The sequence below is a fragment of the Pristis pectinata genome, chromosome 1 (assembly GCF_009764475.1).
Source record: "Pristis pectinata isolate sPriPec2 chromosome 1, sPriPec2.1.pri, whole genome shotgun sequence".
NCBI classification, from domain to species: Eukaryota; Metazoa; Chordata; class Chondrichthyes; order Rhinopristiformes; family Pristidae; genus Pristis; species Pristis pectinata.
The window spans coordinates 20,437,076-20,558,290 of NC_067405.1; the positions used below are offsets into that span (position 1 = coordinate 20,437,076).

General features: G+C 39.3%; 1 protein-coding gene across 2 annotated transcripts; it reads right to left on the reverse strand.

Moving 5' to 3' along the window:
- Window positions 1–21,044: 21,044 nt before the first annotated feature.
- epc2 (enhancer of polycomb homolog 2 (Drosophila)) lies at window positions 21,045–74,578 on the reverse strand. 2 transcript variants are annotated; one of them, XM_052013723.1, is made up of 14 exons: window positions 74,018–74,577; window positions 49,555–49,714; window positions 48,650–48,795; window positions 47,716–47,922; window positions 46,815–46,963; window positions 46,538–46,673; window positions 41,828–42,025; window positions 40,670–40,759; window positions 38,578–38,726; window positions 36,096–36,436; window positions 35,421–35,539; window positions 30,810–30,969; window positions 24,026–24,359; window positions 21,045–21,973 (listed from the first exon to the last, which is right to left on the reverse strand). In XM_052013723.1, the coding sequence occupies exons 1-14, from the start codon at window positions 74,168–74,170 to the stop codon at window positions 21,904–21,906; spliced, it is 2,412 nt and encodes an 803-aa protein (XP_051869683.1). In that variant the 5' UTR covers window positions 74,171–74,577; the 3' UTR covers window positions 21,045–21,903. The 2 variants fall into 2 exon arrangements, with proteins under 2 accessions (XP_051869683.1, XP_051869675.1); XM_052013715.1 differs by having other exon boundaries at window positions 21,057–21,973; window positions 41,828–42,028; window positions 74,018–74,578.
- Between the last annotated feature and the right edge of the window lie 46,637 nt (window positions 74,579–121,215).

A 121,215-nucleotide genomic window follows, 5' to 3' on the forward strand; every position in this document is an offset into this window, starting at 1 on the left:
ATAGAAGATCAGATTATTATTTAAATGGTGAAAGGCTGCAGTATGCTGTTGTGCAGAGGGACTTGGGAGTGCTTGTGCATGACTTGCAAAAGGTTGGTTTGTAGGTGCAACAGGTTATCAAGAAGGCAAATGGAATGTTGGCCTTCATTCCTGGAGGGATTGAATTTGAGAGCAGGGAGGTTATGCTGCAACTGTACAGGGTACTGGTGAGGCCGCACCTGGAGTACTGTGTGCAGTTCTGGTCTCCTTACTTGAAGAAAGATATACTGGCTTTGGAGGCGGTGCAGAGGAGGTTCACCAAGTTGAGGAGGTTAGCCTATGAGGAGAGATTGAATCGGCTGGGACTATACTCGCTGGAATTCAGAAGAATGAGAGGGGATCTTATAGAAACATATAAAATTATGAAAGGGATAGATAAGATAGAGGCAGGAAAGTTGTTTCCACTGGTAGGTGAGACTATAACTAGGGGACGTAGCCTCAAGATTTGGGGGAATAGATTTAGGATGGAAATGAGGAGAAACTGCTTTTCCCAGAGAGTAGTGAATCTGTGGAATTCTCTGCCCAGGGAAGCAGTAGAGGCTGTATCATTAAATATATTTAAGACACAGTTAGATAGATTTTTGCATAGTAGGGGAATTAAGGGTTACGGGGAAAAGGCAGGTAGGTGGATCCGAGTCCACAGCCAGATCAGCCATGATCTTATTGAATGGCAGAGCAGGCTCGAAGGGACAGATGGCCTACTCCTGCTCTTAGTTCTTATGTTCTTATGTCTGAAAATTCACAGGTACATTCCCCACTGTCATTTAAAAAGTACATTTACCTGGGCTCCGTGTTGCTGCGCTGGGAACTTAGTGCGAACCCCTGTCCTCCACTGGCTCTCCTAGAGCAATGAAAAGCTCTCCGACTGTGATGGGCTGTTGAAGATGATGGAAGCTGCTGTATCCCCGACACTTTGTTTGCCTCATCCCAGAAATTCCCAAGGTCACCATAGGAACCACGTGGTCTGTCAATCTATGGAACAGGTGGTGCCAGTCCTCAGCAATGGCCCACACTCTCCTTGCTGAACAAGGTGCAGGCCTGAGCCCCATATCTCAGCACTGAACAACTGCATTACTCACCTTAGACCATCCAACACAAAACTGTGTTAAAGCCTATTGGCAGTTCTAGGGGATATTGCATCATTGAACATGCCAACATTCATTTGAGATGTTACAATAACACTTCCAGATAGTTCCCTCACTTAGTATTTTAGGTTGCCGGAGGTCAAACCTTTAATCCTGATGAAGTAAAGTATTTTTTACCTGCATAATATCCTGGGAGTTAATTGAGAATTCCAGCAATTGAAGAGAAATGCTCCATACTATGATTTGTTATGTTGGGACTCAAAATGGTTGTCCTTGAATCTAAAAGGCGATAGAATAATTATTCCACTAGATTACAGTTCCGGTTACAAACTGGAAAATCTATTCATTAAGGAATACATGAAATAATCTATTCCAACTGATACTTCAGTCCAGAAGATGAAGATAACACCGGCATTTCACATCATTTGAACCATTCGATGCCTTTCCTGCATTCTCCACATTTCTAGCCTCCAACGATAACAATTTGTATTTATGCAGCAAATTATCAAACAGAATTTAACAGTCACTTGTGTTAATAGGTGACCAAAAGCTTGGTCAAGGAGGTTTTATGGAATGTCTCAGTGAAGGAAAGAGAGGTGGAGAGGCAGGGAGGTTTGAAAGGGAGATGTTGGGGCCCAGCGGTGGTGATTTGAGGCATAATTTGTAAGAAGAGTTGTTTCGAAAAGAGGGGCCATAATGGTAGATTTGAAGGGAGAGGGGGACATTTCGAGCACAGAAAACAATATCAGCTCACAAGGAACCTGGAAGATGTTGTCAGCAGTTTAGTGGGACTAGGGATAAGGGAGAGAGAAAAAGAAAATTGATGAATTACAGTTGCTGGAAATCTGAAATAACAGCAGAAAATTCTGACCTGAAGACTTCCGTTTCTTCTTCCACAGATGCAGCCTGACCTCCTGAGTTCACAACACTTTCTGTTTTTATATCACGGGAGAGAGCAGTGGGTCTCATGAAGAAGATGAAAGGGCATGTAAAGAGAGAGGATAGAAACCAGAGAAGAATTTGAGTTCATGGCTTAGACATAAAAATAGGAAATGCTGGAAATACTCAGCAGGTCGAGTACTATACTGTATGTGGAGGCAGGAACGGAGTTAGCTTTCCAGTTTGGTGAACTTTCACTGGAGAAAGTGTTCCCCAACCTTAAATGTTTGGCTTGGTGAATGAGGGAATAAAGAGAAACAGTAAATGCAGATGACCAGGTGGTCTAAATCTTGGTGTCAAAGAAGTTAAAAAGTTCCTCACATTTGTTATCAGGATGATGGTGAAGAAAAGAGGGAGGAAGCTGTTTAAAGAAGATGATTTGGAGCAGATAAAAAAAGCTGGAGACTATTTCTACATTCCATTGTGACCCATATGATAAATGAGAATGTTGTTTTATATGATCCAGCCAGATATGGTAGTAAAAAATTAAACCAGCTGCCAGACGAGGAGTTCAGGGTCACTCTAAGAATAATTGTTTTAATGGGGACCAGGATTTTAAAGACAGAGGGAAGGTTGCAGCTGACCAGATTGACAGCAGCAGAAATGTAGTGGCAAACAAAGAGCTATGGTTAAGATTTAGGATACTTAGGAGATCCAGAATGAAATACGGTTGGGTACTAGAGGAGGGGAGAAGTGTGGGGAGAACGATTCAAGGAGGTAATCAGTGATGGTTCTATCTGTTGTTCAGTCTCTCTCACAAAGCATTTGTTAATGTATTTCTGAATGCCTCTGCAAGTCTAAGTTCATAGTTCCCTGAAAGTGGCTACACAGGTTGACAGGGCAGTAAAGAAGGCATATGGCATGCTTGCCTTCATTAGTCGAGGCACTGAGTTCAAGAGTCAGGAAGTTATGCTGCAGCTTCATAAAACTTTAGTTAGGCCGCAGGTGCAGTGTTGCATTCAGTTCTGGTCACCCCATTATAGGAAGGTTGTTAAGGCTTTGGAGAAGGTGCAGAAGAGCTTTACCAAGATGCTGCCTGGATTAGAGGGCATGTGCTAAGAGAGTAGGTTGGACAAGCTTGGATTGTTCTCCCTGTAGTGGCGGAGGCTGAGGGGAGATCTGATAAAGGTTTATAAGATTATGAGAGACATAGATAGAGTAGACAGCCGGTATCTTTTCCCCAGGGTTGAAATGTCTAATACCAGAGGGGATGCATTTAAGGTGAGAAGAGGAAACTTCAAAGGAGATGTGCGGGGCAAGTTTTTTACACAGAGAGTGGTGGGTGCCTGAATGCGCTGCCTGGGGTGGTGGTGGAGGCAAATACGATAGGGGCATTCAAGAAGCTCACAGATAGGCACATGAATGTGAGGGAAATAGAAGGATATGGACATTGTGTAGGCAGAAGGGATTTAGTTTAGTTGGACATCTTATTACTAACATAATTGGTTTGGCACAACGTTGTGGGCTGAAGGGCCTGTTCTATGTTCAATGTTAAATTAAAAAAGAGAATATCAATTTAATAATCAACAATAACAATGAAAAAAAATGTTGGAAATAAAAGCAACATTTTCTGAAAATATTTGGAATGCTGTTCTAATGCTGTCCTGGGTTCACCATCAACATTTTCACCATCAGAAGGGGAACCTAAAATACATTTAGTGCTAAACAAATAATGTTGACTTGGAAATATAAACAGGAAAGGCTAGAACTGCTCAGCAGACCCAGCAGCATGTGTGGAGAGGGAAACAGAATTAATGTTTCAGGATGCTGACCTGTTCATCATTGACCTGAGACATTAACTCTATTTCTCTATCCACACATACTGCTTGACCTGCTGATACTTCCAGCATTTTCTGTTTCTATTTCAGATATGTGGCATCTGCTTTTCAAATGTTGAACCGGAGCCATTTTGTGGCAATTGGCCTGTGATCTCTAAGATTCCATTGAAACATCTTCAAAATGTCTTCCTGAGAGAACCTTACATCCACAAATAGCTAAGATTTCCTTTGCATCAACCTGGATTGATTAGGATTCTATCCTCCAGAAGTAAAGGGCTCAATGCCTAACCCACTGCATTAAGGAATCTCAGATTCCTGATGCTTATGTGAAAATTGAAGGAGTGAGGGATCAGAATCAGGTTTATTGTCACTGACATTTGTTGTGAAATTTGTTGTTTTGCGGCAGCAGTTGTTTTCATTGAATAATTTTGCCTTCATTTCACTGTCTTCAAAATACCAGTGTAACATTTCATAATTTATGGCCACCAAGGAGACTGAAATGAAATCATTATTCATATTGCATTAGAGAAAATATGCTTGTCTCATTTCTTCCAAATTGCCATGACTCATCCTACATCAGGGCTAACAAAGGGATAAGCTCTTTGTGTAACACTAAATAATGTTAACTCTGCTCCCTGTAAGACTAAGTTTAAATAGAGTTCCACCTGGAATATCTAAATATTTCTCTGCAGAGCTACTGTTCGCAGTTTATATAAATTCACTCCTGGAGAATATTGCCTATGTACTTATAGTTAATTAGATAGGTTATAGGGATGACGCAGACTAGCTGCTGTGCAGATACTAATTCCCAACTGCAGTCCTGCACTCACAGAACTCAAATTAATATTTCAAAAGCGACACCGGATGAAATGTCAAAGGGATTGTGCATTAATCAATCCTTTAATGACCGCAGGGTATAAACCTGGAGGTTTCATTCTGGATTAGAACACCTGGAGTTAATTATAACTCTCCTCTGTAATTCTGGGCTCCAATTCACTCTGCCTCCTTTGCCAGCATACAGACTTTGTATTTGTATCTTAAAGCCAACATACCCCATCCTGGTGTTTTAAAACTGCATAGGTCTTGTATTTTTTTTCCCGTTGTGAACCACACAATTATGATGTTGCCAGACAGGAGACCCACTTTCAATGCAGTGATTATTTGTTGCTATAGCTACCGAGGGCCTTTGTTGCTTGCTGTCACTTAGCTATCCATTTGGGATAATTACTTATTTCCATCCACACAACACGTTTGTGGAACATATTTGCATTGGGGAAACGTCTCATGAGATTTTCTGTTGACGTGACTGAGGAACAATTCAGTCCATCCAAACATTTAATGCAAATCAGGGAAATGACAGATTCTCCAAGATATTGATTCCTGACAAATGAGAGAGTCAATATGCATTTGTCCAGTGATAATTTGGTCTCAATTTCATAACTACTGATGGTAGTCACTTTTCGCACTCAAAATACACTGACCTGGAAATGCAATTGTATAGCACTATTTACTTCAGCACTATGAAATTGAAAATATATGTTTTTCAGGATGAAAATCAATAATGACTTATTTTTCATCATTCTGAAGATTTGTCTGAGCTATTCACAGCAGATGCTGTTGCTGCACATCTGATACAATGTCAGCTTCCAATGATGTAACTTCCCCTTTGGAGCAATGGCAGGGAAATTAGTCCAGGTTTTGCTGGGAATGACCATTGGTGGTCACTCCCAGGACAAGGTTTTTTTGTTGTGCAACTGAAAGCCAACTGATAATTCCCATACATATCTTCTACTCTTCACTTCCCACTCACAGTACCTCACCCACTGGTCTCATCCCCAACCCTCTGATTGGCCTGTAGCTCTCTAACCTGACCATCCCATCCCCAGACCCATGTGGTCCCAATCTCCTGGGATCCTGAACTTCCAATTTCTTGCGGTCCTGATCCCGATTGCCAACAACTTTTGATCATAACCCTCATCGATCTTGATTGCTTGGCTTTGGCAGCCTCTGTAGTTTGCAACTTTGGACCCAAGATCAAAATAGTCAATGGTGTACAGTATAACAAACATATAGTGCAATACAATTACTACAATTGTACTATAACAACGTAATTCAAAAAAAATTCTAGACCATCTTCTTTTCCTTTCATGCAGGGGTTCCCAATAGCTAAGATTCTGCGATAAATGTTATTAAATAGAATTAACATGATTCTCATATCTAAAGATTAAGGAAGTAAAATTAATAATACTGGTTCTACCTTCAACTCTTGATCCCCATTGACTGCAACAAGCAGAAGCTATTTGACTACCATCTCCAATATCCTCCTCATAGGGATTCGGGTAAAAAAATGCAATCTCTTATTTTGAATTGACTGATAGAAACAATTTTTTGTAATCAAAGCTCACTTGAAAATATTTAATATGGCCAACACATATGTTTGCACATATTTTATTGCAGGAATTGTAATTTTTTTAAATAACATTGTTTAATTTTTTTTAAGCAAATTGACCAATAATTGATTGACCTCAAAATGGTTATCAGACAGGGGGACTAAAATATGGTTAATCTATTTATCAATGACTGTTAACTTTAAACTTAAAGCTTTTAAAGTAAAAACACTTTTATCAACAAAATGCGTTGTAGCATCTTTTCAATTTTCATCATCAGCATCTCTCAAATCTCCTAGAAGATAGCATGTTCCATGCAAGTTACGTTCAAGTTGCATACCATCCTGACTTGAAAATTTACCAAAAATATTGATGTTTCTTCATCATTCTGTCAAAATCTGAGAATTCCCTACCTAACAACACAAGAACAATAGCAGTTCAAGAAAACAGTTCATCACCACTCTCCCAAAGGTAACTGGGGATGGGCATGAAATGCTGGCCTTTTGGTGATGCCCACATTTGGTACACTGCTTCAGACAAATTGTAGAGCAATAATTATAATACTTTTATATTTATGAGAAAAATAGTTATCCAATCTATCCAACTACTAAGGTTCATTAGGATTGAAATGGCATTACAGATTTCCAGTGAGGATCAGGGAGTCAAAACCAAAATCCCTTGGAATTCTCTGTATTCCTCCAATTTTAGTGGTCTGCTCACCTCAATTTGAATTTTTTGCAGAAATTAAATCTTATTTCATAATAAATATGAACAAATGTACAAAAAACACACAAGGAGAAAGGTTGCAGAAAAGAATGTTCCAGTAAATACATTCCTGGTCGTAAAGAGTACAAACCCCTATTAAATGAAATGAAATAAAAAACAGGAAACTATGATTTATTTCAAAGGAATAGACTGTAGTCTATTGTGTCACTAAGTCACAGTCAGATACAGCACACATAAGACCATAAGACCTAGGAACAGAATTAGGCTGTTCGGCCCTTCGAGTCTGCTTACCAATCTCTGAAGTCAGGCTAACTTCTTCTTTGGGATGAACTGATCCTGCATCTTCCGAATTACTCCCAGAAACACCTGCCATTGCTGCTCTACTGTCATCCGTGCTAGGGTTCCCTTCCAATCAACTTTGGCCAGCTCTTCTCTCATGCCTCTGTAGTTACCGATAGTCAACTGTAATACCGATACACCCAATTTTAGCTTATTCCTCTCAAACTGCAGGGTGAATTCTATCATGTTATGATCACTGCTTCTTTTACCTTAGGCTCCCCAATTAAATCTGGTTCATTGCACAACACCAAATCCAGAATTGTTTTTTTTCCTGGTGGGCTCAACCACAAGCTGCTCTAAAAAGCCATCTCATAGGCATTCTACAAATTTCTTCTCTTGGGATCCAGTACCAATCTAATTTTCCCAATCTACCTGCATATTGAAGTCCCCCATGACCACCGTAACATTGCCCTTTTTACATGCCTTTTCTATCTCCAGTTCTAATTTGTACCCCACATCCTGGCTACTATTCCGAGGCCTGTATATAATTCGAACAGGGTCTTTTTACCCTTGCAGTTTCTTAACTCTACCCACAAGGATTCTACATCTTTTGATCCTATGTCATGCTTGCTAAGGATTTGATTTCATTTTTTACGAACACAGCCACCCCTCCCACTCTGCCCACCTGTCTGTCTTTTCGATAGGATGTGTATCCTTGGATGTTCAGCTCCCAGCTGTGATCTTCTTTCAACCACGACTCTGTGACGCCCACAACGTCATACCTGCCAATTTCTAACTGTGCTGTAAGCTCATCTACCTTATTTCATATACTGTCCACATAAACTACCACATAAGTGGATGCAACAGTGAAGTATGCAAATTACTCGTGTTAAGAAAATTGCCAAAATATAGTGCACATAATAATGTTTTTTGGATAACATGTTAGATGTGATTTTGCTACTAATTATTGGAAGGGAATTGAGGGTCCACTTGAAGTCCATTATGATGCTAATAACATTTTGTGGAATGTTGGATTTTGGTATCCTGCCTATTCAGTGCCCCACACAGGGAATTCTCAGCAGAGACTATCGGATAGGCTGATTTCTGCATATAACTGGCTGTGTGGAAAAATTATTAATATTTAAAAACAATACATTCCTTGGTAACCTAATATGGAGTATGAAACATTTAATTCTGCATATTTTATTTTTTCTGGAAAATAGAAATTCATAGTTAAGAAGTAGTCGAATAATTTGTTATATTCAGAATTGCCTTGAAAGTCCATCATTGTCAGAAAGAAAAGCATGGTGCATTATTCCCAGAAGCAGCAGGGCCTTTTCTGATCTGTGAACAAAAAGGCAATGTGAATTGTTCATCAATTCTCAGCTCACATGTGGTAAAAGAAAACAAAATATCACGTTGAATAAAACACAAGGCATTGTTTGATGATGAAAGAGCCACAAAATTTACTTAATGATTTACTTATGCACCCCTAACATTTTCCTTATAGGACACCATCCTTGAACAGAAAAATCATATCACAATGGGAGTAACTAGATGACAGAGGTATTTTGTGCACACTTCATCTAGGTAGCAAATCCACCAAAGCATATACACCTTTCTAAAACCCATCAAAAAGTAAGCTTGTGCATAACATAAATGCAAAGAGCTCTGTTTGAAAATGTATTACTCCATGGGTTTTGAAGATATTGACTTGTGGAAATTACCAACATTTTTATTTCGGGTTAGCTATTTTTGTACCCTTAATCCATTAGAAATTTCTTATCTTTGTGGTCACAATGAACGCTTGATAGAATTTAAATTAAATACATTCACTTTAGGTTGGGGTCCATCACCCATTGATACTAACATATCCATCAATCATCAATGGCCGCTGGATCATTAGCTTACAGATTTGCCTGGAGCTTGGTGGAAAAATTGCAACTCCCAGGAACAGATCTGCCCCTTTGTGGCTTGTATTTGTGTGTCTGGCTGCTTGGCCACATACATATTAGCAGTATCCTGGAGAACTTTGGAGACACAAAACCCAGGTATAAACTTTCCCAACTCTACAACTGGGGGATTGGCTTGGCAACAACTTACACTTACAGGTCTGACATCTTAACAGCAAGGAAACTTTTCTCAATCTTTGAGATGAACTATTTGTTGGTATTGGTATTGGTTTATTATTGTCACTTGTACTGAGGTACAGTGAAAAACTTGTCCTTGCATACTGATTGTACAGATTAATTCATTACACAGTGCTGTTACATTAGGTTAGTACAGAGTGCATTGAGGTAGTACAGGTAAAAACAATAACAGTACAGAGTAAAGTGTCACCTTACTTTTAAGTTAATCACATCTACATTTGCATTACTTTGGTGGGGACTGTTCAGAAAACTGATCATACACCTGACTAAATCAGTAGCAGGCATGGAGATAAGGGATGGACGTGAGAAAATAACAATCAATGTTCTTCAGGAGGACATACCTGGCAGAAGTTCAGCACCTTGGACTACTTAGGTAAGGTTGGTCCATGGCCTCCCTTAACCAAAACCAAAGCAGGCTTCAACTCTTAGTCCTGCTTCTATGTGACTGGTCCATGCCATTCATGAACCTCAAATGTGCAAATGAGTTTTGTGCATGTGACATCAGAATATGTGGCACACACCATTTGTTGTCAATACACATACCCAAACATCTCTAAGCAAATGCACATCATATGTAGAGATCGCTTTGCAAAACTCAATCCTAGTCTGTTAGATTAACTTCTTTTGGATTGGAGAAAAGCATTGCGCTATGTTAAAGGATTTCTAGTCCAACATCATTTTCCCTGTGCGATATATAATTATCTTCTTCAATGAACAAGTCCTTAGTAAGTCCAGTCACTGAAATCATGCTGTCAGTTTCCCTTCTGCACACCCGTAAAAACAAAATAAAAGCATGCTGGTGCACGAGGTGTCTTCTGATGATATGTGCTGGTGACAAGGATGCTCGTCTTGCACCAACATGCACTGAAATATTGTTGGTTGTAGTTTGCAGTTTTATATTAATCACTGGAAGTAGACAAGCTTCCTCATGGTCAACCTATGCTCAGTGAACTTAAGCTTTGTAACATATGCTGATTGGCTTGCTGTGCGTTTCCCACATTTTGTGGGGGAGAGATCTGTGATTGTATCAGAGAGAAAATATCCGGTTTGTGCTTCAAGGATGTGCCTACATGTATCTTGCACCGGGCAATGGGAGCCTGCTGCATATCACAGAATCGTAGAATGATTTTGCCTGAGAAGGTGACTATTTGGCCATTGAGTCTTCTCCAGCACCTTGTAGACCATCCCATTCCCATTCCCACACTCTTTCTCCGTGTCCCCGCAAACTTTTCTTTGGGTTTGCTGAAAGCCCTGATTGATTCTGTTTCCACCACCGTCACAGACAGTACATTCCTGCTCCTAAATCCTCTCTGAGTGAAAAGATATTCCTTACACCTATTGCCGAAATGTCAATGTTAATGTGTCTGCTAATGGAAACAGCTCCTCTATCACTTTCAAACCTTCTCTTAACTTTCCTTGCTCTGAGGAGAAAACCTTAGCTTCTCCACTCTAGTCTCCAGCTAAAAACATCATCCCTGGACCTATTCAAATAATTTTCTTTTCACCCTCTCTAAGATCTCTACATCCTTGGAAAGTGTGGCTACCAGAACTGGACACAATATTCCACTTGTGACCTATTCAGTTGTTTGCACTGGTTCAAGACAGCTTCCCTGCTTATGTGTTCTCTACTTCTATTTCTGAATCCCAAAATCCAATATACTTCACTAAACATTTTCAGAACGTCCTTCCGTTTTCAAAGATTTACGTACATATACACCCAGGTGCCTGCATATCCTTTATAACAGTGATATTATATTGTTTCTCATTATTCTTTCTGCTAAACTGTATAATTTCACACTTCTCTGTGTTAAATTTCATCTCCCACTCCACTGCCCATTCAGACAGATTATCGATGTTTTCTTGCAGTCCATTTTGCTTACTACACTATCAAGCTTTGTATCATCTGCAAATGTGGAAATTTTACACCTACTTATAAGTCAATATTATAGGTCAATAAGGCAGTGGTCCCTGCACTGCCCCCTGGAGAACACATGTCTACCAGCACCACTGAAGTTTACAGCAGGGGGCTCATGACTGCAACTGCTTTTAGTATGTCATACAATTATCACGTAGTGCATGTTTAACAGCATGCTACAAGTTCTAAGGCAGCTCATCTTCCTCCAATTTTTGCCTCAGTTTACCTTGCACCTTCATCTCCTCTGTTGCTTAAGCAGCTCCAGACCTCCAGCTGATCACAGTTCAACCGATTTCCCTTTTCTCCTTGAGCCCTATTCCTCCTTTATATCCAATATCATCCAATTCTGATGAAAGGTCATTGGCCTGGAATGTTAACCCTTTGTTTATCTCTCCTGAGGTACTCCCTGTCACAGAGTAGTAGAGTCATAGAGCAATACAGCACAGATACAGGCACTTCGGCCCAACCAGTCCATGCCGACTACAATGCCCATCCAGCTAGTCCCAAGTTCCTGCGTTCGGCTCATATCCCTCCTAGCCCCACCTCTCCATGTACCTATCCAGGTGCTTCTTAATGATACCATTGTACCTGCCTCAACCACTTCCTCTGGCAGCTTGTTCCATATACTTACCACACTCTGTGTGAAAAAGTTGCCCCTCAGGTCCCTTTTATATCTTTCCCTCTCACCATAAATCTATGCCCCCTAGCTTTGGACTCCCCTACCCAATGGAACCATCCATCTTATCTATGCGTCTCATAATCAAGCATGGTAGTGTAGCGGTTAGCGTATCGCTTTACAGTGCCAGCGACCCAGGTTCAATTCAGGCCACTGTCTGTATGGAGTTTGTACGTTCTCCCCATGTCTGCGTGGGTTTCCTCCGGGTGCTCCGGTTTCCTCCCACATTCCAAAGATGTACGGGTTAGGAAGTTGTGGGCATGCTATGTTGGCGCCGGAAGCAGGGCGACACTTGCGGGCTGCCCCCAGAACACTTTATGCAAAAGATGCATTTCACCATGTGTTTTGATGTACATGTGACGAATAAAGATATCTTATCTTGTCTTATCCTATCATGGGGTGCAAGTCCACAGCTCCCTGAAAGTGGAAACACAAGCAGATAAGGTGGTAGAGAAACGTATGGGATGCTTGCCCTCATCGGTTGGGACATTTGTATAAAAGTCAGGAAGTCACGTTGCAGCTGTACAAAACGTTGGTTAGGCCACATTTGGAGCATTGGGTGCAGTTCTGGTTGTCTTGCTACTGGAAGGATGTGGAGGATTTGAAGAGGGTGCAGAAGAGGTTCACCAAGATGTTGCCTAGATTGGAGAATATTAGCTATAAGAAGAGGTTGGATAAACTTGGATTGTTTTCTCTGGAGCATCAGAGGCTAAGGGGCAACCTGATAGAAGTATATAAAATTATGAGAGGCATAGGTAGGCTAGATTTTTCCCAGGATGCAAGCCTCAAACCCAATTTAAACATATAGTACATATGGTGTTAACCGGCCCCTTATGTAGAGTATAAAGCAAGAGACACTTTATGTCAAATGGACAGAATGTAAAAGAACTGGGAAAGATTGGTCGGAAATGCATGAAGCATTAGATGAAGGGCCCATTAATTCTGAAGATCGCTGGGTCTCTCTGTCCAACATTGAGTGGTAAGATGGAAACCATGGTATCGTTAACTACAGCTCAATCAACTTGTGATCCTAGTTTTATTTTAATAACGTCACTGGAATTGGATTGGTAGACGCTTCAAATCTCTGATTTGCTCTGGAGGACAAAATCTTGCAGTGCACGGGGAGGCTGATAGATTGAAGAGAGATTCAAGATAAAACTTATTGACAGGAAATGTGAGGTGATACACTTTGAGAGTTAAAGAAATAAACTACCATATCTGTTCTGATTTATTTTAAAGAGCATCATTGTAACAAAGCAATATGGCACAGTCCACATTGTTCCCCATGGAGAGAAAATATGTGAAAAACACATTTCACAACAGATTGTTCAATGTGCTGTATTTCCCCATCTGCATAGCAATGCATTCACTGAACTGTGAAGAATATATTTAATTTACATTTATCACCATATATTATTCAACACATAGAAATGCACAAATATTCCTTTGTGGAATTCTTAATCAAAGCAATTTCAAAATCTTTTTACCGGCCAGTTTGGTAACCAGACTACTGAGCGCAGTCACTTCAAACTTATCTATTCAGGAGCTACAGGAAACAAGTTTCATCTTATTTAACCAGAAAGCATTACGTCAGGATGTGACAGTTTACCACTCCAAATGGAAAATAATGTCAGATGACTAGTCCTGGCATACTGTTCGGTTCTATTCATGTTCACACCATGCTTCACTACTTCCACTACTTAAAATTCCTAGAGCTATGGCAATGGATCACTTAGCCAAGCCAGCCTGACTGGCGATTACCTCCTTGAACCACCTAGTCTAATCATATGCTTATTCCCACCACGTGCTCAATGTTCCTCCCTCTGAAGTTGCCACTTTCAAGGTGAAGATAACATGGCACATGTAAATTGACTATATTTCTAGACTTTTAACATGATCAAAGAATTTTAATTAAACTTTTAAATTGTCAGATTTGCATTTTATTCTATTGTTTTCCCCATTCATGGATGTTACTATGGAACTTTCACTGCCTGTATATGGTGTTGCCTCTGCAGTGAAAAACAACTAAAGATATGTTAATACATTGAGCTCTCCAGTCATGCATCTTTTGAAGGACACTATTTCTACCAGAATACTGATTTACAAGGTATCAGGAGTCCAGTGAATCAGTGAAGGGTTTCTCGAAACAGAAGTGGTTGGCTCTGGCCCTGAATGGCACCCAGGCTCGTCAACTGTCAAAGCTTCAAATAGTCAGTAGCACTAGGCACAGCCAGATTATGGAGCCACAAGGAAAGATGCTTGTTTTTTTTAAGATTTATTTCAGTCACTTTTCCTTAAGTTTAAGTGTTTTCAGCAATCTGAGTAATATATTTGCAGTGAGTATTGAGGATACACTCTGGTAATCATTTTAATCTGGAGATGACCTTGAAGAATTCAGATTGCCTTTGTCAAATTCCAAGCTCCACCCACCACCATCTAAGCATCTCATTTTGAATAAAACATACTATTCCCACACATTCTACCCAAACTACTTCCATAAACTTGGGGTTTCCTCATGCTCTGTTACTTTGTTATCATGAGTTGAGTAATCTTTGGATTCATCATCATCAATCATTCATTCATTATCAATGCTTATTTATAGCTACATGTTTTGGGGTGGAAGGAATATCCCTAACTTTCTCTTTGGTATCCAAAGTTTTACCCTACAATCCCTATTAAATCAATGGTTTTCAGATCATGAGCTATGCCTTAATCCCACACAGGATCTGAATAGCATTACACAAGAGTTCATGCTGTAAATTGTTTTTAAGCTAACCTGCAACCTTTATCCATGATAGAGTAACATAGTTAATTATTCCCAAAGCACAATGACCAGGTTAGCATTTATGTCATATAAACAGAGTTTTTCTGAATTATACCCATTAAAAAAAAGTAATTTAGTTTAACCAGAACAATGAATGATTTTTGTTTTAAATGGTCTGAAGCTACAATGGAAACTGAATTAGAAAATGCAGAGCTTGGTGGATCCTACTTACAAAATGGAAAGAAGCAATTAAATTCCTGTTGCAATTACTTCCAGAGACTTACTTTGCTGTGCACTTGTGTTAGTTCATTGAAAGCTACTTAATTTGTCTCCTGGAAAACTTTCCAAAGAATGTGGTTTCTAATGCTTGATTTTTCACCTAACAATACGAAGTCCATTTTATAATAATTAAAACATAATTCTGAGGATAAATAATCTTCAATTATAAGATATTACTATTGGTTTGTGCACTGGAATTAGGAATTACATTGATTAGATTTATTATTGATTTTGTCATAACAGTCAAGTTGTCCTGATAAGGTAATGAACTGCTACTGTTCTTGTTCATTGAACTTGGTCTAAAACCTTAGCTGTATGAAGTGAACCTTGATGGTACTCAACTCTAACCCACTGTACATATGGAGTCAACAATTTCTGTATGAAGTTGAATTCCAATGGAAGAGCATTTGGAAATTACATGTCACAAGAAATTCCAGTATTTTAATTTATTGCAGATTTTAAAAAATACCAGTTTTCCAGGTCATGTGATGTGCCTGAAATCAGGGTAATCTCACTTTGCATCTCTTGTCCTTCTCAATGGCAGTAATTAAAGGAAAGCAACCATGCACATTGCAGCTAACATCCAGTGACAGAAAAGGTAGATGTTAAATTCGGTGGGAGAGCTGCAGATCAAACAATCTTCCCAGTCCTGGAAAGTATTGGGTTTGAGTGTTTTCTTATTTAAAAAATACTGGAAAAGATGTAACCTACAGGACTATGGATCTCATGCTTGGAAGTGGGATTAGGGTGGATAATTTTTTAACTTGGTATTGACACATTGGGTTAAATAGTCTTAAATTTGCTGTGATTCTAGCAATATAACTAACCCTTAGCTGGTGCTATGTACTTGAACATATAGTTTCTATTAGGACATAAACCATCCCTGGCAGAGTATTCAGTCTGTACCAAGCAGCAAAGACCATAATACTTCCAAAATACTTCTGTGCTAAATAAAATGGCAATAAACCCTTAGATGTATATTTTTTTCATAGAACTGTATCATTTTATTAACTATTGTTACTATCTACACAAACCTGTTGAGATCAATATAGTTTGGAGTGCCATCTTGTGGTATTCTCTCCTTCAAAAGCAGAAATAAAAACTGCGAGTTTGAAAGTTATACACATCTTTATGAGCTGATAACAAGTTTTCAGTCATTCTGTACTTAAATATCAATGTATCTGCACTGAGCTATAAAAAAAAATGATCATCGGTGGTTCAACTAAAAGCTTGACCCATAATTCTGCCTGGAAGACAGCTGTTATGTGGTCTGAACTAAACTGCTTTATGGCCCTGTTCAGATCCACATCCCACATTAAAATTACTTCTTTTCCAGCAGTCATTTGGGATTGACAAGTCTTGTGGGTTATGAAGGGGCCAATATTGGAACTTCAGACTTCCACAGATAGGGGAAGCAGGTGCTGAACGTGGCTTGCAGGTGGGTGCTTGCAAGATGGTACGTTTCTGCTGCCACTCATGCTGGATGTTTACATTCCCTATACAGGTACAAGGTTCTCACTACCACTCTGAATGCCTCTTCTCCACTTTAGACCACCATCGGCTTGAGTATCAGGCATCTGTGAGGATGATGCATTTCTTCAGGGAGGCCCTGAGCACATACTTGAATATTTTCCTCTGTCCACATGTTTATCTCCTCCCTTAATAGCACTCAGAATAGCATGTCTGTTTCAGGATACTACAGATTTCTAAAAGGCTAGAATGCAGGTACAAGTAGTTAGGAAAGCTAACAGAATACTTTTATTTATTGCTGAAGTACAAAAAGTTATGCAGCAGTTACAATGGGCCACATCTGTAGTAGTGCAGTTTTAGTTCCTCCTGATGGCAATGTTGGCACCAGCTCAGAGGTTTCTAGAGCTAACATCTGAATGGGTAGGTTGTCTTGTGAGGAAAGGTTGGACAGACCAAGGCTGTAGCTGTTGGAATTTGAGAAAGCAAGACTCGATTGGAATGCAAGATCCCAAGGGATCTTAACAGCACGTTTTCCCTTGTACAAGAATCTAGAATTAGGAGTCACCCATTTAGAGAAACATGAGGCAAAACTTTTTCTGGAATTTTTCATAATTCTTGGAGCACTTTTCCTCAAAAGATTATGAAAGCAGTCTTTTAATAATATCAAAGGCAAAGTAGATAGATACTTGATAAGAAAAGGGGTGAAAAGTTACTGTTGTAGACAGGAATGTGAAGCTGAGGTTGCAATCAGATTAGCCCAGACATTACTAAATGACAGAAAACTTGAGGAGCCAAGTATCCTAGTCCTAATCCTAGTGATGCTGTTGCAAATTGAATCATAAATGAGAAGAACATCCCCATGTACAATTATGAAAACTCCAGGAAACATTACATGGACAGAAATTTTAACTAATGTTTCTGTATATTCTTACAAATGCATTTATCTTGTCTAAAGTTATTTGCCCCACAGTTATGAAAATTGAATCCATGTTAATATTGTAATGTCAAGGAACATAGGAGCTGTGCAGCATCCAAATTCCTTATACAGCAATGAGCTTTAACAACAACTAGCAGAGTCGTTTGGTATGTTTTACTCAATACGTGAACACAAAATGTGCGCTGACAGTCAAATGCAGAATTCACATGCTGAATTGGCAGGAACAGCATCTTTTGGATGCCTCAGTTTCTGGTTACAGGTAAAATACCTGAGACTATAATAGAGCAGTGGAATTAGCACCAGCATCTTAGTCAGCATTTATCCCTCAATTGTCATTACAAACGTATCTGGCTATCATATTACTGTCTGTTTGAGATGGCACTGCACAAATTGGCTGCAGTTTCTGTTACAACAGTGAGAACACTGCAAACTAAAAGTGCTATGTTGGGTGAGGGATACATATTGGGCAAGTCATTAGGAGATCTTAAAACAGCTGAAAATTTTAACAACAGTTTTAAAAAGTCAGAATATGAAAGCAACCAGCTCATTTCCACCCAGAAATGCTGCACTTCCTCAGTACTACACTCAAGTCATTCTAGGTTATTTGCTCAAACCTCCAGATAGTAGGGTTAAATCATCAATCCATAAAGGAGTTAAACAATTCTTGGTGTTAGGCCTGTTATTACCTTTCTCAATGTTTCTTGATCAAAAACCTCAGAACTAAATCGATTACCATTAACTGAACACTCCAATGTCAACAGCTCATATTTTGCATTGCAACGTAGTTTTTAAATTTCTAGAAAATAGCAAAAATTTCTGAAGTCTGGAGAAAGGGCAACAGCACAAGTTATAATTAACTACCAAAGTGAATCTATGTACCATCATCAACACTAATACAGAAAAAAGCCATGCTGTGGAATACATTCAAGGATGCTTTTATCTTTATATTACAGAAATACAACACATTCTTGCCTGCACTGAGACATTTTTGAGCACACACTGCTGGAATTATCATCACCGAGTACTAGTTGAAGCAGGCTTCAATTGCCATACTATTGGACTACTAAATCCAATTCATTTGCTGATGCCAAATATTTTAATAATTTTCAGAGGACTTTTGGTGGAAATACATGGATACGTTCAACACTCCTACTTTTGTCTCGAAGCACAAAATCTGTGGTTGCTCTGGAAATCTGTAATAACACAGAAAATACTCAGCAGTTCAAGAAGCATGTATGGAGAAAGAGACTTGCCATCAATTTTTCTCTCCAGTGATGCTGCCCAAATTGCTGAAAATTCCCAGAATTGTCCTGACATACAGCTCCATGTTTAAAAAAAATCTTTTTAAAAAAGCCTGAATAAAAGTGCAGATTCACATTTATGATTAAAGGATTATGATAAATGCTGAAATATTGATTTTGAGTTTGGGACATTCAATATTACAAATATTAACTGCACTTCCAAAGTGCTCCAAGCCAATATTTTCAGTAATTACAGAAACTGAATGTTATTTTATAGACCAGCTTGTGCCACTGGATTTTTGAAGTATTAAAGAGGGGGGGTGGTGGTGGAAGTTCTGCTTACATTTAAATTAAAGTTGTGCCAATAAATTAAAAGGAGAGTCTGGAAACAGGATAGGATAAAAGCATCTTAGATGAACCACCATGAAGAATTAGAGGCTGTCCAAGAAAGCATCAATGTAATCACAAAAGGCAGCAAAAGTACACAGGAAAGTTCCCACAACAGATAAGTATGTGATAATAATCAAGCAATGTTATAGAAGGTAGAAAAAGGGTGCCTTATGTTGTATAGATATGAATGAATTCAGAGAGATGCTGGAAAGGACAAAGCTTCTTAGAATCAGAGGCAAGAAACCCAATTACAGATGTAAACCAACATCAGCATAATTTTCCAGCCACATACCAGTGGAAACGTATGAAAACATGCTGAAGATTGCAGAATTTTGAACAATGCATTGTAACTGTTGATTTCACAATATTTTCTGTTTCAAATACTCCTTGCTCAATGCATTCTCCACCAAAACTGGCCACATCATCAGGCTGTAACATTAACTTTACTCTGATTGCTCAGAGGTGCTCCATCACTTTGCTCTTGAAATATAATCACTTGGTTTCATAAATCTAGCATTTTCTACCTCTATGTGAGCTAGCCTGCAGGTCAACTGAATCTCAAGCCATGACTTTGACCTGCTACAGCTGAAATCACTATATCTTCTGTTCCAAACACAGCTCATTCAGTTGCAGCTATCTATGGTCATTAAATCTTTCAACTGATATCCTGGTACTCTCACACTTCTGTGATACAAGTTTGCAGATAACACCACCGTTGTGTGCCGAATCTCAAATAATGATGAGTCAGAGTACAGGAAGGAGAGCCTAGTGACATGGTGTCATGACAACCTTTCTTTCCCTCAATGACAGCAAAAAAAGTTGGTCATTGACTTCAGGAAGGGGGTTTGTGCACACACTCCTGTTTACATCAACGGTGCTGAGGTTGATGAGGGTTGAAAGTTTCAAGATCAGAGGACTGAACAGCACCAATAGCCTGCCCCAGTCCAACCATGGGGATGCCATGGCCAAGAAAGCTCACCAACACCTCTACTTGCTCAGAAATTTGACATGTCCCCTTTGACCCTCACCGATTTTTATCAATGCACCATAGAAAACATCCTATCCAGATGCACCACGGCTTGGTATGGCAACTGCTCTGCCTGTGACTGCAAGAAACTGCAGAGAGTTGAGGACACAGCTCAGCATATTACAGAAACCAGCCTCCTCTCCATGTACTGTCTACACTTCTCACTGCCTCAGTAAAGCAGCCAATATAATCAAAGATCCCACCCACCCTAGACGTTCCCTCTTCTCACCGCCACCCTCCACAATCAGACAGAAGATACAAAAGCCTGAAAGCATGTACCACGAGGCTCAAGGACAGCTTCTATCCCACTGTTATAAGTACTGAACAGTCGCATAGTACATTAAGATGGACTCTTGACCTCACAATCAACTTCATTACAGCACTGCACTTTCTGTAACCAAAACACTTCATTCTGCATTGTTATTGTTTTCCTTTGTACTACCTCAATGCACTGTTGTAATGAAATGAGATCTGTATGGATGGCATGCAAAACAAAGTTTTTCACTGTACCTCTGTACATGTGACAATAATAAACCAATTCAAAATGGCTGTTTGATTCAGAAAACCATGACTGTGCTGATTCATTGTTAGTTTCATTCTCAGGCGTTTGCTAATGGTTTGCCCAGAAACTTGAATGTACTTCACCCTAGCAAATCACAAACAGCTGTGCCAACTGTTCTCCTTATGGAAATCCCACACCCTTATCTCAAATATCACCAATATCAAAGTATTTGTTTCATGCTATTCCAGGAACAAACGCCGATTTCTCACAGGAAATGCATTTGAAAGGGGCAAATAACATTAATCCTGCAAAACTGTAAATCTATTACAGAATTGATATCAGAAAATTTTAGATTCTGTTGCATCAAAACCATTAAGATTATTGTAAGATAGCTCTTTACATCTTTCAGTTTATGATAGCAATGTATCTTTTGCTTTGGGAAATAATGCTAGACAAAACAGATATTCTGATATGTATGTTTAATTTCCCTGCATTTTTTTTTCCACTTAACAAGATCAAGTAACAAGGAAGTTGTCTGATGTAGTGCTGACACTAACATTCCAATACTAATACTGTTGAAAAGGCCTATGTAATAGTAATTGTATAAACTCATAAAAACACTATAGTCCAAACATAAAAGTCAGACAGTCTTTCTAACCTGTTACTTGCCTTGCAGCCACAGGAAAAGGAGCAAAATGGAAGTTGATAATCTTCAATTCTGTTTCACTACCCTCGCCCTCCAAAACAATAGAAAATACTATTTTTTTTTGTCTTGACTTAAATGTCTGATAAAGAAATGTCACTTAATATTTACCAAACATCCATCTATTCGAGAGAAAAAAAATTGAGTGAAAACTTTACAATGTACAAAAAATGACAAGGATTTACATGGCCTACCTAAATATCTTTAAATTTTTTTTTTAAGCACAAAGTTGATTTGTACAAGTTACAAAATGTAAACATGGCAAAATAAATAGTTAAAACAAGTGACAAAAGGATCCCAATTTCATGCTCATGATCCCATAGATTTGTGTCATTTTCATTCTGTTGTAATTTCAAGTGCAAAGCATGATGAATATCTAGTATTCAAGTAACAGAAATACATATGATGATACAAATAAACTATTGTACAAGGTAGTGATCACCTGAACTTTACAAAATTTACATTTATATATTGACAATTTTTTTTACATTTATGATATGACACCATTCAGGTCCACATTTAGCAACTGCAATCCACTGGATGCCTTATTCCAAATTTGTTCTGGAATACAAGATTTCCATCACTGTGCGTCTTAGATGAAGTGCTTTAGACGTCATTATGTCACCTCCATAGCTACCGTCTTCTCTGCAATACCGTTCAATAATCTCTCTGGTTCGCTGCTCTCCCTACAAGAAAAGAAACCATGTATATTCTGTTTTACAGAAGTGTCATCCATACAGCATGATTCCATAAATAAAATAAAAACATGTTAAATCCACTTTAAAATGATGCCAGATTTTAAATTTATGTTTTGTTTATTTCTAATGACAAAAATAATAATCAACAATCAATCAATACATTTTCCATACAAACATATGAACTAGAAACAGAAATAGGCTACTTGGGCCATTGAGCCTGCTCTGCAATTAAAGGAGGTTATGGCTGATTTCATTACAACTTCAACCCCACATTCTTGCTATCCCTGGAAACTTTTCACTCAAGTTATACAACTCTTAGAACATAGATCATTACAGCACAGTACAAGCCCTTTGGCCCACATGTTGTGCCAACATTTCATCCTGCTCTAAGATCTATCTAACCCTTCCCTCCCACACAGCCCTCCATTTCTCTACCATTCATGTGTCTATCTAAGAGTCTCTTAAATGTCCCTAATGTATCTGTCCCCACAACCTCTGCCAGCAGTGCGTTCCACACACCCACCATTCTCTCCTCACCCCTGACACCCCCCTTATATCTTCCTCCAATCACCTTAAAATTATGCCCCCTCGTGTTAGCCATTGCTGCCCTAGGAAAAAATCTGACTGTCCACTCGATCTATGCCTCTTATCATCTTGTATACCTCTATCAAGTCACCTCTCATCCTCCTCTCTTAAGAGAAAAGCCCTAGCTCACTTAAAAATTTCTTAAAATATATCCTTAAAATCTTCCTTAAAAATATCCAAAGATTCCCACCACCTTGAAGAAGTGTTCCAAAGAATCATTTCTGGAGAGGAAAAAAAAATGTAATCCTCATCTGTCTTATATGGTCAAATCCTTACGTTTAAATAGTGACTCCAAGTTCTAGATTCTCCCATTCTTTCCCTGCAAGTTCAATAATCGATTTCAAACCTAAAATTCACCTCAGGATTTGCATATCATCTGAATCCCTCAATAATCTCTAACCATTTCAGGATATCAACTATTTCATGACTTATAGCCTTTGAATAATTCTCAGTTACAACTATTAACCTTCCAGTGTTCTAAAGGCCCTTCAAGGGCAATAGATATTGGCAATCTCAAAAAGTGCAAATAAAATTGAAACCCATTTATTAGCAACAACAATCCAGCTATGCATTTTTAGGAACCTTAAAATACTTCAAACAACAGCAGCTCCTTTAACATTCTTGAGAATAAGCTCAGAAAAATCAAGCTTTAGACAAGCTATTTAACTTTAAAAATTGGTAAGTTTTAATTCTGAACATTCATCTAATATTTAATCTGTAGGTTTGAAATGACTACTTATTCCATAGATTGCTCAGAATGATGTATAAAATTGCAAACAAACTTTAAACAGCTGCCTTTTCCATTTGCATTATCTGGATTTCTTTCCTCTTCTTACGCTCTTATACAGCCACTTTCATTACTTTTGTGGCCTGGTCGGTGGAGGAGGAAAGACATGGGGAGGGACAACAGCATCGATACTGCAGAACTGCTGCCCCACAGCTCAAGTGACCCAAGTTCAATCCTGACCCTGGTGCTGTCTGCGTGGGCTTTGCAATACTTCAAATAACAGCAGCTCTTTTAACACTCTCGAGAATAAGCTCAGAAAATCCCTGTGACTGCAGAGGTTTCCCAGTGCTCCAGTTCCCTCCCACATTCTAAAGATGCAGGTTAGTAGGATAATTGGCTGCTTTAAATTGCCCCCTAGTGTATAGATGAGTGGTAGAATCTGGAGGGTGGGGAGCCAGTGGGTATGTGGGGAGAAAATTGTACAAGTGTAGGATCAGTGTAAATGGCTGGTTAATGATCAGCAGAGACTCAGTGGGCTAAAGAGCCTCTCTCTTTACTGTATGACTATGACAACACAAACACAAAAGAAACCTGAGACTCCAAAACCTTAATATTTTCACAATATCCACATTCAAATATACATGATACAGAAGGCTCCTTAATCTACACACAAGATAGTGCACCACATCTTAATCACATCTCCATTGAATGTGTATATCTTTACTTACCTAGCCAAGCTACTGATGGCACTACTGGGGGTCACCTTTGGCACCCTGTCAAGGCTAGTAGCTGCTGTGGCCAGCTTTAAGGCAGAAGGAGAAGGTGCTGAAGTCCTTGCACTGAGATGCATATTGACAGGAGTAACCACATTCATACTGTTCAGACGCACAGCAGTTCCTATGCAGGAATTGTTCACAGGAAATGACTGGGGACTGCTTGTGCGTAATGCAGGGAACACATGATTTGCTGAGGTGCGATTGACAGTTCTTATAAGTTGTACAGTAGATAATCCAGGACTGGAGGATGAAGTAACATTCGATGGTTGAAGATTTCTATAGGTGCCTGTGAAGGAAAGCATGAAAAGTCAATTAAAAATGGACTCTTCACATAGTAACACTGAGGTAATTTACTTCCCGGATAATTTTCCAAATCGTCCAATGTTCAAGTTTTTAAATACTGAAGGTGATCAAAAACCTTTCTGCTTTTACAAATAAGTAGAAAAAGTTTCAGAAGGTTGCAATCTATGAATTAAACAAATGGGTTGTTTTTAACCATTGGGGGAGATCATCCAAAAGGTTACAGTGGTAGAAATATGGTCACATGGGACAACACTGTCAATTGTGATCTTATAAAAGAACATGGAGGAATATTGGATCAATGCCTACCAAATTAGTCAGAAGGCAGAAATAAGGTAATAAATGAATAGCTTACCCAATCTTTATCAAGAGGATGCTATCGGGGTCTTGCAAAAGGAGAATGTAGTTGAGATTTTGGATGGTACCAGAAAGTGATGGTAACAGGGACAGAATTAATAATCAATTGGACAAGTGTGGATCGATGAACGTATGCATACTGACTTCCCCTAAAGGTAAGTGGTCTAACTTGACAGATGTTTTGATGAAGGTCAATGAGGTTTCAGATGAAATTTGATACTGAGAAATACAAAGTGTTAGTTTTTGGTAGGAAGAATGAAATGGGCCAATGAAAGTTCAAGGGCACAAGTGCAATTTTCACTGTAAAAAAACAGATCTTGGGCTTTGAGTACATGAGCAAGAAAGTCATGATGAACCTTCACAAAACAATGATTTGGCCACAACTGAGTACTGTGTTTTATCCTATACAATGCATTTTAGCAAAGATGCAAAGGTTTTGGTATTATTTTGGTATATCTGCACAGTTTCCAAGGATGAGGGACTTGCTATGTAGACAGACGAATAAAGCTGAGATTTTTCTCCATGGAGCAGAGGAGGTTGAGAGGAGACTTGATAGGCATATTTAAAACCATGAAGGATATAGACAATAAACAGAAAATGTTCCCAAGGGCATAACAATCATGAACAGGAGGACAGAAGAGGTGAAAAGAACAAAAAAGTGTAAGGAAAGATTTTTTAAAAATTCAGTGAGAACTTGGGGCCTGGAATGCATTGCCAGAGTAGTAATGGGGGTAAATTCAAAAGGGAGCTGCTAAGTATCTGAAAGAATTATCAGGGCTATACAGAGAGAGCCTAATTGAATTGTTCCTACATATACAGTAGCTATGTCACAGTACAAGGTGAAGTCATTATAGTACTTCAAAGAACAATAATCAAGAAACTGTAGATGCTGGAAATATGAGACAAAAACAGAAAGTGCTAGCAATATATCAGGCAGCAACTGTAGAGAAGGAGAGTTTTAAATTAGTTAAGGGACAGATCTGGTCCACAAGTTAAAGTTCTAAATCAGGGCAAGTCAAATTTTGATGGAATTAAGACAGGAACTTGCAAAAGTTAATTGGATTTGGTTGTTTGTGGATAAAGGGATGTCTGGTAAGTGGGAGGCTTTGAAAAATGAGACGAGAGTCCAAGGTCTGCATGTTCCTGCTAGACTGAAGGACACAGCTGTCAGGAATAGGGAATCCTGATGGCGAGGGATACTGTGGCTCTGGTCAGGAAAAAGGAGGCAGCATGGGTCAGGTACAGGCAGCTGGGATCAAATGAATCCCTGGAGGAGTACAAGGATGCAGGAGTATTCTTAAAAAGAAATCAGACGGGCAGAAAGGGGACACGAGATAGCTTTGTCAGAGAAGATTAAGGAGAATTCAAAAACATCTTGTATATTAAGGGGAAAAAAGAGTAACTACTGAGAGAATAGGGCTTTTCAAAGACCAAAGTGGACTTCTTTGGGTGCAGCCGTAGCAGATGGGCAACGTCCTCAATGAATATTTTTCCTGTTTTTACCATGGAGAAAGACGTTAAGACGTTGGAACTTGAGATAGTTAATGGGGATGTCTTGAGGATAGTCCGCATGACAGAAGAGGTGGTGATGGATGTCTTAAAACGTATGAAGGTAGGCAAGTCTCCGGGGCCCGATTAGGCATATCCAAGAACAATGTGGAAAGCTAGAAGAAAAAATTGTTGAAGCCTTGGCTGTGATACATGCATCATCGTTAGCAATGGGTGAAGTGCCAGGGGACTGGAGGGTGGCTAATATTGTGCCTTTATTTGAGAAGGACTGCAAAGAAAAACCTGGGACTATAGACCAGTAAGCCCAACATCTATGGTAGCAAGTTATTGGATAGGATTCTGAGGTACAAGATATACATGCATTTGAAAAGACAAGATTTGATTAGGGTTGTCAGCACAGCTTCGTGTGTGGGAGACCATGTCTCACGAATTTGATTTGAGTTTTTTTTTAAAAAAGTAACCAAGAAGGTCAATGAAGGCAAGGCGGTTTCACAAGGTGGGCTGCTACGGAAAGTTAGATCGCATGGGATCCTAAGAGAGGTAGCTAATTGGATACACAATTGACTCGATGATATGAAGCAGAGGGTGATGGTGGAAGGCTGTTTTTCAGACTGGAGGTTCATGGCTAGTGATGTGCCCCAGGGGTTGGTGCTAGGCCAATCATGAGGGACATAGATAGGGTGAATTCAGTCTTTTCCCAGGGTTAGGGAATCAAGGACTAGAGACCATAGGTTTAAGCTAGAGGCGAGAGATTTAATAGGAACCTGAGGGGCAACTTTTTCACCTAAAGGGTGGTCTGTATATGGAATGAGCTGCCAGAGGAAGTGATTGAGGCAGGTACATTAACAACATTTAAAAGACACTTGGACAGATGCGTGGATAGGAAAGGTTAAGAGGAATATGGGCCAAACACAGGCAAATGGTACTAGCTTAGACGTCTTGGCCGGCATGAACCAGTTGGGCCAAAAGGCTTGTTCCCCTGTTGTATGACTATGACTAATCTTTCAAGCCAAAGGCCCTTTATCAGCCTGACCTGCTGAGCATTTCCTGTTTGCTTCAAATTGTCTTCAACCCTTTTAAGATTCAACCTGCTAATAAAGCTTAATGACCAAACGAATTAAAATAGTAACTTCTCAATGGGGTGCAGTGGGGATGGGGAATGATCAAAGATCTTGATAGTGTATGCAGACAAAGCTTTGAAAGATAAGTTGACATGAACGTTATAAAAAAAGATTGCAGGCTTTGTTAACAAAGGCAGAGCACAAAAGCAAGGAAGTTATGGTGAGCATTTACAAATTATTGAAATATTGTATTTCAAATTTGTAGGGGGATACAGAAGGGGTTTACTAGAATGATAACATGTATCAGGGAATTCAGTTATTTAATGCACAGGAATATCTGAAATGTTCTTCTTGGATCAGAGAAGTTTAAAGGAAGATTACACATGGTTAAACATGCCAAGGCACCAATGTCACTGTGTTCATTTGATACTGCCAGAACTATACCTCTAGATGCAGCCCAGATCATTATCCATTTGTGCTACTAGCTAGCACCTAAATGCTCTTGATATGTACATATGTTCACATAATCACTTACAAAATTGAAGTGAACCGGTTAGAATGCAAGGATCTTCCACTTTCCAAACCATCTTTAAATTATTTTCTTTCACAAACAGATCAACACAAAAATAAAATTGTCAGGAGGGATAAAGATGTAAAGAGGCTTTATTACTGGATTATCCACAATTACTGGATGCAATACAATATAATGTGGAAAAATGTGAAGTTATGACTTTGGTGCATAAAACAGAAAAGCAGAGCATTTCTTTTAATAGTGAAAGATTGCATAATGATTATGTTCAAAGAGACCTATGCATAAGTGACTGAAAGCCAACATGCACATCAGAAAGAAATTAGAAAGGTATGATATGTTGGCCTTTATTAGATTTGAGATCAGGAATAAAGATGCCTTACTGCAATTATATAGGACCTTGATGAGATCACACCAGTAGATTGTGTACAATTTGTTCTCCTCACTTAAAGGATTGAGTTGCCAAAAGGGAGAGTGCAGCAAAGACTCACTGGTTCCATAGACAGCAGGTTTGCCTTATAAGGAGAGATTAAGTAGACAAAATTTGTATTCTCTGGAGTTCAGAAGAATGAGAGCTCGCAATCAAATTTACAAAATTCTTAAAGGTCTCAGAAGGCTGGATGGAGGGGGTGAGTTTCTCCTGACTGAGGAGTTTAGAACCTGTGGTCATCGTCTCACTTCATTCAAAACAGCCAGGAGATTTCTAGATATTCAGGGAATTAAGGGACTGGAGGCAACGCAAAAAAATGCTGGAGGAAAAAAAATGGCCACAATCTTGATGAATGGCCGAGCATGAATGAAGCCTCATATTGCCTAATCCTGCTCCTATTTCTCATGTTCTTAAAAGTAATGTGTTTCATGTACAAGAAAATGAAGCAATTATCACACACTGGAAAGTTTCTCCTACAGATTATTAGATGATCCACCCAAACTAGAAGCTAAGCTAAGAAGAAGAGCCAATTCCAGATTTCACATTTTCTGTGGGGAGGACAAGATCATTTTAGAGTCATCACCCAAAACATTAACTGTTTCTCTTTCCACAGTTGCTGCTTGCCCTGGTCAAAGTTTTGGCATTTTGCATTTTTCTTTCACATTTCTTGCTTTTGCAATATTTTGCTCTGATGGCTACATTGCATTGTGATGTTTAATATCTTTTTCACTATCTAAAGTGATCTCGAAATGAAAATTCATGCCCGTCAATAATAGAAATATTAAATGCATTTAAAAATCATTTAAAACCCAACTGTAAATCTGATACACAACAGTAGGGATTAAGTTTAATATTGTGATTTCCCACGTAATGGGAATCTTGCACTCATTTCCTTCACTATATAATTTCATGGTTTTAAGTCAGGTGTGCACAAAGGTAATCACAGTGTATTAACATAATGGTTGCTACAAACACCTGGACTAATGATATGCAGACAGAGATTTTTGTACCAATGCATCTGTAAAGTTTAATATAATTTAAGTAATGTGCAACAGAATGCTGGTATTAGTAACGCTACATATTAAAAACACTGATTGTCATCCTAAAATACTAACTCTGTTTTCCTCTCCCTACATACGTTGTCCAATACGAGTATTCCCAGCTTTTGCCTTTATTTCCAAGTTCCAAATTAAAATTACTCTGCTGGAAGAATCATTTCCTTAAACTTCCACGTCTTTTATCCAGGCCTTTGCATCTCTGACCCTGGTTTTTGAAGCACCCACTAATGGGAACAGCTTCTTTCTATGTACCTTATCCAAATCCATGATCATACAATCATACAGCACAAAAACAGGCCCTTTCAGCCCACCTCATCCATGCCGACTATGATGCCCATCTATGCTAATCCTATTTGGCTGCATTCAGCCTATAGCCTTTAACATCTTTCCTAAGTACCTGTCCAAATGCCTTTTAAACATTGTAACTGTATCTGCCTCTACCACCTCCTCTGGCAGTTGGTTCCAGATAACAAATTATAATCATGTATATCTCCATAAAATCTTTTCTTAACCTTATGTTCTCAAGAACATTCTGTTTCTTTTGTCTAACTTTAGAGCTGTAAACCCTCAATTCTGAAAACATTCTAGCAAATTTTATGAGGCGAGTAGTTGATTATAAAAAAAACAAGCATAGTTTCAGAGTTTTGCGCAAGACCAAAGTTTTGCAGGCAAGACAAAAATACAAACTACTAAACTTCAAAAGCTACATAAACAAAGCAAATGAAATCATTCTGTATAAAGTTTCAGGTTTTGCTGCAGCCAATAGAAATGACAAATCATTTAATTCAAAAGAGACTAGTTTCAAGTTTCTACGAAAAATCCTACAAAACAAAACTATTGATAAGGAAAAATAATCTGTGACTAAGAGTTTTTTTTTGAAAAAAGTGATGGGATTGTTTCGACTCAGTTGAATTTTGTTGGTAGAGGTGAAAACAGTGTTTCCACATTCTGGAAGTGAAAATCTATCCAATATCACTATTGTTAAACAACAGTACAGGAGCTCGCAACTGAGTTTCATATTCATATGAAAAACAATGTGATATTTATTAGTTTCAACTTTTTGCTTTGGATGAAAGGATTACAAAAATATACTGGCCATCTGCAGCATTCATGATGGTCAATAAGCAATTAATTCATTCATTCTTGTTTAAATCAAAGATGATTACATGTGACACCTCCAAAACTAACTGCTTACATATATTTTCTGGTGCATCAGTAAACCACTAATGGAAGATAATTGAATAATCTTTAATTAAACAATAAATTACATTATAATTAATGTGCAACTATCCATTCAACTGACAATCTGCTTTACACAATGCAGGTCCTTGCTCTTAATGGCAAGCTACTAGTAATACTAACCACAAATTACTAGGTATTCACATTGTGTAAGTTTTTGGCTTACCCAAGAGAAAAATGCTGAGAATTATTTCCCCCAAATTCATTCATATTTATCATAAGATTTTGACAGACAACATTATTTTAGTCTCACCTGCAGACTGGACAACACCATTGACGTTTGCAGTCTGACCTGCAGCGTCCTTGGAAACTTCTGACTGACTTGGTCCAGGAGCACTAACAACAGCTGATGCTGCAAAGTGTGCACTAGCTGAATCTAGCGTTTTTGAAGAGCAGTCAGATATCCTGGATCCCTGAAAAAATATTTCATAAATGAATTTTCAAGAAAAAGCCAGATAAATGCACGAAGGAGACAGGAATAGAGATACCCTGCTAGAATGAGATAGTAAGTAGCCATGAATCCATGGTATTCAGCACATAACTTGATAATTCACATCATAAAAAAAAATTACAAAACAGATGAGAGGAAGAGACCTCATTAATCCACAGTTTCCCCTTTCCAAAATTCCAACCCTAAATATAGTCTTACCAATTGCGTTCTGGGTGCAATTACTTTTCGGAAAACTACTCCAGTTAAAACAAAAACCTGATGCCTTTCCTAAGTTCTCCTTCACTAACATCAGCTATGCCCCATCCACCAACATATAGAAAATATTCCAAAAGAAAAATCTATGTCACTTTGTTTGTTACTTGGTTAAAGTGCTTAAAAGGTCAAGTGATACAATATTTAAAAAGTACAATTTGTGCTAAAACATTAAAAATGCAAAATAATTTCTTAAAATTTTTAATGGAGGTTTATCCAGGGGCAACTTTGGAGTTGCTTTTGTACAATAGCATAGAGGTTAAGTTACACGGTTAGCAAACAAAGTTGTTGATCATTGATTTCATCACAGCAGGCGGGGAAAGTAATTAAGTAAAATTTGGCATGGAAAAAATAGCCGGTCTCAGTAATAGTAGCCAATAAACTGCCAGAACATCAACAACCCATTTGGTTTGATAATGTTCCTTGGGGAAGGGTATTTGTTCTCCTTACTAGGACTTTATGTAGCTCCAGACCAAATGTTCAAGGGTAATCAAGAATGGACAACAAATGGTGGCATTGGCAACAACATCCAGATTCCTTGAACAAATAAATAAAAAGCCTTTCACAGCCTCGATCTCCCAAAGCAATTTACGGATAACTATGTACTTCTGAAATGTAGTTATTGTTTAGTAAATGCAGAAATTTTTTATACAAGGATTCCTCAAACAGCAACCTGGTAGAAAACAGATGACCTATTTTAGAAATCTTAATTCTAGCCAAAATGCAGGCAAGATCACTGACTACTATTCTTCAAAACTGTGCCATGAGGAGTTTTATGCTCACGAGAGAGAAGACAGGGCATCAGTTTAGAATCTCATTTCAAACATGGACAGATCAACACTCTGCGACTACACTGGAGTAACAACCTGGATTTTTGTGCTTAATTCTCTGGAATGGGACTTGATTCTGAATCAGAAGATTGTGGAAACAAGGGAGTTACCAATAGAGTCCCAACATGCACAATATGCATTTATTTAATATAGGAAAATCTTGCACGGTGCAACACAGGTACATTATTGAACCAAGTATGATATTAAGCAACAAGAAAATGTTAGGGTAGACGATTAAAAACTTGGATAAAGTTGTAGCTCTCAAGGGACATCTTAAAGCAGAAAAGGGTAGACAGGCAGGACTTAAGAAAGGAATTCCAAAGCTTAGGGTCTTCACAGACAAAAGGCGTTGCGGCCACTTGCGCAGCAATTAAAATTGCTGATGTTCCAGAGACAGAAAGGTAGTGCATATACCATGGATTGTTGTGGGGCTGAATGTCATTAGAGAGGGGGAGAACATGGCCAATAGATGTACTTGAAAACAAGAATAAGGATTTAACAATATACGTGCAGAGAACATATAATTGTGCCTTTGTCATACCAAACATTTACGTTTACCTGAAATGCTGTAGTTCTCATGATAACAAGGAAAAGGATGAAGGCTGAACAGGACCCAGTGTAGGCTATGACACATGAAACAGTGTTTCAGATGACCTGGAAATTTAGAGTGCAGGACAACGCGGAAGCCTAGCGATGCATTGTAAGAGCCAAGTCTAGAGGTAAAAATGCATGGATGGGGAATTCAGCCATACACAAGGCAAAAATGGGGTCACTGATTTTACACAATTAAAAATTGGCAAATTTAGTGTAGACTGAACTCAGGGTCAAATATGACAGACAGTTTTGCTTAGCTTCAGACAGTAAACTGGCAGTTGTATTTATGCTTCAGATTGTTTCAAATGTCAAAAGTGATGATGCTTATTGGCTCTACACTCAATTTATACATTAATACGTAAATTGATAATGGGTTTTGGCACTATTTACAAATATCCAACAAAGACATTAAGCAAAGTCAGCTCTTTTAATCCTTACAGCTAAAAAACTTGATGAGCCTCCACCGAGGTTGAGATCAATGTAATCCACAATGCCTGCAACTTGCTATGCTGATTTTATAAAAGCATCATAAAAAGTTCAAAGTAAACTCAGGAGCTAAGATTAATAGTTTAAAAAAAACCAAAATGAATCAGTCATACCAATTATAATTCAATGAATGCAAAGTACTTAATGAATTTTAGTTAGGAAACGTGGCCAGTAACAACATCAGAATCATTCATTCAGTACTTATGGAAAAGACAGGAGCAAAATAACAGAAACTTGCTCGGGCAATAAGGGAAGTGAAAACACATGGGTTTCTTAACAATTGGATATCGTTCTTGACTGTGCCAAATGGATGCTGAATTGCTACTCAGAAAATAAACAGTAATCAAACACATAACACACGCATTTTCCCACTCGCATGCAAAAACACTAGCTGTATTAAAAAAAAGCACATCCTTCCCACCACCCCAATAATGACGCAAAACAGCATCTATTGGGAAACTTAGCTACAGCCATAGGCAAGAATAGTTAATAAACCATTTGTAGTTTTCTACATTCTTTATTCTTTGTACATTACTGTGTGATTACTGTGTGTAACAGAAATAAGGATTTTTTTAATATAATGTGCTTATATAATAAAGAAAGAGCATCAATTTTAATATGACTTTCAGATGACTCAGTTCATCTCAAATTGGATTCTTTACGTGCTATTAAATTTGAATACCAATAGTTAATTCAATGATGGAGAGAATATACATTAAAGATGTACTGTGCCCCAGGCACTAATATCTATTCTTTAACTAACTTTCATAGATCTTTGATAACTATCGGAAATCTACTTAACCAGATGGTCAGTCATGGTACAGAGACCCATTAATTATTCAAACTGTGAAAAGCAAATGAAGGGATCAAGTCAGTTTGTTTAATTATATTCATTACTTGACACTGTTTGCACTACATAGTGATCATCCATACAAATTCCAACATCAAGCTCCTTTTGGTTCCTGCGATCTTCAATTATTACGAATAATGAGAAATGGTTTAGTATCATTTGTCATGGAACATCTTCAAATACATTTGGAACGCTATCTTGACTGGTATTATAGGATGGTAGATCCATCTGGTCGGGGTTTATATCAGGATATTAGGAGATATTTACAACAGTTGCTTTCAATCACATTTTAGACAGTTTGTTTGTTAAAGGTTAACAAAAGAAAAATGTCTTCATTACTTTGACAATTCATCCATTGCAAATCTCTTGCATTTCACCTCTTTGTTATTAACCTGTAATATTTTTTAGGTATACAAAATGATGAGGAATATGCGCAGGGTAGATAGCAGGGAACTTTTCCCCCCTAGAGAGGTGTCTATAACCAGAGAGCATAGGTTTAAGGCAATGGGTGAGATCTTGAGAAACAAAAATTTACCCTGAGGGAGGATGCAACCTGGAACACATTGATTGCATGAATGATTGAGGCAGCTACTCTCACCAGATTTAAGTAATATTTGGGTGAGCGCTTGAATTACCAAGGTATAGGTGGATATGGACTAAGTGCTGGGAAATGGAATTAGTATAGGTGAGTACTTGATGGTTGCCATAGAAGTGGTGGACTAAACGGGCCATTTCTGTAATCTATGATCTGATGAATATATGCTTTTTGCAAAGTGAGATCACATGGCAGCAAACAAGATGTTCACGTATTTAAGTAATTTGTTGTCTCAGAAGACAAAAGGAATGCTAATGCTGGAACCCAGAACAAAAACAAAACAGAATGCTGGAAGAACTCAGCAGGTCAAACAACATCTATTGAGGCAAAGGTGAAAGTCAACGTTTCAGGTCAAGACCCTGCATCAGGACTTTGGTTGTCACACTACATTTACCTAGATAAATGCAGGTATAGATGCACTCTCATTCATGAAGGACACGAAAGAATGCAAGGAAACATTTAGTGTAAAGAAACAAATTCTTCAAATTACATCAACAAACATGGAAGTGCTCTTTTATGAGTTTTAAGCTTGCTTATGTTCCAAACCAGGCTAAGGCATTGTTGTCACATAACCAAGCTGTGCATACACCTAATGATGGATGATGTCCATCTGAGCTTAGTGTTGGAGACAACAAGATACGGGCACTAACATTTTACCTGTACCATACCTGATGCAACAATGGTTAACTGATAAAGAAACACTGGATCATGATGTTAACAGCCATGATGTTATACCCTTCCTGTCACCTGGAGTAGTGTAGTATATAAAAGCCAAGGTCAAATTTGCTACACAACCCTATAATTACCTGCGAACTTCCATGTGAGACATTTGAGGAATGTTGTCGCTGCATCTGTGCTAACTGCTGCCTTTGCATCTGAGCAAGTTGTTGTTGATGGGTGTGGTACTGCTCTTCCGTTATGCCACCTGTTAAGTACATATCTTAATATCATGGTCTAATAATATCAGTTGAACCTTCATTAACTTTTAATATACATTTTGTAAAGCTACCCAAGGACTGGGTGGACTCAAAGTTCAGAAAAAATATTGGCCTACATGGTGGACCCGAGATGATTTACGTTTTTCCCTTGCTGGATGACCATTCTGTACTTCTGAAGTGAATTACATGCACTCTTGCTTACATTTATATCATGAAACACAAGTACTACATTCAGTAGAGGGAGAAATATCACACATTTTCAAATTTGAGCATTACAACCAACCAATTAAGTGTCATTATTAAGCAATGCAAAAATTCTGTGGTTTACAGCTTAAAGGAGTAACAGTAGAACAGTTATAATATCTAATTACATAGCACCTCCAATACAGCAAGAACCTCCTAAGCTGCTTCACAGGAACATCATCGAATAGAAAAAAAATACACCAGGTCATTCAATGAGACAATGAGATATCTGGGGCAGATGATCAAAGAATCAGCAAGCATGGAAATGATGAAAGAAAATGAACAAACTACTTGACTTACCAGATATCCTATTCCTGCTGGTGATCATGGTACTTGACGATAAAATAGAAGACATTGGAATTCTCCTTTTATTCACATTCTGTCCTAATTTTTTGGAAGTACAGCGATTATCACTGTCCTGAAGCTGGGTTAACCGAGGCTGGAAGTGCCGTAATCGGCAAGCTTTAATATTGCTTAGTATTTCACTAAGTGACAGTCTATTTGTAAAGTCTTTATTGGAAGAAATGGTCCATGAGTCGTCAGATGAAAAAGCAGCTGGGGAGCTAGGAGATGACAGCATTTCTGGGTCAATTTGCCGTAAAATGTGATCATGATCTGTGGATGCGCGATCTAGCAAAAACCTAATAAGGGAAAGGGAGGGTGGAAAAGAGAGCTTGTTTACTTTTTGCATTATATTTTCACAGGCTTGAGTTTAGCACGTCTGACAGATTTTGACTTTCTTTAGCCTTTTCATAGACTCGGAGTTATACAGCATTTTGTAATAGGAATTTTAAAATTCTATTTCAATAAAAACTTTGAAAAGCTAAACATATAATCTGGTTTTTAAATTTCTCTTCTGAGTTTATTAACATAACATCTCTACTATAGCACTATTACCTTAAAATAGGTCAGTATTAAGTTTGTCACAATATAAACTGGAACACAGAAGGCCAAGAGGAAACTTAATTGAGATGCATATTACGAGGGAGCAAGACACAAGGATTCAATTCTCATAGCTGAGGGACAAAAAACAAGGGGCAGAGACTTAAAGTAACCAATGGTAGGATCAGAGAGGAGATGAGGGAAAAAGTTTTCACCCAGAAGACAGAATGCAAATAGGATTAATATAGTAAGAACTTGATGGACAGCTTGGACATGGTGGGCCTAAGGGCCTGTTTCTGCGCTGTAGGACTATGATGGCAAGGGTGATAGAGACAGAAACCTGCAACACATTTAAAAGCTGCTTGAATCTGTACTCAAAGAGCCATGATCAAGTGTTAGGTGCGATTATGATGGGGAGCTCTTTTACAACTGGCATGGATACATTGGGCTGAATGGCCTCTTTCTGTATTGTAAATTTTCAATGAATATATCACATTAGCAAATCTTAATTCATTTAAGCAGTACTATGCAATTTATAGTTCATCCAATTTTTTCTTATAATAATCACATTGATTTATAATTACATTAGCGAGAAATATTCACGCACGGGACAAAAATCATACACGAGTTGGACAAGTGGGGAAGTACCAATTCTAATATAGCAAATCCAGCAGTGTCATTTCAACCTAGCACAAACTAGCAAGCATGAAGGTATTTTCTGTGTGCTGTGGTTTATCTCTGGCATTTCAGCAATCTTAGGCTCAGCAACAGTGACTGTTAGTTACAACTTATCTGACCTAACAAAATCTGTTTTAAAACAAATGAAGAGCAGTCAAGACCTAATGCATAAAACAGACTACCTCTCTGTTGCACTCTGATAACAGGGCAAGCAGGGAAATTCAGAATGGTGGAATAGTGAGAGGGAAAGATCCAGAAATTAAGGCTAAAGTAGGATGATCAATGGCTAGGTGGTGTATTTGGGGGTGGTGGGGGGTGGGTGGAAGGGGATGGTCACTCCAGCACAGAGTTAGAAGAAAATTGTTTAATGAGTCGTGGGGTAGAAGATTTTAAAGAGGGGCAAACACATTGAAGGTGCTGATTGATTGAGAGCCAATTAGGGCAGCAAACACAAGGAAGTTTGACAAATAAGAATTGGTACATTAGAACATGTGCAATTTAGATAAATTCAATTACTGGAAAGCAGATGATGGGAGAGTGGCCAATAAAGCAATGAGACAGACTAATAAAGTAACTAAAGCATGGATAAGGCATTCAGTAACAAATGGGATGAGGTAAACTGAAAACAGGCATTGCTACAATAGAAGTGGGTGATTTTCATCATCAAATAGGAAGTTCTGCTCAGGGTCAAATAGGACACAGAGGTTACAACTTTACTAGATGGAATTTTACCCTGCTATACTCGTCTCAGAAGAGCTACCTGCTAACAGCAGGGAGAGAGCAAATGATTAAAAAAATACAAGCAAAAAAAAAGTTTTAGTCCTAAACACTGCTGAGTTTACCTCTGAAAAGTGGGCACTGAGCTACCAAATCTACTACTTAAAAAAGTCTAAAATTACATGCAGTAAAAATAGAAATACTCAGGTCAAGTATTTTCAACATTTTCTGTCATCATTCAGGATTCCACCATCTGTAGCTCTTTGCTTTTATTATTGCTGAATTGAATGTAGTGATATTTCAATGAAAAGCACATCTTCCATATAAAAAGTTTAAATATTACTGTTGCCATTCTGAGATCTCCCCACAATAAAATGGTCAGCACTGCACAATTGCAGTTTCTTTTATTTAATTATATTACAAATATGCCAAATGCACAGTTCTCTGGCACACTTAAACACTTAATTCTGCTTTAATTGCTATTGTCCAAAAACTGTTTACTTACCTTCCCCCACGGCCTATGCGTCTCCGTGCTAAACCTATGCACCTTCTTGGAACAGTGAGTGTGGTCAAGCAGTATCTATACCGTGACTCACTTAACCCAGCTGGTTCTGCGGTCTGCCATGGACAGGAACTCATCTGATCCAAATGAGGCTATAATAGGCCAAAAGTTATGTAAGAACCAAGAAATCTAAGCGTTTGATATTTTACCCTGTTCACTCAATTTATTCTAAGTTAGCCCTCATTAAACTATCAAACAATCATTATTTTGCTTGGCATTCTTGAGACAGAGTCACCATGGTGATGGAGAGGTTGCAGAGAAGATTCACTGGGTTGTTGCCTGGGATGCAGCTGGAGAGGCTAGGTCTGTTTTCCCTGGAGCGGAGGTGGTTAAGAGGGGACATTATATAAGTATATAAAATTATGAGGGGTATGGATAGAGCAGACTGCAGGAAAGTTTACCCACTATCAGAGGTAGATAAAACTGGAGGACAGATTTAGGGCAAGAGGCAAGTCACTTAGAGGGGATAGGATCTGAGGGGTACCTTTACCACCCAAAAACTGGCAAGTACCTGGAATGCACTGCCTCAGACAGTAGTGAAAACAGAGTTGCTGACAGCATTTAATAAGTGTTTAGACAAGGTGGTTATGGGCCAAATGCTGGAAATTGGGATCGGTATGGATGGTTGCCCAGCAGTGTGGATATGGTGGGCTGAATGGCCCGTTTCCATGCTGTACGAATTTATAAATGTACAAGTACATGCATGAATACAGGCTCAAGCAGAATATGGAGCAATTGAATCTGGGAGAATGCTGAGCAGAAACCTGGAAAACCTCAGATATTCCAACAAAGCTGTTAGAGAAAATATGGGTGTCAATTTGGCTCTACCAAAGTTCCTCAAACATTACTAATGTAAAAATTAACTCTTTTCCCAGCTGCCTTTAGCATTTAAAGTTTTATAAACAAAAGCAGGGAGAAAGGTTCATTTTGCACCCAAAATTGTCTGAAGTTCTCGGCTGTCATTCAAAATTACAGAACTCAAATTGGTGAGAGCTCCCTGAAGCAGCTATTTATTCAGTCCCAAGTCTGTATTGTTGTTATTCTCTTTTAATTATGCTTTCCCCCCCCCACCCCTAAAAAGAATCAAAACTTTGAAAATGAGAATATAGCAGCTCTACTGAGATTTAATTACCTTTGCAATTTAAATACTTCAATACAAGAATAAATATTAAATAATAATTTCTGAAAAAAGTAACTGGTATTTCAAAATTCTTTTCTCCTTCAACCCAGTTTTATCATAGTTGAAGAAAACTTGTATTTAACATTTAAATATCAGATAAACAAAGCTGGAGCCATAGGCAAACTATTCCTGCATGCAACTTGATATACTTCACTAAAAGAGACTTGGGAAACAGACCCATGCATGCTTGGTCAAACACAAGAGTCCAAAACAGCAGTACACCTAACTGCTAGACTTACAACTGAGACCAGAAGCCAACCAATAATCTGCTGAGAATGGAGCTGGATACACTATGCATCCAATCCCTCAACGTTATACCAGAGAAGACTCATTCACTCAAGGGGAAAATATAATTTGAAGATCAACATAGTCAATTATCATCAGAACACAGTGATTTGACCAAAATCTTGAAAATAACACTATCATGCAACAGATAGAAACACTCTGACTTCATGGGCTCAGAGGTCCAAAACACAATGATGGGTGTACTATTTAATAGAAGTGATCTAGATTAAGGAGAAGTTGTTCAAAATAATTTAGAGACAGTTGAATTTACAATGTGAATGAAACAGAGAGCATATCAATATTTAAGAATTAGTTGAAGAAAAGCAGACAGAGGACTATTGGAGACAGAAAGCGTGCAGTGAAAATAAGGGTGCTGCTTTTGTACAGGATGTGTGCCAAAATGGCTAAAACACCAGTTTCGGTGTTATATAGGATCCTCAACAAAAATGAACTTGAAGAAGCACATCTAGAGATTTTGTCCCACGTACTTAAAAAAAATTAAATAACTAAGACAGTAGATAAAAATACACAACTTTATTCTCAGAAGTTGCATATTATACAGTTACTTACAGCATAGTACTGGCAACCAGCTTTCCTCTTGAAAGCAAAAAGCCCATCAGGGTCACTGTCTTCCTCAGGCTCCGATACTGGAGAAGGAACCTAACAGAAACAAAATGTCAATGTTTAAGTTAGCATCACGATATGAAAATATTAGTGCATGGAAATTATTTTCTTATTTCAGCTTGCAAATTTCCTCCTCAGAAACTAAAGTACTGTAATTCACAGGATTGAGAAATAGCATAATATCATTGTTCTCTCCTTTTACGAGGTAAAGAGTTCTCTCATAATCATTCAATTCCCCAGCCTGGAACTATGGAAATTCAAAACCTAGGATCCATGTTTGATAACTCAGTAAACTTAAACTTCCTCCTCCTAACACAATAATTAAATGATTTTAATGTTATTGACCTTAATCAGAATTACTATCCTGCAGGGCCTCTTCCCTTTTGTGAATCACTCCCAGATTCCAAGTCACTGGAACTTCCTGACCTGCAGTACTCCTCAAATACCTATAAAATTTCCCTAAAATCCAATTGTATTTTCCTACAATTGCCTAGTTAAAAAATACACTGATGCGGTAATATAAACTTGTTTGCTTAGTCTTTGATGCTAATAGCAATGAGGAGGATATGTTATATTTCACAACATCTCAAAACTAATTAGAATAATTGTTGACAATCATGGAAATTGGAAATAAAGTCATATTAGGACTTATCCTGTAGCATATCAATTCTAAAAACTATAGATGCCAATAAAGCCAACATTATCCTACTCCTCATTTAAAGTAAGTTACTAAGCTTAGAGAAGAACATCATCTTATTCCAATAACATTTTGAACCTATTGTCAATTTGCTTACTGAAAAAACTTCCAAAAGTTTTTTTTTTGTTTAGTTTATATTGTTTATAATTTTTTTTTATTGATTTGGGTTTTTTTAAAAATTTATATAATAAATCTTTTTCTTTCCTTTCTTTTATATTATATTCATTTACTAAGAGATAGTTGGACCTACAGACTTTTTTTTATATTTTATTGTTCTTTATGATTATCCATGTCATGATTGTTATCCTGATCTCTTTGTATTACACGTATAAATATTGATGCTATATATTAATCTGTATTAATTTGAAAACTAATAAAAAGATTGAAAAAGAAAAAACTTTCTGTACCTGGGTGTAAGACTCTTCATCAGAACTGAGAAAGTCATACTGCTTGATATCTCTCTTCAAGGGTGGTTGCAATTCTGTGCTAGGCTGATGGTGTAAAACAATACACTCTGAAGTTTTATGTTTCTTCTTCACGTATTTCTTCTTTACACGAACAGCATCAGTAACCTCCTCTTTAAGTGACATCAAGTGTGGTGGCTGCTGCTTTAAAGGAAAGCAAAGCAAAACTAAATTAAATCAGTTATTTCCAGGTATACATGCTAAACACAAATTATAGCAGATTTTTATTAGAGTACTGCATTCCTGCCAAGAGACCATCTTTAACCACAGAAATATCATGATGGAAGTCTTTGTTACAATAATCCAAAACTATTAATATTTTTCTTTCTCATTCCACAGTCATATGACACAGAAACAGGTCCTTAGGCCCACGCTGACCAATATTTCCATCTAAGCTAGTTCCATTTGCCCGTGTTTGCTCCATATGCCTTGAAACCTCTCCTATCCATGTACCCATTCAAGTGCCTTTTAAACATTGCTAACATACCTGCCTCAACCACTTTTACTGGCAGCTCATTCCATATATAGACTACGCTCTGGGTGAAAAAGTTACCCCTCAGGTTCCTATTAGATCAACGCCCTCTACCCTAAGCCTACGTCTTCTAGTTCTTGATTTCCCCAACCCTGGGTAAAAGACTATGTGCATTAGGTCCTGTTAATTTTTTTTTAAATATAGCTTCTACCTCATCCACTTCATATAGCAAAGTATGTCACTGACCAACTCAAGTCATCTAACCACAACCTCATTCTTAGACTGATCAAAATAAACAACTTTCTATTAATGCTTATCAATTCTTCACATTTTTTAAACAAGAAACGTGTTCAATATCACAAGGTTGCTCTGCCCCAGTGAAAATATAGTTGCAGTATTATTCCCAGACAGAATTAAAGTACTTTTATTAATTTGAGGTTATTTCCAACCTCAAAATTAAATTTTAATTATACAAAATCAGTCAAATTAAGAAACAAATAACAACACAGGAGATCCTAGGACTGTTTCAATTTGAATGAACATTTAATTTCACAATTGTTTGATTCCCTCCTTACTCAGACTTGCTTTGTGCAGCTCTTTTCCTCACCACATTATTCAAATTAAGGATATATTTTGGGACGGAAACAGCCAATATTGTTAATGTATAACATATTCACAATAAGTACACAAGTACCAAAACAACAGTTTAAAATTAGTGGAAATCATAAACAAACTTTAGTGTGCTATACTATGATTCTAGTCATGTGACCTTTCTGCTCAGACATACAGAAAACCATTTAATTGGAGAACGCAACTCAAAAAAGCCACAAGCCTGTCCTTCATTGTCAAAGACCTGAATTCTGGGGAATACTAGATTAAAAGCAGACTCTCAGAAGAAGAACTTGAATGGTATTTTAGTAGTAAACCAGGAAAATTAAATAGTGTGGGTTATGAACATGTTTCTTAACAAGTAAATGGAAGATTTGGAGCTGAAAGACATACCAAGGAGTAATTAGTGCAGAGAACAAACTGCTGATTACAACAGTGAAGTAAGAGATGGATTTAAAAAGTAGCTGAATATTACAGTAGGGAACTCTAGGGGCTTTTTGAATGGATAGAGTAAAATGAGCTGAATGGACATCCATGAAAAGTCCAGGAAAGTCACAATCTAACATGGGGCAGATACGGTAGTGTAGCAGTTAGCGTAACACTATTATAGCACCAGCGACCCAGGGTTCAATTCTAGCTGCTGTCTGTAAGGAGTTTGTACGTTCTTCCCGTGTCTGTGTGGGTTTCCTCCGGTTTCCTTCCACATTCCAAAGACAAAGACATATAGGTTAGGAAGCTGTGGGCTGCCCCCAGAACACACAACACAAAAAGATGCATTTCACTGTGTGTTTCGATGTACATATGACTAATAAAGATATCTTATAACATACTCCATTGTTTTGGATATTATAATTGGCGTTACTGATTGGTGAAAGATCAACTCATTGGTACTGAAATATCAGCAATAAAACCACTCTGATATTATAACTAATACAAACCCTCTAAAAACAGATCTTTAAGAATTGTTTGTATTGGTATTGGTTTATTATTGTATGTATTAGCAGCGCCAAGCCACAAAGTTTGTTTACATTTGTAACTAAGTGTTTTGGTCATGCACACTTGTCTTTGCTTGGACAGCATTTTGCCTATATTTCAAACCTTATGTCTTCCAAGAGACCAGGAAGTGTGGGAGGTGGTGCTCATGCTAATTAGCATAACCATAAGCCATTATCCATTCTTGAAAAGTTGTATTACTGAAGAAAAATCAGATAAAGGAACTTTAGCAAGGGCTTTGTGCAAGTTCTATGGTATTGGCTTATCAACAGTTTTTGACTTAAAGAAACAAAAGGAGCACATTTGCCAAGAATGAAATTCAGAAAAGCTTAAGACATCAGAAAACTTTGAAAGCTGGAAAGAGCACAGTTAGACAATGCACTTATAAAGCGGTTTGAGCTTAGACTAACAATGGTGTGAGCATTTCAGGTGAGATGCTTACAGAGCAGCAAAAATATTTCATCAAGAAAATGACTGTGAATATTCACCTGGATGGCTACACAAGTTTAAAAGTAGGCACCGTATTTTATTACACAGTATGCAGGCAAAAAAAGTGCTGACACTGAAACTACGGCAAAGTTTGTTGATGAATTTGCAGTTAGTGGCAATGGAAAATTTCTCTCCAGAACACATGTACAATGCCAGTGACACTGCCCTGTATCGGCACTGCATGCCACAAAAATCCCTTACACAGGATATTGAGGTGGCTCGAACTGGAGGAAAGGATTCCAAGAATAGGCTCTTAATTCCTAGCTGCAGCTGGTATACAGAAGTGCAAGTTCACGTTAATCAGTAAGTGTGCCCCCGAGGGCCTTTACAGGGCTGACTTTTTTTTTCTGTTATCTAACAAGAAAGAGTGGATAATGATGAAACTATGCCTTGAATGGTTTGAATATTATTTTGAATCGGGAACTAGAGCGCACTGCAACTCTATTGGCCTCCACCCAAAGTGTGGAATACTTCTTTTAGATAATTGTTCAGCCCACCCCAAAGTGTCAAAGATAATGTTATTGGGCTGCATTTACTTCTTAAATGTACCTCTGATTCAGCCCTGTAATCAGGGCATATTGTGGTCACTTAAATGCAAATAGAAATCAGAGTTCATGCACTGTTTGTGCGTTGCAGTAAATACTGAGAAGCCTGTTGTATCATTCATAAAGGAATTTAACCTAAAGGATGTCATGTAGTCACTTGCTTCAGTCTGAGATAAGGCTGATAAAGGTACACTGCAGGGTGGCTGGCACAAGCTGTGGCTAACCCGAATGTTTGAGGAAGAGAAAGACAAAGATCTTAACTTCGCTGGATTTAGAATTTCTAGGAAAAAGAAAATTACTTGACAATTGGTGGAGTACACCAAAGGTAATGACAGAATAAAAGTGTCTTGAAGTAACTAAAGATATGACAGAAGAAAATCTGGAGGAGTGGATGAATGGGTGAATGTCGATGATGAAGTGCCAGTTGCTCATCAACCCTCTGATAAAGAGATTGTGGAACTGGTTTAGCAAGGTGAGAAGCAAGAAAAAAAATGAAGGAAGTGCAGAAGTCAAAGAAGTTGAAGGAAGAATTTATACTGATACCGGTATCTGGCTGATTAGAAATTTAATTGCAGGACTGGAATAATGGGACCTTACTACAAAACAAGAAATTATACATGCTTTTGATTCAAACAAAATTAAAGAGAAAACGCAGTTTATGAAGCAAGCTACTTTTGAACAGTGGTTGAAGAAGATAGTTGAGAAGACAAGTGTGGAACGTTCTAGAGTAGATAATCCACTTCCCTCCATCTCCTCTGTCCCTAATGTACAGGTACCTGATGACCCTGATGTAATCTGAACTACTGCTAACCACTAGAACTCATTGGAAGTAAATTTATTTTATGTTTTTCTGCTTTAAGCAGCTTTAAATATAAATGAAAATACAGAACAGCTTTTCAATTGCAAGGTTCATATTTCGTGAAACAAAATTTTATCCTTAGAGCAGGATAAAATGTCGGCACAACATTGTGGGCCGAAGGGCCTGTACTGTGCTGTAATGTTCTATGTTCTAAAAACTATTTCTGACAGCGTTAATGATAGTTTTGTTTTCTGTTTAAACCTTTATTCTACTTTTTGTGACATAGCAATAAACATGCAGAAGGAACTGGCAAGCCTAGGGTTTAGGCATAGGGGGTTCTTAGGGAATTTCTGTGGTCTGGCATTGGTTGATTCCCAAGGGTACTGGAACTAGAGTTTCAACCTTTTTTTCCCCACTTTTTTTTTTGTACAGGTTGAAGAGCAGTCCAAATCTGGAAATGGCAGTCAGGCTAGCTAACTACCAATTCCCAACAATTAGCTTAATTGTACGTTAATGACTGAACTATGCTGAACACAGAGAGACTGCTTCTACATAATATATAATCTTATCTGTGACGTCACTAATTGGAAAATTACAAGTTGGTTCCTTCCAAGTTAACTATCGTCTCAAATTTTGAATATAGATTTGATTAACAAAAAAAACCTCAATACAAATATTTCAGTATCAATTAATGCAAACTCAAACATTGAATCCATGAGGAAATATTTGATGAGTTGTTTTTTTACCTTAACAGTTTTGTTTTCTGGTGCTTTGTAATGATTGCCATTGTGAAGAGATGCTGGAGTGTTGGAGACTGCCTTTTCTTGTTTTTGAGTCCTCAGCTCACACATAACTTCTCCACCAAAGTCGCCCATGTGGTACCTATTCAAACAGTGTAACTTCAGCATCTCCTACCATTTTAAGTTGCTTTTGTGCAGTAATTAGCTAGTAAATCAGAATCCAAATCAAATATTGACTATGGCAACATATTTTGCTAAACAGAACAAATTCTTATGATCATACCTCTTCTCGACCACACCTAGTGTAAGATGAAGCAAATCCCTTTTGGTCTTTTCCCGCCTCTTAATCATTTCTAGGATGGTAACTGCCCGACTGAATTCTCTACGCAGCTTCAACATTTTCTCATATGAAGCTTCATCATTTTTACGATTCTGTGGAAAAATTAAAACCATTTGGTTTTATTCAAGATATTATAGTTAAGTAAACAAACAACAAAGTGTGCAGAGGATGTTTTCCCTATTCAATAATGCATTTTAGAAGAAAATATATGCCAACGAATCACGACTTAAAAGCCACATTGTACTTATCCTTCAATGCCTTGGCAATTCAAGCAAATGTCTAGATGCTTCTTAAGTGCTGTGACAGCACCTGCCTCTACCACTTCCACAGACAGCACATTACAGATTCCAACCATTTTGTGCACAAAAACAATTCCCCTCAGAATCCTTTTGAATCTCCTAACTCTCACTTTATATCCATGCCCTCTTGTTTTAAATACCTTAATCAAAGGAAAAAAGATTCTTATGATCTATTCTCATAATTTTGTATACCTCTTTCAGATCATCCCTCAGCATTCTTCTGTTCCAGGGAAAATAAACCCAGCCTATCCAATCTCTCCTTTCAATTCAAATGTTCCAATTCAAGCAGCATCCTTGTGAATCTCCTCTGCACCCTCTCCAACGCAATCACATCCTTCAATAGTATTGCACACAATACTCCAACTGTGGCCTAACCAATCTTTTGGAATACTCCAGTAATGCAATTTCTGATGAATACATAGAGGTAGCGAGGCAAGGTATCACCTACTTTCCATCCACATAAGAAAACAGCTAGACCCAGTCTTCACTTCTGTATAGATCAGTAATTTATGCTGTATGGATGAGCAACTAAAGAAAATTATCACCTTTCTAGTCTGCATCTTCTCAGTTCTCCTTCGAAAAGCAACATATGGATCATTGTTAGTGGAACCATCTCTTTTCTCCTGTTTGACCAAGGGGATGAGGGAGGGTGCCCTACAGTTTTTGCGCTTCCTTGCCCAGTAATCATGGACTGCTTTTATTAGGTAGTCGTCTTCTTTCAAAAGTAGTTTGGCCTCTTGGATAGATACAAGCTGAAAAATAAGGTAACAAAATTACATTTAATGAATCTGTATTAGCAGAAATTGATGACATTACAGTTCACGATTTCTATGTTCATCTTTTCAAGCAAAAACAACTCTTTGCTTGGGACTCAATACCAATATTAATCTTTAAGTCACCTCCACTTTACCTTAACAATACATTTTAATTCCAACCACAAAGACTAGACTCCTACTGCACTAGTCTTTCAGTTTACAACTTTCACACCAGCTATCATCGTGGCTTGCACACATGGCAGTTTAGGTAATTTTAAAATAGATCCACATCATTGGGAAATAAGTTTCAACAAATTCCTTTACTTAGCAGGGTCCTTTCAACCAACACTGATACTAGTAGGATGTTTTTGGTCTGATTATGCAACATAGGCCATAGAAATTGATAATAGGCAACCCAAAACAATGGATTTTTACAGCATGTGGCCATGAAGCCTGCCAATTTGGCTTTAATTGTTTATTTTCTAAAATGCATCTGCAACATCACAGAACACATGCTCTCCATGAATTGCTTAATGGAGCACAGCAGTGAATTCCAGGTTTTTAAGAGAATACCTAGGAGTGAGATAAATACAAAGAGGAGCAAGGCAGCAGGCCGTACTGAGAATTAGCCACCTGTGGGGCATGGCACTAAATAATTTAAACTTACGATAACCGAATATGAAATCTGTACTATTACTCAATAATAAATGATGCTGCACAGTACCTGATTTCCACTAGCCTTTTCCAATCGGTCAAACATTTCTTCAAACTGTAATGGTTTAATCTCCACCTTTCTATTTAGACGATTGAATAAGATCTCATCTTCAGAATCCATGTCATAATCAGGTTGTTCACTATCTAAATTAATAGCTTAAAAAAAGGATTTATTTTTAAAAATCTCCATATTATTTAAAACAGATCTTTAAAAATCAATTCCAACTCAAGACATTTAACATTATACAAATTTTGCCAACAGAATTTATACAAACCAGCTAAATTTGTAACCATTTTTAAATTAAAGACCAATTTCCTTATATTTAAAAGCCAGGATGCAAAAATATTTAAATCAATAGACCCATGCTAAACCAAATCATTTCCAGTTTTCCATTTTTAAATTGCACTGCAGATTCTTTCTAAAACCATGTGTGTAAACTATATAAAGTTACTGCAAACTGTTAAAACCTTGCGGAGTGTCATATGACATTCCCACAATTATGTTTGGATCTACATTCTAGTGAAGGGCTGAAGTGACATGAAACTTTGCAAAAGAAACAGCACACACCTCACTAAGCTTTGGTTTGCCACAATATCTCTAGAAAATTAAAATAAAATTTGAAGCCAACAATAAACAAGTATTTAAATTGATCAATCAACGTAAGTTTTAAGCAATTTAATCCCTGGCATTTTCCTCATTTGAAACACATTGAGGAATAATTTCATGACAAAATTGATATAATCATTAAATTTTAAAGTTGAATATGATATAATTTTAAAGCATGCAAATATATCATTTTCTTTACTATCTCATTAAATGTTACATCACCATGTGATCACTGAAAAATAGCTACAAAACAGTACAAATGAGGATGCTCTGTCAATAGGAAAACAATCAGATGGTTACTAACTTACGTTGAATATGAATGAGTTGTTTAGGGACCTTGAATTCTCCCCTGTATAGACGATCATAGTAAGAGACATTACTCTCTGCCTCAGGCACTGGAATAACCATATTCTCCCTTTTTTCTCTGAAGACCTGCTGGGCTGAAATTGCTCTCTGCAAATGATGTTCCTGAAAAAAAGGGAAGTAAATTATTTTATAACAAAGAAAAGAAAAGAAACTCAGGGTTACCGAAAGTAGTACAAAACTATACAAAATAAAAAGGCAATAAATTTCATCCTTGGCGTGTTGCAATGTTGCTGAACTCTAATAGGGAACAGCAATTGGCAAGCATTTCCAAGCTATGAATGCAGAGCAGAGAAAAAAAAAGTCACATTTCCTATTTTCTACAAAGTCTATATATATAGACACATGCAGACATCTGGAGTGGTGAGGATTTGGAATTATTGCGATAATCTATTTCAGAACAGCCAGATAACATTATGGGCATATTCCTGAAAAAGATACTTGGACAGCCGCAAAATAATTATGCAGGTTGAGTAAACACATCGCAGCGCAAATCACCTTCAGGAAGGGGAAGAAGAATACTGAATTTTCTAATGCATACGCAACACAATAAAAGCTTTGGGAAATGGAGGCACAAACTTTTAAGTAGCATTCCTGTATAGTTCAGCTTGCAATTGACATGAATGTTATCAATTTAATTCAGACAATCATATTACCCATTATTACCATTTTCTCAAGACAATATCAAGTTTATGCGCAGGCTGCCTTCTCACCTTCTGTGTGCACTGTTAAAAATGTGGTAGAGTTGGAATTCTAAATGGATAAGATTCTAAAATACTGTTGACAACAGAGGTGAAGTGTGTTATAAAAGTATACAAAGTCCCTCAGTTACCTCTTCTTGTATTTAGTGTCTGCCTGATTTGTTTGGGGTTGATTGTACAGAAAATTGCAAGGATCAGGACCAGCTAATCAAGACAGTAATACGGTATGAAGCACTTGGAACACTGGTCTAAAAATGATTCCAGTCAGGCCCAATTGTACAGGAGTCCTGGTTGGTGGTGAAGGACAGAACAACAGCATGGGTTGAGTCAGATCACAGATGAGAACATGGAAAGAGGGTCAGTTATGTTAGTTGAAGAGAGCAACAAGAGAACATCTTCCTTGATATACTTGGCAGAGGTGGAGCCAAAATGAAGTAGTTCCAATGACTGAACTAGGTTGCAAGCAAAACGAAATAACTAACCTGAAGTGAGAAACAAAGACTACCTCATAGGTACGCATAAAAGGTGTTTCATATTATTTAAAGCCACACATGGAAGTTCTTAGAAAACATACATTTCCCCCAACCATAGCATCTAAAAATTAGATTATTTACCCATCTACTTCAATATTATTAGTGGGACTTCGTTGTGTGCAAAAAACCTTGTCTATTGTCTGAGGTACTGCTTGCATTACCTCCGTAATGATACTTCAAAGCTATTTAATTCTCCAAAGTATTTTGAAGCATCTTATTGCAATATCTTTTCCTTTCCAGCCTGTTGCAAGTTTTATCCAAGTGCTTCGAAGTACTATGTAAATCTAATGGCCCAAAGTATGGAAACTCTGACACACCAAGGTCAGCAATATGCCATAAAATCTGATGAAATTTGCTGCTTCTTTTTCCAGGTGGGAGCTGTAGTCATGCAACTAATGAATGCTGTTCCAATGATATTTAACTTGGCTGATATTTACATGTCATTGGAAGTCTTCCCAAAGACTATTCCCCACAACAACGTCACACCACTCATCTCCATCTTCAGAAAACTGCATTGCATCTAATTCAATCAGTATCTTTGCTTACGGCAGTAATTTGATAAACAGGATAATTTTAACAGGGAGTCTAAATTATTGGGTTTCAACTGTACCTGAAATATGAAAGGTGTTTCCTAGCTCGTGTGCTGTGAAGGGATTGGCTTGAAAGCAGCTCAAAGCACCAGAGCACCAAAAGGTCCCACATAATTGCCTTTTATAATAAAAACTGAGCAGCCCTGTAAAATGGGAAGTAAACAGGCAAAGTGAATGATTACAAGGTGGCAGCCCAAATATGTGAGGTTGTAAAAGTTCTGCATCTAATTCGCATCCTTAGCATCCCACTTTCTAAAAAGGGCAGAGATTCACAAATCTACATCAACCTTTACCTTAAGGTAAAGTTTTTTTAAATACTTAATTCACAAGACTGCAAATGTTATCCTTTTACATTCACATGGGTGTTTTTAGTGCTGTCACAGGATATGATCATATTAAATATTACCAAAAATGTTTAACAAAGGTTTTCTTGGGACATTGATCAGGTTTTAGAACCCTCACCTTACTCTTGGGTACAATGGATTTCTGTGGACAGAAGCAGGATGGGGCAACAGAAAGAAAGCGTGGGGGGGGGGGGAGGAAGAAGAAGATATAAAGGGGAGAAAACAGAGAGAGGAATGTCATAGAAGAGAGGAAGGACTGAGAAATCAATTAACAAAATCCTTAATTTTCATCATCTAGAATTATAATAGCACTTTAGCACATCACAACCCTTTACAAAATGGGAAATGGCCAGGAATTATACACACACAGTTGATCACATTTTGTTATTCAGTTTTTAAAATATGGCAGAAAACCACAATACAACAAAATTTTGCCTCAAGTACAAAACCTTCTAAATGTTTGTAAATGTCTGTGGAATTTGCAGATTATACATTGCTCCTGCAAAACTACAATACCCAAAGCAAATGGTGAAAAAATCTCATTTACTTAATGATTTTGTTCCACTTCCACCAAAAAAGTTTAAGTTGACAATCTTTATGATGTGCATAGCCAGTGCACATGTAACTCATTCTATGTTAATCCATAGCATGGACCAGATCTTTTTGATCTGGTCTCCACATTCAGAACAACTGCCTGCAGTCTCCCCACACTTACAATTACCTAGTCTCGATGCAGAAGATGTAACTTGCTGACCTGAACCAATTTAATCTGGATGGCAGTAGGGCCTTTGGCAGTGTTCCAAGTATGCCCACTCACAAAACTACTCTGGGAACTGAGTCGGCAAAGTGCTGCATCAAGTTTTGCCAGCTGTAAAAGTCTGAGGAACTTTTCGTGGACATTAAATTTAAATTGAAGTAATATTAAAATTTGTATAAAAGTTTACACAAAATTTAAAACATTAAAATGAAGCAAAATAATTTAAAAACTCATTTATAGCCTGATAGTCCCCATTGAAATGGATGTTTCAATCATGTGCCAGGTAAAATATCATGGCTCTCCTATCTGCCACTAAGTTGGGGGTCTTACACATTTGACATGCATGGAATTCCCAAAGTTGCTGCTAGTGGGAAGTGAGAGTATTAACCAGTTAGGCCTGGCCCACTATTTTTTTTCTTATAATGTCCTGCCCTTTGCACATACACTAAATGTTCAAAAATCTTTCCCATTTGAGTAAATTTTCAACAAGAATCAACTTTTTGCAATGTGGAAATGAAGTATTTTACCTTCCCCACTAATACTGTGAACTAGAAAGTTTTTCCCTATTAAATTTTTAAAAAATCATATACAACATTAAGTATTTAATACCCTTTTGCCTTTTCTGTTTGAGGAAACACAGCAACTTTTTCATAAACACATCCATTTTGTGCAGGCAATCCTAACACTAAAGCCTATTCCATGTTTCTACTGTAGTTCTTTCTTAATGTCAGCAAATGTTCAAAACTGTGTGTGGTTCAATCACCTCTTTTCACATTTATAGCTTACTTGACATTTGCCTCTCAATATGGGTTTTGCATCCTTTCCCATATTTACCTTCTCAAATCTTACACTCCATTCAAAAATGTAGGGTACATTTCCATTCCTTCCTTTTTCTTTCCTCTCCTCCTCCCCCTCCCCAACTACCTACCCCATGTGAGAGATGAAAAATGGCCATTTTATAAAGGCATAAAGAATGGCAAGTAACAAAGCATTAGCTGAAGGTTTCATAAAAGGTAGCAAACAGTTTTAAATAGCAGCCACTGGGTATATTCAGTGAAGACAAAAAGTGTACAATTTATGTTTTGACATCACATACTTGAAATACACCCAGGGCCCAAAAACGACAGATGCCTTAACTAGAGTGTGGAGCCCTGTTCCTGCATGAAGAAAGGTAACTAGCCATATGTCAACAATGGACAGAGACCAAACCAGCAACCTTTTGTCAGGTGCTAGCCAAAATTTATTTCCAGGCTCTTACTCCGACAACCCTCATCCCATGTTGCTGACATTGACTAGACCCTAATCATGTGTCCCACTCATAACCCTGCATCATCAACCCTCCCCAAACCTTCAGTGCCCTTGCCCTTGATGTTCATAACTCAAGTCTGACTCTCCAAACCACACGTCAACCCCTATTAGCTGGTCATCAAATCGGTAGCTAAATAAGACATCCCATTGTAAACTTTGTCATATGAAAGTTGGCACAGTGAATGATGTGAACATGGATTCCTAAAGGCATTGTTTAAGAATTTACAGAGAATAGTCAATAAAACTACTTCACAATACAAGACATTTTGGTGAAATGAATGGAACAAAATTAAGAAAATGACCTGTTTTTATCAAATCTCTTTTGCATCTCTGGTGGACAGAATTTTGGCTTTTGCTTTCAACTAAAGAGTCCCAGTTAGTCTTTTCTGCATCCTTTCCAAAGATTTGACACCCTCTGCATGAACAAAATTTTCATCTGTCCTAAACAGCTTAGCCCTTATTCTGAAACTCTGATTCCTGGTTCCAGATTCCTCAGCCAGGGTAAACATCATCCCTACATCCAATTTGTCAAGCCAACACAGGATTTTTAAGTTTCAAGTTTCAAAGAGATCTCCTCTAATTCCAGAAAACACAAGTCTAACCTTCTCAATGTCTCGTCAAGTTGCAAGCCCACCGTCCCTGAAACCACTCCAGTGAATATCTAGAATATATCTACCTCTGCATTAAAAATATTTAAAGAATCAGGCTCCAGCACTCTTTGAAAAGAAGTTCCAAAGACTCATAACCCTCAGGGAAAAAAAAATCTAATTTCAGTATTAAATGGGCAACCCTTTAGTTTTAAACTGTGACCCCTAGTTCTAGAATCTCCGACAAGGAATCCTCTCCATTTTAACGTAAGCAGTTTTAAAATTCAACATTTCGTCACTGACCCAATGTCCGTAACTTCAACTTCTCGATCTCTGCAGGAATGCTTAATTGAATCCATACATGGTATAGAGGCTGCAAGTGCAAAACATTACTCAGAATATAACATTGTCTTAAGTGTGATACCAAGGCAATAGAGAGGTTACAAATCCGGGATGTTGCAGGGTTGAGACCCTTTAGTTGAAAGGGGAAACCCAAATGAGGCTGATATGAATATATCTTTCAGATAAAGCTAATTACATTGACCAGTAAGTCAGTAACTAAAATGGAAAAAATTAGATCAAATGAATAAAGGCAGAGGTTAAAGACTAAAATGGCATTTTAGCATCACTATTTTAAGAAAACGTGTGGAATAAAAATCCACAATAGCTTTTAAAAAAAAATTTAAACATTTGAAAAAAAAATACATGAGTACCATAAAAGACCAAGCTTAAGTTAATTTCTTTCTGGGAGCTGGTATTGATATACGAGCCCAAATCACCTTTTGATGAAGTAATATTTAGTACATAGAAGAATACTACACAGGAACAGGCCCTTTGGCCCACCATGTCTGCGCCAACCATGATGAAACCTAAACTAATCTTACCTGCATCCCTCAATTCCCTGCCTGTTCATCTGTCTGTCTAAAAGCCTCTGAAATGTTGCTATCACATCTGTTTCTACCACCTTCCCAAAAGCACGTTCCAGGCACTTCCCACTGTGTAAAAAACTTGCATCATAAAGCTCCTTTAAACTTTCCCCATCTCACATTAAGCTTGTGCCCTCTAGTATTTGACATTTCCAGCCTGGGAAAAAGACTAACTATCTGCCCCATCTATACCACTTCTATCAGGTCGCTCCTCAGCCTGTGATACTCCAAAGAAAACATCCAAATTTCTCCAACCTCTCCTTACAGCTAATACACTCCAATCCAGACAACACTGCAGTGAACTTTTTCTGCACCCTCTCCAAAGCCTGTAATGCAGCAACCAGAACTGCACAAAGGACTCCAATGTGGCCTAACCAAAGTTTTACACAACTGCAACATGATTTCCAGACTTTTATATTATCTGGATATTTAGACACTCTTTGCCAACTCCACATACTATATATGTTTTTATTTCCATTTCTCAGATTATCAGCAAATATTGGAAGTTAATTCACATTTGGGTCTAAAGGGAATACATTGATAGCAAAATTTCTAAAATTAACCCCTAACCAATCAATTTTCATCATATAGTTATTTTAACATTTGCAACATTAACTTTCAATTAAATAATATGATATCAATCTTCAAAACAAATCATACAATTTAAAAAAGTCAGATATACCTAATGCAGCATACTGCCATTGATATTTTAAGCTATTAATAATTTACCCTACACCTTCTATCCCAATTAACCACCTTCATCATTTCATAATAAATGCAAATTTAGATCACAAACTCATTTATCATCGTGGCATAGCATTTAGTTAAAAATGCAATTGAAATTTTGAATACTAACAAGGAGAGCAACCACGGGACACATTTTAAAACAGATGCAATTCAGTACCATGTAAAAACACTGAACTCAATCATAAATGGACCTTTCATACAATCAACCTTAATTTAAATATAATTTAATAGCAAAGGAAATTTACATGTCCATGACGTTCACACAGAAAAATGACATAGTCACATTAAGAATGATTAGAAAGTAACACATTTAATCAATGACTTCTTTGATCATACAGCAAAGGGTAGTTTTCCCAATTCTGACTTGAACTGATACTAAACAACTTAGCTGATAAACTACTTCTTTCTCTTATTTTGGTTAGGTTACGATTCTGCATTTAACACTTTCTGATTGCAAATTGACACTCCTCACATTTTGCTACACTAAGATGTTGCAAAATACTACCTCCCAAATTACAGAACTTGCAAATTCTCTGGTAAAGACTACACAATCAAATAGCATCACTGACACGATCCACCTTAACTAGCCAGTGGCCCAAATCAGTGTGGATTCTGCCCGTCTAGTCACAACAGACATGATCTTACAGCAAAGGGAAGCAGCAGGAATGCAACAACTCCAAGAAAAATACGGGAAGAAACATTAACCACTAAAGATGGTCTTTTCTGAACTCTAACCCCCATCAAGAGAGACAGTGAAGCAATTTCTCAAGTTCAACTCTATCTTGCACCTGCTTCATGATGACAGGCAAGCCCTGATCTTAACCAATGGTCCATAACACACCCAATCACAGTGCAGACACTGTCAAGTGAGACTGTGCCATTGGCTGAACAATTTTATCACTTTTTTTTGGTGCAGTCCTGCATTTCAATTCAAACATAATGCCCTTTGGAGTGGAGCTGATTTAAAAGAAAATAGGGAGTTATCCAATCTGCACTGCCTCCACTCTAAAATCAAGATCATCCCAATTTCAGCCATCGAATTCTAAGACTTTGTCAACTCACTCACTGAAGCTATGAGAAATAGGCCATGCCCTGAAAATCTGCAAAACTGAAGTCTACCAACCTACAAGAACTGTCCTCTGACAATAAAGGCTCACAAAAAGATCCTGGAAAACATGGACCATTTCTCATATCTTGGGAGTCTCTCTCAAGGCATGCAGACATCAATGATGAAATTCACCTCAGCCTTCGGTACGACAGTAAAGCTTTAAACCGAGTAGGATCAAGAGCTCAAAGCTGGCACAAAGCCCATGGTTTACTGGGTAGTAATGAACACGGCCCTAAGGTATGCTTCTCAGATGTAGTCTACCTGCAGAAAGCACCTCAAAGAACCAAAAAGATAACATCAAGGCTATTCTGCAAAATCCACCAAAACTACTAGCAGGGTAAGCAGACCAATGTCAGCATGCTCTCCCACTCTAATTACACTCAAGTTAGCTCCAATGAACAGATTTCATTTGCATATCTGATATCAGTCTCCTGAAACAGGCACTATTCCAAGCCATGTCACAACAAGAGATTACTGAGCAGAGAAGGAAAAGATTCAAGTACGTTTCCAAAGCATCCTTGAAAAAAATAAAACAGCTCCACTGACTCAAGGGAATCGCTGGTCGACAAGGCTCAAAATAGAGAAGCAGCATATCAGTGGCATTGAGAACTGAATCCGTTTATTGGCAGCATACAGAAGCTCAGTGTAAGCAGCAGGAGCTCACCTCCTCTCAAACAACCCACCTATCCACCCTATCAAGTGCCTCCTACCCCACGTGTAAAAGTCTGTAGGTTCCACATTGGCCAACTCAGTCACTTCAACATCCATAGAACAGGAGTGGAAGCAAGTCATCCTCGAGCCAGAGGGACTGCCCAAGGAGAAAGTATCATGTAAAAATAATTCATACACAAAATTCCACATTCATGCCTTTTAGAAACAGAATAAACTAATGTACTACAATGTTACTACACATCCAAGAGAAGGTATTGAAAAGTTCACAACCAAACTAAAATGGAAACTTTCTATCAAACAGTAGTTTTTGTTGTAACATTGTTCATTTTCCAGACACCTACATTTAAAAATAACAAGAAAAAAATAAATTTGCTGAAATTAGTATCTACTTGCATTGTAAATTCACCCATATTCAATTAGCTGATCTCTTCTGATTTTCGGCAGCAAGACTCCCAACATTTTCCTTAATATAATTGGCTCAAAAAGACAATCCTATTTTATTTTGAAAATGTCATGCTCAAGCTACCTGATCACTACCTGATGCACACACCAATAACATTGCTCAGCAAACAGTGAATAAGCGAGAGGTGTACTTTTGACTGCTCTGATACACAAGCAGACACTGAATTTTATTTAGTAAATGGAATGATAAGCGGTCTTTAACAGAGCTTTTTAACCATCCTGTCTTATGTATTGTATGTCAAGGTGAAAACTTATGACTTTAAAGGAACACTCCAAAAGTCAAACTGTTGTTAAATACAGGTCCTTCCCAGCTTATGAATGCTCAACTTATGTACAGACCGTACACATGAACATGTGTTTGAGAGACCAACAGGAAGGATTTACCAACTGCTGCGGGGCTGCATGCACCTTTTGCCACGTGGGAACTTGGTTCACAGCTGCGTTTCCAACTTGCAAACTGTTGAGGTTGCAAACAGTTCACAGGTAAAGAACCCTGTCGTAACCTGGGGAGGACCCGTAAGCACATCTTGAAGTCAATCCAGTGTCGAAAGTTGGTCATATTAACAGGTTTTTGGAAATTAATATCTATAGCAGAAGTTCAGAACGAAAGAGTCTTTTTATAGGCTAGATTGTATGAACAAAAACAAGAATCAAGTAATAATTTTATATCCACTGGAAAGGTGTCAAGCAGAACAGTAAATGGGAAATAATTCCTCCAGAGATTTTTACTTAATAAGCATACTATTTTCTTTCTATTGTTTAGAGCATTTGCAAAATCTAGACCAGAAAAGTACAAATATTTAAAAGAATAAGATCCTCAATGTAGCTAACCCAGCCTTAAACTGTATTAAAATGATTTAGAAAAATTTTGGCTGTTGATGATCAAAGTTACATTACCCACTAACTGTATTGGAAGATGTATTAAAATCATAAATAGGACTGTTTTTCCATGTGCGATTAATTAATGGGCATCCTACCACTCATTGAAGCTGCAGGTGAAACAAGATGATTAGATCATTCTCACAGTGACTTAGCTAATGACCATGCCCCACTATATGTGACTTTCACTGGGCTTACAATCACCTGGTAGTTAATTACTTGACTAGTCCCCAAAATTCTGGATCCAGAGATACCAGTTCAAATTCTAACACAGCAGATATGGAATACAAATTCAAGTAACTGAATAATTAAAGAAGTCTTAAATTTAAAAAACCCATGAAACTACTAGATTGAAGTAAACACCTATCTGATTAGTATCATTTAAGAATATTACCTGATCTGGCCTATTAACCCAATATGATTGACTCTTCACTTCAGGGGCAATTACAAGTAGATAACAAATGCCAACATTGCCTGTGATGAGCATATTCCATGGAAAAAAGACATTTGCTCACAGTATTCCCTCCTAATAAAAATCTGACCATATTAAAAACTTTGTATGACAGAGCAATACTCCATTTCACAGAATATTAATACAATAACCTACAATCCCATTGGGCAAGCAGACATGTATACATAAACCTTCAATGAGAATTACAAATTATGAAACCAATTTAAGACTTCAAGACACAAAAGCAGAACTAGATAGTTTGCAAAACAAAGTAGTGCTTCAGTCTTTCGTCAATTTGTCTGTTTTATAATTTTATGTACAATGTTGAAATAGGCAAGAAAATTGATTAAACAAGTTAAAAAGGAAACCACGTTCCTAAGCTTAAAAAATAATTTTTTCATCAGACAGTCAGCATTCAGACAGACACATGAACAGACAGGGAATTGAGGGATATAGACCACATGCAGGCAAATGTGTAGTTTAAATTGGTGTCATAGTTGGCAAAGACATTGTGGGCCAAAGGGCCTGTTCCTGTGCTGTACTGTACTGTTCTATGTCCGTGTAAGGGTAAAGTATTCTAACTAATGGTTAGTATTTGCAAAATCCTTAAAAACACTTGAGCTGTATTAGATTCAGTGGGCTGTTTTCTGGGTAGGAAGGAGAAATTATACAACAGATTTTCACATTTAGTAAGTTCTATGGTGCTTCAGAGAAGTTTTGTTGGTCACTTTAATGCCGTTGGATCCTTTAAATCAGCACTTCCGAAATATGGCCTTTGGATCACACATGTCCCACGAGTTCATTTTCCTGGCCTGTTCCAATAATACCAAAATTGTTGCAAGAGCCAGGCAGTAGCTGCACTTTACTTTGGGTACCTCTAACAAAGCTGAAAGTTAAACTCCACCAGCAGCCCTGTGACTATGTGACAGTTCCCAACTCTTCAGTCAACCCACACACACAGTACACTAAAGTCAGTAAACTTACTGCCCTGAAGTTGAGTCTAAGACTTAAATGATATGTAGTTTGAGGCAAACAGAAATTCTGGAAGATCCAATTTTCAATTTGGAAATTATGTGATAGCAGTTTCTTTGCGATGAGACAATCAACTAGCCAAAATACCAAAACGAACTGATGTCCAGAATGGGGACAAGAGAAGTTGGGACCTAAAGTAATATAGCATCTTCTTTCAGAAACAACACACATTCCCTTATAGAAACACACACACACACACACACACAATTAGCTCAATACAATCTGGAGAGGGCAAATGGAGTGAAGTGATTTTAGAAAAAGCAAATAAAAATGTACAACTTAAGCAAACAGTACACATTTAATTTGCACAAGAGCGAATATTTTAAGATCAATGATAAGATGTTAGTTGGATTAAATATTCAGATTGTATGCAATCTTTAGGATTGATAAGAGCATTAATAATATATTCATGCAAATGGTGCTGTCACCCAAAATTCCTGAGTTTGAAAGAATGTAAGCTGTTTGGTGGAAATGTAAACAGGAGCGGAGTTATTGTTGAATTTTAGCATGCATCTTTATATTAACAAAAAATGTCAGTATCTGATTACATATAGTTAAACATAGAACAAACAGTACAGCTCAGAACAGGCCCTTCGGCCCACAATGTTGTGCCGACATAGCTAATACCTCCTACTTACAGAATGCCCATATCCCTCTATTTTCCTCTCATTCGTGTGCCCATCCAAGCCCCCAAAGAATTTGCCTCCACCATCCTATCAGGCAACGCATTCCAGACATACACCACTCGGAGTAAAAAAAATGTACACCTCATGTCTGTTCTGAACCTATCCCCTCTCACCTTAAATGCATGCCCTTTAAAATAAAACATTTCATGTGAATGTCGTCAGAACTAATTTGGATTGTCAATCTGACCATTCCCACATAAAAGCTGCATACTACCAGAGCAATAGCTTCATCATATCAACTTAAAAACATTTTTTTTTAAAAATGGTGCATCACTCTATTGGTAGAGAAGTATCAACCAGGATTTTGTGCACATTTCTGTAAAGGGGATTGAAGCCATCACCTCGAATAAAATGCTAACACAGGAAATTGAGCCAATTTTTCTTATGAAAAATATAGGTAAATATCCATAAATCAGCACTGGCACAAATATAGAAATTGTGTCAGAGCACACCTTTCTCCCAACTATGTGGGTGAAGTACTGTCATGCAGGCACCTGAATGGCAAGATACAGCAAATGGAAAAAAAGCAGTTTCTTCCACTCAGCAGGAAAAGGGTTAGAAGTAAATTTATTGGGGTACAGGATCAGAAGGATAATTAATTAACGTAAATTAGCATCCTGGCGAATCTCTGCAACCTCTCCAAAGGAGAGGCTGAAACTAGACAGTGCTGGAAGTGAGGTATAACCAGCAATGTATAAATGTTTAATGCAACTTCCTTTGGTTTATGCTCTTTGGTCTGATTCATAAAGTCCACGATCCTGTATGTTTCATTAAAGTGTCCAAATACTCATGTCCAAGTAAGTCTTTCTGATTTGTGATGAGATTAGAAATGTCAGGTTTGCTCTTTTCATAGCTGAGCAGGGCAGATTTATTACAGATGCTCAAAAGTTACGATGGGTTTTTAAGAATAGATGACAATCTTCAGTAGAGAAGTGGCAACTAGACTTAAAGTATTACCAAAATGATGAAAGATTTTTTTTTGTAAAAAAGCAGTTTGCTTTAACTTGGAATGGACTGGCTGAAAGAATAGCAGAAGATTTAATAGCAACTTCCCAAAGATAAAATGTATACATTCCTGAAAAGGACTGCTAGATTATGCAGAAAGAGCACAGAAGTCAGACTAATTCAAGAATTGGCACAAATTAACTTCTTTTGAGCTGTAGCATTCTGTGCATACACAGTGGGAATCAGTAATTAACTTTATTTGGAATTTATATTCAAAGGGACTGATCAGGTATATCTTGTAGAAAGTATAGAATTGTTTTAAAATATTTTCCAGGTATAATAAAAATGTTAACCATTAAATTTCAAGTGTAAATGTAATATTAATTTAACCTATACCGGAAAAAAAAATCACCCAAGGTTGGCTATCAAAATAATGGCAAATTTAATGCACGTGAAATAGTGCAAATGATCCGCAATCTTATAAATCACTGTAGACTGTTAGTCAATTTTTTTTGTCTTCACCATTCCCTCATGAAAATGATACCTCATTAATTTCTGCAAGTTGTGAAAAAAACTAATAATTAGACTCACTACTTTGCAGTGAGTGAGGAATCTCGAAGGATACAACAGGGTATAGGTCAGTTGCAAATTTGGGTGGCAGCATTGAGGTACAGAGGGATTTGGGGTGCAAGTCCATAGCTCCCTGAAAGTGGCAACACAAGTACATAGGGTGGTAAAGGTGGTGTATGGCATTCTTGACTTCAATGCTTTGGGCACTGAGTATAAAAGTTGGCAAGTCACATTGCAGGGGTATACAACTTTGGTTAGGCCACAAATGGAGTATTGTGTGCAGTTCTGGTCGCCATATTACAGAAAGGATATGGAAGCTTTGGAGGGTGCAGAAGATGTTCACCAGGACGTTACCTGGACTAGCTTAAGGAGAGGCTCAACAGACTTGGATTGTTCTTGCTGGAGCGTAGGAGACTGAGAGGTGACCTGATAGAAATGTATAAAATTATGAGAGGCATAAATGAGGTAGATCGTCAACGTCTCAGTCCCAGGATGGAATTGTCAAATACTAGAGGACATAGTTTTAAAGTGAGAGGGGAAAAGCTTAAAAGACATTTATGAGGCAAGTTTTATTTTTACAGAGGATAGTAGGTGCCTGGAAAGCACTGCCAGGGGAAGTGGTAGAAGAAGATACGATAGCAATGTTTAAGTAGCATTTGGACAGACACATGAACAGGCAGGGAATAGGAGGATATGGACCTTGTACAGGCAGATGGGATTAGTTTAAATTGATATCAGAGCCAGCACAGACATTGTGGGTCAAAGGGCCTGACCCCGTACTGTTCTATGTTTTATGTAGAAAAGTTTAAGACTACTGCTCTTCAGCATGTTTCAACTGACCAGACTGAAGTCCCTTTAATAACATTGAAATTTTACTAAGCATACATGATTACATGCCATTCAAATCCCTACTGCATGTCATACTATTAATAAAGAATTGAATCAGTGATTACTGCCTAAAAGTTCAACGCTACATAACTGCGATCAAAAATTTCATCAAGCAATAAACTAATTTGCCAAATCAATGTTTATGTTTAAATATCAAAACCAAATTATAGCTTTTTAATTCAACAAATATTTCTATAAATATCACTAACAGTCCCAATGAAAGGTCATTGACCTGAAATATCAACTCTTTTTCTCTCTCTGCAGATGTCTCCTAGTCTGCCAAGTACTTCCACGCTTTTTTTTAAAATTCTCACCCACAATAACTGTAAAACTCTAGGAGCTCGGATTTCAAGATCACCCGAGTTACCTATTTCAGTCATTTCAACAGGGGAAAAAACTGCCTGAATTCATGACAAATTTCAAAGATTTGACATGAGAAAACCAGCAAAGATTTTCCTTCAGAGAAAGTCAGCTGATTTAAAATTTGCCTCTGCACAGAAAATAACGGCATTTGTATTAACTAATTATTTATGAAGTTAGATGTACATAAGCTTATGGGTTTGCCATACCATTAGATTGTCAAAGAATGATCATTTCTCAAGAATACTGTATCAGAAATAATGATGAATGTATTATTTTGGTGGCATATTGCTGTACAATTCAGACATCCATATCATTATGGTGAATACCAATATATGAATTATTCATGTAAATGAATAGGTTTTAATATATGATTTGTAAAAAGCAAAGACATTGCACCACTCAGACAAGTCAGTGAATAAACTTTCATTAACACAAAGGGCGTGTGCAATAGCAGAAAGAAAAATATTGCTGGAAGCAATGTTTACACTTTCAAGAAGCAAGTACTGAACAACACAGGAAGTCATTGCTACTTACAAAATAAACCACACAAAACCAGCTTCAATGGAAGAGGTGTGTGTCATGCGCATTTGGGTAAATGGTGTGAGAGGAGTCTCACCAATACCTCCCCAAGGATAATTATGCATAGGCTATAAACACTGGTCCAGCCTACACCACAAGTAAGTGAAAAAGTAACAGAACAGTCACTCTGATGGTGCTCCATTAACACACACACACTCAGATGGGTTCCACATACTGTACCATAAAGCAATCAGGCAAACAGTTAGGAACGTTAACCTTATTTGCAGAATGATTTAACCACATATTATTAAAAGATGTGCAGAAAAGATTCATGGAAATGTTGCTTAGACTGGAGGGCTTGAGTTACAAGGAGAGATTGGATAGGCTGGGACAGTTTTCAATGGAGGGGAGGCCAAAGGGCGATCTTATAGAGGTTTAGAAAATTATGAGGGGCATAGATAAGGTAGATAGTAACAGTGTTCTTCCCAGGGTAGGGAAGTCTAAAAATAGAGGGCATAAGCTTAAGGTGAGAATGGAAAGACTTAAAGGGGATCTAACAGGCAAGCTTTTGCCCCCCCCCCCAGAGAGTGGTGGGTTTATGGAACAAACTGCAAGAGGTGGTGGTAGACGCAGGTACAATTACGATGTTTAAAAGACACTTGGACAGGTATACGGATAGGAAAGGCTTATAGGGATATGGGCCAAACACAGGCAAATGGAATTAGCATAGAGAGACATCTTGGTCAGCATGGGAAAGTTGGGCCGAAGGGTGCATTTCCATGCTCTTTCACTCTTAATTCAAGTAAGAAGAACACATCTTTAAACACTGTAGCTTAGCAGTTAGCACGATGCTATTACAGCGCCAGCGATCGGGGTTCGATTCCTGTCGCTATCTGTAAGGAGTTTGTATGTTCTCCCGTGTCTGCGTGGGTTTCCTTCAGGTGCTCCAGTTTCCTCCCACATTGCAAAGACGTATGGGTAGATTAATTTGGGTTTAAAATGGGCAGCGCGGACTCATTGGGCCAGAAGGGCCTGTTACCATGCTGTAAATAAAATTTAAATTTAAACCAATTTTAAAAACAATTCCAACTTGAAAATGTGGAATCTGGAATAAGGTTCACAGACTAGTCAAGGGTAAAAAAAAACACAGGTCTGGAATGGTAGGCAAGTAGTGAACAGAAAAAACTGGAAATTCAAGAAAAGGATTTTTCATGAGAGTGCATTCTTTGGCAACCACATTCCAGCAACAATAACAATTTAATAGGAAGAAAATTAACAAAATTATTATTAATTTCCTTCTGAGACTTGGAGATACAGACAAAATGTGGATGGGCAAAAGCATGGTAAATAGAGTACAATGGAGCTAAATGTGGATATCCACTTTGATAGAAAAACAGAAATAACAAGTTACAATATTTTTTAAATGATGATAGACTGGAAAATTTTGGTGTTCTCTTGATCTCAAGTCACTGAAAATTAATATGCAAGTGCAGCAGGCAATTGAGGAAAATGGTATACTGGCCTTCATTTGGCAGAGGATTGCAGTACAAGAATAAAAACAAATGACTTCAAAAACACAGCAAGTCAGACAACATCTGTGGAGAAGGAAACAATTATTTCTTCAGGTTAATGACCCTTGATCAGAAAACTCTCCACAGACAACAGAGCAACTAGAAAGAAACGGACTGAACAGAATCAACATAGCTTCATGAAGGGAAAAATCCTGTTTGACAAATTTGATGGACTTCTCCGAGGGGGTGGCAAGCAGAACAGATAAGAGGATTTCCAGAAGGTTCTCAATTAAAGAAAGTTAAAGCACATGGAATTAAGGGCAATGTACTGATATGGATTGAAAACTGGTTATTAAGACAGAAGCACAGAGTGGGAATAAACCGATCCTTCTCACATTGGTAAGCTGTGACTATGGGGTACTGCAAGGCTCCAAGTATTCATGGCCTACATTAACAATTTGGCTGAGTGGACAGAATGTCATATTCCCAGGTTTGCTGATGACACAAAACTAGATGGATTCTGAGTACAGTGGAGGATAGAGTGTCTTCAAAGGAATATGGAAAGCTGATTGAGTGGACAGGATGAAATATAATGTGATAAATGTGAGGTCATTCACTTTGGTACATATAACAGAAAAGCAGAGTATTTATTAAACGTCAAGAGATCAGGCAGTGTTGATGTTCAAAGAGGACAAGATATGCTTGTGCACAAGTCACTGAAGGCCAATGTGCAAGTGCAACATGGAATTAGGACAAATGGTATGTTAGCCTTTATTTTTAAAGAGGCTTTGATTATGGGAGAAAGGATGTCGTACTTCAATTACAGGGCCAAAGTGAGACCACACCTGCAGTATTGTGGACAATTTTGGTCTCCTTATGCAAGAAATGATATACATCGCAAAGAGGAAGTATCATGAAGATTTACTAGATTGATTCCAAGAATGGCAGGTTTGCTATATGAGAGATTAAAATTTAGAACAGAGTTCAGAACAATAAGAGATCTCATCAAAACTTAAAATTCTTAAAAGGCGAGATGCAGGAAGAATGTTTCTCCTGAGAGAAATATTGGACCAAATGAGGAGAATTCTAAGCTCAGAGGGTGAACTTACGCAATTCTTTTTCCTGAAAAGTTGTGGAAGTGCAGTGGTTGTATTCATTCAAAACAGATCAATGGTGCCGAGGTAGAAGATCAACCATGATCTTGATAAATGGCAGAGGCTGAAAAGGCCAAATTAGCCATTCCTGCTATTTTTTATTAAATGTCCTATGCTGCCAAACTTGCAGAGCATTTCCACTACTGTTTGAATTTTAGATTTCTGCAGGTTTTTTAAAAAATACTTTCAATACGAATAGAAATGTTTTAGTACAATAACATAGGATCTTGGAGAAGGCACACCTGAAGCACTGTGTACAATTTTGGTCTCCACTTGCTATGGAGGGAGTACAGTGAAGAGTCATCAGACTGATTCTTAGGATGGCAAGTCTGTCACAGGAGCAAAGATCAAGTAGGCTAGGCCTTCATTGTCTACAGTTCAGAAGAATGAGGGATGATCTGATTGAAGCACAGAAAAATCTTAGAAGGCTCAACAGGGTAGGTGTGGAGAGGATCAACAAACAGAATGCCTGAAGAACTCAGCATGCCAAGCAGCATCTGTCAAGGTAGATCTGCAATCTCTATTTTCAGGTGTGGAGTGGATTTTTCTTCCAAGGGGCTATAGTAACAAAGTATCAAGTGGGCCTTTCAGGACTAAAATGAAGAAGAATTTGTTCATCCAGAGGGCAGAAGGTTGTGGAAGCTCAGTCATTGTTTGCATTCAAAACATATCTGGATATTAGAGAAATCAAGGGATATTCCACAGGGTAGAAAAACCATGTTGAGATAGAAATACATATTACAAAACAAACTTGACAAGCTTGAGGTGATAGATCTACCCGTTCCTTTTACTTAAAGATCCATAAAAGAATACCTTTAGAGTACCTATTGCCATCTGCAAATCAGGAAGTGAGCAAAGCAATGTATTTGGGTGGGGAGGTGGTGAGGAGAGCAAATAACCAGATAGTTGCTTATAAGAATGAAAAGAAATAGATATACTTGAATTTGAAAGGAAAAACATTCTCATTTAAACAACACCTCTTTCACATCCCCTTCCCAGGGGCACTGCCAGTTTTGTACTCTTCATTCTACTCCTCAGTTATTCCATTATTGTCACTTCAGCATTTCTTTTTGCACTACAATCTTTGCATCATCCTGCTGTTTTGTGCTCATCACTGTATTTATTGTTATCACATATGCTCACAAGAATCACAAGACAAGGGAGCAGAAGTAGGTCATTCAGTCCATTGAGTCTGCTCCACAGGAAAGGGGAAAAAAAAGGAAAAGAATGAGAAATGGGGGGGGGGGGGGGGGGGGGCAATGAAGAAAAAACTATTCTAACCCCAGTTTCCAGCCTATCCCCATATCCCTTGATACCTTGACTAGTTATGATATCTATTTATCTCCTCCTTAAACGCCTCCAGTGATCTAGCCTCCACTGCTGTACGTGGCAAGGAATTCCATAAATTCACTACCCTCTGGCTAAAGAAATTTCTCCTCACCTGTTTTAAACCTGTACGCTCTAATTCTAAGATTGTGCCCTCTGGTCCTGGACTCACCCACCAAGGGAAATGGCTTGGCCACATCTACTCTGTCCAGTCCTTTCAACATTCTAAATGTTTCTATGAGGTCCCCTCTCATTCTTCTCTACTCCAGTTAGTACAGTCCAAGAGCTGACAAACGCTCATTCCTGGAATCATCCTCGTAAATCTCCTGGGGTGCTGGTGGAGGCAGATACATTTGTCAGCTTCAAGAGTTTGTTGGATAGCCACATGGAGGAATGTGAGATAGAGGGATATGTGGGAGGAAAGAGATAGTGTGAGGGTGGTTTGATGGACGGCACAACATGGTGGGCTGAAGGGCCTGTTTTGTGCTGTATGGTTCTATGGTCCTCTGAACCCTCTCCAACATCAGCACATCCTTCCTAAGATATGGGGCCCAAAACTGTACACAGTATTCCAAATGAAGCCTCATTAGTGCCCTGTAGAGCCTCATCAACACTTCCTCTCAAAATGAATGCCAACATAGCATTTGCTTTCTTTACCGCCAATCCAACCTGGTGGTTAACCTTTAGGGTATCCTGCATGAGTACCCCCCAAAGTCCCTTTGTACTTCTGTACTTTGAATTTTCTCCCCTTCTAGATAATAATCTGCCCGTTTATTTCTGTTTCCAAAGTGTACAACTGCACATTTCTCAACATTAAATCTCATCTGCTATTTCCTTGCCCATTCTCCTAAACTACCTAGGTGTCTCTGCAACCTACCTGTCTCCTCAATACTCTCTACTCCTCCACCTATCTTAGTGTCATCCACAAACTTAGCCACAGAACCATTTACTCCACCATCCAAATCATTAATGTACAGGGTAAAAAAGGAGCGGCCCCCAACACCGACCCCTGCCGAACACCACTGGTAACCGGTAGCCAACCAGAACAGGATCCTTTTATTCCCACACTTTGCTTTCTGCCAACCAGCTAATGCTCCACCCATTCCAATATCCTACCTGTGCCTCCATGACCTCTCATCTTATTAATCAGCCTCTTGTGCGGCACCTTGTCGAAGGCCTTTTGAAAGTCTAAATACACAACATCTGCTGCCTCTCCCTTATCCACCCTACCTGAGATTTCTTCAAAAAACTCCAATAGGTTGGTCAGGCAGGATCTTCCCTTCACGAAACCATGTTGGCTTAGACATATCTTGCCTTGCACCTCTAGGTATTCCAATAACCTCATCCTTGAGGATCGATTCTAATAACTTTCCCACCACTGACGTCAGACTAGTAGGTCTGTCGTTTCCTTTATGTTGCCTCCCACCTTTCTTATACAGCAGAACTACAGTTGTGACTCTCCAGTCCTCCGGAACCATGCTGGAGTCTATCGATTCCTGGAAAATTATCACCAATGCCTCCGCTATCTCAAAAGCCACCACCTTCAGAACCCAGGGATGCACCTCATCCGGTCCGGGAGACTTATCTGTCTTTAGTCCATTTAAGTTTTCCTAGCACCTTCTCTCTAGTAATTTTAACTGAACTCAGTCCCATCCCTTGGAGACCCCTGGCTATCCGTAACATTGCTGATTGTCCCTCCACAGTGAAGACCTGATGGCAAAATACTCATTTAGTTCCTCTGCCATCTCTTTATCAATCCACTATAATCTCTCCTGCACCGTTATCGATTGGTCCTATATCAACCCGTGTCTCTCTTTTACTCCTCTATGTATTAAAAAAAAACTTAGTATCCTTCCTAATGTTATCCACCAACTTCCTTTCATAATTCATCTTTTCTTTCCTAATGACCCCCTTAGTTTCTTTCTGCAGGTTTTTAAGTTTCCCAGTCTTCTGTTTTCTCCCACTAATTCTTGCTTCCCTTGTATGCCCCTCCCTTTTGCTCTTATTTTAGCTTCACCTCTCTCATTATCCACATCTATGCCTTTTTTTCCATTCAAAACCTTTTTTCTTGGAATATATCTATCCTGCATTTTCCTTATTTCTTGTAGAAAATTCCATCCATTTCTGCTCTGCCGTCCCTCCAGCTAGCTTACTCATACCAATCTATTTGGGCCAGCTCCTCTCTCATGCCACTGATAATTTCCTTTGGTTCCACTGAAATATCGATACACCAGTTATCAGCTTCTCCTTCCCAAATCTGAAACTGAACTCAATCATATTATGATCACTAGTTCCCTAATCATCCTGGTTCGTTACACAGCACCCCAATCCAAAACAGCCGATCCCCTGGTGGGCTCCTCAACAAGTTGCTCCAAAAAGCCGTCCATAGACATTCCACAAACTCACTCTCCTGAGATCTACTGCCTGGCTGGATTTCCCAGTCCAGCTTCATGTTAAAATCCCCCATAATTATCTTAACGTTGTCACTCTGGCACGCTTTTTCTATTTCTAACTGCAATTATAGTCCACATCCTGACTGCTATTAGGGGGCCTATATATAACTGCTAACTATTGTCCTTTTACCCTTGCTACTTTCTTAGCTCCACCCATAAGGATTCACCTCTTCTGACCCAATGTCCGTCCTTTCTATTGATTTTATATCATTACTAACCATCAAGGCCACACCACCCCCTCTGCCTACCCGCCTATCTTTCCTATACACTGTGTACCCCGGGATATTGAGTTCCCAACCACATCCATCATAAAGCCATGACTTGGTGATTGCCACAATGTTGTGTTTATTAATCTGTATTTGTGCCACTAGGTCATCTACTTTATTCCTAACGCTACGTGCATTCAAATATAGTACATTTAGTCCAGTATCTGCTATTGATTTTGTTGTACTTCTAATGTTCAGCAAATTATCCTGACTTTTCACCTGCCTGTCCTTCTTGCCATCATCACTGCTCACTGTCTTGGACTTGTTTCTATAAACCTCTTCCCTTACCCTAACATCTTGTATCCTATCATCCTGGTTTCCATCCCCCTGCCAGATTAGTTCAAACCCTCCCCAACAGCTAAATTACACATTCCCGTCAGGATATTGGACCCTTTGGAGTTTAGGTGTGACCCATCCTTAGTGAATAGGTCATGCCTCCCCCAAAAAAGGTCCCAATGATCCAGAAATCTGAAGCCCTGCCCCATGCACCAGTCACTCAGCCACGCATTCATCTGCCAGATCTTTCTATTATTACTACCATTGGCTCGTGGCACCGGTAGTAATCCTGAAATTACCACCCTAGAGCTCCTACTTCTCAACTTTCTTCCTAAGTATTCCTCCTTCAGGACCTCTTCTCTTCTTCTACCTATGTCATTGGTACCTACATGTACCAAGACTTCTGGCTGATCACCCTCTCCCCTCAGAATATTCTGGACCTGGTCCGTGACATCCTGTACCCTGGCACCAGGGAGGCAACACCATCCGGGATTCATTGTCGGTTTCGCAGAATCTGTTATCCGTTCCCCTCACTATAGAATCCCCAAGAACCACTGCATTTCTCCTTCCCCACTGGACCACCGTACCAGGCACAGTGCCAAGGTCCCGGTTGCCATGGTCTTCCTCTATCAGGTCATCCTCTCCAACGGAATCCAAAATGATGGCTACTTTGAGCTTCATGCCAGCAAGGAATTTCATTGCACCCTTGTGTATATAAGATATAAACTAATCTGAATCAATAACCCCCACCTATATTTAATTGCAGCTTTTATAATGTCCATTAAAATATTTGTTTGTATATCTAAGCACCTCCTTTTGTGAAATCCATAATTGAAATAAACGTAATCAGGAACAACTTCTAATTAAATAACCCTTATAAAGGAAAAAATGCAAACTTCAGCTCTGGGCTTGTCATGCTCCATATCATAAATAATACCCAAGTTTCTGGACAAGTTATAAATATATACACCATCCAGGGCAAGTTGGATGCCCAAGGAGATTTTATTCATTTGTGCCTATCCACCTGGGCAAGTCCTTGTAAAGTTGCGGGTTCTGGTAAGATTTTAAGATCAAACTTTCAATACTGGACTAAGTGTTGGAAAATTTTAATGTGTTTTCCCTTCTTGTGTTTTCAGCAAATTAAAGTATTTCTCAAACACACCTGCTACAGATTTGCAAAATGTACAAGTGTGTGAATGAAAGAAGTGTAATTTTGCTTATTAATTCCTTCATAGGAACATCTCTCCACTATCTGCACTCTGGTTTAAATTACTTTTCAGCAGTGCTGGTTAATGTCATTCTTCATCAAATTCCTCCCTTTGTGTAGTAAATATTTTAGTGACAGTTTACAGGACGTGCACTACTCCAGGAAAATGACAATTGACCAATAGTCTGTTAATAGTATTTCACGTTTACACTTATCCAAAAATACAAGGATATGGTCTATATTGCAAAATAAATACGAGCTGCTCGAAGTATTTACAAAAGAGTAACACAAGAGACTGAAGATGCTGGAATCTGGAGGAAAAAAAACAAGTTGCTGGGGGAACTTAGCAGGTCAGGCAGCATCAGTACAGGCAACGGGATAGAGGATCGAGATCCTGCATTAGGACTAACCCGAATCGTCCACCTCCACAAGTGCTGCCTGACCCGCTGAGTTCCCCCAGCAATTCCTTTTTATTAGAAAAGGGTATTTGCCTCAGAGTGCAACTCAATCCAAGAACGGTCAACGTCGTCGTAACGTATCTGATGGAAGTGCAAAAGCCACTTGAAGAAACGAGGCTTCAACGGAGCAATTCATCCTTTTGCTTCATTCCACATGCAGACCAGCAGCCGGCGAGAGACTTGTCAACCCATCCGCATGCAATCTGTTTATTCCAACAACCGGCACCGCACGAACTGCGCGTCATGGGGCAGACGCCCAATCAGCGGCTAGAATCGCCCGGGGAGCCGGCAAACAACCCAGATCGACAAGGGCGCCCGGCCAATCGGAGAGAGGAAGAGGCGGGACCTCATCTCCCCTCAGCATCAAACCGTCAAGCAGGAGAGGGGGAAACTCCCCCCCCCCACCTCCCCCTCCTCCATCAAAACATTACCTTCCGCGGGAAGGTAACCCATAATTGTTTCGGTCCGCTCCGTCCACGCAGGGGAGAGGATGACTCAATGGAAAATAGTAGTTGGGTTCGTCGTTTTTCAAATTTCCGCGCCAAAAGTCCGTCCGCTGGAAATGACAACAATGGCGGCCGGCGGCGGGCGGAGGCCGTGGCTTGCGCAGTGAGTACAACGCGAGCGGCCGCTCTTCCCTCTCTCTCCCCGCCCCCCCTCCTCCCTCCCCTCCACTCGCACTCACTCACCGACTCCTCTTCTTTTTCCATCCCGGTCGGCATCTGCGGCACGGCCCTGTTGATGGATACGCAGTCCTGGAGATCCGGCAGATCCTTCGCCCGGTAAATGGGCAGCGGCTTGGCGGCGTCCAGGGCCCGCGCTCGGAACGAGAGTTTACTCATCGTCGTGCGCGGAGAGTGGAAGGAAGGGGAGGGGGGGGTGAGGGGGGGGAAAGCGAGCGGAATCCCTCCCCTCCGGTGATGGCGGGCGGGCGAGGCGCTTTTTTTTCCCCTCACACACACATACACAAAAAGCGGACCTCACTGGCACAAAGATGGCGCTTCAAAAGCAGTCTTAAATCGGCGGCCGGGCGCCCGCAGCCGCTCATGGAAGGCGAGTGAAGGAGTCCGTCCCCCTGGGTCGGTCGGGCGCTCCTCGGAATGCCCCTCATGCCGACCGAGCGGAGCCCGAGGAACCGAAATTTGGCCGTCGGTCCGCGACATGCGCCACGGCAAACATGGCGGACATTAAAGCAGCAATCCCAGGGAGCCGCGCGCGCCTCCAGCGACGTGGGGGGGGGGGTTGCGCGCGCACATCCCCCCCCCCCCGACCCAGGCAAGTGCGGTGCAGGACTTCAGCAGCGGTGTGTGTGCACACACGTTGAAACTCTTTGACGACTCTCGCTGCCGGTTCCCCATCCTCTGATTGCAACCCAGCTACCCCCACCCAACCTCACGGAAGATGCAACTGCAGAACCACCACGCAGGCAGAGAGACACGCTTGTGACCACGCAAATATTTTGGACGTTCAATAAAAATTTCCAATACCTGTTACCTGGTTGAGTCTTTCTTTCCTCCTGAAGTTGGGGTTTGTCACATAGGCAGGAAATGCTAGATGATGGTAATTCGTCTAGAAAGGATTACATTTTAACCTGAACACGGCTCAATTTATTTTCCCAAAGGTTCTGGAATATACTTAAATCTCTTTGGTCTTAAATTAATTCTGCAGAGATGTTTTTATGTTACTAGCCCTGCACCTGTCTGCATGTGACCAAATGAACTCTTTTTGTTCTTGAAAGTTACAAAATGGGCCTAATTTTAAACAGCAGAGATTGAAATTTGACCTATCAATTATTTGCTCCTAAAACCCATATAACTGTACCACTACTATATTCAACCCAGATGAAGAGTCTTGACTGAAACGTTGACTATTTTCCATAGATGCTGCCCAATCTGCTGAGTTTCTCCAGCTTTTTGTGTGTTGTTTCACTACTATATTGCTTTTATCTACACACCATCCTCTCTTAGCTGTTCATGAATAAGATTAATCAAACTATTGTTGACATCAAGTATTTCCAAATTTATACACAATAGAGATTACTCTCAAATCTCCAGTCATTGCATCAATGTGTCAAGTCGCATTTTCATTAACTTTAGAGAAAGAATGCAGTTCCATTAATACTGTGCCTTTCATGTGCTTACAGCATCCCAAAGAACTTTATAGTTTTTGAAATATGTCTACACACAGTGACAAAACTCAACTTTATTCATGACCTGACCCACAATTGCAAAAAAAAGTACTGTAAGCATTAAAATAGTCCAACTATCCATTTACTGATTGAATCATCTGGAGAACAACTTATTAAAGACTGAATTCCATATAATCAAAAGAGATTCAGTTTTTCAGTTGTCTGTAGCATTGTCTGATCCACATTTATGTGTAGTTGTAATGGAGTTATTTTAACAACCTTTTGTTCTTATGAGCATTCATGAAGTGTAGCGGTTAGCGTAACGCTTTACAGCGCCAGCAACCCGGGTTCAAATCTGGCCACTGTCTGTAAGGAGTTTGTACGTTCTCCCTGTGTCTGCGTGGGTTTCCTCCCACATTCCAAAGACGTACAGGTTAGGAAGTTGTGGGCATGCTATGTTGGCGCCGGAAGCATAGCGACATTTTCGGACTGCCCCCAGAACACTCTACGCAAAAAGATGTATTTCACTGTGTGTTTCGATGTACATATGACTAATAAAGATATCTTAGAAGTAAGGATGTCGATGTTATAAGGGTACATGAATGATTCTTGTAGAAGGACATGATGTTTCTTCTACAAGAGAAAATGTTTAAAGGAGTGAGCTTAAAATGGGCTGAACCTCAGAAGAAGCTTTAATGACATGTTACCATGCCTTTGTGTCAGCAACATTCCTGGTATCAAAATTCCAAAGGACATAAGAAATAGGAGCAGGAGTAGTCCATCTGGCCCATCGAGCCTGCTCTGCCATTTAATAAGATCATGGCTGATCTGGCCATGGACTCAGATCCATATACCTGCCTTTTCCCCATAACCCTTAATTTCCCCATAACCTGTAATTCCCCTACTATGCAAAAATGTAGCTAACTGTGTCTTGAATATAGTTAATGAGATAGCTTCTACAGCTTCTCTGGGCAGAGAATTCCACAGATTCACTACTCTCTGGGAAAAGCAGTTTCTCCTCATTTCCATCCTAAATCTATTCCCCTGAATCTTGAGGCTATGTCCCCTAGTTCTAGTCTCACCTACCAGTGGAAACAACCTTCCTGCCTCTATCTTATCCCTTCCATAATTTTATATGTTTCCAATAAGATATCCTCTCATTCTTCTGAATTCCTGCTAGTATAGTCCCAGGCAACTCGATCTCTCCTCATAGGCCAACCAACTCATCTCCGGAATCAACCTGGTAAACCTCTGCACCATCTCCAAAGCCAGTATATCTTTCCTCAAGTAAGGAGTCCAGAACTGCATGCAGTACTCTGGGTGTGGCCTCACCAGTACCCTGTACATTTGCAGCATAACCTCCCTGCTCTCAAATTCAATCCCTCCAGCAATGAAGGCCAACATTCTATTTGCCTTCTTGATAACCTCTTGCACCTGCAAACCAACCTTTTGTGCTTCATGCACAAGCACTCCCAAGTCCCTCTGCACAACAGCATGCTGCAATCTTTCACCATTTAAATAATAACCTGATCTTCTAACTTTCCTTCCAAAGTGAATGATCTTGCATTTACCAACATTGTACTCCATCTGCCAGACCCTTGCCCACTCACTTAACCTATTTATATCTCTCTGGAAATCCAAGTATACAACATCCACCTGTTCCCCTCTTATCCACTGCGCTCATTATATCCTCAAAGAACTCCAGTAAGTTTGTCAAACAGGACCTTCCCTTCCTGAATCCATGCTGTGTCTGCCTGATGGAACCACTTCTATCCAGAGGTCTCGCTATTTATTCCTTAATGATAACTTCAAGCATTTTCCCAACTGCAGACGTTAAGCTAACTGGCCAATAATTACCTGCCTTTTGCCTACATCCTTTTTTAAACAGTGGTGTGATCTTCACTGTCTTTCAATCCGCCGGGACCTGTCCAGAGAATTTTGGTAAATTATCACAAATGCCTCTATTATAACTTCTGCCATTTCTTTCAGCACCATCAGGACTAGGGGACTTGTCTACCTTTAGGCCCACTAGTTTGCTCATCACTCCATCTTTAATGACAGCAGTTATATCGAGGACCTCACCTCCCATCACAACCATGACATCTCTCTTCGGCATGTTAGATGTGTCCTCCACCATGAAGACCAACACAAGATAGTTGTTCAAGGCCTCAGCCATTTCTGCATTACCCAATATTAATTCCCCCTTCTCTTAAGTCTTGAACTTCTTTTATGCCTCATCTTCATTCAGTGGATTGACTTGATGGAACCTTAGTTTCTGATCTTCCTTTTCCAATGACTGCAATACTCAATTATTTCCCCTTTATCTAGAGTGAGTTGACTTAAATCTCCCTTCTTAAGAAAAATCTGATAAAATATTACAGATGGCTTTGATTCCCTTCCAAAAGTCTTGGAGCTATCTGTTAAAGATAGTTTTTACAGTTTATTTTTACTTTTTTCCTCCTCTAAATTTGACTCCTCTAAAAAATCTGCCTTTTTCGCCCAATTCCTCATTAACTTCGGTCATTCAAAACACAGTTGCTCAAATCAAATTCCATGCCAAGTGTGTTATTACTCACTTCCATTATTACATTTTATCAGGATAAACTCAAAGGTGAATTTGAATAAGGGGAATCTTGGAGGAAAAAAGAATTTAAATTGGTTTATTATTGTCACGTGTACCAAGGTACAGTGAAAAACTTTGTTTTGCAAGCCATCCATACAGATAGATAGATAGATTGATATTTATTTATTAGTCACATGTACATTGAAATACACAGTGGAATGCGTCTTTTTGCGTTATGAGAGGACATGGCTTTAGGGTGAAAGGGGAAAGGTTTAGGGGGAACATTAGAGGGAACTTCTTCACTCAAAGAGTGATGGGAGTGTGGAATGGGCTGCCATCTGATGTAAATGCGGGCTCGCTCTTAACTTTTAAGAGTAAATTGGATAGATACATGGACGAGAGAGGTCTGGAGGGGTATGGGCTGGGGGCAGGTAAATGGGACTAGCAGAATAATGTTTCAGCACAGACTAGAAGGGCCGAATGGCCTGTTTTCTGTGCTGTAGTTTTCTATGGTTCTGTGGTTACTGAGAATGTGCTGGGGGCAGCCCACAAGTGTCGCCACTCTTCCGGCGCCAACATAGCATGCCCACAGCTCCTAACCTGTACGTCTTTGGAATGTGGGAGGAAACCAGAGCACCCGGAGGAAACCCACGCAGACACGGGGAGAACATAAAAGCTCCTTAGGGACAGTGGCAGAATCGAACCTGGGTCGCTAACGCTGTAACAGTGTTACGCTAACCGCTACACTACCGTGCCGCCCAGATACAGATCATTACATCATCATATCAGTACACTGAAGTAGTACAAGGGAAATGCAATAACAGAATGCAGAATAAAGTGTTACAGAGAAAGTGCAGTGTAGGCAGACAATAAGGTGCAAGGCCACAACAAGGTAGATTGTGAGGTTAAGAGTCCATCTTATTGTACAAGGGGACCATTCAATAGTCTTATAACTGAGATAAAAGCTGTCCTTGGGCCTGGTGGTACATGCTTTCAGGCTTTTGTATCTTCTGCCTGATGGAAGAGAGGAGAAGAGAGAATGTCCAGTGTGGGTGGGGTCTTTGATTATGCTGGCTGGCTGCTTTACTGAGGCAGTGAGAAGTGTAGACAGAGTAAATGGAGGGGAGACTGGTTTTTGCAATGTGCTAGCTTGTTCACAACTCCCTGCAGTTTCTTTTGGTCTCGGGCAGAGCAGTTGCCATACCAAGCTGTGATGCATCTGGATAGGATGTTTTCTATGGTGCATCTATAAAAATTGGTGAGGATCAACAGGGACATGCTGAATTTCCTTAGTCTCCTGAGGAAGTAGTGGTGATGGTGCTTTTTCTTGGACATGGCACCTACATGGTTGGATCAGGACAGGCTATTGGTGATCTTCACTCCTAGGTACTCGAAGCTCTCAACCCTCTTGACCTCGGCATCGTTGATGTAAAGAGGAACGTGTGTACCACCCCCCTCCTGAAGTCAATGACCAGTTCTTTTGTTTTGCTGACATTGAAGGAAAGGTTGTTGTCATTGACACCATGCCATTAGACTCTATCTCCTTCCTGTACTCCAACTCGTCATTATTTGAGATTCAACCCACTACAGTGGTGTCACCTGCAAATTTGTAGATTGGAGTTAGAGCAGAATCTGGCCATGCATTCGTGAGTGTATAAGAAGCAAAGTAGGGGGTTAAGGATGCAGCCTTGTGGGGCACTGGTGTTCAGGATAATTGTGGCGGAGGTGTTGCTGCCTATCCCTACTGATTGCGGTCTGTTGGTCAGGAAATCAAGGATCCAGTTGCAAAGGTAGGTGTTGAGTCCCAGGACTAGGGTCGAGATGGAATTGCAAATGTGGGATTTAGGTAGCTGAGGGCATGACAGATAACAATGGGCTAAAAAAGGTAGATGATATACATGAGGTCAAAGATGGTGGAATAGAGCATTCTGGGGCTAATCTTTGTTGGTCTCGAAGAGGTTACAAATATTGGAATATGAATCCATAATGTGATTTAATGACAATTTTAATTTCAGTGGATTAGATTATGGGATGATCGAATTGAGTTGTTTCAAATGATTAAAGGATTTGATTCAATAAAGAGAACTATTTCCTCTGGCTGGGAGGCCAAAAAAAGGGATATAACCTTAAATTAGGAAGAAGGATAATGGAAATCTGGACTCTTGTCTTCAAGAAACTGAAGCTATGTTAATTGAAATTTTTAGTTTTGTTCATTGAGGAATATAGAACCAAGGTGGGAAATTACAGTTAGGATATAGATCTTTCATATTTTAATTGACTTACATTAATAATCAGGCTATGGGGCTAGGTACGGTTCTTCTGTTCTGATTTTCCAAAGGCTTAAATTTAAGATTCTCATTCCCATGCTTAAATCACTTCATTCCCTCATAGCTGGTAATATTGTCACATACAACTACCCTCCTCCATTCTGCCAACTCTTCCTTTGTGCCAATATTAACTGCCACCCCGTTTGGATGCCCTCTCTAATCTCTTCTTGACTCCTCCCTTTTAAAAAAGCAGTCTATGTCCATGCCAGCTGCAGCACTTTGGCATGGACAGCTAACATTAATGCCACAAAAGTGCCAGGCAATGACCATTACCAAAGACCCATGACATTCAGTGACATTGACATTTTTGAATTCCTCTATTCCGGGTGTCACTACTGAATAGAAACTCAGCTGGACCAGCTATAGTATGGTGGCTATGAGAACAGGTCATAGGGTAGGTATCCTGTGGTGAATGACTCAATTGTGACATCCCAAGACCTGTCCACAATATACAAGGCATAAATCAGGAGTGCGATGGAGTACTCTTGCCTAGATGAGTTCAACACCAGTCACTCTAAAGAAGCACAACACCATCCAGGACAAAGCAGCCCATTTGATTGCCACTCCATCCACTGCCTTAAACATTCATTCCTTTTACCACTGGTGCAGGCTGCTTCAGTGTGTACCATCTACCAAATGCGCCACAGTTACTCGTCCAGGCTGCTCCAACAGAATCTCCTCAACCCACTACAAAGTGGACAAGGGCAGCAGGCTCGTGGGAACACCACCACTCGCAGGTTTCCTTCCAAATCACACACCCCTACCTAATTTGGAAATAAATTTCTGGTCCTTAGTAGTTGAGGGGTCCAAATCCCATGTCCTAGTCAACAGCGTTCTGTGAGTACCTTCATCAGAAAGACCATAGCAGTTCAAAAAATTGACTCACTGCCTTCATGGGGACAATTAAGCCTTGTCAGTGGTGCCCAGATCTTGATGAAAATGAATAAATAAAAACTCCTTATAACCCACCTTCCTGGCCAGATATTTGGGGAGTACACCTCATACCTCCTTTGCACAACACCATTTTAAAATATATTTTCCTATGACATAGAAGGAAACTGAACCATCAAGTCTTTGCTGGCTATGTGTAATTATATTTCTCTAAAACACCTTTAAGTAGTTTCCACGCTAAACATGTTACTTAAATGTAAATTTTGAAGTTACAATTCCGAACAGTAAATTCCAAACATCCACACATTTAGCAGTCACAAATTCTCAGTCAAAACGCACCTGGTGTTCCTGGCGAGGTGCTGCATGCTTGCAGCATGGCTGGAAAACTAGTGCAAGCTGCATCCAATTTGTCCCTTATCTACGGCCACCCTCATCTCATAGTTTCTGTAGCCTTCATACGGCTCCTAAATCAAAAGAATACAAATACTGCTGCAGAAAGTGAAAAGAGGCTCAAGAGGCAAAAGAAAGGGATTACTTTAATTCAGAAAGTTGAGTTATTGGACAAAACACAGGTGCGATGACTGCTGCAGCAGCTGATTGTTTGGTTGGGATGGGTGGATCGATGGTCAGGTTTATCTAAAAAATCTAAATTCTGCAGCCAGTAACAAAGTAACATCAAGTTCGTGTAAAATTGGGAGTGAAAACGAGGAAGTGTTGTACCTGTGGATTGGAAACATGCCTGAGGGTGGAGTGGTTATCTGTGAGAAAACCATATGCAAGCATTATTTAGCATGCAAAACATGGTGGAGCGGTGTGAAGAATCCTTCAATGCAAGCAAAGAATGGTTTGAGAACTTTAAGAGGTTACAACATGAAACTAACTAGTGAGAATGTATCTGTGGACAACAATGCAGATTATAAAATTATTAGATTATAAAATTAATTGAGGGAAAAAGATATTTACTGGAGCAGGCCTTCAATACTGAGTGGTATGGATTAGGTTACTATATGGTGAATGTCCCTTTAAGACATAGTACAGGAGTGTGTGTGTGGGGGGGGGGGGGGCGTCATTATGACAACAGCAGAAGATAACGACGTGTTGATGTTTTGGTTCAGTCAGAAAAGAGAGGGAGGAAGAGAGAGACACTGCCTGCTGGTCTCTGTATCGATGGATGAAAAACAATAACTGTGTCTGTCACTACAATCCACGTATGGAATTTTGGAATAATCTAGTGGAGTCCATTTTGTCGTTAACCTGTAGAGGGAAACAGGTATTTCTGTGGACGGCCACGTCTCGAATGCCTTTCGGGGTGGCAGATACTTCGGAAGAAAGCAGTGGAGATCATCAGTGACTGAGGTGTCGTATAGGTTCCATCATGGAACATTTGGATTTCGTAATTTCTCTCTATTCTCTCTCTACATTTCCTCTTCAGTCAACAGTGGTTTTGCAAAAGCCTTTGCTCACGTTTCACCTTATGGCTTGCTGAACTGAACTTTGAGAACTATTCCTGGACTGGGAGTTTGGGAATTGCCACACACACACTTTGGGTTTAGTTTTGAGGGTTAGTGTTTAATATCTAACGTTTTTATTTTCTTATTCTTATGTAGTTATTAACAAAATAGTTTCTAACACTTATACATGACTCGGTGTGTTTCTTTTGATGCTGGTACGTAAAACGAGACCCCCCCCTTATGATGGGAAAGGATGCTGACAAGAGCATACATCAGGAAGCAAAGAGAATATCAGGGTTCAAGGCAGCCAAGAATTGGCTAACTACTTCTTTGTGGCAATACTGTGGGGCTACACAGTGAAGCTGTCTGTGCTGTATTAGTCAAAGAACCCAATGTGTTCAACGGATAATCCCTCGCAATTTCTGTGAGCTCCAACAAGATTCCACCACCAGATTCAATTTTGCTTCCCTCTCCTTCCTCTTTCCGCTCTTCAAAGGGACCATTCCCTTTGTTAGTCCCTGGTCAGGTCATCGACCCTCACCAACCACTCCCCACCCTACAGCACTTTTCCAAGCCACCACAGGAAAACCACTGTGGTTCACTTCAGCTATCCTGACAGCAGTCTATATCCCACCCCAGCCAGATGTGAAGCCTGCACTCAAAGAACTATACTCTGTGATCAATAACCTTGAAATGGGATACCCTGAAGCCCTCTTCATCATAGCCAGTGACTTCAACCAGGACAGCAAGTGTGTTACAAAAATACTAGCAGCACATATCCTGTCCCACCAGGAGCCCAAACACCCTTAACCATTGCTAAACAACCATCAAAGACACCTACCGAGCCACCTCCCGCCCCCACCCACACTTTGGTAGATCAGACCTCAGGCTGTGCTCCTTCTCACTGCATACAAACAGAAGCTGAAACGTGAGGATCCAGTACAGAAAGTCGTACTGTGCTGGTCTGAGGAGATAGATGAGCTTCTGTGACTGTTTTCAGTCGGTAGGACTGGTCCATGTTCAAAGACTCAGTGGCCAGCCTAGATGATTATGTCACCACCATCATGGACTTTATCAGCAAGCCTGTAGAGGACTGTGAACTAAAGAAGTCAATCCGGGTGTTCCCAAACCGGAAACCATGGATGAACCGGGAGATCCACTCTCTACTGAAGTCTGGGACTGCGCCATTCAAATATGGTGACCTTGACCAATGTAAGAAATCAAGGTATGACCTCAGGGATGCCAAGAGACAATACCAGTCCAAAATTGAGTCCCAGAGTTAGTTATGGCAGAGCTTACATGCTATAATGTGCTACAAAATTAAGTCGGGCAGCATCGCCAACAACAGCACATCCCTTCCTGATGAGTTTAATGCATTCTATGCATGTTTTGAACAGAAGGGGATTGGAATGTCACCACCCACCCTGACAGCCTCCAATGCACCTGAACCCACAGAGACTGTCGCAGACATAAGATCAGTCTTCCGGAGAGTGAACCAAGAGACAAAACCAGTCCAACACTGGCCCAGATGGTGTCCCTGGACGTGTTCTTAGATCTTGTGCAGATCAGGTGGTGGGGGTATTTGCAAACATTTTTAACCTTTCCCTACTTCACTCTGAGATTCCCACCTACTTTAAATAGAGCACTATCATCTTAGTAACTAAGAAGGTAACATGCCTTAATGACTACCTCCCAGTGGCTCTGACACCCACCATCCTGAAGTGCTTCAAGAGGCTGGTCATGGCACGCATCCCAGACAAACTCAACCCACTGCAATTTGCCTACTGCCGAAACAGGTTTACGGTGGATGCCATCTCCCTGGCCCTACACTCATCTCTGGAGCATTTGGATAGTAAAGACATCTATGTTAGACTATTGTTTATTGACTACAGCTCTGCCTTCAATACTATAATTCCAAGCAAAATCATCTCCAAACTCCTAGACCTGGGATTCAACACTTCCCTATGCAACTTCCTGACCAACAGACCGCAATCAGTAAGGATAGGCAGCAACACCTTCACCATGATTATTCTCAACATTGGTGCCCCACAAGGCTGCATCCTCAGCCCTCTACTCTACTCCCTATACACTCATGACCGCATGGCCAAATTCTGCTCTAACTCCATCTGCAGGTTTGCAGATGATACCACTGTAGTGGGCTGAATCTCAAATGATGATGAGTCAGAGTACAGGAAGGAGATTGAGAGCCTAGTGGCATGGTGCTATGACAACAACCTTTCCCTCAATGTCAGCAAAACGAAAGAGCTGTTCATTGACTTAAGGAAGGGGAGTGGGTGGGGGGCAGTGCACAAGCTCCTGTTTACATCAACAGTCCTGAAGACAAAAGAATTGAGAGCTTCAAGTTCCTAGGAGTGAACTTCACCAACAACCTGATCTGGTACAACCATGTAGATGCCATGGCCAAGAAAGCTCTTACCAACCCTTCTACTTCCTTAGGATGCTGAAGAAATTTGGCATGTCTCCTTTGACCCTCACCAATTTTTATTGATGAACCATTGAAAGCATCCTATCCTGATGCATCATGGCTTGGTATGGCAACTGCTCTGCCCGAGACTGCAAGAAACTGCAGAGAGTTGTGGACGCAGCTCAGCACATCACGGAAACCAGCCTTCCCTCCATGGACTCTGTCTACACTTCTCGCTGCTTCGGTAAAGCAGCCAACATAATCAAAGACTCCACCCACCCCAGACGTTCTCTCTTCTCCCCCCTCCCATCAGGCAGAAAATACAAAAGCCTGAAAGCACATACTACCAGGTTCAAGGACAGCCTCTGTCCTACTGAAGACCATTGAACAGTCCCCTTGTACAATAAGATAGACTCTTGACCTCACCATCTACCTCGTTATGGCCTTGCACCTTATTATCTGCACTTACTCTGTAACTGTAACATGTTATGCTCATGTGGAGTTTGTGCATTTACCCCCAAAACTCAATTCCCTCATCCATTCTCTGGCCCAGGATATAATAAAGACCTTAAAAGCCTATTACACTACACATACTTTTGACCAGGTCAGTGGTGTGATCAATGCTGATCTGAATCTCATTGTTATTTAATGCTGGAAAGAATATGATATTGTCAACTGTATCACAAGCATTAAAGAATACATAGACGAATCATAACCACAGAGAGTAAATGCATGTTGACGGAATTTGTGGAAGGAAGTGGTCAATAATTTCATCAGATTTCCTTCACTGGGTGAGATAGTAAAGCGCATTGTAAGTCTGGCATGTGAAGTGGAAGGTGAGGCTTCAGTGTCATTGAGGAAAAGGAAGTGGAAGAACTGATAGAGGCTGATAGTGCAGAACTGACTGCAGAAATGGAAGAAACTGAAAATAAAACGATGATGAAGTAGATATAGAAGAGGAGCATGAGGAAATGGGAGAAGCTAGTTGGGACTTGCACAAACTCAGTGAAGTTTTTTGGTGTGCAAACCAGCTAGCTGATGTGCTTCTCAGTTATGCTCCCTCCATGAAGTAAAATCTTAAAATCAAAAGAAAAATTGATCAAGGACTGTGCCTATACCAAAAAAAATTTAAGAATATTCAAAGAATAAGAAATCTGCTGCTGATCACCTTGTTCTTCAACAAAGCCCATTTGCCAACCTCTTGTTTTCCGTCATCCTTCTTGCCATCATATCAGGTGTCTTCTCTGCCACCTATCTCTTCTGCCTCTATGGTCGATCTAGGTGACCTTGCTGAGGAGCAGTAATCTGAATGCATCATTGTTTTTGTTATTATATAGTTAGACAAGTTTATTAATAGTTACATTATTATTTATTATACATTACCTATGTCCTGTACTTACCCTTTTCTGATTTCATACATCAAAATGGTATTCACAATTTTTTGAGATGCACATCCTTTTATCAAATATATCCTCTATGATTCAAAGGCTGGATGCCATGTAAGTTATCTCCAGATTGTTTTATTGCCTAGCACAACCAATGTATAACTCTGGAGATGCAAAGATTCAGATTTACATGATATTTCTGATCAAGTTCATACAGTCACACAAATTATGGGCAGAGGTAGGTTAGTCAGACTTTCAGGCCTGCTTTGCTATTTAATATAATTGCTGATCTGAATGTAATATTAACTCCACTTTCCCTTTAACTTGATACGTGATACTCCAAATGTAGTCTAACCAATGTTTTGCAACATGAAATCTCAACAGGTTCCTTTTCTGACCCCACTAAAGACTTTGGCTTAGTTAAGGGCATCCTAAGAGAAGGGCATCCTTCTCAAATATGTCTGCCCCCAGAAATTTATCTCCATCTTACATCTGTTATATGATGGCATGCAAGCCATTATCTTAACCAATGGACCCATGAGAGTAAATCCCAAGCTTAACAAATGGCTTCTCCACTACACTATCCACCTGTTTCGCCACTTTCAGTGAGCTATGGATTTGCACCCCCAGGTCTCTCTGTATATCAATGCTCCTAAGCGTAGTAGGAGAGCACATGGCTGTCACGTGACAGTAACAACACTGACCCCCCCCCCAGTCGGAGGACAGCATTGCTCCTTGGATCGGAAGTGACACCACTGTCAATCAAGGTGTGGTTCCATCCCACCCATCAGATGTGGGCATAGGGATTGGCCCTGGAGAGCACCTTTGTTCCTGGACCTGCCTGACCATTGGCCTGTCTAAATCACCTGGCCAGACTCCACCCAGCACTATAAAAGAGTGTTGCACTGCCCTGGCCCTTCCTCTTTCGACTGCCCCAGGGGTAGTGAAACCACGCTGCAGAGACCACCGGTAAGGGTGTGCACCACCGTGTGTTTTGGGAGCATCTTAGTCAGATTCCAGGGAGTGTTAGAGCCAGTGCTTGTCTAGGTCAAGGTATTCAGGCATTGAAGTATTTATCCCTTGATAAGCTGCACCTTGTTTATTGTGTGTGTGTGTATCTCATCCTCATTGCGATTCCCCCTCACGTTCGCAGTCTCCTGTGTGTGTGTGTGTGTGTGTGTGTGTGTGTGTGTGTGTGTGTGCATCTGTTCCCATTCATTCTGTCCCTGCATTTGCCTTTGTGATTAAACTACCTTTAAAATCCAAAGCCTGTGTCCAGAACCCTCCATCTTTAAGATTCCAAAAGAACTTTTTCACACAGCACTATTTACTCTATATGTCCAACCAGAATTTTACTTCCCGAAGCATATTACTTCACATGTCTGAATTAAATTCTATCTGCCACCGCTCTGTCCAACTTTCCAACTGATCTACATTCCACTGTATCCTTAGACAACCTTCTTCACTCTCTATGACTCCATCAATTTTTGTGTCATCTGCAGGCTTACATTCTCATATGTATAACAAAGGTAAACTTGGTACACCACTTGTTACAGACTTAAGGTCAGAAAATCTCTCACTTTTAAACCTCAGCTATCACAGGTCTAGACTGTCCAACTTTTCCTTATTAGACAACCTGCCCATTCCAGGTATTAAAAGAAGTGAAAATCAAAACACAACTGCTGATGCTGCTGTAATCTCAGGACAAGCTGCATCTCTGGGAAGAGAAACAGAATTAACGTTTTAGGTTGAAGACCCTTCATCAGAATTCAGCCCTGTTTCTCTTCCCACAGATGTGGCCTGACTTGTTGAGTATTTCTGCTGGTTTCTGTTTTTATTTTATATTCCAGGTGTTTTCTTCTAAACCTTGATAGAACCGCTTCCAATTTGTGAACATCTTTCCATAAGTAGAATATACTGTACACAATATTCCAGCTGTAATCTCAAAAACGTCATATGAAACTGAAGTAAAAGTGCCCTACTTTTGGGTCAAAGGGCGTGTTTCCATGCTGTATAACTCTATGACTCTACTTGCAGTACCTGCACACCATCCCATTGCCAGTCATGCATGAGGACACCCAGATCCCTTTGCATCTCAGAGCTCTGCAATCGGATGGACAGTGGGTCAGTATTCCAGACCTTTGTCTGCTCCACAAGCTGATATACTTGAGATCTAGAGTGCTGACCTTTGGAGGTATCTTCCACAAAAAAAGATTTTTCAAATTGTTCTGCTGCAAGTGTTTTAAAGCAATGAATGTTACTCTGGCTGAAATTTTAAAGTACAAAGTGAAGAGAAGAATTAAAAGGCTGGAAGTATGCCATACAAATAGAAAGTGCTGAAAATATGTAACAAGTCAATCAGTCTCTGTAAAATGAAAGGACAAGACACGTCACTTAAATATGTACCATTCAAAACTGAAGACTTTGAAATGCACTTGCTCTTGAGATCCTAACATTATAATTTATATTAATTACTTTGATGAAAATCTGAGTGTATTGTAGGCAAATTTGGTGATACAAGATAGATGAGAAAGTAAGTAAGGATGCAAAGAGTCTGCAAAGTGATATAGATATGTTAAGTGAGTGACAAAAAAATTCAGATTGAGTATGAAGTGGGGAACTGTGAGATTATCCACCTTGTTAGAAAGAATAGAAAAGCAGAACATTATTTAACTGGGATAGAACTCCTAAATACTGGTGTGTAGAAGGATTAAGTACCCTTGTACATGAAGCAGAAGAAGTTAGTGTACAGGTACTGCAAGTCATTAGGAAAGCAGATAGAATGTTGGTGATTATTGTAAAATAGATGGAATATAAAAGTAAGCACAACTGCAACAATGTTTTGGTGAGACCACACCTACAACACCGCAAATAGGTTTTGTCTCCTCATTTACAAAGGGGGTGAAGTTCAGAAGATTTACTAGTTTGATTCTTGGCTAACGGTCTAACATATGAGGAAAGTTAACTAGGTTATGCCTGTATGCATTGAAGTTTAGAAGAATGAGAGATGATTGTATTGATATGTGTAAGATTCTGAGAGGAATTAACAAACTAGCATGCCTGGCCTGCTGAGTTCCTCCAGTATCATTGTTTTTCATCTTTAACAAAATAACTGCTGAGAGGGAGATTCCCTTCATGGGGGAGCCTTGAATTAGAGGGCATGGATTCAGAATAAGGGTCTTCCATTTAAAATGGAGAATACCTCATTAGCAACATTTTTTGGACATGTCCAAGTTATTGCCAAGTTATTACTGAGTTCCTCCAGCAGGTTGTTTGTTGCTTGTATAATTTCATACCTGATTCCTTTTTTAACAAGGTCAAACCTGACCCCACACAATCCTTGCATCTGAGTACTTTCTTTACATAACCTTGACAATATTTAATTTTTTTAAAACTTATTCTTAACAATCTAGTTTTTTTATTTAATTGCATCCTCTTCCAGTGCAAAGTTAACAGATTGTTTTGCATTATATACTTCAGCTTGCACCAAATTAACATTGCTGTTGGCCACTTCCAACAACAGGTGCTGAGAATCTAAAACATTTGCTGTGGCTAAGTAATAGCCACCCACAAAATAAGTGAATACAGTTTTGTCTTTAATATTTGAAATGGAACGAAGAGCATGAAGGCTTGTCCAGACTCTTTCCAGGGACCACTCTAGGTCACAAAAGGCCCTCCATTTGGTTAACCTTTCTGCCCCAGGGAGCCAAGGGGTGCTCTTGCCTCAAAGTATATCCTCATGAGATGGGTAATATGCCTGGAATCTCAACAGTTCCTGGCAGCTCACCCCAGTTACTGAAATAAGGCCTCATGCTGACGCTCAAATTGATCATTATAAAAATGGAAATTATATGATTAATATTGAGAAAAGTAATAAGGAGAAATAAAAATGAATATGGGCAAATGGAGTATATCCTCTAGGGATCATGGAAGTTTTATGTGTGGGAAAACAATCTAGGAAATACAAATAATAATAGTAATAAAGTAAGAAGATAGTCTGTGTTTTACCTAGTTACCCATGGTACTTGGAGGAACTTTGTAGTGCTTTTCCTGAAAGGAAAGGTTGTGCAGTTTCCACCTATTGTACTGACATAGACTTAATAATCTGAGTGCTCTTTCTTTAGGTCATGCTTTCCTTTGATCCCATCCAAAGTAAACTTGTTCTACAATTCAAAATAAACTTCTTTCTTGGGTTGTAAGGAAATAAGCTTCCACTTGGAAGCAGAGAAGTACCAGTTCTCTCCCAAAAGGTAAAGAAACATTTTTATTGCCATCAATATAACAACTTCCTTCCCAAAACTGGAAACCAGCTGTCCTGACATAGCCTCTCTCTTTCCTAATAACTTTAACTCACTGTCTCCCCCTGGAGCTTGAATGTCTGTGCTACCTTACTGATGGAAATATTGCGACAGATGCAACCTTTCTCCATTATGACTAAACATCTTGTTAATTATTTTCATAATCACCTTTGGAAAGTTTCAAAGAATCAATTTTCCAGCTATCATATGAAAACAAGGATAGAACAACCAGATTCCGACAGTGAAGAGGATTATTTTACATTTACAAAGAATCATACATGAAGAGAATCTCCTAAGGTGACTCATAAAGCATGAGCAAAATTGACGGTATGCCCATGGAAGAGCCACTTGGACTGGTCCTCGTCTATTTTGCTTGTCAAACATAGAAATCATGGTACCCCTTGCTACTTCTCTGGCATAATTTTGTTTGAAAATCAAAAACTGAACCTGCTGGGAATCTGTGGAAAGATGCTAGCTAACCTGCTGAGTATTTCAAGAATTTTTTTAATGGAGATATTTTTATTTGGTCTTGTTATGTGGGCATCCCTAGCAAGTGTGCAACATATATACTCAATTCTTATTAGAGAAACAAAGGACTGCAGATGCTGGAATCTGGATGAAAAACATTATGATGCTGGAGGAACTCAGCAGACCATCCAGCATCCATGGAGAAAAGCAGGCGGTCAATATTTTAGGTCAGGACCCTTCTTCAGGACTGAAGATAGGAAAAGAGGAAGCCCAATATATAGGAGGGATAGGCAGATCAGTGATAGTTGGACAGAAGTTGTTAAGAAGCTGATGGCAAACAGACTTTTTGAACCAAAGCAGTCCTTTTGGAAAAGGTTGTTGTAGCAGTTGTCATAACTGTGGGATGATTAGAGGGCAATTAAGAGTAAAAAATCTGATCTGGATCTAGGCTTACATATAGATGAAACCACATAAGAAAGGACATAAATAGATCTTTAAGATCAACAAACAATCTACTGGAAGAACTCAGCAGATCAAGCAGTTCCAGATTTCAGCATCTGCAGTCTCTTGTATCTCTCTGGATTTTTAAGATAATATTGTCAACATTACTGATCCAAAGGTTTATTTTAGTTGCAAATTTAAATTTCTCAGTCACCTCAGTGACATTTGAACTATTTAGTCCAGATCATAACCACTGTACAACTGTTCCTGATTAATGCCTCTGCAATTTTCCCCACTTTTAACACGTCCTAAGACCTGTTACAGGAAACGGTGATATGAAACATTTGTGATCAATGTCATTTTTTTCAGAATTAGTGCCAAGGTATTTCCTAATTCTTACACAATATTTTAAAGGAGATTTTAATCATATGGAATTGCCTTGTGAGACTTGTTTAAAACACTGTCAATCAAAAATGTGGATATTTATACAGAATAGTACTGATGACATTCCTATCTAAGTAGTTTATGAAGAGTAGTAACTTAAGCTATCCATAGATACATTTATCACTTTCACAAATATGAAATCTCACAATTGATCTTTGTTATGAACAAATCTGTCTTAATTAGTGTTGATGTTAAACAAAGGAAGTTTACATTGTTGAAACAGATTGAGATAAAAATCATGCTTATATAAATGGAAGATGTTAATAAGCCAAGATGACATACGTGTTCAAGTAGTATCTCAAAAATCACAGATATTTTGTCCTAGATGCTCATAGAAGAGTTTATAGGTGCCTATTTAACGTGTGCAGGAAATAACTAATTTTACTTCTGCACAAAATTTAAAAGCTAACCAAAGTTGCATCAATTGAATGACTTTTAGAAATCATTTTTTTTACCCAAAGAGTTCTGCATTTACAAATTTAAGTATTTTTCTCAACATATTCCACCCATATAGAATTTGTTGGATGCATTCTGACTTAATTCATTTCTTAACTATGTCAGATCCTTGGTCTGACTTTCTCTTCAGCAGGAATTACAATGCTATCTCATCATTTAAACTCTGTAATAAAAGATGTGGATGGATTATCAGCTGAGTTATAGGAACAAGGAATTGCTTAAATATTCAATAAAAGTAAAATACTGTGGATATTCAAAGTAAAAATGGAAAATGTTGGAAGTCTCAACATGTCAGGCAGAAGTAAGTGTTTCCAATCATTGTGGAGAGATAAGCAGAGGTATGTTTCCAATCAATGACCACTTGTAAAATATTCAACCAGAATTTGTTAAAGTGGGCCTTTGCTAACTGTGCTTGATTAGTTAAATGTATTTCCTGGACCCTTTTGGTCAAACGTGTGTCACGAACCAGCAACAAAAGAAACACACTGAGCATGATTTAGTGTTAAAAACTATTTTATTAATCACTACTTATGATAATACGTAAAATAAAAGTAAAAATGTTAGTATGTTAGAATTCAAGAATGTTAAACCTCGAACGTTAACCCCAAAACTAAACTCGTTGTGTGTGTGTGTGTGACAAAGTCCAAAACTCCCAGTTCCTGAATGGTTCTTAAAGTTCAGTTCTGCAAGCCATAAGGTGAAACATGAGCAAGGGCTTCTTCAACAACCACCGTTGTCTGAAGATAAGATGTAGATGTAGAAAAACAGAGAGAGAGAGTACATACGAAATCCAAATGTTCCACGATGGAACCCAAACGACACTTCAGTGTTCACTCGGTAGTGACTTCCTCACCCCGAAAAGCATCCGAACCGTGGTCGTCCACACACAAATACCTGTTTCCTTCTACAGGTCAGCAACAAAGTGAACTCCACCGGATTACTTCCAACTTCCATACATGGATTTCAGTGGCAAACACAGTTATTGTTTCTCATCCATCGATAGAGAAAACAAGCAGGCTGGTGTCTCTCTCCCTTCTCTCTCTCTCCTTCTTCTTCTTCTGACTTCTTCAACAACGTCATTACGTCCTTTATCTTCTATTGACGTAAGCACGCCCCACACACACATACACACACACTCTCTATCTTAAAGGGACTTTCACTGAGTCCATAACACCTCCCACCTAAAAAAAAATTTTCCCAAGAAAATTTTAACCGCGCATAGAGTTAGTAATGTTAATAATTATCACGCTACACAACTACAGACTATCAGATTAGTACAGATACATGTTTCCCATTTAACATCGAGAAAGACAATCAGCAATCACATTATCTTTGCCTTTAATGTGAGTTATCATGAGATCAAACTCTTGCAAAATTAAACTCCAGTTTAACAGCCTTCTGTTCTTGTTTTTGACTCGGCTCAGAAACACCAATGGGTTATGATCTGTATACACAGTCAATGGTTTCTGAGCGGTGCAAACATATACACTGAAATGTTGCAAGGCTAAAACAAGCGACAGTAATTCTTTCTCTATGGTGGAATAATTCTTTTGATGCTCATTAAATTTCTTTGAAAAGTAAGCTACAGGATGGTCAATATCATCAAGGTCACCCTTCTGCAACAACACAGCTCCTGCAGCTTCATCACTGGCAACTACTGCTAATGAAAATGGCTTTTCAAAGTCAGGTGTTCTGAGCACAGGATGGTAGCATAAAATGGCTTTCAGCTTCTTAAATGCTTCTTGACAAGAATCTGTCCAAACAAACTTTACTCCCTTCTTCAGAAGATTAGTTAGGGGAAGAGCAATATCAGTAAAATTTTTACAAAATTTTCAATAATATCCAACCATTCCCAAAAATCTTCTAACAGTCCTCGTACCTGTGGGAATAGGGAACTCAGATATTGCTTGAACTTTTGCCTGAACAGGAGCTTGCTTGCCTTGACCTACAACATAACCAAGATACGTCACAGTGGCATGGCCAAATTCACTTTTAGCCAAGTTAACTGTAAGGTTAGCCTTGGAAAGTCTTTCAAACAACCTTTCTAACGCAGAGATGTGATCCTCCCATGTATCATTCCCAGTCACTAAGTCGTCAATGTAGGCATCTGTATGTTTTAACCCATGAATCACTGAATTAATCATTCTTTGAAATGTTGCCGGAGCATTTTTCATTCCAAATGGCAAAACATTGTATTCATACAATCCAGAAGGGGTTACAAAGGCTGAAATCTCCCTTCCTCTATCTGTTAATGGAACACACCAGTACCCTTTTAATAGGTCAATCTTTGTAAGAAATTTTGCCTTTCCCACTCTGTCTATGCAATCATCCACCCTAGGAATAGGGTAAGCATCTGACTTTGTTACAGCATTCACTTTCCTGTAATCTGTGCAAAATCTGACAGTTCCATCAGGTTTAGGTACAATAACACAGGGCGAACTCCAATTTGAAGTAGAATGTCTAATAATATCATTTTCCAACATGTATTTTATTTCCTGATCAACAAGTTTACTTTTTTCCACATTCATTCGATATGGGTGTTGTTTGATTGGTTTTGCATCCCCAACATCAACATCATGGGTAATTATCGATGTTCTGTTTGGAACATCTGGGAACAGATTTTTAAATTTTAAAATTAATTCTCTCATCTGTTGTTTTTGTGAAACTTGTAAATGGTCCAACTTCGTTTCAAGGTTCTCCATGATATTTTGGTTTTTTAGTTTCGATGGAACAATATTTGGTCTAAATTGGCCTTCCTCAACATCAACATCAGGCATTCTAGAAACAACCTTTACATCATCCACCAAGGCCACAACTGAATCCCTCTCATAATAAGGTTTTAGCATGTTTACATGACAGAGTTGTGTTTTCTTGCATCTATCTGGTGTTTTGATTATATATGTTAGATCAGTCACTCGAGATTCAATAACATAGGGTCCAGAAAAGCGAGCTTGCAAGGGATTACTTTGGCTAGGGAAAAATACCAACACCTTTTGCCCCACTGCGAATGTCCTAGGCCGAGCACGTCTATCAAAATATGTCTTCATTCTTATCTGGCTTGTTTTCAAATTCTCTCTCGCTAGCTGGCAGACTCTCTCCAACCGAGTTTTAAATTTTTGGACATAGTCCAACAGACTCAAGTGAACTTCCTCATTAACCCATTGCTCTCTCAACAACTCCAAAGGTCCTCTCACCCTATGTCCAAACACAAGCTCAAACGGACTAAATCCTATTGACTCCTGGATCGATTCTCTAACGGCAAACAAAAGTAAATGGATACCTTCGTCCCAATCCTTGGTGTTTTCAAAGCAATAAGTCTTCAGCATATTTTTGAGAGTAGAATGAAATCTCTCCAGAGCTCCTTGAGATTCTGGGTGATATGCAGATGATACAATCTGCTTTGCTCCCAGCTCATAGACTATTTGTTGAAAAATTTTTGACATAAAATTACTACCTTGATCAGATTGGATTTCTTTTGGCAAACCAAACAAGGTAAAAAATTTTACAAGAGCCTTTGACACCGTCTTGGCCTTAATATTTCTAAGGGGTATTGCCTCTGGAAATCTAGAAGTGGCACACATGATGGTTAACAAATACTGATTTCCAGTCTTAGACTTTGGTAATGGACCAACACAGTCCACAATCACCTTCGAAAAGGGCTCCCCAAAAGCAGGAATTGGCTTCAAAGGAGCCACAGGGGGTTTTTGATTTGGTTTACCTACCATCTGACATGTGTGGCAGGTTCGACAAAACATCACCACATCTTTTCTCAAACCAGGCCAATAGAATTGTTTCAAGATCTTCCCTACAGTTTTATTCACCCCAAAATGACCACCCAAAGGCATACTATGGGCCAGGTTTAAAATCTCATCCCTATAAACTTTTGGAACAACAACCTGATGAATAACTTCCCATTCCTCATTAACAGGAACATGAGGAGGTCTCCATTTCCTCATTAACACTCCATTTTTGACATAGTATCCAGTTGGCACTTTTTCAATCTCCTCATATGAGAGTGCTTTTTCTTTCAATTCTGTCAACTCAGGGTCCTTTGTCTGTTCCACCATAAAATCCTTCCTCAACAAAGACAAATCTTTAAATTCAGGCTCACTATAAGGATGTTGATCCTCCAGTGAAGACAGAAAAGTCTCAGATAAGGCATCATAATTTTCTTCCTGTTTAGGACTGTCACAAGGAACCACATCAGACTGCACCGGACTGTCTGTCTTGGCTAATTCTCTAGCTCTAGCTCGAGTCACCGCACATGATGGGTAAACATCTGGATCATCCTCAGACTCATCAATCCTTGGTTTGGTTGTTAACCGTACCACAGGATCACTTTCTCCATCTGCAAGGTCATTTCCTAATAACAAAGAAACTCCTTCCACTGGCAAACTAGGTCTTATCCCTATCTCGACTGGTCCTTCTACGAACTTTGACTTTAAAATCACCCTGTGAAAAGGGACAGACATGGTCTCACCTGTAACACCTCGTACTAGATTTACTTCACCAGTGTCACTTTCTTCACCAAAATTTAAAACACTGTCCAGCAAGAGAGATTGACTAGCCCCAGTATCTCTAAGAATTTTCACTGGCACCTGGGGTGACTCATCATTCAGTGAAACAAAACCCTCTGATACATACGAACGGAATTCCTTTCTCACCTCCTCCAACTTTTCCGCTTTTCCCTCTTGCAAGGACTGATCTTTAACAGCATCTCCTAAACCTTTTTGATTTTTAATTGCCTGAAAGCAAGCATTGGGCCCAGCTTCCTTCTTTTTCTTCAAAAGGGCACAATTAGATATCACGTGGCCAGGTTTCCTACAGTAATAACAAGTACGCTCAACAGGTTTCTCCAGCCCTGGCTTCTTTTCATCTTTTCCTTTTTGATTACCTCCCAATTTAATCTCTGGTTTACCTGGATTGTCTTTGTAACTCTTTTGAAAGGTTTTAGGTTGTCCCCATTTTGATTTATGGGTTAAAGCATAATCATCTGCCAACCTAGCAGTTTCTTGTAAAGTTTCCACTGCCTTTTCATTTAAATATGTTGTTAATTCAGCTGGAACACATCTTTTAAAGTCTTCCACTAGTATCAATTCTGTCAATTTATCATAATCCCCATCTACATTTTTAGCCAGGCACCATCGTTCAAAACATATTCTCTTTCCATTGGCAAATTCCATATAAGTCTGATCTGCAGATTTCCTCAAGTCTCTGAATTTTTGTCTATAAGCCTCAGGTACCAATTCATAGGCCTTCAATATAGCTTGTTTTACCTTGGTATAATCAGCTGCATCCTCAACAGACAAAGCAGAATAAGCTTTTTGAGCTTTACCTTTAATCACACTCTGTACCATAAGAGCCCATCCTTTCCTTGGCCAGTTTGAACTCACAGCAACCTTTTCAAAATGTTGGAAATACTGATCAACCTGATCTTCTTCAAACGGAGGGACTAATCGAACCTCCCTGCTGGCTGAAAAACCATCATCAGAATCAGATTCCGAACTCCTACGCTTCATTTGTAACTCATGCTGCCTCTTTTTCTCCTCGTTATCCAGCTCCATCTGCTTCATTGCTAGATCAGCCTCTATCTTCATCTGAGTTAGCTTTTGTTCGGCCTCTATCTTTAACTGGGTCTGTTCTCGTTCGGCCTCTAATCTCTTTTGTTCTCGTTCGGCCTCTATCTTTAACTGGGTTTGTTCTCGTTCAGCTTCTACCTTTGCCAGCTGCACCTGTGCCTCAGAAATTGCTATTTCACTGCCAGGAAACTGTTTTAACACTTCCTTCTCAAACACCTTCTTTTCCACATAATGGCCAGCTATCAGTCTCTGAATATCTGCCTTTCTCATAGACTGCTTTACTTCTGTAAGGTTTAGCCTTGTAGCAATCTTTATCAAATCATCCTTTTTCGCCACCTCCAATCCCTTTTGGGTTGGTGACTCCAAAAATGCCTTAATATCCATTGCTGCTGGTTTCCACACACACAAGCCAATTAAAAAGAATTTATCAGACCTCCCTCAAAAATCTTTGGATTAAATCCCGAACAAATCTCGTCAATCTGGGGTACAATCCCAGACGACACTCGTTAACCTTGGGAACTATCCCGGACGAGCCCCCAATTTTGTCACGAACCAGCAACAAAAGAAACACACTGAGCATGATTTAGTGTTAAAAACTATTTTATTAATCACTACTTATGATAATACGTAAAATAAAAGTAAAAATGTTAGTATGTTAGAATTCAAGAATGTTAAACCTCGAACGTTAACCCCAAAACTAAACTCGTTGTGTGTGTGTGTGACAAAGTCCAAAACTCCCAGTTCCTGAATGGTTCTTAAAGTTCAGTTCCGCAAACCATAAGGTGAAACATGAGCAAGGGCTTCTTCAACAACCACCGTTGTCTGAAGATAAGATGTAGATGTAGAAAAACATAGAGAGAGAGTACATACGAAATCCAAATGTTCCACGATGGAACCCAAACGACACTTCAGTGTTTACTCGGTAGTGACTTCCTCACCCCGAAAAGCATCCGAACCGTGGTCGTCCACACACAAATACCTGTTTCCTTCTACAGGTCAGCAACAAAGTGAACTCCACCGGATTACTTCCAACTTCCATACATGGATTTCAGTGGCAAACACAGTTATTGTTTCTCATCCATCGATAGAGAAAACAAGCAGGCTGGTGTCTCTCTCCCTTCTCTCTCTCTCCTTCTTCTTCTTCTGACTTCTTCAACAACGTCATTACGTCCTTTATCTTCTATTGACGTAAGCACGCCCCACACACACATACACACACACTCTCTATCTTAAAGGGACTTTCACTGAGTCCATAACACGTGGTTTGCCCTACAATTTGCTGGAATTGTAAATGTGAATACAATGCTGCATTGCTGCAGTGGTACATCTGGGATTTGGCTGAATGTCCATTAGACTCCATAACCGATAAAATTTAAGAATTGAGAAAATGTTACCCATTTACTCATTATCCATGCTGAACACAGCATCTCTTAACATTAACTCACTTAACCTGATCTGGTGTGCAATTCCAGATGCACAGAAATATTTAGTTCCACTTGCTCAAAGTTTCATTGTTTTCTAATCAGTGTTAAAAATGTCTATAATTGCTTTCAGAAGATACCTTTACCATCCCTTTCCTAATGCCTTTGTGCACCCTTCAGTTTTGTTGACTCTGGGCTTCTCAGCTTCCATGCCATCCAGTCTCTGTGCTATGCCATTCCTCCACTGTGTTTCTGATATTTGTCACCCTCATTGTTCTTAAAAATCTCATCAGAATGCTTCCCTTTGAAAGTGGCAACCCTTTCCAACATTTTTATTACGTCTTTTGAGAGTTTATCACTAAACAAGAAAAGGATGTCAGTTTTTGAATACATGTATGTTCTCCATTCTTCACCCATAAAAGTGAAGTATCATGAATATTTAATTCCTAATTTTGATCACTTTTCAACCACATCTCCCATAATGATGTTGGACCATTCATTTTTATTGGTGCCTTTGATTCAACTGTCTTGTTATGAATGAAGTTCAAACCTATTAAACTAAAATTTAGCCCAATTGGCCTTCAAGGTCTGACCAAAATGCTGCATAACTTTGTAAATCTTTGAGGATGGAGGTGATCTTATTTGGCAATAACCCAACATTACTCTTCTCATACTGTTTGAAGATGGTGACTGACAAATCAATGATCTCTTTTAGTGTCTTTCTTCGCAAGTCGAAAGTACAATACAGAATAAATTAACTTGTTTCTTTCCTATGTGTGAATAGAAGATACTATTAAACAACATTCTTTTGGTCAAGTTCAGACTTTGATAGATTTATACTCCCTTGAATTATGGTCATCTCCAAAGGCTAGTAAAGGAATACTACAGAAAAACTAACACACCCACTTTATTTGTCCTTGTTTCTACACTTTACAATCCATATTCTTTTAAATTCATGGCCTCGTCACTTAATTACTGCTTTGTAAAAATGTCTTTTCACCACTCTTTTCAGCCTTGATGGGATCTTTCATCTAACTTTTCAAATTATAAATATAGTTACCATAAAAATACCCAGAGAGGTAGTCCTCAAGACTCTAGCCATTTCCCAGATCATGTTCCTTTTTAGCTAGACTTCCAGAGACCACGTGGGTTAATGCATTTCTGACTTTTGTGCCTGCACGTTGCAGTGCAGAAGTACAGAGCACATTGGAGGCCAAATCAATCACGCCGAGCTGAGGAGCAGGATAAACTCCATGTCCACCTCTCAACTCTCTGCCAGCCACGTACCTACATTCTATTGATTCATGTTTTAATTAATTTTTATCGGTTAAGTGTGTTTTTAAGAAAATATATTAATTTTTAAATTTCTTTCTCTCAATTATTTATATCTACTTGGTTATTTTTAAATGTCTTTGATTTGAAGACGTACCAGAAGCCCAACAGGATGGTCTGAGGAAGGATTTATCACCTGAGGCCTGGTTGTTGCTCATGGACCACCCTGTAGAACGGCCACTGCAGCAAGGCTTCCAACTCAGTTGGAACCATGAGGTGCAAAAGGTTAATGTGTTGGTGGGGATTGCATGTGCAGGGTCATGAATACGAGGCCAGGTTGACCATGATCCTGAAGTAAGTGCTGCCTTCTAAATCAACAACAGTGAATTTGTCAGATTGTACAAAATTATGTATTACTACTTGAACCAATTAACTAAGACAATTTACACTGTACAGAATTTGCTAAGTACACTTATGTCGCACCAAATGTTCTCCATAGAACACTGGACTAATATCAACTACAGCTCCATAGATTCACTTATGAGCCACTATAGAAATAAGGGAACAGCTTCACATGGCATTGTGCCTGAGAAGCTTGCTAATTTTTAAATTGCTGAACTTCAGAAATCCCTTCAAATGATCATTTATTTATTATGTAAATTACTTTAATATTTGCCATGCCTGTGTAAAATACATTCCCCCTCACATCCTACCCCTATCACATTGACTAGAAATAGGATAAGTATATAAGTAAAAATAGCATCCCTTGACTGCCCTGTATAACAACTTCCCAACTAACTGCTGCCTGAGTAAAGAAAATTTTCCTGAATTCCTTACTGGATTTGTTAATATAAAGACTATTATATTTGTGGTGCTTACAAGTGGAAGCACCTTTTCCATTCTATCAAACCCTTTCATAATAATCTTAAGACTTTTATCTGGTCATTTCTCACTGGAGGCCTCAGCTTGTTTGCCTTACATCCCCATTTCAATGAATTCCAAGTATGACATGATGTTTAAATCTTCTGCCGACTTTGTCTCCATGCCCATGGATCATCACCCACCATCAGAATCAGGTTTATTATTCACTGTCTTATACAATGTGAAATTTGTTACTTTGTGGCAGCAGTACAGTGCAAAGATATAAAAAAAACTATCAATTACAAAATAAATAATGCAAAAATGGAACAATGAGCTGGTATTCCTGGGTTCATGGACTGTTCAGAAATCTGATGGCGGAGGGGAAGAAGCTGTTTCTGAATCGTTGAGTGTGGGTCTTCAGGCTCCTCTACCTCCTCCCTGATGGTAGTAATGAGAAGAGGGCACGTCCCAGACGGTAAGAGTCCTTGATGGATGCTGCCTTCTTGAAGTGTCGCCTCTTGAAGATGTCCTCAATGGTGGGGAGGGTTGTGCCCGTGATGGAGCTGGCTGAGTCTACAACCCTCTGCAGCCTCTTGTGATTCTGTGCATTGGAGCCTCCATACCAGGCTGTGATGCGACCAGTCAGAATGCTCTCCGCCGCACACCTATAGAAATTTGTAATAGTCTTTAGTGACATACCAAATCTCCCCAAACATCAGCCTATGGCCTCCCAGACAGTTATGAATCTCATTTCCTCAGGAGATCTTCCCTCCATAGCTTTATAGTGTCTCAGCCTCACACAGCCAATTCTATCTCCTGCCCAAGCAGGACTGCACTAGCAAAACCATTGTTTCAGCCTGTTCTTGCTCCACCAAAATTATTTGTTCCTACCTTGACCTGATTCCTTTTCCTCTGGTCAAGTCTCTTCCCACTTATGACACCTCTGATACCTTCCATCACTTTGAGCATTTCCAATTTCCTAATCGCATCAGGTTCATCTTTACCATGGACGTACAATCCATTTATGCATCCATCCCACATCAGGGTAGTCTGGGGGCTCTCCACTTCTTCCTTGAGCAGAGCCACAACCAGTTCCCCTCCACCCACAAACTCATTCACCTGGCTGAGCCTGTTTTCACATTGAACAACTTCTCCTTCAACTCCACTCACTTTCTCCAGATCAAAGGTGTAGCTATGGGCACAGTGGGGTATGTGGAACAGTCTTTGTTTCAGTCCTGCCAGAGTCACTCTTTTTTCCAGTACGTTGATGACTGCATTGGTGCTGCTTCCTGGACTCATTGAAAGATTGACATTTTCATTACTTTTGCTGCCAATTCCCACCCAGCTTTCACCTTCACATGGTCAATCCCTTACTCTTCTCCTTTTCTGGATGTCTCAGTCTCCATCTCAGGAGACAGGCTAGCTACTAACATCCATTACAAGCCTACCAACTCCCACAGCTATCTTGACTACTCTACAACCCACCCTGTCTCCTGTAAGAACCCTATTCCATTCTCCCAGTTACTCCATCTCCATCATATTTGCTCCATTGATGAGACTTTCCATAGAGATGCCTCTGAACTGTATTTCTTCTTTCTGAACTGTGGCTTCCCTTGACCACATCTCATCCATTTCCCACATCTCTGCTCTCATCCTCTCTCCTCCAGGGCAGAACAAAGATAGAATTCCCCTGGTCCTCACTTTCCACCCCATCACCCTTCACTTTCAACAGATCATTCTCCGCAATTTCTGCCACCTTCAAAGATTCTACCATTTCTCTCTTCCCCTTTCAGCATTTTGCAGGGACAATTGCCTTCATGACTCCTTGGTCCACTCTTCCATTTGTACCATCCACCCCATTTCTTACAGCACTTACCCTTGCAACAGCAGGCAATGCAACCCCTGTCCTTGCATGTCTTCCCTCCCCACCATTCAGGGACCCAAACAGTCTTTCTAGGTGAAGCAGCGATTCGCTTAAACTTCTTCCAATATTGCATTTGGTGCAGTAAACAAACTGCTGGAGGAACTCAGCAGGATGAGCAGCATTTGTGGAAGGAAGGGAATTATGGATATTTTGGTCTGAGGCCCTACATCAAGACTGAGAGTGGAGAGAGAAGGTAGCCAATATAAAGAGGAGAGATGAAGGGACGAAACAGTGGCCAGTAGGTCATAGGTGGACCAAGATGAGCTGAGGGGTGATGGGCAGATGGAACCAGGTGGCGGAGGAGTGGAGCTGGGAGACAGAGGCAGGGGGGTGATAAGTGCAAGCAGACAAAGGAATAAAAATAAAAATTAAAAAAGGGGTGGAGGGTGAAGGTAAAGACAGGTTGGAGGGTGATGATTGGGGACATAAAGGCTACAATCTGATAATCTGCTCCAGATGACAGCATCTGCAGTCTCTTGTGTCTCCATACTGCACTCAGTGTTCACTCAGTCTCTTCTACATTGGAGAAACCAAATGAAAATTGGGTGACTGTGTTTGTCGAGCACCTGCATTGAGTCGGCAGGGGAGATGCTGAGCTTCGTGTTGCCTGCCACTTTATATCGCCATCCCATTCCCACTCTGACCTTATGCACTTTAGCACTGTTATAATGAGGCCCAGTTTGTGCTTGAGGAACAGCACCTCATCTCATCTGGGCACACTTCTGCCTTCGGGACTCAGTACTGAATTCTACAACTTTAGGTAATTCATTTCTCTATCTGTATCAGTTATCAATCTGTGATATTGGCTCAACTTGCTTGTTTTTCTTTCCCCTTTTTTCCTCTCTGGAAGTGGAGGACATGCCCAGACTGACCTGCCGCCATTGCATTTCACAACTCCTACATACTTTATCTTCTCACCCTCTAACTGCTATCATTCACTCATTGATCAGATAGTCCTATTTACAGCTTATCCCCATGGTTACCCCAGTTTAACTGATCAGTGACATCCCCTCTTCTTCACCCTCCCGACAGCCTAACGAGCTTCTTTTGTCTCCTCCCAATTCTGATGAAGGGTCTTCAATTTGAAATGTTAACTGTTTCTCTTCCCACAGATGCAGGCTGACTTGCTGAGGATTTCCAGCATTTTGTTTTTGTGTCTGTTGCTGAACAGTTTCACATAAAATAAAAAAAAGCAAATCAAACACATAATAAAGCCTCCAATTGTGTCATAACTTGTTCTGGTAACTTTACTGGATTAGTTCTGATTTACTTTAAACCATCAGAATCTTCAACTTCTTTCAAACTATTTGAGGCTCTACAATATACAGAAGAAAACTAATTGCAGTGGAATTGAAGATTCAAAGCATCATCTTACCATTAGCTCTTCAGAACTTCATTTGCTTCAAGCTTCTCAAAGATGGATACTTATTTTCCCAATGCAAGTTTCTCTAAACTGTGGACCGCTTGAGGTATAGAAAGAACTGATTATAAGTATATTCTGCTTTTGTATAGATATTGTTAAGTGAAATTTAAAAAAAAGGAATCTTTCGAACAGAATATATCTGATATTCAATAACCTTTGGCTTCTGGTATGGCATTTTTTTTAGAAACATTTGGTAAATCTCATTATGCTTTGATCAATTGGAAAGATTTAAATCTGTTGTGCACCAGATTAAAATTTTCATTACGTATTTATTTAATCCACAAAGGCCCAGATAATCTTGCAATACTACATATTTCTCTCAAAATATGCTGGAAAGTTTTGTCTTCTGCTACACCTGGGTAAAATTGGTTAATGTGAAAGCTTAGCTGAGTATTAGAACAGTGCTCCAATTACTATCCTGAGCACGTCAATACACATTGTCTTGAGCTGGGGAAAATGCATGGTACTTTCATGTGGATGAAGATAGTCATGGAACAATATTTCAGGACTCTCCAGACTTACTGTCCCAAATCCATGCTGTACCTTATGTATGAACCCCTCCAATTAGGTCTCTTTTCCTGCCACATCACTGAAACAGATCATGTGACAGTCAAAACTGATATGCTAGTACCTCATATTTCTCAATGTGAATGCAATCTTTGACATGTGGTCATCCCATTCTCTGAATGTTTAATTGCCTAAATAATTAGCTCTGTTTCTGAGATTAGGTAAAACAACCATCAACTGAACACAAAGATTGTGTACTCATTTTTTTTCTGAACCACTCTGTCCAGCAGATAATAAAAATTCAGTAACTCAATAGTTTTAACTACTTACTGAGAGAGACTGAGGGACAGTCTTCTATGGGAGTTAGAATAATATAGGTAACAAAAAAAAAAATCGGACACCCCGCTACATCTTCCACGATTCCTTGCCAGAACTGGGAACAGGTGTGCAATGAGCCTATCAAATATGGGAGTGGGGGGCTGGCATGACAAGAAAGCATCACATGAATTATTTACAACTATTGTCTTTCGAGTGCCTCTGAGCTCACAAGAACTCCGAATGTCCCTTCCAGAAGTAAGCTTCTCTGTACAGGAAGCATTCCCCTGGGAACTCACTGGAAACAGTGAAAGGAAATAGGTAAGTCAGAGTTATAGGCCTGGAATGTGCCTTGTCCCTTGGTGATATAGTCGTTAAATTACTGGAAAAGCAGACAGCATTCTGGACCAGAGATTCAAATATGAGTTCAAATCCCACCATTGTGAGAGCTGGGAAATTTAAATCTAAGTAATTAAATAAAAACTGAAATTAAAAAAATCAATAATAGCTGCTATGATACTATTGAATTGTTATTTTAAAACACATTTTGTTCATTTATATTAAGGAAATTTACCTAGTTTGGCTATATTTAATTCCAGAACTACTGATGTGATTGATTCTTTACTGCAATTTGTTTTTTCCATTCTAACTCAAAGCATACAATTTTTCATTTACAGTAGATACTATTCTCAAGCTAATCAGAAGTGCCAACCAATTTTGGCAGTTCATTACCTCATCACAAGTATAACTTTCATTATATTGGAAAAATTGAGAAAAAAAACACTGTGAATAACACTGTGAGGTGAAATCGTGAGCTGCAATGGCTTTGAGAGCGTTTCCCAGCTTTGCATCTCTGTGATTCAGATTGTTCCAGAAATCAACTCTGTTAATATAACCTCCCCCCCCCGAATAGATGACTGTGTAACTTTAAGAAGATGCTATAATGTCATATCACATCTGTGAGAGTAACAAGAATGCCTTCACCTTTAGTATATGAGCACAGCCTCTAGCCAACTGAGAAAATTGGTGTTTGAAGGTCAAGACCTTAGACCTGGCACTGAACTCTGTCTAGCTGACAACAGTGATCCCTCTGTTTGAAAAAGTGCAACATCCCCAGTGATTTCTCAGAATCAGTGGAGAAGGAACATTTGGGATGACACTGAGAACCCCAAGCCCATGTGACGGGAGTACACAGAAGCTCGCCGTAAATGGTGGAAAGACCACACCACCTCACAAACAAACATCTACCCATCTCATTAGGTATACCCTGGCTCATTGACTTCATTGGTCACCTCAGGACCCAAGGAATCAGAGTGGATACAAATCCTCCCCTAACCTAATAAGAGGAAACAACAATAGCTAGGAGTATTTTATTCTATTGGTAATAGCAATGTGTATGCTCAATTAGGTTTCATAAGCCTATTAAGATCCATAGAACAACCAATGTGCTTATATTAACAACTTGGATGAGAATGTAGTTAGTAGGATTAGTAAGCCTGCAGATGTCACCAAATCGGTGGTGCAGTGGAGAGTGAGGAAGGTTGGTTAAGGTTACAGCAGGATCTAGATCAACTTGGAAAGTGGGCAAAGAAATGGCAGATGGAATTTAACTCAGGTGAGTGTGAAGTGATGCATTTTTGGAAGTTAAACCAGGTCAGGATATACAGAGTGAATGGTAGAGCCCTAGGGAGTGTTGTAGAACAGAGAGACCTAGGGGTACAAGTAGATTGTTCCCCGAAAGCGACGACACAGACAGGGTGGTGAAGAAGGTGTATGGTGTGCTTGCTCTCATTGACTGCTTTGAGTGCAAGAGTTGGGACATCATGTTATAACTGTACAAGATGTTTGTGAGACCACACTTGGAGTAATGTGTACAGTTCTGTTCGCCTTCTAGAGGAAGGATGTCACTAAGCTGGAAAGGGTGCAGAAAAGATTCACAAGGATGTTGCTGGGACAGGGTGGCTTGAGTTATGAGGAGAGCCTGGATAGCCTGAGACTGTTTTCCATGGTACGTAGGAGGCTGAGGGGTGACCCTATAAAAGTTTATAAAATCATGATGGGCATAGATAAGATGGATTGTCACCGTCTTTTTCCCAGGTTAGGGCAGTGTAAAACCAGAGAGCATAGGTTTGAGGTGAGAGGGGAAAGATTTAAAGGAGACCTGAGGGGTAAGTTTTTCCACAAAGAGGGTGGTGGGTATCTGGAACAATGGGGGAATGTCTCTGGATCAATGCTTCAGACCTTCCAATGGTAATTCAGTAGCAACCATTTTGCTACCATGTCCAAAATCTGAACCAACCCTTACCACAGCCAAGTCCACTGCCCCTCCACATCACCTGCCCCTGAATTATTCAAAATATAATGGCTAAATGTACTTCTTTTTATCAAATGTACCACCTCACATTTACTGACAAGGATTTCCATCTTCCATTTTGTTTTACTAATTCCCTACATTATCAATACTTCCAAGCATTTTCTTCAGTCCTGGCCATTATTTACAGTCGTCTGTATATATGGAAACCATTCCTTTTCGGCACTGTATCTGAATCATTAGTACACACAGTGAATAGTGGTGGACTTGAAAGAAAATTCTTTGAAACTATTGTTGACTTACAACCACTCAAACACTGCACTTAGCTCACAAAATCTATATTCTTACTTTCAACCAGTTTTACTCAAATTTACTAACCTTTCTATAATGGTAAATTTTCCATCAGTTACAGATTAACAGGTAATTGTGGAGCTAACTGAAGTGATGAGATTTGATGCATATAAGGGGAGAATAGGCAAAGGATTGGAAGGAGATATTGATGAGGTTAGAAACAGGCTCATGAGGAATATAAACATGTACAGAGACCAGTTGGGCTGAATGGCTTATTTTTAAGCTGAAAACGTAATGTTTTTCCATATGAAGGAGTACACAACTGGAGTGCATAAACACAAACTGGTTACTAATGAATCCATTAAAGAATTTAGAAGAAACCTCCATTCAGAGTGGTGAGATTGCTAACATTATACCTCATGTATTAATTGGGCCAAGCTACAGAAATGTATTTAAGGGGGAAACTAGATTGATGAGGCAGCAAAAAGAACATTATGTATATAGGGTTGGTTGAAGAAAAATTGGAGGAGGCTTATACAGAGCTCAAACACTGGTATAGATCTGATGGCATTTTGTGTGCTGTGTAATGTTATATATTTAATCAAATTGACTGCATTTGTACAGAGGAACTTCAGATTTTTGGCCCTTCATTTGAACTGGAAGCTGAAATAAAAGATGTCCTTAACAAGGCTGAACAAATAGAAGCAAAAATAATAAATAACTGATCTTATTGAATCTTGTTGAAAACTGTACAACCTCATTGAATCAAGGGAATCCCTGGCCCATGATCACTCAAATTGGAGGAGTAGCTGGGATGGTACTGAGTACCTCAAGTTTCTTCATGGGAAGTCACCTGCCTCGCTATCCATCAAGCCACATTTGCCTCATCTGTGGAAGTGTCTATGGATACCACAGTGGCCTCGTCAACCAGCTCAGAGCGCACAGAACTGAAGTGGAAGCAGGTCATCCTTGTCTTTAAACTTGAAGCTTTATTAAACTTCATTTAATGGTAACAGGTCCTTCCGGCCCAACGAGCTTGCGCCGTCCCGTTACACCCATGTTAACCGACTAACCTGTACATCTTTGGAACGTGGGAGGAAACCAGAGCACCCGGAGGAAACCATGCTGTCACGGAGAGAACGTACAAACTCCTTACAGACAGCAGCGGGAATTGAATCCCAATCGCTGGTGCCGTAATAGCGTTATGCTACCGTGCCGCCAGTCCCTAAGAGACTGCCAAAGATAGAGGAGGAGGTGAGTGGGATGTGGAACTCACTGATTGAAATTGTAGATTTAATAATGACCTTCAAAGGGGAATTGGATAAATTATGAAGGAGAAAAAAATTGCAGGGATCTTGAGAAAGAGTGGAGTGAGACTACTTGGACTGTTCCTCAGGAGAGACTGCAGACTCAATGTGATGAATTGTTATTTTATACTCAAAGAATTAGAGAGGGCCTACTGCCTACTGAGTCAAATCAACACAAACAGAACTCCTGGAGAGCATTGAAAAAGGCTAGATGAGGGAGGGAAGGCAATCAAAAACAATATAATTCAATGTACTGCCATAGATACCGGAAATCTTAAAGACGGTACTGCAACTTCCATCTTTGGTAATATCATCTGGTAAATAAGAACATTTGGGTTAGGATTCCATAATGAGCAGCTGACCTCATCTCTTTGTAGGGTTAGGGTTTGAATTCGTGGTCAGTAGGACAATTGCTCCTTATGTCCATTATTCTTCTGGAATTTTTAGTCTCACTGTTAATGTTGATTTGGTTAGTGTGTAATGGTAGAAGGATGGATGGATTCGGGGTGGGCAATATTGTTCTCCTTCAAATAATGGTATGGGATTGTTTACTTCCATCTGACATGGTGGAAAGGAGCTGCAGTTTAATGTTTCATCCAAAAGATGGCATCCCCAACAGTGCAGCACTCCTTCAATACTATACTAGTCTGGACTATACTTTCCCTTTTAAAACCACAACAAACTGACACAGCAAATAGAAAACTTGCACCAAATTAATACAAGTAACATATTTGCATAGATTGTGTATCCATGGTTATGCCAATGCTTTCCTCTTTGAAGTATATCTGAACATTAAATTTGTTGCTCCCAATACTGCATTATTTTTCGTACTTACAACCTTTTAAATGATAAGTTTCCCTTTACCTAATAATTTTGCATAAATAATTGAAATACATTTCACAATTGTCCATTTCAGTTCGACATTATACATGCACGTAATTTGAAAATAAGCTACAGAAGATATGTGATAAGTGAATTACTCTTTTTGTCACTTGGCAATTGGAATTTGCTTTAATTCAATCCTTTTTAATATTCACACAATGAGGTTTCATTCCAAAAACACATCCTAACAAACCGTAATGGGCATTATTTTGATTGCTCACTGAAGAGGATGGTATCTAAAGTTCACCAATGACATGAAATTATTAATTATCACAACTGAAATGATTGATGGAACTGGGACAGAAAGTTTAAGTTTTTGTTGATTTTTAAAAAAAAAACAGAAATGCAGGACTTGCCAGTCGGGTTGAGGATCACCAGTGCAGAACACCATTATAGAATGTAAATGAAGTGTGGAAACATAGAGATCTGGTAGTGTATGTACACAAAATGGTTGCTAAGAACAACAAGTGAGAAAGATGTTAAAGAGCATTTGAAATTCCTGGCTTTATTAATGGAAAAGCAGAGAAATTATACTATAGGTTAAGTCAATTATATTACCCTAAATCTGTGACCCTAATGCCATTAGAAACAATGTTTCTTACTTGCTGTGAGCTACTCTGGATTTGGGCTTCCAAATCTCATCTCAACCCTGTATTGTATCCAACCCTGACTACTACATCTACATGTCAAAGAGGGTACAGAAGAAATGTATAAATGCACCACCAGGAATAAAGAACTTTAGTTATAGGGTTACTTGCTTATTATATCAGAGGCAGCGGCTATTCAGCCGTGGGATCCATGCTGGCTACTAGCAGAACAATCCCGTCAGTACAAATCTCTATCTCTGGAGCCATGCAACTTATTTTCTCTCAGATGCCCATCAACTCCCCTTTGGCACTTTTTGCCAATTAACCGACCAGCACATCTTTGGGATGCAGGGTGAAACCGCAGAACTAAGCGCAAACCCACATAACCACAGGAAAAATCTACAAATTCCACAAACACAGCACCTGAGGTCAGAATTGAACCTGGGACCCAGCAGCTGTAAATAGTTGAGGTTCTTTTACTTAAGTTGTAGGTTGACATGAGATCTGTTATCCCAAATCAAAAATAGTTCACAGCAAGTAAGGAGTTCTGTTTCCAATGGCATTAGGGACACAGATATAGAGTAACTGTGAAACAAACCAAAGGCAACACAAGGAAATTTGCTTCTACCTGGAATGCACTGCCTGAAAGAGTGGAAGCAGATTGAATTGTTGTCTTTAGAAGGGAAATTTAGTTTAGAAGCTACAGAGAAAGATAGAGGGACTGAATGAAAGAAACAGCGAGGGCACAATGAGCTGAATGTTCTCCTCCTACGATTTTATTGATGCAATTCATGTCTCCTCAAATAAAACCTCAGACTCCTTTCTCACCACTCCCCTTTTCCTCTTTATACTGGCCATCTCGCCTCTCCACTCTCAGTCCTGATGCAGGGTCTCGACCCAAAATGTCGACAATTCCCTTCCTTCCACAGATGCTGCTTGACCCGCTGAGTTCTTCCAGCAGATTGTTCATTGCTCCTGATTCCAGCATCTGCATCTCTTGTTTCTCCTTCTCAAATACATATTTGCTGCGCTGCAATTATATGCACATAACAGGAACAAACAACACAAAAGGTACTTTTAATCACCTAAAGGTTTCCAACAATAGGAATGCCATTTGGTCCTGGTGATATGTATTGTTATGGGCTACAGGGATAAGTTTTAAAGAGCTTCCTTGCTTGTTGCAGCTGATCACAGAGCAAGGCAGTAACATCAGAATTAAAGAAGTAAGAAATAATTATGATCTGCTGGTTGTATTGCATCAGCAGGGGACAACCCAAATTATTCAAAGTTCCTTGATCCCAGCAGGTGTCCCAGCCTAGAAAAGATGTGCTGCCATTACATTCACAAGCAGAAGGTAGTCACCATAATTCAGTTTGATTTTTCAGTCTTCCTTGGTTTATTAGATTTCATCAAGGCTTCCTACATGGCAGGCTGGTCAAATAATAAAAAGCCCAAGAGAGAGTGTGAGCAGCAAATTGGATCCAAAATTGGCTCAGTGGCGGGAAGCAAAACACTATTTTTGTGCCTGGAGACTGGTATAACTTGGGTACCAGGGCTCAGTATTCCATTTCTTGCTTATTGTTCTGTCTATTAGTGATCTAGACTAATTATTGAGCACAAGATAAAGAGTGCTTGTAGATGAAACAATAATTGGATGCATCGCTGGCAGCGTGGAGGAAAACTATTTAAACTGACAGAAGACATAGGTGGTGTGGTTAGTTGGACAGAAAAATGGGAAATGGAGTTCAACCTGGAGAGATGTGAGATAATGTATTTATGACGTGCAGCTTGGCAAGGGAATACATAATAAGTTGGAGGATATTAGGAGATATGGAAGACCTTGGAGGGCTTATGCACAGATCCTTAAAGATAGCAAGACAGGTGGTTAAAAAATCATATGGGATGCTTTCCCTTTTTAGCCAAGGTATAGAATATAAGAGCAGAGACGTTTTACTAGAACTGTATGCAAGTGTTGGGCCATAGATTGAGACTGTATACAGTTCTGATCACCACATTGCAGGAAAAGTATGATTACTGTCACGAACCAGCAACAAAAGAAACACACTGAGCATGATTTAGTGTTAAAAACTATTTTATTAATTACTACTTATGACAATACATAAAATAAAAGTAAAAATGTTGGTATGTTAGAATTCAAAAATGTTAAACCTCGAACGTTAACCCCAAAACTAAACTCTTCATGTGTGTGTGTGTGTGTGTGTGTGTGTGTGTGTGTGTGTGTGGCAAAGTCCAAAACTCCCAGTTCCGGAATGGTTCTTAAAGTTCGGTTCCGCAAGCCATAAGGTGAAACATGAGCAAGGGCTTCTTCAACAACCACCGTTGTCAGAAGATAAGACGTAGATGTAGAGAACATAGGGAGAGTAAATACGAAATCCAAATGTTCCACGATGGAACCCCAAACGACACTTCAGGATTTACTCGGTAGTGACTTCCTCACCCCGAAAAGCATCCGAATCGTGGTCGTCCACACACAAATACCTGTTTCCTTCTACAGGTCAGCAACAAAGTGAACTCCACCGGATTACTTCCAACTTCCATACATGGATTTCAGTGGCAAACACAGTTATTGTTTCTCATCCATCGATAGAGAAAACAAGCAGGCTGGTGTCTCTCTCCCTTCTCTCTCTCTCTCTCCTTCTTCTCCTTCTGACTTCTTCAACAACGTCATTACGTCCTTTATCTTCTATTGACGTAAGCACGCCCCACACACACATACACACACACTCTCTATCTTAAAGGGACTTTCACTGAGTCCGTAACATTACACTGAGTCTGTAGAGAAGATTCACAAAGATGTTGCCAGAACTGGAAGCCATGAGGAAATGTTGGATAAGCAGGGGTTATTTTCTTTGAACCAGAGGAGGCTGAAAGCAGACAATTGAATATTAAATTATGAAGGGCCCAGAAAGAAGATATAGGAAGGATCTAGTTCCCTTAGCAGAAAGGTCAAAAACCAATAGGTAGTGATTTAAAGTAGTTGGGAGGAGGATCAGAATGGAGATGAGGATTTTTTTTCATCCAGATGATGATAGGGGTCTACAACTCACCGTTCCAAAGTGTGGTAGAGTCAGAAAGTTTTGTCTTTAAAACCACTTGGACATGAAAATCAAGAGCCATGACCTGCAAGGGTTGGAAAGTAGGACTCAGCTGGAAGGTATTTTTGACCAGCACAATCACAATTTTGCATGATTGATGTTCAATTTATGCTTATCTGTGAATGTTGTACCTCAAATGCTATGTGCCTGTGATGCTGCTGCAAAGTAAGTTTTTCATTGCACCAGTGCATACATGTACTTGGCATATGACAATAAACTCTACTTTGACTTTGATGGGCAAATGGACTCCTGTGTCACAAATTTTCTAATGATTCAATAAATACCCTTGTAATTTTTCCATATTCCTGCATCATTTTCAGTATTAGGAATTCATCCAGTTCCCTTTTGAATAGATTTAATATTTACTGCACTAGGTGGCAGTCTATTCCATAACTTCATGGAGATAATTATGATAAATTCATCTGGTTCCCCATGCTTACTTTTTTTGTGTAGCCAATGTTCAGGAGTCATTAAGTTTAGTACTAGTTAAGGAATACTTGTCAATAGCTATTGCAGTTAGCAACTTTTCATTCCTGGCATTCTCAATGTCCCAGTGTCTTACTCTCATTAGATTGATTATGCCTGCATGTGAGCAATAAGTGATAGTCTAAAATCTTAGATACTTCCTTTGCTGCCTGTGTTATTGAACGATGCTTTGTCTATGGTGAGTTTTTTTTTCGCTGGGCTCTGTGAAAATGTAAAGATCATGGCTGGTGCTGAACGATTATATTATCATCCACCTCCTAAATTGTTGGCTTGTTAAAGAAACACTTCTGATCACAGACAACACCAAATGACATCAAAAATAGAACCCTTGGGCAAAATCTTGTCTGACATAACATTGTCCAATAAACATTTTGTCAGAGACCTGAAGATTGAACTTGATTGTATGACATATTTGCAGTGTAAATATTGGACAGTTGATTTGGTTAGTGTGTAAGGGTGAAGGTCGTCCTTTCCTGGCAGTTTTAAGTCTATTCCATTCTACTTTTATGTATTCCGTAACAAACTTGATGAAGTGACATCCATCGAATCACCATGATTCTCGCTTCAAAGTTGCTGTGGTGTGTTTGATTTCTCTAAAAGAAACACGAGTCTTTAGAACATAGAACACTACAGCACAGGCCCTTCGGCCCACAATGTTGTGCCGATATTTTATCGCCAGCGACCCGGGTTCAAATCCGGCCGCTGTCTGTAAGGAGTTTGTACGTTCTCCCCGTGTCTGTGTGGGTTTCCTCCAGGTTCTCTGGTTTCCTCCCACATTCCAAAAGACGTACAGGTTAGGAAGTTGTGGGCATGCTATGTTGGTGCTGGAAGTGTGGCGACACTTGCGGGCTGCCCCCAGAACACTACACAAAAAGATGTATTATCACTGTGTATTTTGATGTACATGTGACTAATAAAGACATCTTATCCTGCTCGAAGATCTATCTAACCCTTCCTTCCCACATAGCCCCCCCATTTCTCTACCATTCATGTGTCTATCTAAGAGTCTCTTAAATATCCCGAATGTATCTGCCCCCACAACCTCTGCAGGCAGTGTGTTTCATGCACCCACCACTCTCTGTGTAAAAAGCTTACCCCTGACATCTCCCTTATACCTTCCTCCAATCACCTTAAAATTATGTCCCCTCGTGTTAGCCATTGTCGTCCTGGGAAAAAGTCTCTGACTGTCCACTTCATCTATGCCTCTTATCATCTTGTACACCCCTATCAAGTCACGTCTCATTCTCCTTCTCTCCAAAGAGAAAAGCCCTAGCTCACTCAACCTATCCTCATAGGACATGCTCTCCAATCCAGGCAACATCCTGGTAAATCTCCTCTGCACCCTCTCTGAAGCTTCCACATCCTTCTGATAATGAGGCGACCAGAACGGAACACCATACTCCAAGTGTGGTCTCACCAGAGTTCTACAGAGCTGCAACATCACCTCACGGCTCTTGAACTCAATACCCCGACTAATGAAGGCCAACACTCCATATGCCTTCTTAACAACCCTATCGACCTGCGTGGCAACCTTGAGGGATCTATGGACGTGGACCCCAAGATCCCTATGTTCCTCCACGCTGCTAAGAGTCCTGCCATTCACCTTGTATTCTGCCTTCAAATTCGATCTCCCGAATGTTATCTGGGTTGAATTCCATCTGCCACTTCTCAGCCCAGGTCTGCATTCTTTCTTTGTCTATGCCCAACTAGTGCACATGGAAACCAAACTAGGTGACATGGTCTTCATGAATCCAACCCTGCAGCAAAAACAGTTGAATGCCAGACTTCAATGAAGAAAGCCATCATGTAAGTGGCTAAAGGTCCAGTACTGATCCCTGTGGCGTCCCATCAGAACCAACCTGACAACAATCTGTTTATTCCTAATTTGTTCTCTGTCCATGCTAATTTGTTACCCCAACTATGTTCAACAACTTCAGAATAAGTGCTTACCATTCGGTTTTTGCAGTGTATGTTTAACAGGTTGCAGCCAGATATAACCTAAGGTTTTGTCTCCTCACCTGCAACATTAGGCTGTAGTTCATGATATGGTGGAGCTGATTCATCAGTGAAATTAATCAGCCTTTGTAGATATCCAAGCACATGTGCAGGAATGGTCCTCAGATATCTGGATTCCTGGTATTATTAGAGATATGTTTCACCAACAGCACCAAGGCAAAGAGGGAAAAAAATAATTGAGTTAACAATAATCAAATCATAAAAGTCATCAAAGCAAATGCCAAAGGAGGGGCCAAAGTAGAACAAGGGGTTTTGGTATGCTGTCCGATAGTCAACCTTCAACCAATATCTGAATAGAATGTCTCACTGCTGAGGGAAAGCTGGCTCCACATCTCTCTGAATTTCAACAGCAATTGGACTTGAAAAGTATTATTGGTAAAACACTTTGGAACTTCCTGAGATCGCAGAAGGCAATTGCATATAAATGCAATTTTTAATTACAAGAATCAATAACTACTGCTGGTGAAACGTTGCATTGTTCTACAGGACAAAGAAGTGGGAGATATTAGAAAAAAATTTAAACTAACCCATCCCTCAAAAGGAGAGGTACTAACATTGGAAGAACAAGACAAATGACAACCTTAAGATATTGCAGATCAAGGTCTTACTATAAGGGTCTTACTTACAAGGTGTTTTTATTGAGTGAAGCAAGCAAGATCAAAGTCAAATGAAAAAGAGGCAAGTCTAACAAAATGATTCCAACTTCATGATACTTCCCAGTAGATGTTCAAAGGAAATTTAACTGATATTATGTGCCTCAAACTCGACAAGGTCACTTATAGTAACCATCATGTGTAGAATTAATAGCTTAGCTTCCGTGTTGGCCAAAAATGGTTTGCTAATAGAAAGCAGAGAGTAATAACACAAGTGAGTGGTTCCAGCTGGGTAACTGACTTGTGGAATCCTCAGGGAGTATTCCTGGGACCACTATTCTTCACACGTATTAACATCAATGAGGAGGTAATATGTAGAATATCTGAATTTATTGATGAAAATACATTGATGGAACTGCAATGAGCTGATGCAAAGGCTAATATGATTAATACCTCAGGGGAGTTCATTTCAAGACAATGAAGAAAGAACTGCAAAGCAAAAAGATCGTATCAAACAACATTAGATAGAAAACTTACAGCAAAAACACAAGATTCAAACAACAAGCAAGATAATGACTTTGGAAACAGATCTCTGGTTAGATATGGCTATTTGAATTAAGCATAAAGAAAAGATAAAAAGGTTTGAAGAAAATTTAGGAAGAACTAACAGAAAAGATGAAAGAAAACAAGTAGCTAAGCATTAAAAAGTAAATTATATAGAAATGTTCTCTGTAACCATCACATTAAAAAGTCAACTTATTGTAAAGAGACAACTGAAAAGTCTGACATAGGTTTTAAAATACTTACTTTCATTATAATTGTAATATTGATAGCTTTCACAAAGAAGGTAAGCAAAAAACTGAAATATTTTAAGGTTGTTTAAATGTTAATCCCAAAATAATCTTGATTGGCTGCTTCTAAATGAGTGACTGCTCAGTGGGATCCATGAAACCGACAAATTTGTTTAGGATTGGCTGGGCTTTGTCCTCATTAATTGTTATGTGGTGTACCAAAGACTGAACCTCATGCTCTTGGATCCAAGTCAATCTGCAACCAAATTATTTTCTTCCTTGAGGCACAGTTCCACCATTACCATTCCCTTCTAACAGTAGTCACCATAAATAATTCTTTCATTAATTAATTTATAACCACTTCTTTTATCTTGATTTTCATGCTAATATTTTTTGATTGTATTTTCTAGATTTGCAAAGGTTCCACTACAAAAATGTAAGCCTCCTTTCATTTAAAGGAGACAGAAGTTTCAACCCTTGCTCTGGGGTAACTTCAGTTTGATTTCTATTCCCAATCCCCACCTTCACTCCTTTCCTGACATTTGCCTGAAAACAATATCAGATTCTTTTCCATCTTGGTATCATATTTGACCAAAAGACACATTTGAATCGGATATCCATGTTAATACTATTTACTTCCATCTCCATAATGTCATAGCATTTATTCTGCTATATTAAAGGCAATATAAATACATGCAGTTTTTCCTGTGACCTAATGTAATGTTAAATGCAAGCTGACTTGGGCACATGGACTTCTTTGTTCATAGATGTCAAGGTCACAGTCAATCTCTGCTTCTTGGCCTCAGGATTATCCCAGGCTGCTGGCACCAATCCATGCCACATCTCAGAGTTTTCTGCATTAGGGAGGTCACTTCACTCCATATTCAAGCAGAGAAGGCAAGAATTGGTAGAGTTGGCATGCAGTTTGCTAGAAATGGCTTTTTCAAAATGCGGTTATTTGTAGACTACATGTGATTTTTTCAGGATGCAGCATCCGTGGTAAGGCCAGCATTTATTGCCTATCTTTAATTTCAGCCAAGGTGATTGCGAACTCCTGATGTCCCACAAGACAGGCAATTCCAGGATTTAAACCCAGAAATACCAAAGGAATGGTGATATAATCCCCATTCAGAATTGTGTGCAACACAGGTGTATCTGCAGATCATGGTAATTCAATGCATCCGTAGAGGTTTTAGCAATGCTGTTGGGAGTGGCCAAGGTATTGGTATTGATTCATTATTGTCACCTGTACCGAGGTACAGTGAAAAACTTGTCTTGCATACTGATCGTACACGTCAATTCATTGCACAGTGTAGTTACATTGAGGTGCATGAGTACATTTTGTAAATGGTACAGAGTAAATATGGTGCATTATGTAAATGGTACACACTGCAGCCAAAGTGTGCCAGTGCTGGGGTGCCAATCTAGTAGACTGCTTTGCACTCACCCACCCACCTTTCAGCATCCATTCTTTAAGTGGCAACACTCCCCACTAGCTGGTAAAGTGCTGATGGCAATGTGGTATATCAAGTAACTCATTCTCTACTTCCCCAAAAATATCAAGTCTCATATTGTTGGACATACTTTCTTTACATAGAATAGAACAGCACTGGACAGGCCATTCGGCCCATGATGTTGTGCTGATCTTGATGCCAATTTATACTAAGTATCCTCCTGTGTATCATCCACATCCCTCCATATTCATGTGTCTACTGAAAGCCTCTTAAACTCCACTAAACTGCCTGCTTGCATGACTACACCTGGTAACCATTCCAGTGTAAAAAAAATTGCCTCTCGCCTCACCTTTAAACTTCCCCCTCTAACCTTAAAAGCATGTCCTCTGGTATTTGACATTTCCACCCTGGCGAAAAGATTCTGACTGTCTACCCTATCTATGCCTCTCATAATTTTAAAAACCTCTATCAGGTCTCCCCTCAGCCTCTGATGCTTTAGGGAGAACAACACAAGTTTGTCCAATCTTTCCTTGTAGCTCATACCCTCTAAACCAAGCAGCATCCTGGTAAACCTCAACTGCACCCTTTCCACAGTCTCCACATCCTTCCTACAATGGGGTGACCAGAACTGCACACAATACTCCAAGTGCGGTCTGACTGAAGTTTTATATAGCTGCAGCACAACTTCCTTACTCTTTTACTCAATACCCCTACCAATGAAGGCAAGCATTCCATAAGCTATCTTTACCACCTTATCCACTTGCGTAGCCACTTTCAGTGAACTATGGACCTGGACCCCAAGTTTCCTCTGTACGTCAATGTTATTAAGGGGCCTACCATTAACTGTATACTTCATCCTTTTATTTGACCTCCCAAAGTGCAACACCTCACACTTGCCCGGATTAAACTCCATCTGCCACTTGTCTGCCCATATCTGTAACTGATCTATATCCCGCTGTATTCTTTGATTGTCCTTTACACTGTCCACCACTCCACCAATCTTGGTGTCATCCGCAAACGTGCTAATCTAATCCACCCATCTACATTTTCATCCAAACCATCGATATATATCACAAACAACTGAGGTCCCAGCACCGATCCTCATGGAACACCACTGGTCACAGACCTCCAGCAAGAAACAACAGCCTTCCACCCCTACTCTCCGTCTTCTATGGGCAAGCCAGTTCTGAATCCAGACTTGCAATTCACCCTGGATCCCATGCATCTTTCTCTTCTGAATCAACCTATCATGAAGGACCTTATCAAATGCCTTACTGAAGTCCATGTAGATAACACCCACTTCCTTTCTCTCATCAAGCTCCTTTGTCAAGTTTGTAAGGCATGACCTGCCCCACACAAAACCATGTCCATACTTGAGATTACCTTTTATGATGGGCTTATACATTTTTCAATAAGACCTTAATTACAGTGACATTAATCTTTGGTAAATGACTACTTTCAATGGGTGTCAAAT

Excerpts from the sequence above, each read along its gene's own strand:
- epc2 (XM_052013715.1), bottom strand. The coding sequence starts at position 74,170 with ATGAGTAAACTCTCGTTCCGAGCGCGGGCCCTGGACGCCGCCAAGCCG. Across the intron at positions 36,437-38,577 it reads CGCATAGGCCGTGGGGGAAG|GTTTTTGCTAGATCGCGCAT; the intron begins GTAAGTAAACAG and ends TTCCCTTATTAG. Across the intron at positions 24,360-30,809 it reads TGGTGTTGTCCAGTCTGCAG|GCACCTATAGAAATCTTCAA; the intron begins GTGAGACTAAAA and ends TTTCCTTCACAG.